At 49.0% G+C, this 143,841-nt stretch overlaps 1 protein-coding gene across 1 annotated transcript; it reads right to left on the reverse strand.

Annotated features, from left to right (window-relative positions):
• Window positions 1-6,662: 6,662 nt before the first annotated feature.
• On the reverse strand, window positions 6,663-68,544 carry FAM178B (family with sequence similarity 178 member B). The gene is made up of 6 exons (XM_066639646.1): window positions 68,459-68,544; window positions 67,338-67,428; window positions 53,294-53,425; window positions 14,555-14,632; window positions 13,380-13,547; window positions 6,663-7,013 (listed from the first exon to the last, which is right to left on the reverse strand). The coding sequence occupies exons 1-6, from the start codon at window positions 68,542-68,544 to the stop codon at window positions 7,002-7,004; spliced, it is 567 nt and encodes a 188-aa protein (XP_066495743.1). The 3' UTR covers window positions 6,663-7,001.
• Window positions 68,545-143,841: the final 75,297 nt, after the last annotated feature.

The following is a 143,841-nucleotide window of genomic DNA, read 5'->3' on the forward strand; positions in this document are numbered from 1 at the left end:
GTTGTTGTTAATGTTGTTTTAAATAGTTGATACTTTGCTGCTGATTAATGTCCCAAATCTCCTGCCTGAAGCATCCTGCCTCAGTTTGCCTAAAAGTCAGGCTGGGCCTTGTTTGAAAAATTTCCACATTTGTGAACTGGCACACAATCAGAGGTGGCATGACCTGGAACGCTGCCTGATGCTGTCTTGGGTCTATGCTACTACACACACGCACACGCACACGCACACACACATCCTTTTGGTTTATAGGGAGAGTATTTGCAGTGTCCCTGTAACTGAAACTGGAAGTTTCATAGTTCAGGGTTTCAGGGTAGTATGCGAGGAGCACAGTAAGGGGGGTAATGATCAGCTTCTGCCTGGAGTGGGAAGCAGACCAGTGCAGCTCAGAGTGGAGGCAGGCTGGGTGGGAAGGTGGCAGCAGACTTGGGTTGAAAGTCCCAGAAGACCTGAATCCACCCCCTCCTTGACACAATCTGCTGCAAATTAAACCTGCCTCATGGATGGTCCGGCACTGCCCACAAGCATCTGGTGGGCCTCAGCACACACTGTGGAAACTGCTGGCCTAGGATGCTATCTCCATGTCCTGCTTCTGGGCTTCCAAAAGATGCCTGAGCGACTGCTGAGGGCAACAGGAGCCTGGATGAAAAGAGGCTCTGGTCAGATCCAGCAAGGCCCTCATAGGGGCATTTGGGTTTTTCATCTTGGAAACCTATTTTTGTCCCAGCACAGAGAAGCTGCCTTATACTGAGTGTGTCAAAGTTAACTGCACAGACTGGAAAAAGGCAGCCAGGGCTGGCCCACCAATGAGGCCAACTTAGGTGGTCATCTCAGGCAGCAGATTCACTGGGGACATTCACTGACATCTGTCCATCTGCCTCCACCACTCCTCCTCCTTCTGCTCCCTGGTTTGAAAAAGGAAGAGGGGGACAGAGCAAAAGAAAAAGTGTGGAGGCAAGGAGAGTGCTGGGCTAGAGCACCTCCATACTTCCTCTTTGATACTCTAGCCCAGTGTTTCTCAAACTGTGGGTTGGGACCCACTAGGTGGGTTGCAAGCCCATTTCAGGTGGGTCCCCATTCATTTCAATATTTTATTTTTAATATATTAGACTTGATTCTACCATGGTATGTGACTGCATTTGGGGAAATGTTACAGACCTGTATTTTGAACAAGCTACTATGTATATTCTTTCAATAATGATAGTCAATGGGACTTACTCCAGGGTAAGGGTGGGTCGGTTTGCAGCCTAGGATTGCTAAATATTTTCTTGCTTGGTGATGTCACTTCCAGTCATGACATCATTTCTGGTAGGTCCTGACAGATTCTTGTTCTAAAAAGTGGGTCCTGGTGCTAAATGTGTGAGAACCACTGCTCTAGCCCACCCCTTCAAATCCAGGAAGCAAAAAGATTGGCACATTAACAGGTGAGAGCATGTGGCATGTTGCACCAGCTTTTAGGCTGACCCTGGAAACTGCTGTTTGGGATTTCAGATGGGTCTTTTCAAGCCTTAGCAGAGATGCCTCCAGGACAGAACTTGTGAGATCTGTTCCATCCAAGGGAACAAGAGATGCCACCCCCTGGAAGGTTCATTATGTGGTGATGGATTCCCTGGAAGATGCTAAGGGAGATAATGGGCCTGCAGTTTCCCCCAATTTCACATGGCTCTTGATCACCCTGGAGGAGCACCTTGACCTAGAATTACTTACCTTTCGAAGGCTGAGAATATTCACGGGATTGACAAGGCACCTGGCAACAACAGTCGGACCAGACAAGCACTGGATAACTTGCAGAAGTGTCCACCAGCCTGGAATCCTGGCTTGCACCCCCTCCCCGCAAGTAGTTAAAGATAGAGATGATTAGTGGCTAATCCTGGATTTTGCCGGCCAGAGTCTGCCTTTGCTGACGCCTTTGCTCAGGTGTGTCTTGTGATTCCAAGGACAGGTGGGAGTCTCCACTGGGGTCCCATTCGATCAGCAGTCTGTTTGTCACTATGTTACACAAGATGGAGACCTCTGGCGAGCAGCTCCTGTACAAGGTAGCAGAAAAGCATTGAGACGAAGCTCCCTGATGGGAACGTGGCATAGCCAAGGGGAGGAGGAGGCAGCCAGATGCGAGTCCCCATCTGGATTGGCTCCTATTGCCATCTGAGCTGGCACTGGAGCTCTTCTGTTGCTGCACAGCAGTTCTCCAGTGTGACAAATGGACCATGACATCCTCCTTCAGTGAAGAGGGATGCCCGGTAGGCTTCCCCAGCCCTGGTGAAAATGGCCCCAAGCCAAATCCAGGCCTGACTGCATTTTCGACTTCTGGTCAAAGTGTCTTGCTCGTTAAATTCGGAAGCTGCTCCAGCTCTCTTGGCCCAATGTGGAATTTCTTTATGCACACAGGCACACATGGGAGCTGTAGGGCAGGATGTGAGAGGGGAGCAGAAGCAGGACTGGATTGGTAGAAGCCAGAAATACAGAATGGAGACCTTGCAGGCCAGGACTGCCTGCACACATTGCAGGGCTGGAGAACTGCACATCGGTCTAGCAGAAATCCCATGGCTACACATGCAAGTTACCCATTTGTTTTTTATAACCAGCTCTGCTTCTGTGCCTTTACAACAGCAACGGCATATGCAGAAATGAAGGAGCACTGCTGAATCTCCATGCCAGGGAAGGTTTGCCTCCTGTCTGGGTTGGTTCTGTGACTGATGCTGCTTTCCTTCTGATGAGCCAAACAACTGTTTTGCCAGTTCAGGAGTGGAAAGATACATCCAGCATTGTGGACGGGGCTGGCCCCAAACCCCCTGGCACCCGAGGTGGCATGCCAAGTGCTGCTCCTCTTTCCATGGTGATGTGCCAGCCTCCACTCCTCCCACTTCCTGGATTGGGAAAGGAAGAGGAAATGGGGAGGAGAGTCGCAGACTCCGGTCCTCCACATTTCCTCTTCAGGACAGCCCAAGACCTCTTGGTGCCTAAATGCTGCCCTTTTACCTCCAGATGTGCCAGCCCTGGATAGAAAGAAGGGATTAGAGCAGAGAGGAAGTATGGATGAGTGTGGTGAACTAAAGTGGGCACTCTAGCCCACCACTCTTCTCTCCTCCACACTTCTGTTCCATCCCCCTCTTTTCCGAGCCATCAAAGAGGAAAAGGGGGGGGGAGATGAAGAAGGGTACCCCTAGCCAAGGCCTAGGAGAGGGGGTTAAAGGGGGCAATTTGTACCTAGGCCCAGGGTCAAAAGGGGGCCTAGGAGCCAAAGGAGGGGGCCCAGAAAGTTCCTGGGATCTGACATTTTCCTCTCACCTGAACTCACTGCCAGCACATAATGCTGGGGCACAACCATGTGCATGCAGTGTTAACTGCTGCTGCAAGCAATATGCACCAGGCCAGGAAAGCTCCCATGATCCTCCTTAACACAGTGTCAAATCTGGGAGGAAACTGGCCTGCTACAGTTTGTCTTGTGGATCCCATAACCATGAATCTCAGAGACCCAGCTGTGGGGCTGCAGCTGCTGCAGAAGTTCATTTTGATCCATTCTAGTGTGAGCCTAAATACAATGATGCTAATTTTCTGCAATCAATTTTCTGTATTTCAAAAATTTTGCAGAGACTTAAGAGTGTGTCTGGTTTTTCATATTACTTTATCTAGCTGCCAGTGCTGCATGTTCGGGTAGGCCTGGGCTCTGCATCAAGAAGCCTAGTAGACCTGAGCTCCAAAGGCTATTGTGGCTGTCAACACCCACAAGCAGTGGAGCAGTGGAGGTGAGTTGATGGACAGAGGTGAGCCTTCCCTACCAACCAGTCGCCGCAATCAGCTCCACAGATAGGCCAGCTCTGCTTGCTGAGAGCAGAGGGGTGGCTACGAGGAACAGGGACTACTTGGTTGTGGCACCTCACCTCTGGGACTCGTTCCCCTTGTCCATCTGCCAAGCTGATCTTCAGAAAGCTGCCTTCTTCTTCAACTTTAATTTAATATATCTGAACTGGATGCTGCTGCTTTTAAATATAGATTGTTTTATTTCTTGCTGATCTGGATGAGTTATTTTAATTTTTGCCCTTGTTAGCTGCCTCAGGAATATCTGCGCTTAAGAGGTTGGATATAAATAAACGGAATACAAGCAGCTGAATCTGCCTTCCCTCAAACCTGAAGAACCCACCCCAGGCTTCACTAAATAAAAGAGGTTGTAAATATACTGGCAGCAGAGTGAATGCCACACTTACTCCTGGTTGTTTAGACTTAGGTTACATTGTTATGTACTTGCAAGAAGAGTATTTTAATTTACAGCTTTGGCCCTGCTGAAGGGACTTTGTGTAACCTGAATCTTTTCAGTGAGGCCTCTTTGTAATCTAATTAACAGTGTCTTAAATTACACGTTCTACAAAAAGAAAGAGGAGGCTAGATAAATGATGGGGTTCTCCTTAGGTCAGCGATTTCCAGTCTTTTTATCTCACAGCACACTGACAAGGCACTAAAATTGTCAAGGCACACCATCAGTTTTTTTCACAATTGACAAGGCACTTCATGCTGCTGGCAGGGGGCTCACATCCCCCAATGGCCATACTAGTAAATGGTCCTCCCCCAAACTCCTGCAGCACACCTGTAAACCACTCATGGCACACCAATGTGCCATGGCACAATGGCTGAAAATCACTGCCTTAGGTCCTTATTTAGCCACAAGGGTTACATGGACCCTCCATGTTCAGGGGTAGTATATCTCTGAATATCAGGCAATGAGAACAATTAGCAGGGGAAGGTAATCATGCCTTGCTTGTGATGGGGGGGCAGGGCAGTGATATCAGACACAAATATTGCAATTGTCCCTAGTGAACATTCTTAGAAGGCTCCAGCAAGGGGACATGATTTGGTTAAAGTTGGGGAGGTGGAGTATGTGGATTTCATCAAGATCTCCCTCACACCTTTCCCGCCATCATTCAATCATTCCAGAGGCATCTAACCAGGTGTTAGATGCCAGAAATGGCAACACCACTTGCACTAGGCACTGACTGTGAGGCTGTACCAGCCTCTGCTTCTCCAATCCTGGACATGGGAGGAGCAGAGGCCAGCACATCACCAGGGAAGGAGGTGGAATTTGGCAGGCTGCCGCTGTGAGGTCTTGGGCCAGCCCTGCACATGGCTTCTTATAATGGCCAGCCAAGATGTGTCCAAAAAGGGGGGAATGAAGGCCAGAATCCACCTCTGCTGTAGGTCCACCTCACCTCCCCCCCCTTTGAAAACTGATATTCAAGGTCTTCTTCTTCTGAATGTGGTGTCTCCAAATACCATTATGGCCACTAGCCACTGAAGGACCTCCCCTCCTTCTCCATGAATGTGCTGAACTCATTTTTAAAGCCACCTAAGCTAGTGGCCATCATCATGCCCTGTGGCAGCAAACTCTGGAAATGGACAGAACACTTGGTGGTGTTTTATTTGTCTCTTCTGCCAGAGCACTGGGCCAACGGTCCACACATTTTGGCTGCTCTAAGCAGCTTGCTGAAATCAGTGCTTGCCAAAAATACTCCCTGGCCCCTGAAGAAGGGAAATGCATCATTTTATCTGTGTCCAGTGTGACTTTAGGGAGGGGGTCCCAATCTCTGTCCACCCCACATCCCACACTCCCGGATTGCTATGCTGAGAGAGCATCTTGGAAGGCAAGCTGGTTGCGATTGTGTTGTCCAGTGATTTCAAACGTGTCTTTCCCTTGCACCCCACTCCAGTCAAATTATGTGTGTTTGGGTATGCAAAGCCAGCATACTGGCCAGCAGCATTTGGGTTGCCAGCCCAGAAGATTCTGTGTGGTCTCACAACAACCTGATTTGCGGTGAGATATCTTGCAACTTGGTTCCATTCCAGGTTGGCTCTCTCCAGCCAAGGGGAGAGCCAACTCCCCTTCTCTCAGCCAACATGCTCCTCAACACTCTCAGGAGGTCATTCTGGGAAAAGATGGAGCTGGACTGAGATACCTCGACTCGCTCTGGATAACAGTGACCACTCTGAAGCTGGCCAAAGTGTGATTAAAGCTTTATGCTGAGGCAGGGGCATTGCTCTATGCAAGTAATGAGTCAGACCAGAGGTCCATCACAGCCAGTACAGCTCTCCATGACCTCAGACAGGTCTTCTGCCTGAAAATTCTTTTTCCAAGAGATGACTGAATTTGGGCTTTCCTGTGTGCAAGGGACGGGCCTCACCACTGACCAGAGGTGTAACAAGGGCACAACCTGAGGGGCGCCTGCCTCTGGTGCTACGCCAAGGGGGTGGAGGAAGTGCTGGCAGTGGCTGCCTCATGATGCGGGAGCCCCCACAGGAGAAGGAATGGGGCGGCAACCACACTGCAAAGAAGCCGCCACCAGCACTACTTCTCCAAGTGAACCTGGAAATGATGTCACATGACAGGGCTGTTAGTTACACCTCTGTTGCTGACTCCCCCCCCCTCCCCAACAGAACATTCTGGGGCTCCACAGCTGAGCCTCCTGGGCTTACCATTCTCAGCAGCCTCCACACTCCCCAGATCCTCTCCTGCAGCCCCCAATTTGTCCTGCCACTAGCATGAATCCAGCATCGTTCCCTGCACGCCCTTGACGCGAGCCCATCTCCATGCAGTGAAGCACTTACTGTTACAACCTCAGGGAACAGTCAGGAAGAGAGGAATAAAACCCATTAAAAATGACATTTATTTTGGCCTCCTCAGTACAGGGAGCAGTGGATATTCCTTCCCCAGGCTTTGCCTTTCTTTTCTTTTTTGTGCTTTGAAAGCACGTTTCTTAAAGGCATGAGGTTGTCTAAACAAAAGCAACCCCTTCTTGGCTTTGCCCTTATGAGAACTTTGCTTCTTTGAAAAAGAAAACGTTAGAAAACTCAACAATAAATTGCCTTTGCTTAAGATGAGAAAGGATGGAGGAACAGGGCTTGGAGGTGGGCCTGAACTGTCTCTGCCCCCACCGCTTTGCCTTCCTGGGCTCCTTGCTGTTCTTCTCCTTGGTGACATTCCGTCAGGGTTCCAGGAAGATGCCCTCTCAGATGTTTTACCTTGGGCCCTGGGAGGAGAGAAAAGTGGAAGACGAGCTCTTAGGGGGGATCCCGTAACAGGAGCTCACTCCTGTGGGTGAGTGGCAGTGGGGTATGCAGGTAACAGTACCTTGCAAGTCTTGGATTGTTGCTCCTCCTGCCGCATCCATTCCATTAACCATGTCCATTCCATATCACTCACTTACATCTGTTGCTATGGCCCCTTTCAGTTGGGGTGGGGGGAACAGGTCAGAAGTGAGATTTGATTACAGTGCATCTGGGCATGTACAAAGTGATTTTCCTTCACCAGGGAGCAGCTGCACCCTGACTTGCACCTTTTACATCAAGAAGCAAGACGATTCCCTCCTGAATCCATCTGTGAGCATACCAAGGTCTATTTGGCAGTGGCTCCCCAGGTCTTTCCTGTCCTCTGTGGAGATGCTGCCAGAGGCTGAACCTGGGGCTTTCTGCATGCAGGCCAGGTGCTCGTGCCCCTGGAGATACAGCCCTGTCTTTGAGGGAAGGTGACAGAGCTTCCACTCAAGCCTGGGCATGGTGTTTTTATAAAGGGATTTCGCAAATAAAGCCGCTTCTGCTGTTACGCTGGTCCTACCAAACCATCAACCCACATTGTACAGGAGAAGTGCCTGCATCAGCTGGTTGTCCATTTGGGGAGCTGTAGCATTCAGGTGCTGGGAATGCACACATGTCAGAGTTAAACTCTGGCTATTTGTTACAAGTGCTTCTTGGAGGATGCTCTTGACCATGTGGTCGTGGCACTTTTCAGGCAGGACTCCTCCCTTCTGTGCATCCCCCAAGTGTGAACTGGGCTGGCCTGGCCCTGTTTGCCTCAGGCACCAGACCTCTTGTGCCAAGTCTCTTGGTTGGGGCTTCCCATCAGCATGCTCTAGTGCTCAAGCAGGAGAAGTAGTTGAGAAAAGGCAAGGAGGTCATGGAACAGAAGCATCAGGCCGGCCTTCTGCTGCCTGCACAGACAACTGGATCTCTCTCCTGGCACTTACAGTGCAGGTAGATGGAGGGTAGCGAGGCTTGTTAGTACCAGGTGGGAGAAGGGCAGCCTTGCAAGAATTTGTTTCATCTGCAAACATAAGAACATAAGAAAATAAGAACAGCCCCACTGGATCAGGCCATAGGCCCATCTAGTCCAGTTTCCTGTATCTCACAGTGGTCCACCAAATGCCCCAGGGAGCACACCAGATAACAAGAGACCTCATCCTGGTGCCCTCCCTTGCATTGGCATTCTGACATAGCCCACTTCTAAAATCAGGAGGTTGCATGTAACCCGTAATGGATTTTTCCTCCAGAAACTTGTCCAATCCCCTTTTAAAGGCATCTAGGCCAAATGCCATCACCACATCCTGTGGCAAAATGATTTGAGGGCTTGGTTGGCGGTGAGTAGACACACAATGGAGTGGGGGAGGAGGATGTGATGCTAGCTTTGTTCACCTGACAAGGGAAGGCATCTACTTTGGTGGCAGGGACTGATGGTTCACCTCTGAGCATGCAGAAGAGGACCTGGACACACTTATCATGTGGAGGACAGGCCCATCACTAGAATTGCTACCTGGATCGACAGGTTAGATTCACTTTCTGCTTCGATCCACCCAGCTCCCAAAGGGATCTTTCCTTGCTGATTTTTTTTTGTTTGTTTCAATATTTGCTTTATGATGGCTTATAATAGTTTTAGTACTTTTAACAGTGTGTACCACAGACAGCCAAGTGCGGATTAGTGACTATGACAGTTTGTTCTGAAATGTTTGTGTTTATTGTATTTTATATTCCAAAATAAAAACATTTATTTTGAAAAAAATTACATCCACTGATTGGGTGTTTTAGAAATAGGAAAGAACAGCAGGATAGAGATTTAGACTGTAAATTATTTTTTGCTTAAGCTTTTTTTTTTTTTTTTTGCTTATGAACTCTGAAAGTGCCGCTGCATCAATGGCACTGCATTAAATATAATTCAATTTGTCCCTTTCTCATGCTGCGTTTGTTCACTCTTGCTAAAAAAGTGCCCATTCCACTGAATTGCACCCTCCCCCCCCCCCCAAATCACAGGCAGCATCTCCCAACTCTCTGCAGCTCCAGTGATTGGATTAAGAAAGCAGAGGCACCAGATCGGGAAGCAAAGACAACAATTAAACCAGGAGCTTACTGATTAACTGGGCAATAATAGCTCTGAGCCCTCTTGATTTGAAGGATGCCAACAGACATCATTTCCTCTTTCCTGCCATGCTGTACCCCCTTCCCTGCCCCCAACCTTTCTAGGCTTGGCAATGACCTTAGGTGCTGGCAGCAGTCAGCGGAAGCTCCAGGGGTGGAGAGTCCGTTCTTGCGTAATGGAGGTGCAGAGCAAGGAAGGCGGTGCTTCTGTTTTCTATCATGTTTGCATAAAGCAAGGTTAAAGCATCAGGTCTGCCTGTAGTTCAGGCACGCTGATGAGTGGGGGTATCAGGCAGCCCTCAGTAGCTGGTGTCCCACTTAAAATTAACATCCAGCTTTGCTAATATAAAGAGGGCCATAAGGAATGGTGGAAACCAGAAACACAATCTTTTCTAAAGATAATGTGGTCCCTTTGTCCCTCCAACTGCATTCTGCAATCGGTGCCTACCAGTTACTGCAGCAGTTTTCAAACTCTCCATGAGTTGCGGGGGCGAGGGGGAAGGCAGCGGCATGATCCCCAGGATCGTGCCGCTCAGGGGGCTGCAGCGGCTTGACTGTACTCACCACAGCCTTCTGCGACCTCCCGGGGGTGTGGGGAGCCCTGCTGAAGGTTGCGCAGGGCTCCCTGCACCCCCCGGGAGGCTGCAGGAGGCTCTGGTAAGTACAACCAAGCCCCTGCAGCCCCCTGAGCAGTGCGATCCTGGGGATCGCGCTGCAGCCTCCTCCCTGCCTCCTTGCTACCCCCGCCCCTTAAGGGGGCAGAGGCCAGGGCCCAAAGGCCCTGAGTTAGTGAATTAAATCATATAGAGTCTAATTCCTGCACTCCATTTTAAGACTCCTGTAAATGGCAGACTTTGGGGTGGTGCCACCCAGCCTGGTGAACAGTTGCTTGCAACTCCGGGTCATTTTAGCTTGTCTTAATAACCAGAACGTAGCTTTGGTTTTTTGTTTTGTTTGGCAGGCAGCCCTCTGCAGCTGTCTGGGTGAGGCAGAGGGTCACAGGAGCTTGCTGTGGAGCTCACCTGCTGGGACTGATGCCAAGATCTGGTTGGGAAGCAAACCTGCCTGCACCACGCTGGAGGTCTCTGGCCACTAAGCTGTTCAGAAGTTTCCTGCGCCAAAGAAGCTTAACTCCAGCCAGACCCCTTTCTCACAAATCTCCCCAGAAAAGCTACTTAGAGGCCTGCCGAGCACAGGATTCTCTTCTCTAAAGGAGCATTCATTAACCCTTCATTCCCCCACAGGGCCCATGCACTGCTGGGCACACAGAGGTCTCAATAATATGCACAACTGACATATGGAATTTGCTGCTACAAGATGCGGCAATGGCCAAATCCATTTTACCCAATCAGGCCCATGAATTAAATAAGAGGCATGGAGGACAAGTCAACCAACAGCTACTGGCCATTATGGCGACCCGTGACCTCCAGAGAGATGCCTCTGAATCCCAGTTGTAGGGGAGCAATGGTAGGATGAACCCATCTCCTGCCTGCCTGTGAGCTCTTCAGAGATATCTGACTGGCTGCTGTGGAGAACCAGACGTTGACTAGGTCGGCCTTGGACTTAAGCCTTGGGAGTGTCCAGATATGCCTCTGTTTGGATGCCTGCAGGCTGGCTGCATGTGACCAGGGGCACTTTCACACTGGAGATGGGTGATGGGGGAGGGCTTTTGTGCTTCATTGCAGCAGGACTTGCTGGTGAGTGGTGCTCCAGGGACAAGATGTGCCTGTCAGCTTCTCTGCTGCTGCACCATGGCTAGACCTGCCTCTGTTTCTGCATCTCCTTCAACAGACCTTACTTCTGCCACTGACTTTCCCCATTCCTCCCCCTGGCTCCTAACTGCCCTTTGGGGGGCACCATACTTAAGTGTGATGGGTGGTGGCTCTCCTTCCATCTTCTTACATAATTCAGACATGCACATGATTCAACAGGCAGTGTGGTCTGGTGGGTGGTGTCCAGCTAGGACCATGGAAACCCATTGAACCAGGAAGCTTATCCAGGGCCAGTCCGAGACATGCCAAGTTCTGCCCCCCCCCTTACCAAGAGATGCACCAGCCTCTGCTCCTCCCATCCCAAACTGGGAAAGGAAGAAGGGGATGGAACGGAAGGGGAAGTGTGGAGGAGAGGGGCCTCTCTGGTGCTGTAGCCCACCACTTTTCTTCTTCTGCTCCATCGCCATCTTCCTTTTCCAATCCAGGGAGCAGGAAGAAAAGAAGCAGTTGAGGGGGCAGATGGCCCCCTGCCAATCTAGGGCCTGAGGCACCAGCCTCAGTCAGCCTCCTGAGCTTATCTGGTAACCTTGGGCTAGTCACTATCTCTCAGTTTGGCTTACCTCACAGGGTTGTTGTGAGGATAAACTGGGAGTGGGGAGCAGATCTATGCAGGAAGGATGGGATAAAAAGGATAATAAACCATTCTGCAGGAGCAGCAGTACTTCTGAGCAAGTCACGGCTTCCACACACCAAGCAACGAAGGACGCTATCAGTGCAACAGGCCTGTGGACCAGATATGTGAGCATTTCCTTGTTTAGAAAAAGAACAGGATTTTTCTGATTTGTGTTAACAGCCCTGCTCTGGTTATTAGGAATTCTAAAAACAGGAAATGCACTGAAAATAAACTGACATTCTGCAATTTAATTTTGAATCTATCCGACAGCGAGCCGCCTTCCAGTCCTTGCAGAAAATGTTGCCTTGCCCCAGCACTTCCACCTCCTTGTTTCTCACCCGCCTGTGTCACTTGATCTGAAATAGTGCGCTGAATCTTGCGCCAAGTCGCAGAGAAGCTGCTCCTTTACTGCCAGGCCTGTTATCTCCAGAGACTCTTGGTCGTCCGAACAAATTGTGCTGATGCTGCCTGGCTTCCCTAGATCGTCGCACTCACTGGGACACAAGAACCACAGAAGAGCCCTGTGAAACCTGAGTGACCAACCAGTTGTTCCCAGGCAGCCGCCAGGGACAGGATGACTGTAACAGCCCTGCCACTCCCCAGGAACTGACATTCAGCGGCACACTGCTTCTGCACATGGAGGTTCCATTCTGCCACTTGTTAATCACTACAGAAAGGGCTCAACCCCCCATGAACTTGTCTCACTTCCTTTTAAAGCCATCTAAGGAAGTGGTAATCTCAGAATCCTGCGGCAGTGAATTCCATAAGCTAACAATGCAGTGCATCAAAGTAGTTTCTTCTGTCTGTTCTGAATTTCCTGCCTATCAGTATCTACCCTCCCCCCAGCACACGCAGATCTTGGCGTTTCATTCTGTTCTGTTCTGTTTCCTGGTCAGCTTCTTGAGCCATCCTAGAATAGTGCTGAGATTTCTCAGGAAACTCTTGTGCTATGAGCCAGAGATTGGCCACCCTTCATTCCTCAGTGGTGGACCCTTCTTTCCCAACCCATAACACAGAAGGCACCCAGCCAGGCCTGGCTCTGGCATGCCTGTTCTGTTCTCCCTTTGATATGACTGTTGCTAGTGGTGGCCTTCCTGGCACAAGCAAGGGCGGGTGTGTAATGTGTGATTAGCCACAGACAGCTGCAACCAAAAGCACAGCTGCACAGTGCTCGCTCACATTTGGATGCCCAAGGTGGGCTACACAAGCAGAACATCCCCCCCAGCCCCTGCCAGCTGTCCAGTGATTAGCACAGGGCTCAATTCACCAGGAACATTTCTCCTGTTCAATGTACAAGCTAGTTGTTTTTTGTACAGGGAGTTCAATCAATCAATCAATCAATCAATCAATCAATCAATCAATCAACAGAACCAGCCAAAATGCACATGGTGGGTATTCAGAACAGCACCTTCTCGGTTGTAGCCCTCAGGCTCTGGAAGCCCATCCAGCCTCTTCCCTATTGATCTTTTGGGACGAGTGAAGACCATTCTGTTTAAATGGACATTCAATGATGCCTAGGCTTGTTCCCCTGAATTTGCTGCTCTTTTCATCTGGCTCTGGCTGGCTGCATGTTGTGATTTTCAATTTTGGGCTGCCTGTTTTACTGCCCATTTAATTACAATTTTATGCCATTTGGGGGACTCTTTGAGCGGAAAAGTGGCATGTCAACTTTTGCTGTTGCTTCTCAGTGTATTGAGTCAGACTGGCCTGGCTCTCGCTCTGCCACCTTCCATGGTACCCCAAACCCACTTTGGTTTGCCCCATGGTGGCACCCGGACTGATGACCCTGGCTGAATGCCAAAGACCCCCTTCCCCAGAGAAAGTACCTGTTGGGGCATTCCCTGAAGCCACGTCCGAGGCAGCAGCTCCTGCCATTTGACATAGGTCTGTGCAGCCAGGTCCTTGAGCTCGGTGCGGTACATGAGGCGGGGGTCCTCCCGGATGCTGGTGCTAATGTGCTGCTGCAGCTGGATGCAGAGCTGCTGGAGGTGCTCCTGTGGGGAATGAAAGGCCCGGAGTCAAGAGGCAGAAAGAAACACATGAGGAGCCGGCAGAACCGACTCTCACTGCATGACACCCACAAAGCAGAGAATCACAGAATCATACAGTTGGAAGGTACCTAAAAGGTCATTCAGTCCAACTCCCAAACTGTAGCACAAAATCCTCCTGCAATTATGCCATCACATTTTCCCCAAAATGCTGCAATTTGGGAGGGGGAGAACACTTCTGAGAGGGTGAATTTCTCCTGAGTGAACATCTGAAGAGCATCAGTTGAACAAACATAACAGAAGAAAAAACACGGGAGTGGGCATTTTCTATCCCCCTCCCCCGCCTGCTCCAGTCTTTGCAGGCTGCCCCTGCCAGGAGCTGCAGACTGGCCGGCTGAACAGACGACACACACCAGGCGCTTGTGCACAGGCAGGTTTCATTTCCAGTGGGGGAGCATCTGATTCAACCCTGTGGCCTGAAATGCGACAGCCCCGGGAAAGGTTTCGTTTTTGGTGACTGCACAAATCGGTTGTTTCTCCATCAAAACAGTTTAGAGCAGAAGAGACAGAAAAACCAGAACTGGAGCAGGACCGGCGGGCTACTTTCTGGGCCAAGCTACACATTACACATGCATATGTTTTAATCCCGCCGTGGCTGCCTCTGCTCTCCATCACCCCTCCAAGGAGTTATTTCATAGTTCCACCCTTAGCAATTAATAGCAAACTGGAGATCTGTTCTGCTCCATTTCTGGCTCCACGGCTCTTCTGAGCAAGCATTGTTTGCTGCTTCTGTGTGCTGGAGGAGCGGGCTGGCTCCAGCAGAGCTGCGAAGCTGTAATTTACGCTGCCCACAAAAGTTGAGTTGTTGCCAGCCTTCTCCTCCAGAAGGCAATGTCACGTGCAGTGCAATCATTAATATAATAACTTCCAGCGAGGGATCAGTTTGCCCAACTTGGCCTGAGTGTAGCCTCCATGTTACCAAACCTGCCTGCCTGTCCCAGATCCTGACTCACCTGCTCTGTTGAAGACCCAGGGTTTGTTACCACAACCACATTGGCCAAGGTCAGGAGGCTGTAGCAGAGGTAGCAGGCCTGGAAGGGGAGAGAAAGGCAGATCATTCAGGCAGGGTCGGGTTTTCCCACTGAAAGGATTTCATGCTCATGATAGATAGGCCGCTTTCCTTTCAGCCTAGAGTCCTTCAGGGGGCGAGCCCAAGAGGCACCCATAAGAAAGTGGAAAGTTCAGGCTTTAGGACTAGTTGTCATTTGATCTCTCCTCTCCTAGGACATGATCCAGCAGTGGCCAGCCCAGCCAGAATATTGTAGAATAAGAGAGAATGAGAGCAATGTCAGTGCCATCAGACTGCTGGGACCCCCACTATGACCTATAGCAGTGGTTCCCAAACTTTTTCAGCAGGTGGCTCCTTTGACCTACTGGGCCATTTGCTATGGCACCTCATTAGGACTACAATCCTATACATTGTATAGGGCGGCAAATCCTTTCGCAAGGATTTGGTGGCTCTCCTGGCAGGTTTTCTGCGGCTCCCTGGCAAGCTATGGCTCACAGTTTGGGAACCACACTGATCAGCGGTCAGAGGTCAATGGCAGATAACCTGCTCTCTATGCAGAAGGTCCCAGGTCTGACTGCCAGCATCTCTGGATAGGGCTGGGAAAGACCTGTCTGAATCTTGGGGAGACACTGCAGCTGAACCAAAGCTGTGACTCAGGAGGGCATTCATTGATGTCCAGCCCACCCTTCCGCTGGTTAACACAGCAAAGCTCCTGTGCTGCCCAGTGGAGACTGCTGTCTTGCACAGCAACTGCTTGTTTCAATAGGGCTTGTGCAGGATAACATCACAGTGGATGGTGCTCCTCTGGCAAGATCTGTCTGCCTCCCACTCTGCGGCCCTTAATGGCACTCCAAATCTGACTTTGCCTGATGACAAGGCTACCCCTGAACACACCAGGTACACACAGGATCCCTGCAGAGTCACCAACTTTGCCTGGAAAGCGATCCAAAGAGGTTGGTGCCCCCAGCTCAGTCCCTGAGAGAAGGTGACAGAACCCAAGATTTTTATGCAGGGGTAAGTTAATGCTCTCTTGCAAAACATTGGCTGCAACTTGGTTCACGATTTGCCTTGTGGCAGTGGACCAGAATCCATTCCAAACTCTTTGCAGCTGCCAGGTGAGTCAACTCTGCAGCTGTATGTTGCCAACGTTCCTCCTCAACACTCCGTCCAAGCAGGAATCAACCAAATGGAGCAGCGGGGCAGGACTGGGCTATCTTGTTCCTGTGCCTCATCCTCAAGACCAACAGCTGTCCCTGACAGTTCTATCTCTCCCACTAGTGTGCCCCCAGCATGCATTGCCCTGCCAGGCCTTCTGGAGCCCCTGTGCATGACAAGGTACTTCAATCTCTACCATAGCTAATGCACAAGGCAGAACTCCCCCGCCCCTGCACCCCCAGCCACTGCTTCCGGTTCAAAATACTGCAGCCAAGTCATCGCAGGGTGATGGTGACTCGAAAGACTTAGTGGATGTGTGTTCATGTAACTTGTCTGCATGCACTGACAAACTATACAGCAATGGAAGACAATCTGCAGAGATTTGAACCTGGATCTTTCAGATCTACGTCCAGCTCATGAACCACTACACTATCCTGGCTCTGTATGTATGATTTTTCATTTGGACTGCAGCTCAAGGGGGAAAGGGGGAAATATTCTCTCCATGTGCCACAGTCCCAAACCCTGTGACTGCTCTTTTAAAGGAAAACACACACATACGCACACACACAAACTATGCATTTAAGAGGCCATGCAATTTGGCTCTCATTCCATGACATGAAATATTGTGAATATTGTGATAAAAGGTTTATAAATTAGAACATTTTTAATGTCTTTTGATCAATGTGTTTTAATTCTTGTGGGTCTTAAAAAACTGTGAACTGCCTTGGGGGAACAATATAGAAAGAAGAGCTATAGATTGAAAATGCAACTCAAAAAAATTATAAACCAAACATGCCTCTTCCAGGAGGATGCCCGAAATGGTCAGACAACAGCAGAGGTTTAAAGAATGTTAACTGAGGAACGAAGAGGTACATCTAATACCTGGCTGAGCATATAATGAGCCAAGCAGGCATCTGTGCTATAGTGGAACAACAGGCAACAAAGTAATGGGCTTAGCAAGAAGAAAGTGATAGCAAGAACAGGACAAAAGCGAATTCTCCCAGGCTGTGGAGCAGGAACTGAGGCTGCTCTTGAGTAACAGGTGATGTGGCAGAACACAAGCGGATAACAAGCAACAAGTGATGGTCTGCTGGGATGAGAGCATAATCAGGTGAAAATGAAAATGAAAACAGGAGATGTTTTGCCTGCCTTGCGGCTTCTCTCCTGGAAGGGCTACACCCCTCTCCAGCCTGATAAGGAGACAGCGGCAGCAATAGTTAATTAAATCCTTGGCAGCTGCCCTGCTCCAGGCCTTGCCCCAGGGGACGGGTGGGAGAGCCAGGAGCACCTTTCCCTGGTGGAGTGAGGGAGACCAGGTTGTGGGCTGGGAGAAGGAGCAGACTGTGGGTGTTTTAGAGCCAAAGGCAGAACATTAAATCTACAACTTCCCACTGCCACCCTGGTGGTAAAAATACTGCTGGGCACTCCCCATTGCCTTGAGAGGCTCTGAGGGCTGTGCCATCAGGTTTTGTTTCCTTGGAAAGACAGAATGGCAGAGACTTCTGGTGGTTGTGCAATATTGGCTTTACTTACAAATAGAAACTCGAGCATGAGTAAGTGGAGTTAAAGAGGTAGCAGACATGTGACTCCAAAGACCCCTGGAAAGAGAGAGGCCCTGCTCCCCAAAGGTGTTTTTAGCCACTTCTCCTTGGGCTGAATTTGGCCTACAGGCTTCTAGTTGCCTATCCTGTAAGACGGTCCCTGACCATGTGAAGAAGGACCTTCCCCGAGCCTGGGACGGTGGAGTGGAAACAGCTCAGGTTCACTTGTGTCCCCCAGAGGCTCTGTTCCCAGAGTGAGGGGTGTCTCAATTCTGCCCTTTCAGTTAGGATCCCTGATACTTTTCATACATTCCAGAGGGAAATCTGTTTTAAACTGGTGCAAACAGGCTCAGACTTTCTAGCACCTGAGGCAGACCCAAATCCTAACTAACTTTCCAGCTCTGACACAGCAGTGCCAATGGGGCATGTGCTGCATCTTGCAGTTAGTCACAGAGGCCTCCTCAAGGTAAGGTAAGGGAATGTTTGTTTCATTACCTCGAAGTTGCATTGCCCTGACCTTGCTGCTGGAAAGTGGGTTAGGATTGCTCCCTCAGTCAGCCATATACCACCCCCTTCGCCTGCATCCCAGGTGTGTGTGTATGTGTGTGTGTGAGTGTGTGGAGGGGAGGAGAGTGGTGGGCTAGAGCAGAGGTCTCCAAACTGCAGGATGAAAATGCCTTCCCCGTTGTGTAGGGCGTTTGCCATTCTGCAGTGCAGTGTTGCATCTGTCCAAGCAATCTCTGCAGAAAGCTGCTTCCACCCCAAAACTGGGGTGCAGAACCTGCTGGGGCAACAGGCAGCAGAAGCAGCTGCCCAGCATAACTTTCTGTAACAGAGGTCCCTGATCCAATTCAACCTTCTAGCATCGATGCAGCGGTAATGCAGTCCCGAGGTAAGGGAACAAATCTTCATGTACCTTGAGGACTGCCCCCCCCCACTGCAGGATGCAGAACCCGCCAAGCTGGTGTCCTGTAGCACCTTAAAGACCAACACCTTAAAGTTTTACTGGAATAGAAAGTTCCATGGACTAGAGCCTACTTCCCATTATCTACTGTTGGCAAATATGCGTGTGTATGTAGGCATATAGAAAACCAATCGCAAACAGTGGAGCAAAAGGTCACCCAAGGCAAGAGATTCAGCCTGTGACATTTCTAGGCATTGCTCAAACGTATGCAAGATAAGCACCAGGCCTGTTCACAACAGCAGCCATTAGTGATAGCACAATCTTTCCACTGCCTGTTCTTATCAAGTATGCATTCAGTCTCCGCATATAGAAAGGTCACAGATCCACTGTAGCTCTTGCTCTTCCTGGCCCATGGCTCCAAAAGTTTACAGGGTTTTTTTTCTCTCCCCCTGCCAACTGAAGAGGGCCAGCCCAAGACCTCCAGGAGCCTGAGGCAGTGTGCCAAATGCTGCCTCCCCTGACTGGGTGATCAGACAGCCTCTGCTCCTCCCAAACCCTGGATTGGAAAAGGAAGAGGAGGTGGAGCAAAAGAAAAGCAGAGAGAAAGGTGATGAACTAGAGTGTCTTTGAGGCTCTAGCCCACCACTCTTCTCTCCTCCCCACTTCTGCTTCATTCCCCTCTCCCTTTTCCAATTTGTGCAGTGGAAAGAGGAAAATGAGCAGAAGAGGCAAGTGAGTTGACAGAGGTGGGAACCTCAGTCGGTCTCTTGGGTGGGCCAACCTGGCAGCTGAGAACATATTCCACACTTTTCATCAAACAGGCATTATGATTAGCTTCTGAACACTTTATGCCCAATAAAACTGTAGGTAACCACATCAGAAAACAGATCCAGAAAAGGACAAACCCAAAGATCAGAAAGTAATGAGGAAATGAGGTGGACAGGAAGTAAAATGGGGAGGTGGGAGAGAACTGGGGAAGTTCCTCCCAGGAAGCACAGGAGGAGTTGACATGATTAGTCTTAGTAGGTGCCAGACAGACTTTGGGGTTCATCAGCACTACTGGGGCAAAGAAGTCATGATTTCTGCTACAGTCAATGTGTTAGATCCTTATTGTGTCATAAGACAGCTTGTCGTTTAATGCAAATACAGTATTTGAGGATGCTGCTTAGGAGGCTTGGCAGGAGCAGCTGATGTTGTCAAGATCAGGGGAATTCAAGCAAGGAATTACTAAGAGGTGAACAAAGGGAGGGAAGAGTTCCAGTTACTGAAGTGAGCTGGAGATGTGGTACAGCTGGCCTCCCTCTCCTGACCTCATGCAGCACCCGCTGTGCACACCTGGGAGTTCCTTTTTTTGCAGAACCTCCTGATCCAGCCAGGTGACGTCTGTCCTAACGCATGCTAAGTCCCTGGAAGGTTCAGCATATGTTGGTGGACTTGTCCCCAGCAAGCACTGCAAGTCAGTAAGCAAAAGGGACTTGGGAAGCATTCCACACTGTCTCACATGAGCTTAGCAGAGGAGGTCAGCAGGTAAAGGGGTTTGCAGGTAAGCTGTTTGCTGTGTGGATGCCTACAAATTGCATTAAGAGATTGCAGGACAAACAGGCTTAAGCTTACAGGCGGGGAAACAATCCTCTGCCTTCCTACTAGCTCCCAAGCGCCTGGGATAAATTTGAGCAGAACATGAAATATTTCTATTCTCCTTAAAAATCACCAGAAAGTTCATTTAAAAATCTCACCAGACTGATTCCTGCCTGGTTGAAGAGGCAAGCTAACTTTCCATTTGAATTAAATGAATGACTTGCCTCTTCAATAGCCCAGTTATGAACTGGAAATTTTGGGGGAGGGGTGACTTCAAGTAGTTAGTATTTTCCTTTGTTATTTTTGTCATTGTCTTACAGACCACTTGAAAATGGAGCATGGGGCTGAAGAGACCCATAGGTCTCAGCAGTTTTTACTTACCTCTGGTTGGGCTTCTGATTGTCCCCCCATCGCATGTGCTCCTTTGGCACAGCTGCATGCTATAGTGTAGTGGGGGATGGGGTTGTAAGACATTTGAACTGGAATGTGTTTTGTTACAGTCTTAATGGCATGTGGCTATTGGAAATCTCACATTCCTGCACTTCTAAGTTTACCACTATTCCACTCATAGCATTGGTGAATACAATGTGCACCCAAGTCACATGTGCAGGGCTTTATAACCACTGTGGTTGAGTATGCGCAAAGCAGATCTCTTGAGCATATGCAGAAGACATGTCCACTCCCAATGGGAAACCACAGCCTCCCTACACATAGGCGGTCAAATTCTAGGTGAGAGAGGGTAGACTCTGGGCAAGCCCCTTTTCCTCTCTATGTAGAAATGCACCTGAGGTGTGAGCAAATTCTGTCCAACTCCTTGAAAAACAGAACCTGCTCAAAACTGCTTCCCTGTGTGTGACCAATCACAAGCCCTCCCAGCCCCCATGACTCAGAGTGTCTGCAAAGTCAGTCTGTGAGTCCCTGGAATGGAGCCTTCTCTCCCTCGCACACCCTCTTTCTCCGCCTCCACCACCGGAAAGGGGAGCAGGTTGGGAGCTGCCAGGCCAGAGCCAACATGCTTCGAGGTGCTGTTGTGCTCTTACAGGTAAAAGTTTTACCTGGACCACATCCAAGTGGGGGAAGCAGAGGGCACAGGAGGAGAATGTGAAGGAGGACAGACAGCTACTCATGGTAAGACTTGACTAGGCTAGGCTAAACATTTGGGAGGGAAACAGATGAAGAGTACTTGCTGGGTCGAACTGGCAGGTAGTAAGGGCAGTGCCTTCCTCACACCCACTGATTCTTCTTTGCAAATGGCATCCCATCAGGTTGGCTTAAATGGAGTTTCCCTCCATTGTGTTCCAGATCCAGAAGGGAGCAGAGGGAAGGAAAAATAGCTTTGATTGGGGGGGGGGGGTTGCAGGGGCCACCAGAGGGTGCTGATGAGAGACACCCCCCTCCCTCCCCCAGCATGCTTCTCTAAGTGCCTGCGTTCTCCATTATAACACCCTTGGACAACACCTGATTGGGAAAAGTTTGCAAAGCAGCAGTCTGAAAAAGGAAGGGGGTTCTCCAGATGGCAACAAATACAACTGCCAGGCCCAGGAAGAGCCCTGGTGGGCTTTTCAAGGCATGGGCCTTTGACTCCTAAAAAGCCTGGTGAGGGAGCTGGATGAGCCATGAGTCCACTCTGCTGGTTGCTGAATTAGACGATCTCCTTGTTGTTTGGCTGCTGGCCTTATTACAATTCAATTATTCAAAGGTTTTTAACCTTGCGCACTTGCACTGGAGTTTAATGGGAGCCTTTCTGCTCTGTGAGTTACCTGGTGCCTTCTTCTGGCCAAAAGGCAGTATGTGAGACAAAGGAACGGAAAGAGGCACAGGTGCCAATTCTGCTGTTGAGAAATCAAGAAAGAGAATGGGCCTGGCCTTGGAGGAGAGGGAAGGGCGAGACGGGACCTGGCCAGGAAGAGGAACAAGCCTCTACTCGGGCAAACTGCAGGAAGTTCTCTCTGTCTCCTTAAGGGTAAAGCTTTTGCACAATAAACTCAGGCTTCCTGCACCTTCAAGAGTGACAGGTCACAAAATGCTGTGCCAAGGGTGCCATCTCCTTGCATCACTGATAACCATCAAGAACTGCATGAAAAACCGCCATTCTATGGCAGATACAAAGCCAAAAACCAATCAAGCTGCCAGGATGAGGGAACAAAGCAAACCAAGGGCCACGCTCTTAGCCAAGTATGGCAGCCGTTCCCTTCCAGAACACCCCAAATCTCCCTCTTGAATGCTGCATGTCTTGCTTTATACCCTGGAGAGCCTTCCCAGGCTGCTCTGCTCTTAAAGCTCACGCCAAGTGCTTCCTCTCCCCACCACCTCATGCATAATATTCACATATCTGCATACGATTAAGAAATGCTAAGTGCAATTATTTGAAGGATAATTAATTAGGCAGCTGAGAATAAAAGGGGGAGGTTGGGGAGGCTTGTTTTTAATTGCACGCACTGTGAGCTGCAATAAAAGACATTGGAATGCAGTCTATTTTGCTCCTAGTTTTGCAAATCGAGTGCAACTGCTAATAAATATGTATCTTTCCCCCCTCCTCTCTTCCTAATCCTATACTTTTCCCAGTTGCCTTCCAGCCAAAAATCTCTGAGCAATTAAGAGAGCTCTAATTAAGCATGAAAGAAAATATAAAAGCAAGGCAAATTAAAGTAATGAGTTGGATAGCTGGGCTGGGAGCGGAGGGAAAGAGGTTTCTGTGTCAGCCTACAAGCCTGGCATGTGGTGATCCCAACTCCTAGCTGGAGGAGGAGAGGACCCCACGATGCTGGGAGCTGTACAGATAACAAAAGCAAGAGCTGTGTGCGTATTCTGTGTGTCTCTGGGACTTGGCAAGGCGCCGTTCAGCATCCTGATAATCTCGAGGTTTTTAAATAATAAAAATGCAAAGGCAGAACCCAGAGAGGTGTGTGATGTGCTCGGTGGGGGCCAGGCTGCCAGCTTTCCAACACAGCATTGTAGCCTGCAAGGGACTTCATACACAGACATTGTCAGCTATCATGTGTATCTCCATGTTCTAAACTAGCAGCAACTGCTTATTTCTGAAGGCCAAACTGCTGTTCAAGGTTGAAGTATTCAAGACATTTTTTAGCAACTCCTTTTTTTTATTAGAAGCTTATTTGTGTTATTTGTTAATTTATTTTTATTATTTAATCTGCTGTTCTCCTAAGTGTTATCAAAGACTTCACATGTTGAGTTATTCTCCCATTAAAATCATGTTCATTTTGCTATTATTTTATTCCTATAAAATGTTTTCATTTCCCATTGCTTTTACTGAGAGACTCAACTGCTCTTTTTCTGCCTGGGCGTCTGTGTTTTCCATCCAATAGGCATGAAATTGGCAGTCTGGTGGGGTCTTCCTATCTCCATTTGGTTTCAGTGGAGAGATCTTCTCATGCCATTGAAAGGAACAGAAGACAAAAACACCTGGCGGACACATCTTCAGCAACTCACCGCTGTGCAAATCTTGAGTTCCAAATGAAAATACAACATATGGAACTCATATGGAGATCTGTTGCATTCATTTTGTTAATAGTGATGAATGAAACACTTGAGTCCTATTTGATAATTCATTTGTTAGGAAACCACTGTGCAAGACCGGCCCATCCATGAGGCCAACTGAAGCAGTTGTCTTAGGAAGCAGATTGCATATCTCTTCCACCTATTTGCCTCTACTGCTGCTCCTTCTCCTTCCACTCCCTGGATTGGAGAAGTAAGGAGAGAAAGGAAATGGAAATGTGGAGGGGAGGAGAGTGCTGAGAGAGAGCACTGGAGAGGGGATGAGCACAGGCTGGCAGATGCGGGGGGCACATTTGGCATGCCACCTCAGGAGGTCTTAGGCCGGCCCTGCCAATGCAGGTCTGCTGGCAACCACAAGTGGGAGAGTTTCAAAAGCAGTGTTATGATGTAATTAGAATTGTCAGTGTTTAAACTATGATGATGATGATGATGATGTTCCTGTGCTTTTAAGAGCAGGTTGGCACTCAAAATGTAAGCATGGGCTTGTGGTGAGGAGGAAAGTTCCCTTGTTATAGTTCCATGTGTCCAGGTATTGCTGGACCAGCCAGCAACCTGGAGCTGGAGCAGGCAGGGAAGAGGGAGGTGCTTAGGGGCAGCTCCACAGGCGGTGGCCCATGTCAGTGAGGCTGCACAGGAGCCATTGCTCCTCCCCCCCTCTGCCTGGTAAGCTAGGCCCACATGATGCTCATGGGAGCAAGGGCAGCAGTGGAGTGTCATTTTCCCCCACAGTGCCATTTGCAGTTCCCAAATGGCCTGTCCCTTGATGCTGCGTCAAAGGTTGGGGCATTGGGAACAGTTAAACAGTGCTGGGAAAAAAGAGGACGATGCAGCTGCTGCTGCCTGCTTCCCACAGTCCCCTCTTCTTCGCCGGCATCATTCCACGCATCTAATGGTGGTGGATGCAAGTCCTCCGTTGTGCCATCAACTGTAACCACAGTGATGGCAGGGAGGGACTGTTGCCAGTCCAACGCCCAATCCCCAAGCACCACAGGTGATGGTGGTGATAGCTGGATCTCCAAAGAGGACAGTTCATAATTGAAGGGCTTTTGCAGGGCTTTTGCCCCAGGGTCTCTCAAAAGCCAGAACTGCCAGTGATACTGCTACTGTTTGGAACAAAAGCCCACAGCTGTTCGGTGCAAAGGCAAGCCCTTAGGCACAGCGGGATGGCTGGTTTGTCCTGTAACCATCCCTTTCTGCTGTGTCTTTCCAGTATCAAGAGCAGACTCTAGCTGGTGATCATACGTACATGACAGTGCAAAGACACAGGAGTCGGGCTCTTTGTGCCAGTTGGCAATCCTACTTGTCAATGGAGCAGCACAAAATTCCAGAAAGGCTGCCCGCCTGATTAAATGGTAAGAGACCTCTGTCTGAAGCCCAGGACAACTGCTGGCAGTCAGTGTAAGACCAAGCAAGCTGGAGGGACCGAAGTTCAGACTCCACGAAAGGAGTGTTCCTGTGGGGCAGGGTGATGCCTGAGACTGCTGAGACTCTTTCCCAATTTCACTTGGACTCCAACTCAGGGGTGTCCACACATTTTGCCAGGAGGGCCACATCATCTCTCTGACACTGTGTTGGGGGCCAGGAAAAAAAAATTAATTTACATTTAAAATTTGAATAAATTTACATAAATGAATTTATTAGAGATGGAACTTATACGAATGAATGAAAGTCTTGCAGTAGCTCAAGGCCTATAAAAGGCCTTGCACCAAAGCAAGGCCAGCCTTTCCTTCGCTGCCACTGCTGCATCACAGACGTGAAACCACAAGTAGTGGAGGGAGCCCTCGTCCCACAGCTCGGGTGAGAGGTCAAACAGTCGTTCTCATGCTGAGAGCAGTTGTGTCGGGCCAGCATGGGCTCCAGTAAGTCTCTGAAGGGCCAGAGGCTCATTGGACACTGGGGGCTCCCTGAGGGTTGGATTGGGAGCCCCCGAGGGCCGCAAGGGGCCCCCGGGCTGGGGTTTGGGCACCCCTGCTCTAACTGCTGCTTTGTGGTCAAGGTTGGCAGAAGCCACGCTGGGGGCTGGCCAAGGTCCAGACAACCCTGCAGCCCCTGTACCCATTGCAGCACGAAGGACAATACTCCTCTGCAGTGGCATAGCTGCAGGGGGGTGGCACACCAAGTACTGCAGGCGCTGCAACATGCTGTATAAGAGGTCCCTCCCTCTTGCCATTGGAGCCATTCCAGTCCTCAAGCAATGGCAATGCGCAGGAGCACAGAGCTGACTCTATGCTCCTTCTCAGTAGGGGCTTGTTCAGAGCCAAGTGCTGAGCCAAAACCACACAGTCCCCTTCCTGCCTCTTTCCCTGGAGTAGAGGAGAGATGGGAGTTTGAACAACAGAGGAATCCTCAGGAACTTGAAGGGGTCCTGTTGCTCTTCCCTGTGGGAGGGCTGCTTGAACTCATTGCCCTGGTCCTTCTGCCATATTGCCAGAGGGAGTAGGAGGGAGGATAAGGCAGGCATCATCCACAGCGGCCTCAGGCCTGCCTGATCCTGCCCAGTACTTGGCAGTCTTGAAGTCACTCATCCTCTTACCGACAGGTTAGGGTTGTTTTTATACAGCTGTGGTGAGGTCAGGATGGAGGGAAATGGGTCAGAGGCAGGACCGCAAGAAGGAAGGCTCAAGGCTGCATGCCCGGAGGTGGCGGTGGCCCACCGAAGGGCCCCAGGGAAGCCACGAGTCCTGGGCTGCTTCCCCTAATGTGCCCCCCGTTATCCACCAGGACCATTAATGGGAATCAGAGGTCAGCAGCAATAGTGATAAGGATGAAGGAGGATGAGGCACAAGCCTCCTTCTCCTGCTCCCCCTATGCCTAAAAAAGACAAAGGGGCTGGGAAAGGAAGGTAGAGAAAACTCTCTAGGCCACCAATCTTGACTCCTCACCCCACTTTTGTAATGGCATGAAGAAGGAACTGTGAAGGAGAAGAGCAGTAACAATGAGGAGAAGAGAAGCTTAAGGGAGGGAGATCTAGGGGGTGATCAGGCAAAGGGGAATTGTAATTGTAATCGAAATTCAGGCAAAGGGGAATTAGAGTGTGTGTGTGTGTGTTAAGATTGGCACAGTGTGGAGGGCTCAGGCAGTGGGGGGGGGGCCTTGGGCCTGACCTGCAGAAAAGTTAATGCAGCTTCTCTTGATCCTGCACAGTAATGGCATCAGCTGCACCTGCCAAAGTCCCCTTTCCTCAAAGAAGGGGCCTTGGGACCAGCACTGTGGAGGTATTGGGACTTGATGCCTGCCCTGGTTTTCTCTGTTACAAAAGCAGGCACAAGGAAGTTAGCAATAAAACGACAAAACACTATCAGAGCCCAATCCTAGGCATGTCTACACAGACATAAGTCCCATTATAGTCAATGGGTCTTACGCCCAAGTAAGTGTGGCTAGGATTGCGGTCTTAGGGTGCAATCCTAACCCCTTATGTCAGTGTTTTCCAGCACTAGCATAGCGGTGCCAATGGGACGTATGCTGCATCCTGCAGTTGGGTGTCACTCATGGAGTCCTCCTCAAAGTAAGGGAATGTTTGTTCCCTTACCTCAGAGCTGCATTGCCCTTATGTCAGTGCTGGAAAGCACTAACGTAAGGGGTTAGGATTGCACCCTTAGACAAACAACACACAAAACAAAACACTATTAGAAACATAATACTGTACAAAAATATAAGTGGAACCAATACTGAATGCAGAAGTCTTCGTTTCACGGATAACAGAAGCTTAAAAGGCCCTACAAAACAAAACAATCTTCAGAGGCCATTGAAAAACTGTGAAGGAGGGAGTCTGAGTTGCACTTCTCTGAAACAGGAAGTCCCCAAGAGAAGACCTACGACCAAAAACCCCATCTCCGAAACCTGCCAAGGGAAACTCAGTCAGTGGTGAACAAGGATTAGGACTTCTGAGGCCACTCCAAAGACACAGGCGGGAGGCAGGTACATGTGGGAGTAGGTGATCCTTGACTCAGGAAACCGACATATACTTAGCCAGGCCTCTGGTCTGTCTAGTTTAGGATTGCCTGCACTGACTCACAGCAGTTCTCCAGAATTTCAGGCAGGAATTGTTCTCTGTCTTACCTGGTGATTGAACCCAGGACCTTTCTACACATAAGGCATGTGAACTCCTTATGGGATGTGGGGCTGATGGTGCCCCATACAAAGCTCAGCACCCGGAAGTAGGTGATGTGATGACATCACTGCCCACTGTTTCCATGGGGCTGATTTTGGGCTGACTGGACCCAGGGGCAGATGAAGGGTTGCCCAGCAGCAATGCTCCACTTGCTGTGCTCTCCTTGCGATACCTTGGCATGGAAGATTCCATACTGGAGAGTCAGCTTCAGAGTGCAGGACCAGCTACAGCTGCTCTGCTTGCTGCCCCAGCATGTGGCACCCAAGTGTGGGGCCTGACTGGGCCCAAAGGCCAAATTACTCTGCAGCCGGCTCTGACCCCACACTGCCTGAAGCCCTCCCTCACAAGTCCTAGATACACATGATCTGACTGTGGTGAGGCAACAGCTGTTCTGCAACTGCTGGGGCAAGACTTTAATGATTGCTTCATACGTGTTCTGAAGCCAAATCATTGCACGTGGCAACAGGACTCAGTCCCAGTGCACCTGGCAAGGCCCTTGCTGTTTTCAAACACAAAGGTGTCCTCAGAAAACACAACTGGGAAAAAGTTGCCACATTTTTTTCTGGCAGGGCTCCCATGTTTAGATCAGCTGTGTCGTGTGAAGAATTCTGGCAGGTGATGCACCTTATAGGTAAAATGATGGGAAAATCTTCCCTGCTGAACTTCTGCCCATCACAGTGCTGTTATGAAGGAACAACAAGTGCACTGCCCCCCCAAAAAATGAAAGTTGGCAACCCTACCTACGCAGCCAAGTACCTCTGGGAACTGAGCCATATTGTAGCCTCCAAGTTTGCAAAACTGGATGAGAAAACTTATAAACAATTCCTCGGTCTTATGAGGCTGGTAGCTGGCCTAGTTACAGTGCCTACCATTTGTTTTTTACTCTGATGTGGAAATTCAGGAGGGAAAACCCCCTTTTTGTCTGAGAGTTTTGAAAGGAGGAAGTTTATCCTTGCATTAGAAAGTGGGAGTTGAGTGGCTCAGATGCCCAGCCTTCCATGGCTCTCCTCCTTCTTCACCAGTCTTGGCAGCCTCCTTCTGTATGGAGGAGGAAGTGCTGGACAGCATCTGTGGCATGGCGGAACCAGATGTTCAGGCTGACCTTGCAGGCTGGAGCCAACTCCCCGCTGTTTCGGTTGCCTCCAGCTATTAGATTAAACTGACAACTGGCACCATTTGAAGGTGATTCAGCCTGCCCCACAGACCAATCCTTGCTGCACAGGCCTCTTGGGGACAGGGGATTCTCTGTGGAGAATGGCACAAAAAAAAATCAAGAATGAGGCTGCAAGTCACCAGGGAAAGTACACCCTAGTGAGCTTCGTGTGGCCTTCTGACAAACCCCTGACTTTACTCCAACTGGGCCTAGGTCCAAAATCCCAGCTCAGCTTATGAACCCTATAACGTGGCCTCTGACAAGATGTTCCCTTGCACCTTTTTGCGGTGAAATGTACACTAATCTAACACACATTGTTGGGGAGAATGAAAGAGGTGGACTCAAAGGTCTACATGTGGTCTGAAGCAGGATTAGCGCCAGTGGCGTACAAACACTTTGGTTTTGTCCTGTTCTTGCACCCAGTAAAACCATTTTGAAACCATGAGAAAAACAGCAGAACCTATTTGAGCAGAAGCAAAAGTGGAATGAGACCACAATTCGCAATCTCACTTTCAAATCAACATCATAAGAGCCTTTTTGTTTTGGAACAAGTTGTCCCCCCAGCCCTATTTAGGTGTGGGGAGACCAGGCGTGCTACTCAAAGGTCAGCCTCCCTCCACCTACAGTGACTGTGATGGGCTGGAGAGATCCTCCCCAAAGCCAGGGGCACCTGATCACTCCTGCCTTCCCAGTCTCAGTCCTGGTTTTTCAAAGATGCTGCGTACTCAGGTGCACTCAGCAGCTTCACAGGATGCCACCTGGCCCTCAGTACTGCTCCACGCTTGTGAGGCCTGTGTTTTGGAAAGGGGATGCTGTGCATTTTTCGCAGAGAGTGCCTTCTGCAGCGGTGCCCATCTGGACTGAACCTAGAGGAGTTCAGCAGGCGCCCTGGGATCTGGGCTGCAAACAATGGTCCTGCCTCCAGTGTCAGTCGAAGGTGGCTCTTCCATCTCAGAGATGCCTTTGCAGTGCAGGGAGACTGAAAGCACAACACCTTTTTCAAGCACTGAACACAAGGAGTTTGGGTTTGTAGGCGTGCGGGTTGCAAGTCCTTGGAGATGACTCTAAGACATGGGCCAGTAGGCCAAAAACACCCAGACATTCCAGAATTCTGCAAACTAATCACAGTTGCCAAACCAATGTTTTTGGGAAAGGACAGCAAAGGCCACTTGTCGGTTATGCTGTATCCCAGACATGGGCTGGCTAGACTGACCAAGTCTCTTAGGGGATGCTGCAGAAGGAGCAACCCTTCTGTCCTGACTATGCCTCAGCTCCCCAAACAGGCTACTTTGCTGGTTTCAGTGGGGGGGGGGGGGAATTTACCAATACAAACTCCAGCCAGATGGACAGTGGCATAAGATACTTTTAAGGGGGCCGGATTTGGCCCTGGGGTCTCCCATTACTGACCTCTTGCTCAACAGTAGAAGTCAGACAGGTTTTCTGTGCTCCTATTCCCCACTCCATCCCCCCCCCCACTCTGGAAGTAAAGCACAAGGCCTTTAGGCTCTACCTTAATGAGGATTAATCATAAAGGAGTTAACCTTCTCAACATGTGGGTGCAAGACCCAAAGTGAGACTTGGTTCCACCAGAATTAATGTGTTCTCAGGCCAGGGTGCCTTGGGCAGCAGCTTGTGAGAGCAAAGGGGATAATGGGGAAGCCACCCAGTTAGCCAGAAAGAAAGAAAAATATAGATATGTGATGCAAATCTGAAGATCTCACAATGAAGTGCAGCAGGTAGAGTCCTAGGGGACTCAGCAGGCACTTGGGGGGAGGCAGTGACCTCATTTTTGATACAAGACCCTGAGCAGAGAGATTTGAGAACTGGGGGAACATCCCAACTCTCTCTCCCTCTCTCTCATACACAACACTCCCTAATCATAACCTTTGTCTTTCAGTTCAGCCACTGTAAGGTGTTTTCATGCCTGAGGAAGAAAAGCTAAATGACGCTCTCCATTCTGCTAATTAACACAGAAGACAACTCACTGTGGAATATTCCTACACAGACCCACTGGAGTGAATGGGTGGCTTGTGCCCGGCAGCTCAGACGTTCCCTGCCTCCTGCTTCGCACAGTCCATAAGCTTATTCTTAATGCAATTATGCATAATTAACTTGTGGAACTCATTGCCACATGTTCAGACAGACACAAACATATGAAGCTGCCCTATGAGTCAGAGCGTTGTTCTGGCTAGTTCAGTACTGTCAACACGGGCTGGCAGCAGTGGGGTTTTTCCCAGCCCTTCCTGGAGATACAGGATTGAACCTGGGACCTTCTGCATGCAAAACTCATGCTCTACCACTGAGCAACAGACCCACCAGCTCAAAGGGCTCTAAAAGGGGATTAGATAGTGTTGCCCAGCAGCTAAGTAGTCAAGAAGCTCCATGTTTATAGGTAGGATACCTCTGCATATCACTTGCTGGGGAGAAACTTCAGGGGGAAACCATTGCCTTCCCACGCTACTTGTGGGTTTTCCAGAGGCACCTGGCTGGAAAGAAGATGCTGGAATAGTTATGGTCCTTGGTCTGAACCAGCAGCGTATTCACATGTTGAGCCTTCAGCCCTCTGCGAAGACCTGAATTGGTTGTCTGAAATGGGAACTCTTGGACTGCATGAGAATCAGGCACCCTTCCCCACCCACCTCTTGGAAGGACTGCTCCTGCCCCTCAGGGATGCAGGAAAGTTTGCTCCTGCCCCTCAGGGAGGAAAGGAACAACCAATCAAACTAACAACTTGAACTTCCCCAGAGCTGGCGGCAACTGAGAGCCTAGTGGTTAGGGAGCGACAGTGGGGATGGGTGGTGTGGATGAAAGGGCACATCAGAAATTGAGGGGGACGACTCTCAGATCTTTGACTCTTTATAGTCCTGGAAAAGGAGCTGGGATTGCTTGGGGCTGCTCCGCTCTTTAAGAGAAGAGTCAGGTGCAAGTCTGGACAAAGGGAGAGATACTATCTGAAGAGAAGTTGCAGCAGGCCTTTCCCTCATAAAGCTTTTCCCCAAATTTACAAGTTGCATGACAGACATTCATTCCCTCCGCACTGGGTCAGTTGTCAGCCTTGCCCTTTCCCATGCTTGAGGGTGGCTGCCCTTGCTGCAGGTCGAAGGCCGAGGGAGGTGGCCAACTGGTGTGGGGTGGCTCCAGACCCCACACTGACTTGCTGCTCACTGGGTGACCTTGACTGCTCACTCTTTCTCAGTCCTACCTACCTCACAGGGCTGTTGTGAGAATGAAAATGCTGGGGGCAGGTAGGATGCAAATACAGCAATTTAACACTAAACAGAAGGAGCATTAAGGGGGGGAGTTAAATTACAGCACCAGGGTTGGGAGGGTAGACAAAGGTTTTTCATTGACATCACTGGCACTAGCCAAATGACACTGCTCACAGCTTTTGCTGCAACTCTGCAGAACAGTTTATTTTGGAGCTTGATTCTGGAGAGGAAAAGGTCTGTTTGCCCTGAACAGGGTGAATGCAGCCTCAAGCCCAACCCACTACTCTACAAACATTACCTCTGCCTTCACCAGCATACACCACTGGGGAACATGACAACTACATAAGAAGAGTCCTGATGGATCAGGCCATAGGCCCATCTATAGTCCAGCTTCCTGTAACTCACAGTGGCCCAGACTATGCTGGCTGCAGACAATAGCATGGGGTTGAACAGTGTTAAGTAGGAATAACCTTCGTTACGGGCCTGCCCTCATATAAGTTGGCAGCTGTGAATAAGTTGTCAGGCCAACAAAGTATTGACGGAATGGAGCTGACTGGGAGCTGGCAAGGGAGATGCTTGCTTGCTGTCCCTGCAGCTGGGGCTGTCTCCAAGATGGGCAGCTGGCCAACTCTCAGCAGGTCTGTTGGGGCAGATGGCAAGCAGCATCAGCTATGCAGCATCAGCCTCTGCAGGCTTACTCAGAAGTCACGCCTGCTGTGCTCAATGAGACCAACTGCCAGGTAAGAACACACAGGACTGCAGCCTGCAGTGGTACACAGCTGAAGGGCCTGCCATTCCAAAGAACACGGCGCAAAGCTCCTTCCCCTTCAAGCCTGAATCTGGAGCCCGAGCTGCATGGAGGCTGGAACTCAGCAAAAGTGCAGAATGTAATAGTGACTGCAGAATTCCGCTGCCAGGAGATCTCTCACTTTAAAAAGAAAAAGCCACCAAATGTCTAGTCTTGAGGTTGCTGAGATATGCCTGGATATGCAGGGGCTTGGCATTAATTTTTTTCTAATTATTATACATTTCTTAACATTGTTGTATTGTTTTTCATTGCAATTGTATTGCATTTATATCTTTTTTTAAATCTTGGGCAGGGTGACCAGATAGAATGGAGACAGAGTGCCTATCCCTAACCCTTGTATAGAAGAGGGAATCTTGGCACGTGCCATTCAACATAGTAGGTTTAAAAAGCTGCACCAGCCAAGATTCCCTCTTCTATACAAGGGTTAAAGGGATAGGCACCTGTCCTCCATTCTATCTAGTCACCCTGTGCCTTGGGTGCCTCATTGGGAGGAGGGAGGCAAATGAGAAAGCTTTAAATACTGTAAATCCATTTAAATAAATAAATTTAAGAGCCAGAGGAGGGTGGCTGAAAAAAGATTTTCAGTAGGGTGGAGGAATAGGACCTTCAGTGATTAGCAACATCAGACTAAATTATGCAAGATACAAAAAATCCCATCCCATCACAGACAATATATTAAACCAAATAAAGCTAAACCACCCAGTTTGTATATTTTATACAAGTTTGCAGAATTTTGATTGCCTGGACACAGCATTTAATCTGTTACCCTGTGGATGCCACACTGTCCTGTCTAAAGCCCACTTCTGTTATTATTTGGCTCCACCAGTTACTGGGCTGCTTAAAGCCCTACATGGTTTGAGGGCAGGATACTTGAAGGACCACATTGTCCCATATGATCCTCTCTGTCAATTGAGAAGTCTCTTTGATGTGTCCTACTAGTATCATCAGATGTACAAACTGGTGGGAACATGTCAAAAGACACACCTCAGGGTCCCTCCCTACCCCAAGAGATCGGTCAGGCTCTACCCTTAATGCTGATATCACCTAAAGGTGCCCCAGTTCTGATCAGCCTTCTATCCGACCAGAGTTGGTTCATGCTATCTCACTGTTGGAAATTTTAATCTGTTTTTAACCTATCTCCTGCACTCTTCTAAATTTTTTCTGATTGTTTTGAAATGAGGAAGGCTAGGTGCCTTGAGAGTTTTTGTTAAAATGGAATGGCAGGCAAAAAGTTATTTTGCAATAAATGACTGCATCATACTCTTCTAGACCTAAAATTCTACCAAAGGTACCCTTCAGTCCCTAATTTGGGGTCAGCAACAGGGGGTGCCTGGGCCAAGTCCATCCCTCTGGCTGCCAGACTAAAAATGCAGGAGAGATGGAGAAAGAATTTACTGCCCGAGAGGAGATTTAAGACTCTGGCACACCACCCCTCCCTCCCTCCCTTGACAAAGTGGCCCTCCAGGAACACACAGCTGGGTACAGGGCTTCAAATCCTCTTTTCCAGCTCCTGTGATACTCCTTAATTATCTCCTCCCTCTTTCCAATTTAATGTATTTGGGAGATCAGAGGGGATAAGCTGCAAAGTACTGCAGGCCACCTTGGAGACACAGCCAAGGCAATTGTTAATTTGCATGCTCAGGCTTCTGCAATCAGCACAACTTAAGCACTCCTTGCAGAAACTTGCAGTCACCCCATGGCACTCCGATGGGCAGGCTGCGCGCACATAATGCGTGGCAGAGTTAAACTTACTCCTTGTAAGTGTATTTAGGATCATGACCTTTTATTATTAGACATTACTTATACAGCACCATCAGTGTACAAAGAATGAGAAGCTGGTCCCTGCCACAAAGAGATGACAGTCAAGATAGCTTGTAAGTACTATTGTGAGACAACAATGACACCATATAAGATACAAATGATGGTAACCACAGGTTTTCCTAAAATGTTGCTGTGTCAGACACATACCTTCCAACAATTTCTGGATGTGTTGCTGACCCTAGATACCCAGACTGTGGTGGGGGGCTTTCTACCACCTCCACTCGGTGAGAAGGCTGCAAGGTGAGATTGACTACCAGGCTGGACTACTGTGCAATGCTTCATGTAGGGCTGCCCTTGATGACAGCAAAGGCTTCAGCTGGTGCAAAATGCTCTAGCCTGCCTTCTGCTATGGAGTGAGTATTATCTGGAGCATGTAACAAAAATGCTTCAGTGTCAGTGCAGACTCTCTATTACTCCCTGAATTCAATTCAAGGTGCTGGTGATAATTTTCCTATTAAGCTCTAAATAGCCTGGGCTCAGCAAACCTAAAAGACCAACTTAATATGGGCCATCCTGATGCCCACAGACAATCAAGGATGCCCTTTAAAGTAAACTAAACCAAACATACATAGGAACATGCTTGGAGTCTTCCCCTCAGCTTTGGACAGGCCTGTATGTTCTCCAGAAGCAGTGTACTGTATTTTTATTCAAATCTACTCTTACTTGTCCGAGATAGGTTACAATCACCATACCTTCTCTGTATGTGATGGGGGCTGCTTTCCTTTTGTCTTTTCTTTTAATTTTTTTGGAGCTGTGCAGAGGTGGCAGGCTCAAGGCGGCATTGCAGGTCGCTCCACGGGTGTCTGCTTTCCACACCCTTCCCTTCCCAGTCCCCATTTGCCCACTTCTTTTTGAACCTGACAAATCCTGAGGCACTTGAATTCTGCCAGCTTGCAAGGGAAATTGAGCATTTTGACAGTGCATCAGGCACCCCATGCAGTCCATCACAAGGACTGGCGTGACATTTCCCTGTGGGAACAGAAGCAGCATCAGAGAGTCAGGCCATGAGAGCTCCAGGAGGGGCAGCCTGCTAGGCCATGGTCAGAAGAACCAGCTAGTGGTCAGCAACTGCCCCTGCTTCTCATTGTGCATGACACTTGCACACTTCTGATGTGCACCCTGACTGCTGAGTTTGGAGCAACCCTGCCTAAATGGGGTGTCAGCTGCGAGGCTCTGCTTTGCCATCTGTGGTCTTTTTGGCTGGTCCTAATGAAGGGATTACTCAATTGCAGCAGCCTCTGACTCTCTTATACTTTAAAGGGCTGATTCTTGGCAGGGAAAGTGCAACTCTCCCTATTCGCCCCAGCCTTCTTCAGTGGCTGCTTGCTTGGTGTCACTTTTGCATCTTTTTATTAGATTGTAAGCCCTCTGGTGCAGGGAATCACCTTTTCATTTATTTTGTTGTTTAAACCACTTTGTCAGCTTGCTTTTTTTTTTTTTTTAACTTTTTTGCTCAAAAAGTATTTTTCATAATACTAATTTTCTGGCCAGTCTCCATGCTGCTTAAGGAAGTCTTCCCTTTACTGGGCATTACCTTCCCTTCTTTAGACTTGGCTCACAAACCTATGAGTTTGGGTGACCCAGGTGATCCAAAATCCTGGTGCTTTCTTCTTTTGTTATTTTCCTGGGTGCAGCCAGAGAGTAAATCCCAAGATCAAGCAGCTTGCTGAATCAACATCTGCACTCTCTGGCCCCAACCATAAACTCCACCTTTCCCCAGAAGTTCTGCAAGTGTTGCTGAATATGACCCAAAACACAACTTGCATGGGCTCTCTTCTTCCAGGAAATTAAAAGGAACCTGCCAAGGCATGCATCCGAAAGCTCCCCACTTGGTGAGGGATATTGATCCTGCCTAGGTAGCCACCACCCTTGAGGCTGATCATGAACCCACAAGCCCAGTGCTTCCCCTCTGCTCCTGCTCGTGTGTCGGGCACTAGATCACTGCCAAATTGCCCAAGCATTTCCCTCCTTGCCCTGCAGAGTGCTGAGTGACATGCACAGAGTTGGTTCACTGCTCAGCATGTAGAAAAGAGGATCTGCCAGTCTTGGGTGAAGTGTCTCCAGAAAATCTGGACTGGGGCATAAAAGATCCTGCTGCCAAACTGGGACACCCTGCCAGCTTACTTGCTCACCGCTAACAAGGGAATAAGGAAATCAGGCAGCAGGAGGACAGAATGTGCTAAGCTCACTTTGGAGGGTCAAGGTACTGTGCTACTTGTCCAGAAATTGCCCGTTCCTCTGATGTGGTTGCTTCTGTAGAATATTCCACTGTTCTAAGGTGGCACTCTAAAATTTGGTTGTTGAAAATGGTGAATGATGTTTTCCCAATTCTAATTTCCCAACATGACAAGGAGACCCTATTAAAATCTCCAGGATTGCTTTCAGTTGTCACCTGGAGATCAATACTAACCCCTGCAGACTCCAATTCTGGGAGGCTGGTAAACCCCTCTCATTCCTGGTCACCAAGGGGGTCCTTTCTGTGATGCTTCCCTCTCCTATAGACTTGGAGGAGCTGAGCCCTATGGAAGGTTCACCACTTCCATGCTAAGAAGAAATCAGGGAACACTTCTGTGCTGACATATAGAGGTCAGCCAAGCACAGATTCTGTTGGTCATACAATGGACCATCTGCCTAAACAGCTTCAGCATGGGGTAGTTTAAGAGCTGCCTGCTCCTACATGTTCTCAGCCACCTGTTAAGATCTATCTATTTATGTATGCATTTAAATATTTATAGGCTGCCCTTCCACCCCATCTAAGGAGTAATCAAAGTGGCTTATAACCTTTACAAAACAATAAAATTCAGTTTAAGTAAATGCAACAGTCAGGGAAATGAAATACAAATTGAGTAAAGGTCAAACAGAACAAAAAGGTTTTCACTGCCCGCTTAAAAAGCAGGCATTGTAGGGGTCAGACAGGCTTCCTAGGGGAGAGAGTTCTGCAACCAGTGAGTTGCCACTGAAAAGACCCTGTGATGCATTAATCAACTGGGGTGAGATATAGAGCACAAATGCAGTGCTTGGGCAGGTTCAGGTTCCCATGTTTTAGATAGGTCCAACTTTTTTAAAATAATATTTTTTAAAAGGCATATAAACAATTCTATGATATACTATATGTGATCCTTCTTCACCTGCCAAAAAACTAAAAAACACCCCACCAAATACACTTCAAAACTAATTACCAAAATAAATAAATAAAAATTTTTAAAAAATTATGGTTACCTTTGTGTGTGTGTGTGTGTGTGTGTGTGTGTGTGTGTGTGTGTGTGTGTGAGAGAGAGAGAGAGAGAGAGAGACAGACAGACAGACAGACAGACAGACAGACAGACAGATGACACAGGTACTAGCTAACAGGGGAATGCTAAACTTAGTTTTTAACCCTAATTAAACCTGAACCACACAGAAAATCTTCGGATCTTTTGTTTTTGTCACTCACCCCAGGATAGAAGTTTACGAGCATTTTAAGACCACTTATTGAACCACTTCTGCCATTCTTAAAATGTTAGAATGCTGTGGAGAAGGGAACTGTGTTCCATTCACTTGCCATTCATGACTAAGAAAAGTTACACTACCTGAAATTGTCTCTTACACAGCAAGCTGTCTTGGACTGAACCATATGAACTGATCTAAATTGCTCAGTACAGTTGATACTTAGCAGTGGCTCTTTAGGGTTTCAGAGAAGAATTTCTCTCTGCCTCACCTGGAGATGTCAGGGATTAAACCTGGCACTTTCTGCACACCAGGCAGAATCTCTTCCACTGAACCACAGCCCTTCCCTGTCTAGATGCCTTCTGTACAAGACCCAGACCTAGTATTCCTGTCTTCTTCTGCGTGTGGTTAGCCTAAGCCTGGAGCCTCTTCCCTTTCATGAATTCAGGAAAGAACCAGGTCTCTTGGCCCAGCCATCCACCTCCAAAGATGCACAGGAGATAAGAACATCAATACCTATTAGCAAAGGGCATGTCTTCTGTGTAGGTTAATTCTTTTCATTAACCACACCGTCTTGTCGATACATTCACAGCTTGTGTCTGGTTGTGTCTGCTGAGTGGTGGTTTGGAGATTCAGTGCACTTTAAAGGGTGATACACTGGAACTGAGCCAGAGAGATCCGAACTGCTGAGTCCTGGAGGTGCTCTGGGCATGTTATAATAATAATAATAGTAATAGTAATAGTAATAGTAGTAGTAGTAGTAGCAGCAGCAGCAGCAGCAGCAGCAGTAATGGTAGTAATGAATTCATTTATTGGTATAGCGTTACCCATGTGTCTGAATGAGAATGAGTCCCTGCCTCCAGGGCTTGCAACCTACAAATAGACTCAAGGGAAGCCACAGAGGCCGAGGTGGGAAAGGAGGCAGGGATACATGGTGATTTCACATGCCCCACACTTGAACTTAGTCACAGCATAGTATGGGGGCCAGCTGAGTGGGCCAAAGCCCAAGTGAGGACTAGTCTGTTTCAGAGCCTCTTTTGCACAATGGGACGCACAGTGGTCCACCTCACATAGTTGTCATGATGATGAGCAAGAATGTGGGATGCTCTGAAAATCTAAAGCAGCAGCAGTTTTCAATCTTTTTCATCTCACGGCACACTGACGGTGCTAAAATTGCAAAGGAACACCATCAGTTTTTGGACAATTGACAAGGCACACCGTGCTGCCAGTGAGAGACTCACATCCTCCAATAATCCTATTACTAAATGACCCTCCCCCAAACTCCTGCAGCACACTTGTGGACAATTCATGGCACACCAATGTGCCATGGCACAGCGGTTGAAAATTACTGATCTAAAATGTGAACTACACACTGGCTAGTGGCTAATGAGGCTTTGAGGAATAAAAAGGTTTTCTTTGCAGGCTGGATTCCATCTCTGAGCCACTGTAGTCACAGGCACCCTCAGGTGACCTCTGATTGGCTCCTTGCTTGTCTGTATGGCAGAAGACCAGTGGTGGGGGTATCCAAGGCCTGGCCCAGAGGGTGGTGTTAACGTACCTAGGGAAGTGGACCCAGGTCTCCCAGAGACCTGGACCTGTGCTAAAGTACCAAAGAGGCAACATTCCAGCATGCTAGTAACACACACCTGGAGTTTGTTTCCTCCACCTTTCAGATCTGTTGGTGAAAACCCATCAAAACTTTGGCCCAGTCCTTCCACTCTCTCCTCAGGTTGAAAAAAAACCTGCATTTGGGGAACAGCTACAGTCCCTCCTCTGCCAACAATTCAACTGCAAACTCCTGGAGGAGGGGCAGGGGGCTTCCGTTTCCTTTTTTGCTTGTGCTACTATGTCAAAGTGCCATGTATATTGATAGCATGGTACTAAACCTAATTAAGATTTTAGAAGGGTTTTTTTTGTTCAAAATTAGGTTAAGCTAATTAAGTCTGTATAACACCTTCTTGACTCCATCTCACAAAATGCAGACTGAGGTTTTTTCACCTTGCCCAGCAAAATCTTTCTTTCTCTCCCTGCTCCCCCCCCTCCATTTCTTTTTTCAGCTTACCATCCAGCCTGAAGAATTTAAGGAAATAATTAATGTGAGGAATTCTCTGCCACAGGGTGGGGTAAAGGCCATTAGCTCAGACAACTTGAAAAGGGGATTGTTGTTATCATCAAGAACATCAACAAAAAGTAGTTTGCAAAATGGTTTACATAGCTAAACAAATCAATAACAATAAATGGTTTCCTGTCCCTAAAGGGCTCATGGTTTTAAAAAGATGCAGAAGAGACACCAGCAAAAGATGCCATGCTGGGGTGAAGAGGGACAGCTACTCTCTCCCTGCCAAAAATGAGAGGACGCCACTTGAAAAGGTGCCTCTTTTCCCAATTAGCAGGGATTAGGCAAATTCATAGAGAAGGAGAGATTTCTCACTGGCTGTTAATCACAACAGCTATACAGAACCTCCATGTCCAGACACACTATTACTTTTGAGCACCCAAGTGCTGAGAGGGGACTACCAAAAAGGGTTGCTGCTTCCGGCCCTGTTTGTCAGCTTCCCAGCGGGATCTGGAAAACCCCTGTGGGAATCACAGTGCTGGATTAGATGAGCCTACTTTGGTTTGATCCTGCAGGGCTTTCTTAGTATATTCTTAAGAAGAGTTATAGAGCAGAGCAGTTCTTCCAAAACTCCTACAAGGGAACTGGGAGTACTGTAAGTGTGTGCAGGGAGGGGGCTATGGCAGCAATGTGATCCCCAGGATCATGCCGCTGCCGTTTTACTTATCGGCAGCCTGCATCGGAGTCCTGGGGTGTCCAGGGAGCACTCCCAAGGGCTCCCCACACTTCCAAACATGCCAAAAAAGACAGAAAAAACCAGACACTTCTGGTTTTGCGATGAAAATTAGAAGTGCTCTTTTTTTCTTTTTTCAGATGTTTGGAGGTGCAGGGAGTCCTGCAGAGGGCTCCCCAGACCCTTCGGACCCCCGAGAACTCTGGCTGCCGATAAGTAAAAATCCCCCTTCCCATCCCCAGCAGCAGTGCAATCCTGGAGACTGCATCGCTGCCTTCCCCCTCTCCTGCTCCTTAAAGAGGTAGGGACAAGTGCTTCCCCGGCCGATTGGTCATGACCCACCAGTTTGGGAACCACTAGACTAGAGAACTCAAAAGCTTGCTATCTACTTTGTGCCATTTTATTTGAGCAATCAGACATATTGCCCTACTGTTACTTTATGGCCTAATCCTATCTCCCGCTTGCACTGGCAGAGGGCACACAAATGTGCTGTAAAGCATGTTGCAACAGTGCACCAGTTAGGAGTGCAGGTGGGAAGGCCTGTGCTGTCTTGCCAGCACCAGTGCAAGGAGCTATACATGCCACAGTAGGTAAGCTAGCGCAGAATATGGAACTGGACAGAAGAGGAGGTGTAACAAGGTGGGGAGGGCAGGTTGACAGAATTTGCCCAAGAGGGGAACAGGATAGGCAGCACTGGTGCATACCATATCCTATCTGCCTTCTTACAGAAGAACAGCCCCACTGGATCAAGCCATAGGCCCATCTAGTCCAGCTTCCTGTATCTCACAGCGGCCCACCAAATGCCCCAGGGAGCACACCTGATAACAAGAGACCTGCATCCTGGTGCCCTCCCTTGCATCTGGCATTTTGACATAGCCCATTTCTAAAATCTAAAATTCTAAAATACACATCATGGCTTGTAACCCGTAATGGATTTTTCCTCCAGAAACTTGTCCAATCCCCTTTTAAAGGCATCCAGGCCGGATGCCATCACCACATCCTGTGGCAAGTAGTTCCACAGACCAACCACACGCTGAGTAAAGAAATATTTTCTTTTGTCTGTCCTAACCCTCCCAACACTCAATTTTAGTGGATGTCCCCTGATTCTGGTGTTATGTGAGAGTGTAAAGAGCATCTCTCTATCCACTTTATCCTTCCCATGCATAATTTTGTATGTCTCAATCATGTCCCCCCTCAGGCACCTCTTTTCTAGGCAGGCCCAAATGCCGTAGCCTTTCCTCATAAGGAAGGTGCCCCAGCCCAGTAATCATCTTAGTTGCTCTCCTTTGCACCTTTTCCATTTCCACTATGGGCCTGATCTTGGCCCTGATCCTTGGGCCTGATCCGCGGACATGGGTAATGTGGACAGCAATTCAGCAGGTGCAGGTCTGAGCTGCTCCATTGCAGCTGCTGGTACTTTCCCATGGGAAAAGGGGACAAATGTCCCCTTACCTCAAGGATACCTGTCCAGCATGCAAAATTCCCCCATAGGACACAGCGCAAGCCACACTGGAGTCTCTGGATCAGTGCAGGGGAACTTGGATAGGATAGGGCTGTGAGGCTTTTTTCCCCTGGTGGATCGACACAGCTACGGCAATGTTTACACTCCTACGCCACGGAACCGATACACACACCAGGCACACCGGGGACTGTGCCTGCAAAAACACCAGACAGGAGCCAGCAAACCGCCACGACGGGGCTGTGCAATCTGTTCATCTGGATGAATAAAACATGACAGGGTCCCCCCAGGCTCTTGCTGTGTTTATGCTCTACGTATTCTCTGTGCCAGCATGGAGAAAGCCACTCTGCTCCAAAAGGGAAAGACAAACACACATGCCCCTTCCCACCTCTCTGCAGTCTCAATGGCAGGAAGGAGCACATGTCCTCCAGTGGCCGCTTTCCCTGCTGAACCTTCAGCCCAATGCAGAAATGACAGCCAGCCCCCATCTCACCCTAACCAGCAAGACTGGTTAGCGTTGGAAGACCTTGGAAGTCATGTGGTCCAAGCCCCTTAGCAGGACAGGTGACAGGTGGCCACTAAGACCCCTTGCAGTCCCCATTACAATTTGTACAGTAGCCCTGATATAGTCCCGCACCAGGGCATTGTGGGGTACATACAACCAGGGGGCATTTGCCCAGTGTTACATCAGGGGCATTAAAAAATGGGAAGCTACCAGCTGCCAGGTGCCAAGAGAAGTGCCAGCAACTGTTAGTGGTGGGTCCTGCCAGTGCACTGGGCCCCTGGCAGCTGCCTGAAATGCTGTTTTCAATAAATGTGTTTATTTCAATTCACATTTATTTCAATACATGTGTTTCAGACTTCCACTGATGGGAAAAGACTAGGGAATAAAATTTTAGACAGCCAGATCATGCATACCAGGAGCTGACACTGCCAGCCCAGGACTGCAGGCACAAGCAGGGAACTGGAGGCATTTCAAGCTGGGACACTTGCACCACAGTCTAGAACCTGCCTGGCCTGAGAGTCAGGTGAATCTGGCAGGCTGATCTGACTCTACTGCTGCTTCTTGGATCTGGGCAACACATTACTGAGGAAGGTCACAAGACAAACCCTCTGGGCAGACCTCACCCAAGCCCTCTTGGAGCCTGAGATCAAGGTCTGGCACTGAACACCCCCCCCCCCGCAGTATAGACCTGTGCAAAAGTCTCCCCTGCCAGCCCCCAGAACATTCCATGCCCTGATTACCCCAGCCACCTACTCCTGGACCAGTGCCCAGATCACCCTCTCTCTCAAGCCATTCCAGATCTCTCTACTTACTACTATCACCACCTCTCACCCTCCTGTTTCCACTACCATTTGATAAGGCAGGGAAGATGGACAACAATCTGAGTGCTCAAAGCAGCACCAGTACATGATGGGGGGCCTGAAGGCACACAGAACACTACCACTGTTACCAGCACTGAGGGTTCAGGCATCTGCCCAGCCACATGGGCCCTCAGCCAGCACTCAATCTGACCAACACTTGAAGCCACCTCTCCCTCAAAACACTGGTGAGCACCCATGTGGCCCCTGTGTGTAGCTGGGGGCTGGTATCAAAGACAGAGCAAGACTCCACCACTGAGGAGAGAAAGAGAAATAAATACAAGGGGGGGGTGGAGAAAGATGAGTAACCAAGTGAACAGCGTCCCGAGGGGAAGGAGGAAAAAGGCAGATCCTTTGAGTCTGTTACCAGATGGAATTTTAAAAGATGCACACTGAGTCTAGAGCAGGGGTGTCACCCATAAGGATCAGGAGCAAGATAAGGCCCTTGGAAGCGCTTTACCTGTCTCCCTTCCCATGATAATTGGGCTCTCCCAGCACCACCATCAGCTGCTTTTAGCTGCTGGGCTTCAAAGTGACCCTTTGGCAGAAGCAGCACTGCTCAAATGGCGGTGCTGGGAGCACCCAGTATCATGCAGGCCACACTTTCAGCAGCACTGCTTCTGGGAAGGAGAGATGGAAAGAGGCCTCAGAAGGCGAGGAACAGTATGGGGTAAGGAGAGAGCAAGAGAGGGAGACACTGCAGAGGTGCTGGGAGAGCCCAATGATCATGTGAGACACCCGTTTAGCAGCACCGCTTCTGCTTAAGGGCTAAATCCTATTTAAATTTACAGTGCTGGTGCAGCCTTGACATAATAATCAGACTCAAGATTTGCATATTTTCTCTTCTGTCATTTGCAGCTAATGAATTCCCAAGTGAAAAAAGTGCTTATTTCTGGTTATCACCACGTCAGTTCCTGCTTAATGACATCACTTCTGGCCCTTAGCAGGCCATGAATGCTATTCAGCCTGCTGCATGAAATGAGCTTGAAAACTTTGATTTAGGCCACCTGACAAGTAAGGAATGTTGGCACTGGGCCCGCGCCAGTCAGACGCTGGGTTCAGTGCCAGCAAGAAGAGGCTGTGCTGCTGTCAAGGTTAAGTGCAACTGCCAGGCAGCGGTGCAGTCTCTGGGGAAGGATAGAATGAGGGCAAGGAGAGGGCAGGATGGGAGAAGAACTGGGGCAGGATCTGCAGACTTTGGCTCCTCTGTATCCTGAACTCCATATGGGGCCAAAAGGCCTGACATGGTCTTTCCCTGGGGGAAGGGGATGAAAGTCCGCTGCTTCCCAGTGCTTGCTGGATATAGCAGTACAGTACTCTGGCACCACTGTTCCAGCAGGCACCAGGAAGCTCAGGATTGGACTGTTAGCAGGAAAACTGTAGTTTGCCTTTCTCAATTAAGAACCTCCAATGACTTAACCGCAACGCAGCTCCCACAATTGGGTGTTTGGAAACATCAGGAGAAGTCTGCACCATTTTAGGCGAAAAAAAAACAGAGCAGAGAAGTGATTCTCTCTCCTAAACAAGACTGATCTATTGTGGCTGGTCTCTTTTTTGCTGACCTCCTTTTCTGATTTACTCAAGGCAAAATCAGCACACACTAATGTGTGCACAGACACAAAGGCAATGAAATTCAAGAAGTTCTACTGGGCCTTTGGATAATAAAGTGTGTTGTAGAAAAACAGCAAGCAGTTGGATGAAAGAGTCTGTGCCAGTGTGATCACCGCCTGGCCACTGTCCTGGTCATGTCAGTGACTTATCTGGACAGCCTGAGAACTCTGATCCTGATGCTGCTTCATGAGGGGGCTCCTTCCACAACAGTTGTGTGTTATGTGCACTGGTGTCACTAGGGGAGTGCGGGGGGGGGTGTGGGCCGCACCGGGAGACATGTTGGGGGGTGACGCGCCCTGGGGGGAGGACGTGCTAACTTCACGGCTTTCAGAGCTACACCATCATGCCATACACCGTTGGATGCGGAATGTCAAGCAGAGTTCAATGCAAAAAAAAAAAAAAAAAACAGAACTGAAATAGCTCCTTTCCTTCAAAAGTTATGGCCAAAAAACCAGAAAGAAAAAATGCATGGAGCCTTATAGAAAGTGCAAGTGAGCCGTACTGCACGTTTACTCGCAAGGAGGCATAATTGCCATAGTCCGTCAGAAAGGGCAGGCTGAGAGGAATCCAACGACATCACAATGGTCCTGATCCAATGAATGCAGCCCCCAAAACACGAGGAGGTCCTGCCTCCCTCCCGCCCTGCCTCCCTCCCAGCTGTGTCTATTGAGCCCGAAACGAAGCCACGTGGCCGCATTTATTCGCAAGTAGGCGAACTTGCCTTAGTCCAGGCAAGAACTGAGAGGACTCAGGGCAGGCTGAGAGGACTCCAAGGACGTCAGAATGGTCCTGATCCAATGAATGCAGCCCCCAAAAACACAAAAGGGAGAAGGAGGTCCCTCCCTCCCAGCCCTATGGAAAGCGAAGCAGTCTCACGGTCGCGTTTACTCATGAGCAGGCAGACAGCCTTGGCTGGTGGTCAGGCCAGGCAAAGGGGAATGTGAGGACACCAGAATGGTCCCGATCCTATGGAACTGAAGCTCAACATATGTTCCAGAAGGCAGCCTCCCCCCCCCCCCCCCACTAAAAAGGCCAAAAAAGAGGCTTGAATGGTAAGGGGAAAGTTTTCTGTTTTGCACTTGCAAAGTCAGGTGGGTCTTTGTATTGATATGCCTGAAATAGAATAACTTTAAACTGGGCATTGGGAGGGCTGGAAATCTCACTGATTCTTTTTGGGGTGTTGTTATTGCAGGCAGACTACAGAGTAAACTCCATTGACCACTATGGGACTTACTTCAGAGTAGACATGCATAGGCTTGAGCTCACAGGCTGCAATCCTACCCACACTTTCCTGAGAGTAAGCTCCATTGACCACTATGGGACTTACTTCAGAGTAGACATGCATAGGATTGGGCTCACAGGTTGCAATCCTTCCCACACTTTCCTGAGAGTAAGCCCCATTGACCACAATAGGACTTACTTCAGAGTAGATTCATTTGGTGGAACAGGACTGGTTCCCCCTTATTTAATTATTTCTTTTGTTTTAATTTAATTATTTATAATTATTTATTTTAATTTGCTTGATGATGTCACTTCTGACCATGACATCACTTCCAATGGGTCCTGGACAGATAGCCATTCTAAAAAGTGGGTCCCAGTGCTAAAAGTTTGAGAACTGCTGCAATAAGTTGTTAGTAAGTTGACATGGGTATGTGTGCGTGTGATTCTACAAGCTTTCAAAATCACTAAAATCAGAGTCTGGAGGAATAATACCATCATGTTATATATCAATCAATGCGTAATTTAATGCAGAATGCAATGAAACAAACCACATTGAAATATCTGTGTTCTAACAAAAGGTACAGCCAAAAAACCAGTGGGGGCGGGGCAATGGCACATAATCACACCCACCACCTGGGGCATTGCCCCGCCCACTGCATGGGGTGATGCGCAGGCCTCCTGCACCAGGTGACACAAATCCCAGTGGTTATGTGAGAAAACAGCCAGGCTGTCTTCTTGCCTGAACTTTGGCTCTCAGCTTTGTATGCAAATGAGAGACTATTAAGAAGAACCTACCTGAGCTGTCTGGATCTTAGACAGTTTTGTGACAGCTTCCTCCATTACCGGTTAATGGGATCGCTTTTCTGTGCCTTTCTAAGCTGTGCCCCTGTGGAGTATGTTAAGGTGCCCGCTATGCCATTTCCCATTACTGTGACTATTTGGGGGAACAAATAAAACTGAAAGGGAGAGCGGGTGGCGAAGAGGTCGTAACTGTGGCTGAATCTGAATGCTTGTCCTATGAAAGACAGAGGGGGCTATATGTGTACTTTCAACTAAACAAACAAAGTCTGCATCAGAAAAAAACCTGTATACACTTAATTGTATTATACTTTATATGCTTTTTATGATTATTGCACTTTAGAGTTTATTATTAATTTGGCATTTTACTGTTTTTTCTGTTTTATGCCGCCTTGCAAGCTCTGGTTTGTTCAGAGGGAAAGGAGGATATAAATCATTTAAGTACATACATAATTATTCTGCAACAAGTAAAGCAGAATTTTGCAAACATTTATTATTTTCACATTTCTATCCTCCCTTTCTTTAAGGAACTCAGGACAGGTACATGGCTTCCCACCCAATTTATCCTCACAACAACCCAGTGAGGTAGATATATGGTAATAAGCCACTTTCTTACAGCGCTCTTGGTCCTGGCTATGATTGGCAGCCACTGTAATCAATGGTAGCAGAGGAAAGAATGAATGACAGTTTCCTGCCTTATAGGAAATGAAGCCCCGGACAACACTGATTTGTGCAGCACTCTGCTCTTAGGGAATCTCTCCCCACACTACAGGACTGTTATGATTGCCCCCTTGTCTCCCAGTAAGTTGCATGCCTGAGCAGTGGTTTGAACTCAGGTCTGCCTAGTGTAAATCCAATGCTTTAACCACTACACCACAGCAGTTCTAATACTGGCATGGTTTAGCACAGCCTATTTTAGATTTGCTAGCCAGAAGGATGGGGCAAAGAGCAATATGAAGCCTGGAGGCTTTACCTCTAGCTGCTGGAAATCTTCCATTACAATGCTAAGGATGTTTACTCATAAGTAAGTACCAATGTGTTTAATGGGGCTTCCTTCCAGGTGCTCATACACATGATTATTCAGCAAGGTCCTCTTAGATTTCAAGAGATGCTGCTGCCCACAGTTTCAGACCCCTCTCTTGGGGGCAGACCCAGATGCCTCTGACACATTTTCACTGCTTTCCATTTCCTCTGTGAAAGCCAGCACTGAAACTGATCTGCCGAGCTGGGTATTTCGTGTTGGATCCCTTCTCCCTGCAGTTCAGACATCTATTCTGAAGGATGCATCCGATCCTCCCCTTGGTTCTACCACAAATTGATACCTTAACTCCAAATCTGCACCAGACATTTGTCATCAAACCACCAAACACATGAAAGCTGCCTTCGACTGAGTCAGCCTCTTGGACCCTCTTGCTTTGTATTGTCTATATAGCAACTGGCTGTAGCTCTCCAGGGCTGCAAGGAATGAAGAGATTTTCCCTGCCCTACCAGAGATGCTGGGGATCAGGACCTTCTGCATACAAAGTAGGAGCTGCACCACTGAGCTACCACCTCACTCTCCCAAGGAAAGCAGCTCTCTCAGCCCCAGAAAGGACCATCCTCAAGACATCTGGGCGTGCTGAGCACCTCTCAACATGGAGAGGGACTCCACACACCTGCTTTTCTTGAACTCTGGTGGCTGGCTCCTTGCCCAGGTCTGTCTGCCTGAAAATGAGGGTCATGGGCTTCTACTGCTTTCAAGGCAGGCCAACTCTGCTGCAGAGGCTGGGTAAACTGATGAGCTTCCCAGCACTGGAAAACAGCCACCAAGCCCAGGGAAGGCTCTTCCTTTCCAGCTGTTTGTCCCATTAGCTCCCTTCCTCCAAATCTGTGTCCATGGCCAAGTCCCTGATCAACTCAGATCCTGTGCAGATGAGTACTAAAGAGAAGTACACAGGAGCTACCAAGCTGGAACTGCTCGGCCAGTGGGGCCTGCTCTCCTCTCAACACTCTTTTCAGAAATTCTGCACTCAGAAAATCCACACTTTGTATTGAGCCAAGCTGAATTCTGAACCAGCTTATGTTATGCAAACTGAGAAAGAGTGCAGGGTTTATCTCATATTGTGCAATCTGATTATGCATTTTACTGTGTATCATTTATTCTGGTTTTGCTAGTAACAGGGAAGGAAGAAAAGCAAAAAAAAAGGAATAAAAATAAAAACAGAGAGCAGCAAGCAGTCATTAGAAGCAATAAGGACAGAGAACCTGAGGCAGTGCTCAGAGAGAGGACGGACGTGGGGTTCGTCCATTTCATCCTCACAGGTTGGTTTCTTTCATATCCACACTGTTGAGGCCTTGATTTTCCACAACCATCAGGAAGCTGAATTTAAACGGTGGAGTCACACAGCAGAGAACAGCGCAATGCATCCAGCAGCTCTCATCTCCCTGGTGTTCTACACTGTTTACTCAGAAGTCAGTTCCACTCAGCAAAGCTTCCTGCTTGCAGGCTAAGCCCTTTCATTGCTTCTTGCTGAGTGCAGAAATGGGATTACTGACAAATAGCCTGCTTATTGCTCCCTGAATAGCCTCTCTGAATAGTTAGTTCCTGTTTCTGTCAGGTAGGGGTAGAGAGGCCTTCATTTCTGGTTTGCTTTCACCATTTTTTTTCCTAACCTTTCATATATCATTTTCTTTTGCCTTGACTTTCTTATTTTTTACAGGTTACAAAGGTGGTTACTGTGCATCTCTTTTTAAAATTTGTTTTGGGGTGACCTGTGTTTTTGAGCAAATACATCTGTACTGAATTGAATATTGCAACACCAGTAATTAGTAGCCAACCATCCCCAAACAGTAACAGGAACTGAAATTAAGGGTCATTTAAGAGAGGTTATGCAAAGAGCAATTAACGAAGTATTCATCACTGATCCCCAGGCCACTCTCAGTAGGAAGCAAGAAAAAAATAGAACCTGCAAGCAGGAAGCTTTTAACTAAGGGCATAGTTGCCCCCCAAACCCTTCATAGTATCTTGCCTGTCTGCTCAGAAAAGGCTGGGATTGCAACTGCAAAAAAGCATCACAATCACAGGACAGGTCTGAAGCCAGCAGAAGAAATACTGGGATGCAACAAGCTGGTGATGTTGTCTGAATTGTTCATTAAAATTGTGCAAACGAAGGGTGGCAACTCCAGACTACGCAGCTACCGTGAAAGCATCATTTTAAAAGAAGATTAAGCTAAGAGATTGTGATTTGCCCAATGTTGCCCAGTCAACTGCATGAGAATTTGAACATGTATTTCCTTGGTCCATGTTCAGAAGGGCTGACTCTCTTGAGCAGCAATATATATATGGAGACATCAATGTGGATGGCCCTTTCTACAGAACGAAAAGACAGGCCTGCGCCCCAAAGGGCTTGCATTCTAGACAATGACAGGAGGGAGACAATGGGGTGAGGGAGAGGGAGGAGGTGTGGTAAACAGGGAAAGGTGATGCAATGTTTCCATCACACATACTGAAGCTTGGGGCAGGGAGAGGACTCAAGTGTGATGCTAAGGGCTTCATGTGAAAAAGTGGGGTGTTGGGAATTTGAAGGAAGCGAGCAAGGAAGCATCCTGTAGGCATACTGGGCAGCAGGTTAAACTGCAAGAGGCAGCAAGGGAGAAAGGACAGGATTGTTTGAGAAAGCCAGAGACCTTTGGGGGGTGAGGGTGATGGTGCTTGAAGAGCGAAGGTCACAGGCAGAGCTGTAGGGCAGGAGAGCAGGGAGGAACAAGGCCATGGAGTGTGCCATGGAATTATTTGAAGAGCCCACTTGAACAAAGAAGCCTAACACGTGCACACAGAGAGGTTTCCATGGGAAGCTGGATGAGCAGAGTAATCTTATGCACCTTTTCTTAGAAGTACACTCTGTGGTTAGTGGAACTGGCTGCTATGTATGTATGCAAAGAATTTCAACCTAGTCAATGCCCTGATTAAAGAAGCTTGTTAGCCTGGGTTTTTCCTATGGGTTCAGGAGCCCTGGGTGAAGCAGGAAGGCTGAAAAATCTTCACCATTCACAGGAAGACGAGAGCAGAGATTCCTCCTCAGATGAGCAGCATTTGTACTGCTGTGCTACGGGCCCGTCTCCTACAAGGCAGTTGCCCTTCGCCCTCTGGTGCATCATCATCCACTCATCTTCCACTGAAAGTCACTTGTGAGTGCCCTGTTTGTCTGCTGCATGTTTGGCCATGGAACTGCTGACATTTCGATGTGAGGTTATGGAAAAATTTACACATGAGAAATGATCTGCCTCTTGACAGCACACTCTGAAGATCTTTGCAGGGACACAAGCCGCTTCAGCAAGCAGAGATCATTCTCGTTCTAAGGATGAGAACCAAGGCTTGGGTATATAGCGGCTGGGAGGTGGCAGGGGAGCCTTTCAGGAGAGGCATTCAGTGTTTGTAAAATTCACATGGATGGTTTTTAGGAACGGAAAGGAAACCACACCTCATCTACTATGTTGTCATTTCTTGTTTCGGCATAGAAGTCACTAAAACTACAGCAGAAATGGATGAGACAGTTTTACGCTAGAGATCAATTCATGCAATCAGCCAGATCATAAATTCATGGCTGAAACATCCCTCTTAAAAATTTCTGTTGCCCTCTGTTTGGAAGAGTGGAGGAAGGAGGGAGGTCATGATAGATTCTCAGCCTTCAGTATGGCTAGTGAAGAAAGCAAAGGAAAACCAGGGCAACCCACTTCTCCAAGGATTTTAGGGAGCACAGACTGAAGATGCCAGTGAGTAGGGGTCCTGATTCTGCACAATTTGGTCTTGCACAGAAAGACAGGCATGAATGCAACTAAAAGCTATGTGCAAATGCACACATGCATCAGCATGGCTTTGAGCTGTCCTTCCCAAGCACTGGCTGCTTCCATGCCCTGTTGCTTCCTCTGCTCACTGATCTGTCTCTGCTCTGGTTGAGAGCCTGCTCTGCTTTCCCTTGGTTTCCTTTCCACCCTCAGCCTGTAATTAAAAGAGCCGAGCTGTTCCCTCCTTCCCCGCTTCCCTATGCAAACAAGCCCCAACGGTTGGCAATAAAAAAGCGCTCTTCCCAACTCCTCGGATCCCCACCTTTCCCCCTTTGAAGCCTCCTGCCAGAGTCCCCCAGCTCCAAGGCCACGTGGACCTCACTCCAAACTTCTGAAGCTGGCGAGAAATAAAGAGATTCTTTGTAGGCCTATAAAAATAAACCCCTTCACAACAAGCCTCTCACAGTTGGAAGATCTTTCCCCCAGAATGCCCCAGCCCTGCGCTGCAAGCTGCCAAAAACATTTGACTGGGGAACGATGCACCGTTAACTGAGGGGGTTGGGAAAACCAACTGGTGACTTTACATAGGGCTGAGTTTTACTGGTGCATGTGCTTCTGAAAGAAAATCACCCCTTCAGGGCAAAATGTTTACACCGACAGACATTTCAGGGGAGTTTGTGAATTTTTTTCAAGAAAGGTCAGTGAAAAGTGGTGGAAATGCTGTCTACCCACTCCAAGTGAGTGTGGGAAGCACAGATCTGACTTTGTGCCACCAGGAAGCCTATTCAGAGTGAGGGCAATGCTTGATTGGTGTGAGAGGGTTAAATAGAAGAGTAATAATATCCTACAATTAAGAACAATTCAGCAAACTGACAAAGAAGGCTCTCTTGACTTTAGGCTTGTTAGGCAGGCTCCCGCCCCCCGAGCTGGGCAAGCAGCACTTTGGACTTCCTTCACAACAACCAATCCACTCAAACGAGGAAGGAGCTCTTCTCAGTGCTGGCAGCTCCACACTCATCCAGCTGTTCTTATGAACACAGGAAGTTGACTTGTGCTGAGTCAGCCCACTGCTCCATCTGACTCAGAACTGCCAACTCTCACCTGGCAGTGGCTCTCCAGGCAGAGATGGGTCTTAACAGCACTCACTGCCTGGAGATGCCTAATATTGAACTTGGTTCCCTCAACATACTAGGCAGGCACACTGCAATGGAGTCATGATCCTTCCTCAAACTCTTTGCCATACCATCCTAGGGTAACATGAATCTGTAGGCTCCTTCAGAGGAGGGTTTTTTGGAAGATGATCAACTGAACTCTCTGATTTGATTATGTTCACCTGGACTACTTGGAACAGAGATTGTTGCCTACCGGGTTGCACTGGGCCTCAGTCTCTCTCTGTGCAGACCTTCTTTTCTTGCTGCACTGAAAAAGAGCCCAAATGTGCCTGGCCTGCTTCTCACCTGTTCATCAAGTTCTGGGAGCACCTTCTGCTGCTCCTTCTCAGGCTGCCCTTGAAGGCTCTGCACCCGTTGCAGGTTTTGGCTCAAGATGGAAGGCTTCATGAGGGGGAGGAGATGGACAAGCTGCTGCAGCTGCAGAAGAGAGGAACACATGGTTAGCAGACACCAGCATCCTGCAATAAGGAGGTTCACAGAGGCCGGTGGAGCAGATAAGTGGACACACCCCAACCCTCAATTTGCCTCTGTAAGCAGGACTAAAAGAACTGCACAGGGAAGCTGAAGACAGTGCTTTGCCTCAGCCACACTTAGCAGTGACAGCAACCAGGCACTTCACTGTAACCAAAGAATAAGCACTGCCCAGGGGTCCCCAAAGATGAAAAGGCTGCATCCAACACTTTCCACTATACAGTATTTAAAGAAACAGCATAGGAAGGGGGCATGTGCAAAACTGCCCAAAATCACAGTGGGAAGGCTTTAGTACTTGGCCTCCAGCCCAGGTGTGTAGCCTATTTGTACACACACACACACACACCCTGCACGCACCATTTATAGGAGATAAAATGCTTGTGTTGAAAACATCTCTGTACTTGGCACAGAGTTTCAGGGCTAGCTCAAGTTCTCCTGACACCAGAGGCAGTGTGCCAAATGATGCCCTTTAGCTGATGCTGTGCCAGTCTCTGCTCCTCCCACACCCTGGCCTGGAAAAGGAAGAGAAGCGTTCAGCAGAAGAGGAAAATGGAGATGCTCTAGTGCACCACTCTCATCTCCCGTTCCGCCCCCCTCTTTACTTTTCAAGCCAGGGAGTGGAAGGTGGAAGTGCAAGGGTGGTGCCTCTGCTAATCTGCTACCTCAGGCAACTGTCTCAGTTAGCCTCCTGGATGGGCCAAGCCTGAATAGTTTCTGAGCTCGCAAAGCCCTCTTCTGGATTTCCCAGTGTACCCCCAGTCTGGCATCCCACTGAAAGAACATGCAGGGAACATGGATGGAAGCAAGAGGTGGCTGCCTTATTCCACAGGCTGATAATACAGCAGGGAGGTACCAGTACTGAGTTCCTCCCAGGCCATTTGCAGCACCAGGAAGCCTATAGCGATGCAGCTGTACATGAGCCAGGAACCTGCTCAAGTAGCGGCTTGCAGGCTCGTCGCACCCCTCTTGGCTTCTTGCTCTGTCTGTCCCCCAACCGGTTTGTTTTTATGAGGCATTGACTCAGGGCTGCCTGTCGGAGCTACTGTCTGACAGCAAGACGAACCTGTTCCACCTGCAAACAAGACCAGCTTCTCATCTCGCTGAACGCACTCAGGGTGTCAGGCAGGATGCCCAAAACATGGAAGCAGAATTATGGCTTAAATTACAAGCTGCACAGGCTCACACATGTGCATGTTGCTGTGGCTGGCAGTGCAATTGACATAACATCTGGGCTTGTTATGGAAGTGTCCTGTGCAGGACAAACAGAAACAAGCCATCAAGTTGCTCCTTGGCTTTGGGAGGAAAAAAAGAAGAAGAAATGGTCAGACTACAGTACTGGTGTGCAGTGGGTTCTTCACCCATGGGTTGAAGAACGGCATGTAAAAATACAAGCATTCATACAGGGCAGGGCTTCTCATCCTTCCTTTCTGCAAGCTTGACTTTGTACCACCACAGGTAGCACTTTTTCAAGTACCCTCCCTTGACTGCCACCAGAGAGAGCAGCTGTGCACTGGAGGGGGCAGTTTGCCCCAAAGGCGGGGCTTTGCTGTTCACCCTCCTTTCCCAAAGGGTGGCTCTTTAGAAGGGTCAGGCAGCTGCACTGCTACTTTTTACCTCCAGTGGCCTTCAGCTCCAGCGTGGCTGGGTCTGGCAGTGGGGCCAAGTACCACATGCCCTGTTTTGAAGTACCAGGAGTGCCACTAGTCTCACCAGTTGGAAAGCACTGGCACAGGGAACTTTTCAAGTAGACAAGGTCTTTCATTGATAGTAATTCTTGCAATATCCCTAAAAAGTAAACCCTGTTATTATCTCCACACTGAAGATGTAAGAGGTGAGGCTGAGAGGACAATGAACTGCCTAAAGTCCTCCAAATGGGTTTTTAAGTGTATTTCTATTTACCAAGAACACTTCTTACTCTGCTCTTCAACCAGTAAAGTTCTCAGAGCAGCATGCATAGGATTAGAGGGTGGCACACCTCCGGCTGGCTTTTTGCCAACAGGTAAAGACCTTCCTCTTCCTCCCAGCTTTTCACATATCTGTCATCTAACTGCCACAACTGCTTGGGTGTTGGAGTTTTGTTCTTAGCTGCCTCTGCTTTGCTTTCTTAATCCCTGATTTTATACTGCATTTCTTTGGTTTTACTATAATGTTGCTACATCGCAAGCAACCATTTCAACAGAAATGGAAAGGAAGAATACAAAATTCTCTCTATTCAAAATAGGTGAATAAATATTCAAAACATGAGAATTCAATAAGAATCAGTTATTAGAACAAGAAAACTGCAGCGCATTAAATTACAATGTTAAAACTCATGAAAACTAGTAGATCTAGACAGCCTGGACAAATAAAATGGTCTTCACAGGTGGCAAAAGGAAAACAGAGACAGCACCCAGTGATGGGGAGAAGATGGGGTGCCACAAGCAAAAGGCGTCCTCTTTATTTGCCATCTTACCTACCGAGTGACTTGCAGCACAAGCTTATGCATGTTTACTCAGAAGTAAGTCCCACTGAGTTCAGTGAGGCTTACTCCCAGGAAAGTGTGTATAGGATTGTAGCCTTGAAGAAGGGGTTGAGAGTATGAGCCTATTACTCTGAAAGAATCATGTGGGAGTTTACCTTTGAGGTCATATCTGAACTCAGCATTTCCTGGTTTATTGCTCACACTCTTGGCAACTGTGCTACAAAAGCATCATAAGGCTTTCAGTGTTACCGTCAGAGGGCAGGTTAGCTAGACACATGCCAAGTGCCCCTAGCCCCCCATCAATTCACCCCATGACTGCTGTGGAACTCACAGCAACCTCAAAGACAACTCAGAAAATCTAGAAAGGCACAGCGACTCTAGATTTTATTAACATTATGAGCAACTTGCACAATAATTCTACATAATAAAATGTAAAATCATCCCACAATTCTAGATTTTCCAGGTGGGCTTTTACACTGCCATTCCACAGCAGCCAACGGGGTTCTCCCAGCAGCCCATGCAGGCACATCCTACTCCCTCCCCTCCTCAGAGGTCAATGTGACCAGCACTGGCCAATACACACCCAGAAGTGAAGACCACTGCTTGGGAGCAATCCAGAGCTGGAAAGGGGGAGGGCCTGCTGCCACCTGACAAGCCCCAACCCTATTAAAGAGCACCAAGCATAGGACAAGCAAAAGGGTTGCTGGATAGGACAGGGCTGTTGAATGGGACGCATGAAGGATGAGTTGGGGAGAATTTGCACACAAAGGGTCCCACTACCAAGCTGGCTGCTGTAGGGACCAGAAGACCCGGATGTTGGCCCTGCGTGTTTCTCCTTACAGGATGGGGCATCCATCAGCATGTCAGGAAGATGGACCAAGTACCAGTGCAGCAAGATGAATGTCAGTGGCTGCCCCAGCACCAAGAACCCAGTTCTGCAAGAGCTGGAATAGAGCAGCAAGTCAGAGGATTAAACCCTAACGTCATTCAAAGCCAGGAACTCGGACCTGGCTGGTTTGTGGACTTCAGCAACTGGAAGCAGTTCAGTGCTAGTGAGCAGATGAGCCCAGAGGGATTTCTGCTGCTGCTCAACACAAAGATATGATGCTGGCAAAGGCAGGAAGAGTAAGGAAATAACAAAGGTGAGATAAGAGAGGAAAGGTGAAGACAGATATAATACAAAACAGCTTGTGGCAAATTCTTCAGGTGCTGTACAAGCCCAGCTCTCCCCCAGTTTCACCACCAAAATGGCAGGTGTGCAATGCTAGCAAACTAGATGGCAGCACAGCCCTCAGACGTGCCTCTTCAGCTTCACTTGCCTGTCTACACTTCAAATATTTATTTGTTAAAGTGCTGCACAAATGCCTGCTTTATTATTTTTTTTAAGAAATATTTTTTGACGTTCCAAACAACCCAGGAGGGAAAGAAAGAGAGACTGCTTGAGGACTACACAAGCAGCTGCCAATCAGTGCTGTGCACAGTCAGCTTCTTGTTTTACGTTTGTTTTTCTGAGACAGAGTGCAGGAGCTCTGAAAGCAAAACAATCTTTGGATTGGCTGAATACAGTGAGGATGCTTCTAGATTGGCCCTGTTGCTAAAGGTGTATCCTCACCTGAAGTTAAAAAGATTTCCCAACATGCCTCCTCGCCTTTTGCAAAAAAAGGAAGGGCTCTTGGCTCCAGTCTCATCTCCTGCTTGCGGCTCAACCAATGCATGCCAAAACCCCACAGCCCAAAGGACTATCACCATGTAGTGTGCAGATGTTGCATGTGAGCAGGCAGTGTGGCTTCTGGGCCTCTGAAAGTCTGGCTGCTGGAAGAGAGTGATTGAGGCTGCTCCAGGAGACCACCAAAGCAGCTTCCAAGAGGATATCACCACAAGGAAGCCACATCCTTTAGGGCCCATTGCAAGGCTGGAGGACCAGCTCACTCACCCTTTCCCAGGCAACACCTCCGCATTATTGGCTCCACCAATCCACCTTCAGAAGGAAGGAATTCTTTCCCTGGCCCCAGGAAGGGCAGCCCCCCATCTGGGAGACTGGGACATCCAGATAAAGTCAGCCTCTGAGCATGCAACTATCCAGGGGTGCAAGAGCAGCCTCATGAGGGACGCACATCCTCTGCTAAGTTTTCTACATGTTATTTTGCAGAGGAGACATATAAGGGGGAACATCTGAGTGGGAAACATCTCTCTCTTCAGCACCATTTTCTTTGGACCACATGTTCAAAGAAACATGTGTTCTTGGGCACATGAAAACAGCTCTGGAACCCAGTGAACATTTCTCAGCCCCTATAAGGGCCTGGCAGAAAGCTGCAACTCCATTCTTCAGACTTGGTCTGGACTGTGTAGCCCGGGCCTCCCAAACAACAGCTCTGTAGCCTGCCTTCGAGACTGCAGTCTCTGCCTGCCTGGGTTTTCAAGCCTAAAAAGGAAATAGTGCAGCAAGCGGATGGAACAAAGCCAATCCCAGCCCCCAAGAGAGCAGAAAAGGCCACTCAGAAAAGCAGCCTCTGTTCCCAGGCAGGCCTGACCTTCTGGAGGATGGGATGTGGGTTTCGGCCTGAAAGGGATCAATTCACACGACACTGACCCAAAGCCACAATGCCTCCTTGAGCACGTCTTTGTCTCTGGTCGAAATGGCATGCAAGAGGGGGCAGTGATGTGGGTGTCCAATCGAGACTCCAGAAAAAGCGTCTCCTGTTTAGACTTGATGCAGTTGTTGACACTAGGGGAGCCGAAGACTCCTACTCACTCTCACCAGTCCCATCAGCAACAGCTGCCAGGCCTCACTTCTCAGCCATTAGACCTCAGATAGTCCTGCTTATACAAGGCATGAATGAAGGAGCTGGACAGACAGAGACTAAGGCAAGCAGAGGTGCAGATGGCAGCAGGTTTCACTTGCTAGTCTTTGCTCCACTCAGCTCATAATCCAGTCATGCTTATGAGGACGCACACATTTATCAGCCCATTAAAAAATGGTGAGCGGTGTGCTAGTTTCTGCACTCCCGGGGTGCTTGCTGAATCCATACAGTGTAAGTCAGCTCTGCTGTCTTCCAATTGTCCTTGCAAAGACTGCCCACAACTTTACAGGAAAAGGGAAGCACATCACTATATGTCGGGCCCCTCCCAGATGCCCTGACCCCCAACTTACCCTGGAGCAGGCACCCCATGCCCAGGGTGGGGAGGCTTCCCTGCCATTGAAGGGGGCAAAGAAGGTTGGCTCACCCCAACTAGCCAGAGGGGGCTGGCAGGGCAAACAAGGAACACTGCAGGAAACAAGCCAGGAACAGGAAAGGCCTTTTCTGCCCCACCTGGAGGAAGGGAAGGGCCAAAGGGGGCAGGCTTGCTCCATAAAACAGGGAGGCCAGGGATGAGAGGTGGTCAGGTTTGGCAGCTCTGCTAGGGAGGAGGACAAGGGTGCTGGAACCCCCACCCCCTCTAGCCAATCTGAGGCTTCCCTGGGGGTGGAACAAGCCTGCTCCAGGTCCCTCCAGGGGTGGGCCCCTACACTATATTAAAAGGCTAGATCAGGCTGTGTGTGTAAATAAGCAATTGACAAGAAGCTAGGAAAGGCATAGAGTGGAAGAAACATCTTGAGCAGATTCATAAAGCAGTGATGAAAGCAACCCCAGTGCTACCAAACCAAACAGCAGTCATGTTATGGAGTGGCATTCAGTTTTTGCATCCTCCCAATGACTGGGAAGCATTGTTCGCACCAAACTACAGACAGGTAATCAGAGAAGCCTGTTGCAGAGATCTTGAAGATCTAGAGTTGGGAGTCTGAGCCTCTGAGGCAGAGACCTGACCTATCAATCTACTCAGGATTGTGTATGCTCAAGGAATAGGTGTAAGGCACCTGGGGGCTTCAATCAGGAAACCTGGCAAGCCTGATTCAGCGCTACCTAGAAAATGACCAGAGAAGTCTCGACCAGTGGGATCTGCAGAGCCAGTCGGGAACTGCTTGACCTTACAGAACTGCTGCTTCAGGCTTGGCTCCTTGGCTTGAGCTACTCATTCCTAGAGCAGCCACATAGACTCCTGTGCTTGCCTGGTTATTTGCATGACCTCCGGCCTTTGTCTGATGATCTGGACCTTGAATTTGGCCTGTCCTGGGTTACATACTTGCCTCTATCCCCTCCAGCAGATGATTTAGGGGCCTGACCCTGCAGGGCCCTAACAACAGGGAAGTAACACATCAGCTCTGATAACAGACAGGTAAACATCAGGTTTTTGGGAGTGGCCAGGCCGAGGGTTCACACAGAGAGCCTGGTCTTCTGCTTTTCCCTGGCTAGCATAAAACCACCTCCTGCCTGCTTCTTTTCAGCCTGAGTTTCTCCAGGAGGGCTTCCAAGTACTGACTGCAGGGGCCATGGGTTGGAAAAGCCAGGCTCGGGTAGGATGCCTGCTGCCCAGCTCTAGACCTGACACAGTGTGTCACTTGCATAGACTGGATGGGCTGAGTTAGCACTTCTGGGTCCCCACCACCCCCATTAAACCCTGTGCAGGCTTGCTCTTGTGAAAAAACAGTTTTCTTGTGCCGTCAACACTCCTTTCCTGCCTCCAAAGTGATTCCACTCTGCATAACCCCGTTGTGGGTTTGAATGTTAACAAATCAGCAGAAATTTCGTTTCAACACAGCCCTGGAAGGGCGGGGAGCGGGGGGGGGGGGGAGAAAGCAATCTGTCAGATCTCCTCTCTGCTCAAGTTCATTCCCATCGTTCCCCATTGTGCCTGCTGATTGCTTATTCTTCTTCCTTAAAAAGAAGCCGAGGAGGATATTTAAACAATAGCTTAGTTGCTGGGATGAATCACTAAACATATAGAGAGCTAAATATACAGAAATAAGCCGCCCACCTGCACGCCTTTCTCAGCACGGAAGCCATGAGAGGCACTGCTGTGATGGGCCTTGGAATCCGCACAATCGGCAATTTCAGAATTACACCCAGTCGCTGGAGCAGGAAAATGGAATACAGAGCTCTGGCCAGCAACTAACAGCCCAGTCCTAATGGGGCTGCCTGTGAAACGGCCGCAGCTGTATCCAGTGAGGGAGGCAGCTGGAGGTTGCCTTGAGATAAGGAAACATTTGTTCCCTTACCCCGTGTTGAGCCCCAGCAGCTGCTGTGGGTCTACTTAGATTCACACCAGCTAAATTGCTAGCGCAGTACCAACCGGCCAGTGTTGGGTTTTCAGGTCCAGGATGGGGGATAGGATTCAGCGGCAGCCTCTGCTGCCATCCCCAGTCCCTCCTGGGTCCAGTTCGCCCACCTCACCCTCGCACAACCTTCCCCCACCCTGTTTCACCCCCTCCCCATCTCCCCATCTCCCCCTTTCCCCGGAACACTTCTGGATCGCTTGGCAGGAGACTCACCGCCTTTGGCTCTGTCCAACTGGCATGGAGCTCCAATGCCCATCTGCACTGGCCTCCACACCAGCATCTCCCTCTTCCTGGCCACTGCAAAGCCCTATCTCTGTCCCCTTAAGAGGCAAGTTGATGACGAAGGCATCACTAACCTGTGGCAGTGCCAGCCCTCCAGAGGGCCTGGGGAGCCTGCAGGACCCTCTGCAAGGCTCCCCTCACCTCCAAACAGCTGTAAATTATTTTATTTGTATTTATTTATTTAATTTATTTATACCCTGCTTTTCTACCTGAAGGGACCCTGTAAATTATGAAAAAATGGCCACTTCCAGTTTGGTGATGAAAATGGAAAGTGACTTTTTCACTATTTACAACAGTTTGGAGGTGTGGGGAGCCCTGAAAGGGGTCTGTAGTCTCCCAGGACCCTCCAGAGTGCCGGCACTGCCACAGGTAAATAAAAAAACCTCTTTTGCGATCAAGGCAATCACGTTGCTGCCTTTGCCATCCCCCCGCTCCTTAATCACTGCACCCTGGTTTGGGAACTTCTGGATTAGGCCGAAATTAATATTGCTCTGTTGCTACCAACTAACCATAAGGATTTCAATATCAAGTGCCATCCAAATAGGAAACACCATAGCCATGTGTGCAGTTAGTACTCTTGTCCCTGTCTTCCTTGGGTCTACACAGATACATGCAGGGTGCTGGCAGATGAATGCTGAGGGTGGACATCCTTGTTCCTTAGCTATGAATCTTCTCATGTGACTTATCGTGTCATTTTCCTCTGCAGGGATCCCACCAGCCTTTATCAGCCCCAGACGCAAACAGCAACATGAAGGTTCTGGCGTGGGGATCAAAGCTGGGAAATCAAAGCCAGGAAGGATCTGAACTTGGTCACATATGGCGCAGCCCCCTTGAAAAAAGGCCCTGCATGTGCCTCCTCCCTTTCCCATCTTTTTTTCGACCCCCAGGAGACAATGCAACCCAGATGTGGATGGAAAAGCCACCAGAGAGAACGATGGTTACCAAATGTCTTTGGGTGCTTCCTCTTGCAAGCATTCGGGGGGGGGGGGGCTGGCGGAAGTTTACAGGCCAGGTGCACCCCTTGCAGAACCAGGATGACTTTGGGTGCGAGCTGGATATGGCCCACAGGCCAAATGTTGCCAACCCCTGCAATACATCAATACCAGTGATCCTCTGTGTAGGCACATTGCATCTTAAAGGTTAATTTCATCCCCTTCTATGCAGAAACACTTCTGTTAGCACCACAGTGTCACAGGAGTGACTTAGAAGCCTAGAACGTTAGAGCTGGAAGGGACCTGAGGGCTTTTCCATCTAGCATACTACTCTATACTGGCAGCTGCTACAGCAACCTTGACAAATGGCCAACAACCCTCCACTGAAGGAGAGCCAAGAACTGTATGAGGCAGGCTGTTCCAGGGTAGGACAACCCATTACAGCCAGAAAATTCACCCTTGTGTGTAGCCTAAATAGACTTCCCTGTAGTTTCAACCCACTGATTCTAGTCCTGACTCAGGAACCACTTCAAGTAAGCACTCCCCTTTTTCCACATGACAGCTCTTCAGATATCTGAAGACAGCAATCATATCTTTCCTTGGTTTTCTCTTTTCCATACTAAGCACATCAAGCCCTTTTCACCATTCCTCGAGGACTTGGCCTGTAGACCTTTGCTGCCCTCCTTTGAACCTGCCTGTATTTTGGTGCTCCAGGCTGGAGGCAGTCAATAGATTTAGGAGACAAAACTCCTAATGGTGCAACAGAGATCCTTGTAGACACTGTGTAAACCGTTCATGCTTGTTCTGAAAGCTTTTAGTAAGACAGACAAGAAATGCTTAGGCTTATCTGCAGGAAGCACAGAAGAAATTGGGTCAGCATGACATACTGAAGTCTTGAGATGGATCAAAATAAAAACTGAAAAAGTTCATCTGGGATGATTGGTGTGTTGCCTGACAAGCATGTGCACACATGTACATGGCTTTGGGCATGTGCAAAGTGAAGACGTGGCCCAGATCAGACTTGTGCCCTTGAGTAAAATGGAGTCCAGGGAGCACTACTCCCACAAGCCTTTAATAAAAGGCTAAAACTGGTTCTTTGGAGCAACCCCCACCCCAGTCCGATTTGGGGAAGCCTCTAAAAAATTTCGCATGTGGTTGCACCTTGTCCTACTCAGACTTGCAAGACAATGCCACCGTCCTGGGAACTTCTTGAGTATAAGCAGGACCATCTGTGGTCACAAAAGAGAACCTCTGAGACCTGGCACCCTCAGCAATCTCACTGACATTTCAACCAGAGCACTGTGCTAATCAAGCCTCCTAAGCCAGAGGAAGGGCAGAGTCTGAACCTTTCCCAAGGCGTGGCACCATAAGCCAGGACCACCTCCAAAGGGATGGGTGCTGTCAAGCCACTGAGAACCACTTCCAAACAACAGGATGGTCCAGGAGGAGCACATCCTACCCAGTGTGACCACTTGTCATAACTGCAAAAAAGGACAAGGCAGCCCAAAATAAAAGCTGAAAACACTCATATATTGATTTAATGTTGTTAATTTTAAAACTATAGTGCTTAGGTATTATTATATTTAAAACTATGGTGCAATCCTAACCACACTTTCCTGACAGTAAGCCCCATTGAACAAACTAGGACTTACTTCTGTGTCCTAAGGCCACAATCCTAACCAATTTTCCAGCACTGACATAAGGGCAATGCAACTCTGAGGTAAGGGAACAAACATTGCTCCACCTTGAAGAGGCTTCCGTGACTGCCCCCCCAACTGCAGGATGCAGCACATGCCCCACTGGCACAGCTATGCCAGTGCTGGAAAGTTGGTTAGGGCACAATCCTAACCAGCAGTTATGCCGGTATGCCGGCAGTTATGCCCTGGAGCGTCGCAAATGTGCCATAAAGCACGTTTGCGCCTCCTCAGGCAGGAGCTGCATCAGCACGTTCAGATGTGCCAACAAGCGGATGGAGGCAGAAGCCTCTGCTCCGGCTCCCGCGCTGCCACTTGTGTCAGCGTAAGCGCGCTGACATAAGCGGCAAGGTAGGCATGGGGGGCGTGGGGAGGGAGCGGGAGGGGGCGTTACTGGGTGGGGGGACGGCAGGCCCGGGGATGGGTGCGCAGGGAGCCGGGGGTGGGGCTGGGACCCAGCGGTTATGCCGGATCCCAACCCCCATCCCTGGGGCAAGCGGAGCGGCTTCAAGCCGCTCTACTCTCCTTGGACTTGCGCCACCTCCGGAGGTGGCACAGGTCTGAGGAGACCCATAGAGGCGGGCAGCCCTTACCCACAGGTAAGGGGAAAAGCTTCCCCTTGCCCATGGCTGAGCCACTGCTCACTGCAATCCCACGTTGGATTCAGCGCAAGCCTCCTGGCTTGCCTGCTCCAGCGCGGGTTAGGACTGCGCCCTAAATTACATATAATTTATTGTATATAATTTTTTAATTATTAATTACAAGAAGGCTATGCGCTGTCTGCAGGGGCCTGCTCACAGGGAAAATGAGGACATTTAAGTTCTTTTCCAGGACACAAGGTTAAAAAAAAAGGACATGTCTGGAAAAAGAGGATGTCTACCAAAGTCTATGGCCAAAGAAACAGTGGCAAGTCTGGCCATGGAACCCCAAGTTGTGCATTTCTCCTCCTATCTACCCATGACGTGTCTGAGATTTGACCTGCTGGTGCCAATCTATGTGCCACCTTCTCATCAAGCCATTTCAGAATCTTTGTGTTAACCCCAGCACCTAGGTAGGCAACCCATCTGTTTCCCCGTCCTTTTGCCTCCTCTTCCGTTTCTGTTTCTTCCCACACATGGACAAGCTGTGACTCAGTGATGCCCACTGAGCAATTTCGCAAAACCTCATGCCCTTCTCCCCTAGATAATGCCTTGATGTCCATTTCTCCCTTTTGTCTCACATGGACCACTTCTTAGCCTCCCCAGGAGCTCACGGATCTCTGCTATCCCGCCCCAAGGCTTTAGCATTGCTCCACAAGCAAAGCAACACAGAAGAAACAGAAGAAGCATACTTGGCTGTAAAACTTCTTCTAAGCCACCTTCCCTTCAAACCATCTGCAACCCACTGGCACAGTGGTCTAGGACGGGGTGCCCAAACCCTGGCCCAGGGACCACATGTGGCCCTCGGGGACTCCCAATCAGGCCCGCGGGGAGCACCCAGTCTCCGATGAGCCTCTGGCCCTCCAGATACTTGCTGCAGCCCATGCTGGCCCGATGCAACTGCTCTCAGCATGAGGGTGACTGTTCGACCTCTTGCGTGAGCCGTGGGCAGAGGGCTCCCTCCCCTGCTTGCTGTTTCACGTGTGTGATACAGCAGTGGCAGCAAAGGAAAGGCCAGCCTTGCTTTGTGCAAGACCTTTTTTAGGCCATGAGCTATTGCAAGACCTTCATTCATTCATATAAGTTCCATCTCTAATGTATTCATTTGTGTAAATTTATTCAAATTTGAAAAGTAAATTAATTCTTTTTTTCCCCCCCGGCCCCGACACAGTGACAGAAAGATGATGTGGCCCTCCTGCCAAAACGTTTGGACACCCCTGGTCTAGGATGTTTCCCTTGCATTTGTCTATGCTCCCTCGTCTCTTGCAACCCTCTCTCAAGTTTGTGTGCTAATCACAGAGATCTCTCTGTCCTTATCTTATTTCCTATCCTCCATTTTGCAAATCCAAGTTTCCCTCTCTTTCAGGAAGTTAAGCTTGTTATTTAATCTACCTAGCAACCCAGTTATTTAATGCATTTCACACTTGTTTTTCCTTCCTTCTGTATATTTATCCCTACAATAAGCATTACCATGTTGCATCTATAATTCAATCTTGCCCTTGTTAAATGCCAAGCTTCACTGTGATGTATCATGAGCCAACTGCACAAGGTCCTTGCACACGTTTTTGGTCCCCTGTGTGGGCATGCTATTACACATGTCTGGGAGCAAGACGGGTAACAGCTGTACCCACCTACCCCATGGGAGTGGAAGCCTATATATGAAAAATGTCTTGGGTTCAATGGATCACCCACATTCATGGTTTTGAAAAGGGTGTTTTGGGTATCCCGCGGTTCCTTGGGAGCTTATGAGGAGGAGTTTGACAATGAGAAGATCAGCAATGATGGACAAGCTCCCTTGGAAGACAGCATGTCCACCACTGTCAATCCTCCTCTAACAGGGAATGTTGGATGCCAGTGGACTTCACCTTGTCAGGAGCTAGGACTAACCCCCAAAAGCACAGCAGGCAAGAGGGGTGGACAAGAGAGCGGAGATTCTTTTCTCAATCATTGGCAGCCAATCAGCATTCACTACTTCTGCCCTTCTTTCCTTTCACACCAATCAGAAAGAGAAGGGGGACAGGAAGTGACATGGCAACAATACTCCATTTTGAAAGATGGAGGGAGAGACAGAAGCAAAGCAAGGAAAGCAGTGCAGAAGAAGTTATGTAGTACGGGGGGCAGGCAGATGGATGGAAATGGAGGGGACCCACTGAAGACTGGGGGGGGACTTGGCCAAAGCTACCCCTCCGAAACCAAAATCTCAGGTGGGATCTGCCTCATCCAGGACCCTGAGTGCTGGCTACTGTTCAAACTGTGCAGGCCTGAGCCTTGACACAAAATAGCAGCAGCAGCACTGCCATGATTAACCTGAGGTTGGGTGATGACCGCTTCTGGGTCCCTCACCCACTGCTCGAGGTCACACCCTCAGTTCATGGGGGCCTGATAAGGTCGCACCCTGTCGCCGAAACATGCCCCAGGACCATTTATAAGAAGCAGTTCAGTGGTGGACACGGAGGAGTTCGTGGCACTCAAGTTACTATGGAAAGGGTTTCCTAAATGGCAGAAAGCCTGGAAAGGACTGGTCTTGCACAACTGTTTCGGGAAGGGCCCCTAACCAGAATGGAAGAGGATCCATGCCAGCCCCAACTCATGGGACTATCCCAGAAAAAGACCAACCACACCCTTATAAGAGTGCCCCCATGATGTCAGAAGTCCAGACACAAGGACCAAAGCCAGCCCCTCCTCTCCACACCAACCTGCATCTCTTCTTGCCAGGGGCCTGTCACCATCTGCATCTTTCCCAGAAGCTTTGCAATGAAGCACAGGCTCAAGTTCCTTCGCAGGTGCCTGCGGGGAAAAGGGCAAAACAGTTTTAGGTGTCTGATTCTGCTGGTGTTTGGGGCTGAGAGGTCAGGACCAAATGACATGCGGGGGGGGGGAAGAGCTATGATCAGATCTCTCACTTTTAAAACAAGTTCAATTACAACCAGTAGTGTAGCTATAGAGAGGGTGGCGATGTAGTACATAAGAACATAAGAACAGCCCCACTGGATCAGGCCATAGGCCCATCTAGTCCAGCTTCCTGTATCTCACAGCGGCCCACCAAATGCCCCAGGGAGCACACCAGATAACAAGAGACCTCATCCTGGTGCCCTCCCTTGCATCTGGCATTCTGACATAACCCATTTCTAAAATCAGGAGGTTGTACATACACATCATGGCTTGTAACCCATAATGGATTTTTTCTCCATTAAGTATTGCAGGCACCACAACATGCAATGTGAGCGACCCCTCCCACTTGCCAACAGAGCCATTCTGAGCGGCGATGGCAACACAATTAGTTACACTAACTGTTACACTATACCGTAGTTACACTACTGATTACAGCTGTCACCATCCCAATAAAAAAAACTGTGCTAGGGGTTAACCCTTTCCCCCTGCACCACTTTCCAGGAGAAACAACACCACTGAAGCTCTAGGGAGTGGTACTGAATTGGTTCCAAGAGGGGGTGCTGTGGCAGCAATTAAATATCACCAAAACAGTGGGACATCCAATCTCCTCCTGTCACCTCTAATTTGGCCCAATTCCAGCAGGCTCCCCTTCCTTTGGCTGCTCAAGGCTGTACTGTTGCAGGTCCTTGAGGCCATTAAAGGGAGACAAAGTCTCAGTTGTTTAACTTATTACATGTCTTCTTTTTTTTTGAACCACCGGGAGTGATTTGCTGGTGCCAAACTGCCTTGGGCAAGAAGTTCGCCTTCTGCTGCCTCCTCTTTTGCGGCTCTCCTTGAAAATCTCAATTACTCAGCGCAGCTCCTGTGCATTCCAATGAGGCTTGTGTCAGAAGAACTTCCTAGCGGGCCTGGGCCCCCATCTTACCTGCTTGGGAAGACAAGGTGGAAAAGAGCCGATTTGCTTTTCCTCCCATTTGGACAGCCCCTGCCACCAGCACCATGCAAGAGCATGGCTCAGCAATGGATTGCAAGCCTCATGCTAAAAAATTGGCCAAAATGTAATCTCTCCCTAGCTAACAGCTTTGGACACTGTTTCTACTAACGTGGTAGATGCATCCAGTTTCCAAGCACTGGGAGGCTATGGTAGACGTGTGTGAACTAGAAGCTTCTGTGCCAACATGCAGTTTTTTATCACTCCTAGCATACAACTGCCGGCACCCTTGACCCATCCCCATGGTTTGCTTAGAACCAAGACCAAAAACCATCTCAGTTGCATCCAAGCTTCAATCAGCAGTCCTTTTAATTAAAATAGCTATCTGTGTTCCAATGACGCAGGTTGGCATGGCACCCCTTGGCTGGCAGTGGCTTCACTGGCGCTGGGCCTGACAATCTGGGATCCCTGCTTTAAAACCACTGGCTTTAAAACAGACTGCTTCTGCCTAAGAAGCTGGCTCTGAGAATAGGGAAGGATTTGCTGGCTGATGGTATGTGTGCCGGGGTGGGAGGATACCCACATGGGGACTCAGAATGGTTTATTCAGGAGTTAAGTGCATGATGAACTGAGCTCTTAAACAGGAGTAAAATCTGTATGTACTCCTTCTCATACACAGAAGCTTGTTGCCCAGATGGTGAGTGCTGCAATTTGGGGGGGAGGGGGAGGTTGGGTTCCTGGATTAAAATTTGAGGCACACATCTTGGTTACTCTCAGAAAGATACAGGCGTTTTCTAGCACAATGTTCTTCAACCTTGGGGTTGGGACCCCAATGGGGTCACAAAGCCTCATTTGTGGGGTCGCAGTCTGGGAAGGAGTAGTTCGGGAGTCAAAAATAGTTAGTAGATTCCCCCCCCCAGTCTAATGGGTTTATGAAGGACATATGCACAGGACAAGCCTGCCATCAGCACTTAGGCTCCTTCATCTTTGTCTGGGCTTGCTTGGCCTTAACCTGCATGCTGCCTGGCCCACCATTCCCATGGCATCCTCACTGGGCTCCTGCTCTCCTGGGGAAGCTGAGCCAGCAGACCTGGCCATACCACAGCCCAATCACAGCAGGTGGAGCTAGCAGTTGGCTCAAGCAGCATGGGGGTGGGTGACAACAGGGGCAGGGGTGGGCAAATCGGGTCCCAGGAGGGGAGCTGGATCAATGGTGGGTCCCCAGCCTCACACGTAATTTATTCATTTATTTATTAAGGTCATGGCATGAAAACTGTTGAAGTCCACTGTTTTAGCTGAACAAAAAGCTAGCATCCTGCCTATAACCCTGGTGTAGTTCAGTGAGCTTTGCCCCCCAGCACATCAGCCTCCCCTCTTCTCTCTCCACCAGGACTGAGAAATGGGACTTTACTCTCGGAGCAATGATGATGCTTCCTGGAGTTCCCTGCCTGTGCCTGTCAGCTGTGGTGCAGGAGGTATCCCAGCATCATGGGTGTGTCTCTGCTCCTTCTGGATGAAGTGACTGCTCCTGCTTTGGCAGAGAGATGCTACATCAGCTGACTCTGTTCAGATGGGCACTATAGAAGGGTGTCTCTCTCCAACACGGTGGCCTCTGATGCGGTCAGGCAGAACGTATATATTCTGCTGTGAGTCCTTTATCCATATAAAATGGACTCACAGCAGGCTCTTCAGCTGCATTGCAAGCTGGGCTTCCTCCCAGCTTCACAACTCACATGACAGACAGGCATGCCAACAATTCAAGTGTTGATTTGGTCATTAAGGCTTGTATTCAACCCCATGTGTATGGAGGGCTGCTGGTTTTAAAAGCAAACAATTCTACTGTGCAATCCAATACGTGCCGTCTCAGAAGGAAGCTCCATTGAGTTCAATGCGATTCACTTCCAGACAAGTGTGCATTAGGGCCCAATCCTATCCAACTTTGCTGCACTTTTGCAGCTGCAGTTCAGTCCCAAGGTAAGGGAACAAATGTTTCCATACCTTGAGAAAGCCTCTGTGACTGTGCCCCCAACACAGGAAGCAGTACCTACTCCATTGGCTCAGCAGCACCAGCAATTTTCTAATATTGGATAGGTTTGGGACCTTAAAGTGCTATTAAAATGCTTACCTGTTTTCAGCTACCCTTAAATCTTACTAAAAGAAAACTTTTTTTTTTAGTTGCTAAACTGCACTGGGAATTGGAAGAGGAGACTGTGACACCACCAGCCACAGCCAGCTGCAACTGCAAGCTCACAGCATCTTTTTGGATGTTTCGAACCTGGTGATGAAAAGATCTTCTGAAGATCTTGTGAAAGAGACCCCTGCACCCTACACCCGTCTTCATCTTAATATCTGAGAGCAAACTTTAGCCCCTCTGGCAGCTTACCATCCAGGTCTCACTGCTGCAACAGAAGAGGGCATCCCTTGGCTGAACATGAAGTGCTCTACCCACAATGCACCAGGCACTTAATTCCTGAGTCAACGACCCACACTCTGGTTTTTGTATTCCTTCCTGCTGCAGGGATGGCCTTGTTTTCTTCGGTTGAGGAAGTGCACACATGCCAGGTACATTTTGGTGTGGTGCACCATTATGAGTTGCACAATAACCAGAGAGCCCCCAAATCCCAGTAGCTTGCCCCCCCTTCTGTTAATTTCACTGCCACTCCCTTGGCAGTGGTGGTAGGTCTTGATCTTCCACTTCCTCCTCCTCCCTCCTGCTCCCCACTCTCCTATGTCCACTCCGCTTTTGATAAGATGGGGAGACAGGAAATGAGGAGTGACAGCTAGAGTGACCACATCTCCATCCTTCCCTTCTGGTCCCACTCCCTGCCTTTTCATAGAATGGGAGTAGCATCGTCTGTCTGGTGGTGATTATGCTGGAGAAGGTGACTGCTGCCTCTGCCAGTGTGTACTGCCTTGGACCCCACCAGGCCAGCCCTGGATCCAGCCAGCTAGAACTCATATGGCCCCTGCTAATTCGAGGGCCTTCCTCAGCCAGCTCACTGCCACAACAAAAGCAAGCAGTGGCCTGCTCAGAACAGTAGCTTCAAGGTCAGCTTCTCTCACAAAGTGACGCCAAAGATGTTTTAAAGGTTTGTAAGACTTTTGCAGAACTCTTTAGCTTTCGCAGAACGATAAAGAACCTGGAAGGAGATTAGAGATTTGGAAGGAGCCCAGGGAACCCACAAGGCCAACCTCTTGCTCTCTGAGACAGGATTTCCTGTGCATAAAGCAGCCCTGACAGATGCATGTCCAACTTTTCCTAAAAACTCAAAGGGAAGAGACGCTGCAATGCTCCCGAGGCCAGCGAATCCTGCTGCTGAACTGTCTGGCAGAGTCCCTGAGGTTCACAGGCAGAACCTGGGTGCCTGGTGCAGTCCCTTGCCCCTTCCCCTGGGACAAAATTATGCAGCACAGCAAATGCAAAATTATGCAGATACCACAACTGGCATAACAGAGACAAGGTGCAGAATTCAGAATTTCTTGGCCCAGAATTAGGGTCACTCACTGCACAATACATGCACCCTGCAAACATGCAAAGGCCAAAACAGAGCCATGTTTGGGTAACACATTAAGGATCCCCCCCCATCACCCACAATATCTCCCTACTGCTGAAGGTTCTGCTCTCCGCCTGATTGGCTCTGTGTTCACTGACTCTATGACAGCTTCTCCTCTGTGGCTTTAAGAAGCCAAGAGGCTATGTGTTCTTTTGGTTATAATCCTACAATGTTTCAAAAGAGTTCAAAAATGAAGAGTCCAGAAGTACAACCCAGTAGTGTCCAGGGGTGTGACATGGCAGGTGGTGCAATGCAGAGGGTCCGACATGCACGAAGTGGCACAGTTACAGGGGGACAGCACAGTAAGCACTGCAGACACCCCAATGTGCTTTGTAAGCAGCCCCTCTCACTCACCATAGGAGCCACTCTGGGCAGTGATAGCAACTTGTATGTTGCCAGTACTTACCTCCTGTAACTATGCCACTGCATGAGCATATATCTCTGTACATATGCGTTACAGAAAAGATGCATTCACCTACCCACTCAAAGAAATGCAGGGGAGGGAGATGTATCTGAAAGGAGGGTGCCAACAACTGATGAACAAGCACTCAAAATTGCCCCAAAAGGGAAACACATGGACAGAGAGTTGCTGTAGAGAGGGATCAGAAAACAGAGGCAGTTAGAGAGTGCCTGTGTCTGTGTGCATACAGTGTCAGCCAATCCATGAGATCAACTGAGCCAGTTGCCTCAGGCAGAAGCTTGATGGGGGCATCCACTTGCCTCCACTGCTAAGCCTCCTTCTCCCAGTTCCTGGAAAGGAAGAGGGAGGTGTCATGGAAGGGAAGTGTGGAAGAGAAGCCAGTAATGCCATGGTCCACTATTCTCCTCTCCTCCATGCTTCCCCTTCCACTGTTTCCCTCCTTTTTCCAATCCAGGACTGGGAAGAGAAGAAATTGGCATATCCCCAGATAAGGGGGCAGCATTTGGCAAGCCACCTCCAGCACTAGGAAGTCTTGGGTCAACACACACACACAACTGTTTGATGTGATCCTGACTGCACAGATCCTGCTCACAGAGACTGAAGCGGCACAGTTCCCCCCCCCCCATGCAGCTCGCAACTGCTCTGTGTGCTGTTCTGGTCTTGTCTTGTCACCCGTCCACCTGAATGTGCCCCAAGATGCCCGAGCTGGAAAAGGAATGTCTGAAGCAGAAGTGGAAACCTTTGGTGCTGGAGGAAGCCAGATAACAGCCTGCTTTGGAGAGAGCTGTGCGGGGTGAGCTCAGCTCAGTGGTGGAGACAGTTTGGCTCCCTGCCAGCACTGGAGTCATTATTACTTCATTAGCTAGATGAGACAGCGGTAGAGGCAACTGTGGCTGCATCACTCAAGTGGGGGTGGTGGTGGCTGGTAACCACTGCACCTGGAAGGCAACATTCCTCCCGGCTCTCAGGTCTGCCACACCCACCCTGTAAACCTCTAGAGTCACACAGCAGATGGTCCATCCAATCCACCCAGGATGGAAGGTGGTGCCACATTTTCACACCATGTATTGTTTGTCTGTGGAATTCATTGCCACAACGTATGATGATGGCCACAAACTTGGATGGTCCTAAGCGAGCACTGGACAAGTGCATGGACGGGGGCAAGCCTTTCCATGGCTACTGGTCATGCTACCTCCAAGTTCAGCAGCAGTGGCCTCTGAATTCCAGCTGCAGGGAATCCATGGCAGGAAAGGAGCCTGCCTTTCCCTCCTGCTTGCAGGTTTCCTAGTGACAGTCACTGTGGGAATCAGGATGCTGGGTTAGATAGCTCTGGCCTGCTCCAGCAGAGCTTTTCCTATGTTCTTATTTCTGGATTTCAAGTGGGGAAACTGAGGCTTATAGTCAGCAAGGAACACACACAAAGATCACCTAGCAAAATGTTGATGCAATTCCTGAGAAAGGAGCTTCAGTGATTATTTTTCTTTAACATGTTTATATGCTTGCATTTATTTTGAAGATTTATCCTGTCTGTCCAGGTCAACTTGCAAGAGAAAACAACACAGAAAAACAGCCCTTATACCTTTGGCCAGTAACAGAGCCCAGAGGGCACTTCCCCCTGCATATTGAGTCCTAGGGCAACCGGCCCTTGGAGCAGAATGGTATTTCTGGCAGGGAGGAGGGCAAGCAGGCTCCCCACTGTGTGCTGTGGCCAAGAGGGTCTTCTTGCCATGGTGCTCTTGCTGGGATGCAGGGGGTGCAAGCTCCCAGTTTTATTTGGCAAAACTGGTCAGTTCACTAAAGAAAAAAATTACTTTGATTGCAATGCTGACAGCCAGAAGTCTTCAAACTTACACATATATTCCTCCGCACAATGCATCCACAGAAAATTTGATCTCTATAACCCTGTCAATCATGTCAATTTTGTTAGTGTTACTTTTTGGCATCCTTCAGTCTTGGAAGACTATGGTATCGCGCTCTGAATAGTGGTTCTGGAACAGTGTCCTCTCCAGTGCGTGAAGTCTGGGAAAAGTAGATATGGAGGATAGACTGTTTCCCATGCAGCAAATCCCCCGTCTCCACATCGCTGAAATGGTCCAATGGAAAGGCAGAAGCCAATACAATTGGTTCCAGCAGTGTTGCAGGAGTTGCCAGAACGTGACTGTGTTCAGCCATGAACTGCCTCAGGGACTCCGGCTCCGGATTTTGCCTCAGGGTTGACTCCTGAAGCCTTTTGCATAACTGGATGTAGCCACAAGGCAGTGGAGGTTTGGGATCAGAGTTTTCCTTCTCTCAGATGAGCTGCCTTCCCAGGCTATTGAGTCCCACCTACCCGGTGGCTGTTTAGTCACCTCTTACGACAAGTACAGCCAAACTGAGGGCCTGTTCTTATCCCCAGCCCCCAGGGGAAACTACAGGCTCACATTATCCTGTCCTAAGGTTATCACTGCTGGCTTGGGTTTGAATGCCCCAGCAAACAGGCTGGTGACTGGAGAGAGGGTTTTTCTGTGGTGGTACCCTACCCAGCAACAGGCCTCTTTTTAACTTTTCAGCACCCAGTTATAAGTGTTTTTATTTGCTTGAGCTTTGGACTATGATAATTGAGCAAGTTTACTTGTTTCTGTTATAGTTTTGCTGCAGCCTGCTATTTTAAGTTTACACTTTCTTTTTATGCTGCAATTTGGCTTTTCATTGTGTTTTTACAAAGTTCGTTTGGATTTTATTGTTTGTGTTTCATCATCCCTATGCTGCCTTGGAGGCTTGAGAGCAGGAAGGTAGAGCAACAATGGTTTAAATAATTAAATAAATGTGAACTGCAGGATTTGGAAAAGGTCTGCTAAGGAGGGGTGCAATGGTGCCATTGGAGGGAAACAACAAAGCAAACCTCACTGTACTAAGAGCCCTATATATACCTTTGGGCATAGTTTGTGTGTGTGTGTGTGTGTGTGTGTGTGTGTGTGTGAGTGTGTGAGGGAGGGAGGGAGGGAGGGAGGGAGAGGGAGAGAAAAACAACAACATGCAAAAAAGCAGCAGAATCTGAAAGAAATAGCATTGAATTTAGGTTCCCGAAAACTGTGGAGATGTGCTTGAGATGGCCAATAGCAAAGGCCAGCCTAAACCAGTGTCTTCTCACTAATGGTTTCTTGGCGTCCTCCCATTGTGTGCTACTATTTATTTAGCCAGATATTTGCATCCTGACTTTCCACCACCTAACAGGAGGCTGGTATGCTGGGGCAGTTGTAAGAGTGAAAGTAGCCAGTGTGGTCAGGTTCAAAGAACTGCCTTGCGGTATAATCTCTCTCCCTTCGTCTAAACACACAAACAGAAATGCTCTCCATTGCTGCCAGTGGAGGTGAGGGTCATGCTTGATTTCTAAACAGAGACATGCCAGAGATCAGGTTTGGATGGGACGCTGGCTGGCTGGCTGGCTGTCGGTGCTCCAGTTATGGCAGAAATATTTTAGCCAAATAACCTCCCACACACACACTGCAATATTATGCATGATAATTCTATGTTCAGTGGGGTGTACTTCTTTGTAACTGTGTTCAGGATTTCAGCCATTGTCTTCTAAAACCAATAGCTAACTCGCCCTCCCAATAATTGAAATACAGCCACCTGCCCTGGAAGTAAGCCCTGCATGTCATTTCCACATGTAGACAGACTACATTTGCTCTGTGCTGCAAAAAATGCACCCGCTGCATGCTCAGGAGCAATTCTCTTTAAAATATAATTTCAGATGTATCCCTTTAACAATGAGGTTTGAGAGGAGAAGGGAAAGAGGGATTAAAACTAAATAGGTGAAAGGATTGAGGGAAGTGGATAACAAGGTCAAGAACACTCAGAACACATTTCTAATCTTCTAATGCCTTTCATTTGGTGCAAGGTTCAGGGCAACACAACACTCAGGATTCTGGGAGATTGCAGGCTGCTGTTTCCAGCCCTCCCATTTTGCAGCTGGGAAACAGAGGCACTGTTCACTCCTGGGTACCATCTTGAGCTCAGAAGGCTGCTGTTGCTGTGCCAAGAATTATCAAGTGGTCAGTCTGTTTGCTATCTGGCTATTCACTATCACGTTTTAACTGTGGTGCACCCAAGCCCCAGCACCGCCCCCCCCAAACACAAGAGATATGTGCTTATCTCATCATTGTTCCAATTGTGGCTTTTCCAGTGCTAGCTGGCTTCTCATCAGTGTTCCCAGGGGGTTATCTCGGGGATTGGCCGGGACAGCAGGCAAACTAACAGCCTGGGGATGCGCATCCACACATACACACACATACATATTGGTGAAGCTTGCACTCCCTCCAATGCTATCAGTCTGGAGCCATCAAACTCCATGTCGCTTTTGTTCTGGCTCCACGGGAGGAAAAAGAGCTGCCGCACAGAGAAACTCAATGTGCGCCACGCACACTGTCAAGCACAATCAGGAAACGTTCTTTAGAAGTGGAAATTGCTTCTACGCAGGGCAGTGCGCAAGCGGGTTATCAGCCCATCATCGCGAGCGGCAGCGGGCTGAAGCCACTCTGCTGAGCTTCAGTTCTAAAGAGAGGCTTTCTGAGACTTTGTTGAAAACACACAAACACACACACCCCTCCCCAAGCAAGAGGAGACAAATGGAACATGAGAGGGCAGCTCAGGCAGGGAGGGAACCCAGCCTGGCATGTACCTAATAGCATGCTGGAGACATCTGCTGTGTAGATTTAAAAGACCATGGGGCCCAAGCATGAGAATTCCTGTACTGGAAGGGGGTTGTATGTGTGAGTGTGCTCATGTGCCTAACAAGGGAAGGGATCAGCTGGGGGCATTGATACATAAATGCTTTCCAGCAGCAAAACAGGGTGGCTGAGTTGTCTTGAGGAGAAGTGAGAGCAAATCCACATGAGTTGCTGGGGGTGGAGGCAACAGCCCTGTTGCCCCTCTGCTCTGCCTGTGAAATTCCTGCAAGCATCCAGTCAGTCATCTGCTATGAAAAAGAGGAGGCTGGACCAGGTGAACCTTTGGGCAGGGCTCTTCTTATGTTCTTATGAACACTCTTCAGTAGAACAGTCCTAGGAGGAGTACACCACTGCTCTTTCTCTCCATGTACAGGCTGGTTCAAAGATAGGAGCAAGGAGGTAGACGGACTTAAAAATGAGGTCATGCCAGTGTAAGAATGCAGGAAAATATGTGTGGGGGGGAGCATGGTGTCTTTTCAATGATGGGATGGCAGTTGAGTTTAGAAGAAGTCTCAGAATTAGCTAGGCAGGAGCATTCTAGCACAAAGGTAGGAAGACCCCCACAGGGAGCACAGTCTTTCTCACAAAGTTGACTAAATGCATCTCAGTCAAAGGCGCCTGTGAGTTCTCTGGGAGCCAGGAAATATGGGTTGAGGGCCAGCTCATCGGCAAGGGTGGCTTTGTCCATGCCACTCTCTCTGTGCTTCCATTAGAATTAGCGTAGCTCACCTCACTGGCCTGTTGCAATGATGGATGAAAGCCAGGAAGTGATCTGAGGCAGGCACTAGACCATGAATCTAAAGTTTTATCTGATCCCTTATTAGACATCAGACTTCTCTCTTCAATTTTAATGGTAATGCATAGGGATGTCACACAGAAGAACCTCCCAGACCCCCTTCCCAGTTTTGGGGTGCCTCAAGTGAGCCAGAGAATAGCGTCCAACTCTCTTTGGAGTTCATGCAGCAAGGAGAATGTCAATTTCAAAATGAAATGCAAATTTCAATCAAGAGTCAGGGAAGTGGCTCGGGGTTTTGTGGCTCTTCAGGATCAGGCCCTGGGCAAGAAGCTTGGCGGAATTCGGTCCAAGGTCTGTGAAATCACATCCAGGCTGTAACATCAAAAGACCACAAGCTCTACAGGCGCTGGCAGGGAAGGCAGATCCAAAGATGGGATCTGTCCAAGCCACATCTCAGTGTTCCATGAATAAACAGCCCACCAAAACCTCTTTTGGCTTCCTTTTCACAGGGGTTGCTTAGACATGGGGGGAAGAGGGTGGGCTTCTACCATGGAGACTACAGTCACACATGGACCAAGCTGATCTGCCACCCTATTCCACTCCCAGATTCCACCAGCCTACCTCCAGTGTGAGTGCACATCAGCACTCATTTCACCACACATGAATACCCCACCTTCTTCATCTACCTGCTCCCACTCCACTTTTTGTAAAGCAGCTCAGCAGCAGGAATTCTGGAAGAGGAACCTAGCTTTCTCTCTGCCAGAGTGGGAGCAGGATAATGCAACCCCCCCCCCCAGCACACAAGAAGAGGATAGGGTGGCCAGCTGGCCGCATCATCCACCAATTTTCCATCCACCCCAGCCTGCAGCCTGAGCCAAGGGGCTCCCTCTGACTTCTGCACTCTTGTGCAGCTCCTGTTCATTTCAGTGAGGCTTCTCCCCTCACTTGCCCCTATTTTCCACAGAATGTTTTTCTCCAGCAGAGTCTTATCAGCCACCTTGATCCCGTTGTAGGCCTCATGTGCTCCGGAGCCTTGACAAGAGTGGGGTCTAAACTGTGCTGTATGGGGGAGACCTGTGGGGTAAGTGCTGCCAACCTTTGATTCCCTAGTTACGTGCAGTCTGGAAACACAGGAATAGCAGAAAGGCTGTAGACAAGAATGTTCACTGGCAGTACAAATGATTTCCTCACAGCCAGCACCAGCAACCAGCAATTTGCCTGGTTGCTGTCCGAGGGACAATAGTCATTAGCCACAGGGTACGTGGATGGGATCTTCAGGGATTCCAGTAGAGGCCCCTCTCAATCCTAGAGAAGCTGGAGATTGGACCTAGGGCATTCTGAATGCGAAGCAGGTGCTTATCACTGAAATACCATCTTCTTCCAAGGACAGGGTTCTGATGACCTCCAGGGAAGCAGAATTTGGGTGAGCTGAGCACCCTCTTTCGTGTGGGACTGGTTTGTGGCTTGATCAGCTGAAGGCTCCTTGCCAACAGGCCTGTACCCCCCCCCCCCCCGGGAGCTTTCCTAGGCAGGTGAGCTGTGCTCTGTGCCTGGGCAGCCTGGTGGAATAAGAGCGCTGGGATGAGCTGTGCAACAAACCCTCCCTTTACACTTTGGCTGGCCCCAAGCTCATGGGCCGATCCCAGTGACTAAAGGGAAAAATAAAACTCAACTTCGAGTAACCTCTCTGGCAAAAGCAGCTATTAGTGCACAGCCAGCTGGGCTGGTGTCCAGCAGGGTCTTCTGCAGAGAGTGGAGAGAGAGACAGTAAAGCTGCCCTTGCCAGGTTGAGATCCTGTACAGCCAGGATCCACAGGGGAGTGCAGAATAGAGGAGTAGCAGAGAGTAGAGGAAGCAGAGAAGGGAGGAGTGACCCTCCCTTAAGGAGAGGTTTGGAGTGTCAGTTAGGTGCACCACCTGATCCAGCACAATCCAGCAGAAAGTTCTCCAGAGCAAGCCCCACTGCAATGAACAGGAGCCGTAGCATAGCTACGGGGGGAGGCATGATAAGTGTTGCAGGTGCTGCAATGCTGTGTAAGTGGCCACTCCCACTTGCCACTGGAGCCATTCTGGGCAGCAAAGGCATTGCTGTCACTGCCCAGAATGGCCCTGATGGCAAGTGGGAGGGGCCACTTACCCAGCGCATTACAGCACCTGCAATACTTATCGTGCCACCCCCTATAGCTATGCTACTTAACAGAAACGTGCAAGAGCATCTCCTTTCATTTCAATGGGCCTTGCATAGGAATACTGGATGGTGCCCCATTGATGTTTGAATGTGAGGGGAGACAGAAGCTGTTTGGATCTTTCTGCCTCCAAAAATGTCAGCCCGAGAAAGAAGCAAATCAGTTACAGGAACTATAATTGTTTCCTGTCGCATTCGTTTGGCATTTTTTCCTTAATGCTAATTAGAAGCTTGGCTTCCCTTCCTTGATCCCCTCCCACTGCCTTTCTATAAATACTGACGCCTGGAGAGGGCTTGTCGATTGGGGGACTGGGCACAGAAGACTCTGCAACCTTGACAGTAGTAATAATAGTAATACAAAAACACTCTGTGTGTGTGTGAGTGAGAGAGAGACAGACAGAGAGAAGCAAGAACTGAAACGATAATCATAACAGTGAGATTTCAAATGGAAATAACACACACTCCCTGGTTTCTGGCGCTGTACAGCAGTACGGAAGGTGTTTCCATCAGCAGCTGGTTAACCCTCAAATGTTTTGCCTCTGAAATGATAGATTTTGTAGAGCAGACAGCGGTACCCGGGGGGGGGGGGAATGAATTTGGGGCACAGTTTCCCATTTGTGGGGGAGCAAACAGATATCAGGAGATCAGGGTTTTTCCACAAAACTGAAAAGCCCGCTCTTGAATCTATTCAAGATTAATAGACGGCATTCAACTGCACTGTCCTTACTCAGGTCTTGGCAAACCATTGCTCTCATCCATCTTTGTTTTTGGGGGGGGGGGTGCCTGATGAGATTGTTGTCAGTTGTACTTCCTAGGATCATTCCCAAAGTTTCAACTCTTTCTCCAGACCCTCAGAAGTTAAATCTCTGAATGGGTGACTGGGTGTGTGTGTGTGTGTGTGTGTGTGTGTGTGTGCGCGCGCGCATCCCTTAAGCATGGGAAGATTAACACATGCACACATTAAGGAACTAAAGGGTAGAGTTTAGTGGAATTTAGTTTAGTGGAGCAGGCAGACTGTTCAGATGATTTTTTTAATGGTTTCTTCATGCAATGTTTCAATCAATCAATCAATCAGCCTTTTGATGCTCACATGTACTTTCTCCTTGCTTTCCTTGTTGCATTTTTCAATGTGAAAAATCAGCAGACTGGTAGCCACACAGTGTGGATAGTCACAAGCAGTAGCAGCAAGAGGGGTGGTGCACCTGTGAACCTTTCCCTGCAGGCTGTTTTTTTCAATCAGAACTGTTACATTCCCATCCATAGTGGAAAAAGATGCAGGGTGTCCCCTCTATTTTCATTTGCAGTGAGGAGCAGTCAACTTTGATGAGGAAAATGGCTGAAGGTGAAGTACCCCTTTTCCTCACTCCCATAAAATGTGCAGCACTCTTCCCCTCTCCCTCACTACTGATACCTCCCATTTGTTTTTTGGGGTGTTTTTTTAAAGTTTGGAAACTGCTCTCACCTTTCATCTTCCTGAGCCCTCAGTGTTTGGAAAAAAGTCAGGGCGCAATCCTAACCAGTGGCAATGCAGCTCTGAGGTAAGGAAACAAACATTCCCTTGCTTTGAGGAGGCCTCCGTGAGTGAGACCCAACTGCAGGATGCAGCACATGTCCCACTGGCACCGCTATGCCAGTGCTGGCAAACACTGACATAAGCGGTTAGGATTGTGCCCTCAGTGAATTAGCCAGAAACAGAAGTGCTTTGGAGGGTTAATCTCACTGCCTAAAATGGAAAGGAGTGGGAGGGATGCCCTCATCCCTCAAAGATACTCCTGGAAAGGAAATTCAGGGCTACATTCCCAGGAGTCCCAGCCTTGAGCACAGTCCTGCTCAAGAAATCAGTGCAAAGTGTTGGGAGCTTGGAGGTGTCAAGCCATTTTCTGCCCATTATCTCATTATATAAGGAAGTCACTTCACCCCTCTGTGCCTGTAAAAGGGAGATAAAATGTTTAATGCCTGTTCAAAGCTGTCAGGATTATAGAATGCCAAGTGGAGACATTATTCTGCTTCAACCTCTGCAACAGCCCTGCCTTCTCAAAAGACAGAAAAGAAACTCAAGAACCCATTTGGACTTTGCTCCCACCACCGCAAGCATGTCTTTGAAACCAGAGCAGGGCTTTTCAAGTACTCCCCAGTACAGCGGGGGTACTTGGTCCTCCTGCCATGGTGACCACATGGCACTGCCCTGCCTGGCCTGCCTCCACCAGTAGTAGAGATAGCTGGGGAGGTGGGTTCCACAATGGGAGAGGCATGATTGTGCAGCTGACTGAACCTTCAGAGAGACAGAGTCAGTGAGAGGAGGATACAGTGTGAAGCCCCCACCTGAGGGACACGCAGCTCACTTCTGCAAAGAGCTACCATCTCTGGTGGCAGCTGCAAATGGTGGGTACAGGTCCATCCTATTTATACATGGATTTTTTATACACGGATTTGACTCAACATGAATCGCCCCTGCAAATGAGAAGGAACATGCTGATCCCTGGAGAAGGGGAAAAATGCATCCCTTTAAAATCAGTTTAAAAAACTGAACAGCCAGTGGACCCCTCCCTTCCCCCTGAGTACTTGAAAGAAAGGTCATCACCTTGCACTGGTGAAGGGAGGGGCTGAATGAAGCGCCTTTGTAAGCACTTGGAGGATGACTGATTGATGGATTGTCTTCTTAATGACTCTTATCTTACATTGCAAAGGTCAGCAAGGTTGTTTTTAAGTCACCTGAGTAAAGAAACTTTGTTTTATAAATTGATTTGCTATAGTGCTTTTTTTGCCATCCACATGAGTGCTTGGAACAGAACCCACGCAAATATTGAGGCTCAACCTGTACTTGGACATGTGACACTTGCAAAAAAAAAAAGACTGGATCAGAGGCAGCCCAACCATGAAGCCAGGTGAGGCAGCCGCCTCAGGTGGCAGATTTAGGGTGCTTTGAAAGACAGCAGAGTGGGGAAACAGACAAGGAGCCCAATCCTAGCCAACTCTCCAGTGCTGATGCAGCAGCACTGCAGCCCCAAGGTAAGGGAACTTTACCTTGAAGAGGCCTCTGTGACTGCCCCAGCACTGAAGAATGCAGCACATGCCCCATTGGCACAGTTGCATCAGCACTGGAAAGTTGGATAGGAATGGGTCCAAAGCTGATCTTCCCCTGGAGAGCAGGAGCCAGGTCATTGTTTTTGTTTTTTAAAAAAATACTATTTTCAATAGCATTACAATAAACCAGAGCACCATGGTGCAATTTCCAATCACGTAAATCATGCTTGCCCAAGAAAAAATCTTGCTGGATCGTGCCCCACATTAATGTACGCCGTAGGGCTGGTGCTGTGTTATGTCCATTGTCCATCTTGGGCACCACACATGTTCTGCTGTCTTGGACAGAGACTGATGACATGCTTCAGGCTCTTGCGCTTCCTCCCCAATGCTACCCTATGGTCCTCAGTACAGAGGGAAGGAAGAACCAGACCATAATATTTCTTGCTTATTTCTAGATTGGATTCAATCACTGAGGGGCCAGGAGATCCCGTGCACAAATAAAGACCGAAGTTCCCTGCATGATCCAAATTGGGAATTGGGGGTCACAGTGGGAGTAAAAACTGGCCCTTAAATCTTTTGAGCTCCTTGAAGTAACCGCAGTATGACACACCATTCCTTAATCACACCTGAACATACAACGCTGCCTTGTACCAAATCAGAGCCTTGCTCTATCTTGCCCTGTATTGTATACACTGACTCGAGGTGGCTCTCCTGCATTGCAGAAAGGAGTCTTCTCCAGTTCAGCTTGGGAAGACCCAGGTTTTGACTCTGGGGCTTTCTACATGCAAAGCAGGTGCTCTACCTCCAAACTGTAACTACAGTAAAACCCTACCAACCCACCCACCTGGAAGTGCATATGATAGAAAAGTACGATGGGGTTGGGAGGAGGAGCAATTGGCTTACTCTGATCAGGATAATTCAGACCCCCACACAGGTAGTAGAAAAGAGACTGGGTTCTGCACTGCTCTCTGGCAGGGTTCAGGGACTGCATTAAATGCAGGTCTGCAGCAAAGTTTCGCCTAGGGGCACAGACCAGGGCTGGTTGAACCCCGGCCCAAGGGTGGGATCTGGGGTTCGGGCGAATTCTTCCCTCCAGTGACTGTTACTTACAGTTCTGGCGTGCCGTGGGATTTCATGTCCCCAGATCAGGATGACGTGACGCTCCAGGCAGTCATGTCTTAGTGGAAAACTGGGCACAATGCCCACTGGAGCATTGCACTATAGACAAGACTGGTCAGAATGTCATTTCATCCTGATCTGGGGATATGAAGATACAACATATCCCCAACTCCTCATCAATTTGGCACCTTCTGCTGCTTCCACAGGGAAGTGGTTAAAACCAACATGGAGTTATCACTAGGATTCTTAAAGAATTCTTGGTCAGAATTCCATGCCAGAACAGCTTCGTGCATTCTGAAATTACCCAGAAGGCCTTTCTCTCACAATGAGACAAGTAAGGACCACTTTGAAGATGTCCCAGAATGCCCTGGGGCAACCATTGTCACTTAAAGACACAGATTCCAAAAAGAGGATTGGTGAGGCACAGCAGCAATGCTAGGATGGGTGCTGTGGAGTAACTGGCTGGTAGATACAGGAGCCTCTGTGAAGGGTCAGATTCAATCGTATTTGTGTAATGCTGGATGGGCAAGGGACAGACACAACTTGGCATACAAGAGGCTGGCTGTACCTGCAGCACACCATTGTGGACCTGGCAAAAAAGGAAGCAGATGTGGCAGTGAAACAGGATGCTGAGATCATGATCTCAGGAGCACACAAGCAGCAGTGATGGCTACTGGCATAGACGACTTTAAAAGAGGGTTGGGCAAGATCATGGAGCCATTGAAGTCTTTCACTGGCTGTTGGTCATGATGACTGCATGCTGCCTCCAGGGTCACCTGTAATGAGCTTCTGAATACAATGTGCTGGGGAACCACCATGAAAAAGGGGCCGTGTCTTCATCTCCTGCTTGTGAGTGACCCAGAGGCATGTGGTGAGCAACTGTGGGAAACAGGATGCTGGACTAAACGGGCCATGGGCCTGATCTAGCAACGGGCCATGGGCCTTATGGAGCTGAAATGGCCTTGCAGGCTGAACAAAAGGAAGAGAAAAGGAAGTTAATTCATTCATTGACAGAGGCAAATTATCAGCCAATTGTGTGCAGTGACAAGGAGCGGGGCTTCCTCAGTTGTGGCACCTCTTGTAAGGAATTCATTATCAGAAAATCTAAGACTTCCCCCCTCAGTGGGTGTTTCCAGCAAGGCCAAAAAACATTTTTATTCACACTAGCTGTCAGTGTTGGGTAGAGGTGAGATGTCTGCCAGCTGCTTCAATTTGGTCTGTTTCTTTTACTGCGTATCTACCTGCTTTTTTGCTGCCTAAGTGTTTTTTAGCTAGTTGTGGGCTGCTCTTAACACTCATCCCTGCCTTAGCGGTTTTGAAATGTTACTGTGTTCGATTAAGTCATCCAGAATTTGTTCCTCTGGCTTTGTAAGTATGTGCTGCATTTTAATTTTGTGTACTTTTAAACTTAATCTTATGTTATTCTGTATTTTTAGATAGATTTTATTGGGCATTGTAAGCCGCCTTTGAGCTTTTGGAAAGGTGGAGTATAGATGTTACAAATAAATAAGTTTTCTTTTTTTAATGGATAGTCCTAATGGATCATCACCAATCATCACCCTCTGCCCATCATCATCCTCTGGATACCTAGCAGCAGTCCAAGGTCTTGTTCAAGCCACCTCCCCAAAGCCTTGGGAGCCAGGTAGGCCCATCCATAAGGCCAACTGAAGCTGCTGCCTCAGGCAGCAGATTGACTGAGGGTGCCCACCTCTGCCTCCTGCACCTGCCTCCACTGGGAGGAGCAGAGGCTTGTGATTCACCTGGTAAGGTTGGGGGCAGCATTTGGCAAACTCATTCAGGCACCAGAAGGTCTCTGGCTGGCCCAGCTCTGGAACTCTCTCAGCTCCCTGAGTCTGGCCTTGATCTCCTAAACCCTGGAGAGCCATCATATCAGCATCAATGGGAGGGAGCAGGATGAACTGAGGAAGACGCAAGAATCTGTCTCACCCTTGACACTGTTCTGCTTCCCTTTCCCAAGACTTGAACTCTTGGCCCCAGGAATGAATGGCCCAAGTGCCTTTCCTCTCCAGAGTCATGTGCAAAGGAAGAGGGGATCATGGGAAATTTCCGCCACTCCTCCCAAAGAAGGAAATGGGGTCCCTCTGGAGCAGCATGTTTTGAAGGAAGGTGCAGCCCATGCATGGCTGCAGATGTGATAGGCAGCTTTCCATCTGGCCCCCTCCCTCCCAGTAACTGCTCCTTATCCAAATTCTCAGCAGAAGCACTCAAGAAAGGAGGAGAGGAGGGACACCCCACCATTCTAGGGAACAGCAGCACTTCCTCAGAACCAAAAGCTCATTCTGAGTGCTTTTTTACCACCCCAAAAGCTGCAGCCACAGCTCAGGTGATCCCTAAAACTCTCCCTCTCTTCAGATCCTAAAATAAGCAACATCTAGGAAGTCAGGGTCCCCAGATCTTCATGACTAGAGGCCTGCAAGCCAACAAAAGTCAGCTCTTCTCTGTTCCAGTAAAGAACGCAAGTTGTAGATTTTGTGCAGATGTTCTTACTGCACTGCTATTTTAGACACCGTTAATCTTTTGTACTATCTTAGGAATTGTTATATTGCTTCAATATCTCATGTTTATTATTTTAATCGTTTTTAATATGCTGATGTCAACTGTTGGCTAACACCTTGTTAAACGGGAAAACAGGAAAATAATACTTAAAATTCAAATAAATATAGTTTGGATAGACAAACCTCAGCACACAACCCCTTTCCCCCTCACTGTCAAGGGACCTCAGGAGGGTCTCCTCAGGAGGTATTGCATTTTGTCTCTTATTTGTCTTTCTCGCTCCTTCCCAATTCCCCACACAGGACCAAAGACCTCCTGGCAACTGAGGCAGTGGGCAAAATGCTGCCCCCCTCCAGTTACCTGTGGTGATATGCCAGCTTCTGCTGCTCCCACTACTTGAACTGGAAAACAAAGAGGGAGACTAGGAGGAAATGAGGAGGAGAGAAGAAGAATGTACTACTAGAACATTGCCAATGGTCAAGTCCATCAACTCTTCAATATCATCAATGGTCAACTCTTCTGCCCAGTCACACCTCTGCTCTGTCCCCCTAAGGCAGTGGTTCTCACAGTTAGCATTGGGACACACTTTTTAGAATGAGAATGTCAGGACCCATCGAAGAGATTTCATGACCGGAAGTGACATCATCAAGCAGGAAAATTTTTAACAATCCTACGCTGCAATCCTATGCACACTTACCTAGGAGTCAATCCCATTGAATACCATTGCTAAAAGAATATACAGAGTAGCTTGTTCAAAGTACAGGTCTGTAACGTTTCCCCAAATGCAGTCACATCCCATGGTAGCATCAAGTCTAATATATTAAAAATAAAATATTGAAATGAATGGGGACCCACCTGAAATGGGCTTGCAACCCACCTAGTGGGTCCCAACCCACAGTTTGAGAAACACTGCCCTAAGGTGTTGTAATGAACACTGTGGGAACCCCTGGTTTAATGTGATGGGTAGTCTGGCAGCTGCTTTCCATCACCCCTTGGACTGCTGTGGCCACCTGCTTCCCCAGGCTCCCACTTCTCCTACCGCTCTCCTGCTCTGCCCCCAAAGTATGAGGTCAGCTAAGTCCATCAGTGCCATATATGATATCATCTCTGCCACCACCACCAATTCCATGAGTGCATTACAGAACAGAAGGAGTACAGCAAACATGAGGTGCACTTGAGTCACTCTTTCCTGTAGCCTGTGGTACTCATATCAAGGCGCACCTGGTAGTTATTTTAAATAACATGATCTGAAAAAGATGCCCCCTTTTTTACAAGTCACATGTTCCTTAGTGTTCTTTTTAGACATGGAAGGCAATGGAGGAGTTGACATTCTCTTCTGGTAGGGGAAAGACTGAGCACAGTGGGAGGATCAGGAGAGAGTGGAGAGAAAAGGACTCGGCAAAGCATATCATGCTCTGTTGCATGCTAATGCTTTAGTAGAATGCATCACCTGGAAGCACTTAAGTATAGCATGCGTTCGCGCAATTAGTGTCTCACATGTCAAAACTACAAAGAAACCCAAGAGCGCTGATTCCAAGACATCTCCAGCGCACCATCCTCCCTCCCACTGGCCCAAAGTTGCTACTGTGAAAGGGTGGACTCACCTTCCTCTGACTGTGGTGTCAGGAAAGAGGCGCACAATGGCCACCAGGTTGTGATGGTGCTGAGAGACATGGCAGAGGAACCTGCACAATTCCGGTAGCTGTCAAAGGAAAGACAGGTCTGTTCTAAGACTGTGGGATTAAGACACCCAGCTGGTCCTCGCTTGGGGAAAGTGGGGCTGGCAACTGGAAGCAGCAGGGTAGTACTTGTGTTCCTCCTCCCCCCCCCCCCAGGACAGGGCAAATCCAACAGCCCAAGCCTATAGGACATTTACTTAGAAGTCCCACTGAGCACAGTGGGGCGTACTGCCAAGTATGTGGGCACAGGACTGCAGCCTAAGGCTACACATGTACCTGAGAGTAAGTCCCACTGAAGTAAAAAGGACTTATTTCAAATAGGATTGTGCTGTCAGGCTCTGGTTACACCTTTGCTGCTATGAAAGCAGAGGGAAGAGAATGGGCAGAGCTAAGAGGTGTGCATGGTCAAGGGGTGAGGAGGCTGAAGACTGCACATTCATTTGGAACAATCTGCCACATCTCTGGCTGCAGATCGAGCTGCCTTCTACTTGGGCCATCTGACTCAGGTCCAAGCCAGAATGCTTCAGGGTTTCAGCAGAGTCCTTCCTGACCCCACCTGGAGATGCAGAACTTGGGATCTTCTACCAGGGGGCTTCAGCACCAGTCCCTGTTATGTTGAAGGCACTTCATCGGTTCTGTCCTCAGAACAACTTTTTTTCAAGTGCTGGTTTTAAAACATTGCAACCTGCTTGGCCTCTGAGCATTCAGGGGGAGGACAGGCTAACTCATTTAAGCCATTTCTGCCCAATGCTGCACATACGCAACAGGGTTCAAATGTGTACACCTGCAGGCTCGGCAGAAATGGCTTAAACTGACTCTAGCAAATCTTGGCACAAGGTCTGCAGCATGGATTCTGAAGCCTGCTGTGCAATAAGAAAACCTGCAGCTCTTGCTCTTTTGTGTCTGGTATACCACCAATGCTCAATCAAACTGTAGGTTTCCACCTGGGTGGGTATGAATATTGAAATGATCATCCTCTGATCGACTGAATGGACCTGAATCCTAGAGACTGCTCTTTTCCCTCCGGACCAGACTGCAGTCGGGCAAGGGGGAAGGACAGAGGATCTAGAGCTGTGTAAACACTGCGCCTTCTCCCAGCAGGTTGCGGTGACCCCAGCCAAGCCAGGCAGCCAAAAGCAGGCAATTTTGGCAGGACTGCCAGACTCCACAGGGGACTGCCAAGTCAAAGCTCATGCCAGAGGTTCATTAAGCCTTGCAATTAATTAAGCAGCTAAGAGAAAGATACTATTGGCAGGGTTTATATAGACAAGGGCACAAGCATGCAAAGGCAGGGCTCCCCTGCAAGGTCAGGGACTGAGATGGAGAGGGAAGGACAGAAGGGTCCCCATGTCCTGAAGCAGGAGTCATCCAAAACAGGGCTGGGAAGGATCATTTGGCTTTAAACCTTTGGTTGAAGCAACAGGAGATGCAAATCCATTGTCAGCATTTTTGCACTGAAAAGTGTTCTAATTCTAATAACATGTCATTAATAATATTAATAATTAATAATAATTATAATAATATTATCATTAATAATATAACTACATCCACGTACACAGAGCTTTACCTAGAGTGAAAAGACAGGTCTCTGCTGTTGTTGATATGGCATTATATCCAACCCTAACCTGAGCAGGAAAGGCTCCGAAGACGGGGCACATGCCAGGGGATCACAGCCATGTCTGTGCCTGGCAGCTGTCTTGCTCCAGCTACTGCTCCCCATCACTGCCAGGACAGCCAGGATCCCCAGGGATGCTGAGCAGGGACTGTGGGGCCCGGTGGCACAAAGGACTCTAATCAGCTTCCTGTGGTTCCCTTTTACAAAACCCAGGTGTCCTGTCCCCCACCGCTTAACAGGGCAACTGGAAATTGTTAAATAGCACCAGGGAAAGAAAACCCCCTTGTGTCACATGTGAGGACATCAAGAGTGCCTTGTACAATGGGGCCAAATATCCATCACCTCCAGCGCTGTTTCCTACAGTGGCCAATGAGGTGCTTCTGGGAAGCCCACAGGCATGGCATGACAGCAACAGGCTTCCCTGCTTGTATCCCCTGCCCCTGAAACTGGTAGACTGTCAGTGAATATGGAGCTGTTCATGAGCACAAAAGGCTAAGCATCAGCATGCACCGTGATGGGCACGTGTGGCAAAGGCTGATGCGCAACCATGCTGCCTTGCTGTATTGGTTAACACTAGCCCACCCTTATAGTTAAGTTTGCCAATTTTTCTTATTAGTTCTCTGCTTTTATCACTCCTATGCTTTCCACAGCAATCTGGCAGACAGAAATCTGTCCATCTCCCTATCCATCTGCCCTACTTACCCCTCTGGAAAAGTTTCACCTGCCAAATTTCTGGATACTTGGTTGTGAGAGTACAGGAGCAACATCAGTCAAAAACATGACAACCCTGTGACTACCTCTTCCTGCCAGTCCTGGATGACTTCCAGCAGGACCAGCAGCAGCTGCTGGAGCTCCATCTGGGGCTGCTTCCGCAGGTTCCTGTCCAGGCTGAGGCGGCACAGAAGCACAAGGAGGGCCAGGCACTGGCGGTCAGGGTAGCAGCACGGACGGGATGCCACACACAATGTCAGGAACTAGGAAGGAAGCGAGAAACCCAAGCAGTGTCAGGGGGAGGCCTGGACTTCCGAAACGCTGACTGCACAAGGGCAGGAAAGGGAAGGCAGGGTAGGAACGAGGCGAGGGGCTCTTCCCCAAACCCGACCCACTCGGAATGTCACAGAAAGGCCTTCCGGAGCTTCTCCCCACCAACAACAAACAGCCAACTTTTCCCATTTGGTGTTTCCTCACAGGTAAAGCCTGGAATACAGCTGTAGTGACTTGACAATGAGCCACGAAGCAGTTGCAGCCTGAGAAGGCAGCATCCATGACGCATCAGTTGGCGAAGGCGTATCGGTTAATCCCGGGTCTCCCTGGCTCTCACCCGGCGGGCAAGGACCCAAGATTCCAGGCCAGCTCTCTTTCTCACTCCCTGCGCTTGTGAATCAGTGCGACCTATTCATTTCCGGAGACCTGGTCTGAGATCTAGGGGCCAAAGCACATGTCACACTAAATGCAGTTTGTTTTCTTCTCTATGTGTGTGTGTGTGTGTGTGTGTGTGTGTGTGTGTGTGTGTGTGTGTGTGTGTGTGTGTGTGTGTTGGGGGGTAGCTTAAATAGTAGCCACAAGGGGGCCCAACCAGGATTGGGCCTATGATATGTGGGGATGGGTGTTTAATTGTTAAACTCCTGTTTAAACAGGATCAGCCTTGGATGGGAGTCCAGTAGTCGCTGACGGAACTCACAGAGGAATGTGAAATGTGTGGAGTGTGGTGGAGTCAGCTGACAAAAGATAGATAAAATCTTGAGAACTGGCCAAAGTGCGATCTGTGGCAGCCAGGAGGATGACCACACGCTGAAAGGGAGACATCTGGTGAAATTGGGGGTTCTATGGATTGTATATAGAACAATAATGGTAAAAAAAACCCATTTGAAAAAATGGGGTTTATGAACAGCCTGCCAATTGTAAACCACCTTGTGTCTTGAGAAATCTTGAGAAAGATGGTATAAAAATCCCATAAATAAATAACCTTCTGCCCACACACTCTGGTGCCAATAGAAATGCCACAATCCCTTCTACTGCTGCCCATGGGAACTTCCCCTCCTCAGAGCAAATCAATGATGCTAAGGGCCCAATCCTATCCAAATTTCCAGTCCTGCTGTAGCTGTGCCAGCAGGGTGTGTGCTGCATCCTGCAGTCAGTCACAGAGTCCTCCTTAAGGCAAAGGAATATTTGCCTTAAGGAGGACTTAAGGAGGACACCCACACCTCCTACCTTGGGGCTGCATTGCTGCTGCATCTGCGCTGGAAAGTTGGATAGGATTGGGCCCTAAGGCAGTTGCCTTTAGCATTTTAACTGAGATGCAGCATGACAGAGAGGTTGAAATATGCCCTTCCCAATCCAGATACTGCCCTTAGCTGCTATTTCAGCTACCCACACCCACACCTACGGCCAAACTCTGCATGCCATATAATGAGTAGATTGGCCCAGGGAACCCTGTGCATGTGAACCATCTCTGTGGAGAATCTGGGTTGTGCCTAGCCACCATCGTTTGCAATTACTTTTCCTCTACAAAATGAAAATAACAATAACCTACACATGTAAGACTATACTGCTTTTTGTAAACTGTGGCTGTCCTTAACGTAAAACTGTGGTTTTTGAACTGTGATCCTGGATGCCCTTTCAGGAAGTCCATTAGACCAAAGTACTGGAAAATGCCAAAGAACAGCTCTGCCCCAGAAGGTCCATTTGCTCTAGTCAGTGGATTGCCGATCTCCTTTTCCACCTTCAAGTGGTGAGCAGGTTGAACCTCCTCTTGACATCCTCCCGGCCCTGGATTCAAGACCTGTGTTCAGCCCTGACACCAAGGAACAGAACAGCAGCTCTCTCTTACTTGACCCACTTCTGGTGGCCAGGGTGCGCTGTTTTTGTTGAGTCCCCTTCATCCCAGAAGTCCTGGTGCATCCAAACCTTCTCTAGCACCTAGATAAGGTGCTTATCTTCCTCTCTCTCAATGTGTGTCCCTGCAGTACAAGAAGCAACAGGAGGGAGACAGATCTACCAGTTTGGTTTTTCACTTCTTGATGGATGGATGGCTTGTTCTTTTTGCTGCCAAGAGACTTGCTGAGGTGGAGGGAACAGGATGAAGCCCATGGTCCTTGCATTCACCAGGCTTTCTGGGCCTTCTGGCCAGGATGAAAGGAGAGATGGAAATCTAAAGCTCCGTTCTCATGAATTATTCATGCCTGGAAAGGAAGTCTATCACAAACTTGAAGAGGTTTGTCTAAGCATTTAAAGAAGGAAATGGTGGCTGCAGGGGGGTCCAGTTCTAGCGTCTGCTCTGCCAGAAATTCAGATCTCCAGATTACCACCCCTTGGTGACTCCGCTTCCCCTTCTAATGCAAGACACATCTACTTGGCACACTTGGGTGGGAGGGTGGGGGGTCATCAGTAAAGTCAGGGGCTTCAAAACTTTAACACTGGCGGAAATAATGTATTCAGTTTAAAGTATTATGATCCTGTCTAATCCATTATGCAGAACTATTCCCAGAAGCAACTTCAGCCTTTAGGAGGGACCCTGGGCAAGAGACCTGCAGTGCCCAGGCAAGGCACTTACCCTCCCAACACAGGCACAAAGTCCAAAGTTGTGTTTCCTGTTGTTGCAGTCCTAAGCAACTCTCCCTGTTTCTCTCTGAAGCTCCCAGAAAGTAGTAGTAGTAAAAAACGTGGAGTAGGGGATGGATGATGCATTCGCTGTGCTTCTATATCTTTTTTCTCCATTTCACTCAAGGACAGTCACATCTGAAAATAATTGCTAGGCTTGATACAAAAGGAAAAAGGGAGGGAAAGAAGCAAATTTATGTGCCATGGCCACTGCAGAAATCAAGTCTGGAAAGGAAAGAGCCAAATGGTGGTTGATCCCAGTCAAGGAGACAGTCTCACCTCTCCCTTTGATGTAACCTGGTGGACTGTCACTGATGCAGGGAGGGAATGTTCAGGTCCAACCAAACCCATGGAACCCTTGTGGGTTTCCCTCTCCTCAAGATGTACTGCACAGACACAGAACAAGATGGTTTTGGGTTAGAAGATGCCAAACTGGCTCTTTGCTCCACTCAGGCCCATGGAAGGGAACTTGAACTCTCACCTCTCATATGACTAAGGGCTGCATGCTGGATCAGGGGTCAGTGAGCCAACATCCATGGGGAATTGCCCAAGATTGCATGGATCTGGCAGTGACCAACAGCACAATCCAATGCAAAGTTACTCAGAAATAAGTCCCATTGTGTTCAGTGGTATTGTGTTCAGTGGGGCTCACTTCCAGGAAAGTGTGCAGAAGCCTGCAGCCTAAGCCTCACTGTGCAGCTGTTTCACCTTCCAAAAGCCAGACTGGAAGGGAAGAGGGCTCCTACACAGCTTTCCACTTCCATCCTTCACAAAGGGGAAGGCTCCTTGCACCCATGGCAATATTGCTAACCTGCCACAAGAGACCGAACTCGGTGATCTTGCTCCACACATGCCCAGTGTGTGTGCTCAGGGGCATAGCAAGTCTTAAAACTCAGCATCACCCTAACTCATATCCTGCAGAAACAATAAATTATGCACATTCAGAAAAATATGCATATTCTTTACTTGTTTTACAAAATTCATTGTGTTGCCCACCTCTGGGACCAAGAGATGGTCCGAGAGAGGTACCAAGGCCTCCTCCAGGGATCATGATGGGGCTGCCAACATTTGGACTATCAGACCAAGACATGCACAGTGGCTTCCCCAAAGGCAATACTTCTTTTGTGAGATGCTCCAATTCCCCAGCTAGCAGACTGTAAATCTGGTTTCGGGGGAAAAAATCTGATCTTTGGCCCTCAACTAGCACATCAGTTGCAGTTGTGTGTGGAATGCAGTTGCACAACTGTTGCAGTTTCTCCGTGACAAGAAAAATGGCCCCTGATGACTGCTGCCTTCCTTGACAGCCCTTAAATCTGATTCAACTGCTCATCTGTTGAATTTCCACCCAGCTCTTCCCCTGAATGGCAGCTTATAAAAAACCCTGGAAAATTGGTCCTCGTCACAGGCATTCTTTCTCGCTGTGTCAGATTGCTGTGCTCGTGCCAGGAACGCTGGTGTGTAACAAACAGCTCTGATGCTTGAAGGTCTGGTTGGTTTCAGCTGCATTTTCCCCTCTGAAAATCCTAATCCCTCAGTTCATGGCATTGCAATTAGCTGTCACTGAGATGACTGTGGTTTGTGACAAACAGGGGATTAGGTGGCTGGATGGCAGAGGAGCAGGCAGCCTCGGCAGGGATGAGGAAGAGGAGCTAATCCACGTATAGCGTGCACCAGTTGTGTAGCTACAGGGGGCGGTGCAGTAAGCACTGCAAGTACTGCACCACACAGCGTAAGCAGCCCCTCCCACTCGCTGCTGGAGCCATTCTGGGCAGCAATGGCAACGTCGCTGCCCAGAATGGCTCTGACGGCAAGAGAAAAAGGCCGCTTACACAGCACACTGCAGCGCCTGCAATACTTACCATGCTGTCCCCTGTAGCTACGCGACTGGCATGAACAAAACTGGTTTAACTAAAATCAGAGCCAGACTGTACACCCCCACTGCACACTCCATGCCTGAATTCAATGAACTGGGCCTTCGATACAACTTGGGGTCTGCTCCAACCATGATCTGTCTGGATTTTGGTTTGGACAGAATGATTTCTGCAGTGGGGGTGCAGATTTCTGCACAGATTTGCATCACCCGGTGCGGGATGCCAGTGCGTCACCCCTCATGCAGTGGGCGGGGCAACACCCCAGGTGGTAGGTGTGGTGATGTACCATCACTCCACCCCCACTGATTTTTTGGCTGTACCTTTTGATACAACAAAGATAGAACAAATTCTGCATGAAATTAAGCATTGATTGATATATAACATGATGGTATTATTCCTCCAAACTGTGATTTGCGTGATTTTGGTCACTAGTGGCGTCACACCCTCACCAGGGTGTCAACTTACTAACACCCTATTGCATCAGTTCTCAAACTTTTAGCACTGGGACCCACTTTTTAGAATGACAATCTGTCCAAGACCCACCAGAAGTGATGTCATGGTGGAAGTGACATCATTAGGCAAATTAAAATAAATAAGTATAAATAACACAGGCCAACACACATTTTGCTTCCTTAAACTTTACACCAATTCCTGGGTATATCTGGGGTGCTGATTCCAAAAATGGCATCCGTTTTGCCCTATCATGTCTAGTTTTGAAGACACGGCATAGCCTCATTAGTGAATGGTTCAAGCAGCTTCATGAGGAATCCTACACCATGGCTTCCTCATGAGGAAACTGCTTGAACCATTCACTAATGAGGCTGTACTGTATCTCCAAAACTAGATGTGATAGGGCAAAACGGATGCCATTTTTTGAATCAGCACCACAAATTCATATCAAACTACCATAAATTTTGGGAGAAATTTTTCTGACCCTCAATTTTGTAGGCTTGTGTAATTAAAGTAAAACAAATAATTATATAAGCAGGCCTGTTCCACCAAGTGAATTTCCTCCATAGCCTGCCTGCAATAACACTCCCCTCCAAAACCCGTAAGGTTTTCAGCCCTACCCAGTGCCCAGTTCAATTTAAGAACTTATGTTTAAACCAGACCACTGTCAGGATTCACCTGGCTTTGCAAGTCTCAAAAAGTTCACCTTATCATCTGAAGCCTCTGTTTTGATCCTTTTTAGTGAGGGGGGGGGGAAGCTGCCTTCTGGAGCACTTTTTAGCTCCAGGTGCACAGGATCAGGACCATTCGGGTAGTCTTGCATTCTCCTTCACCTGATCTTCCATACCAGCCAAGGCATGGCTGCTTACTCACGAGTAAATGCGACCATGAGGCTTAGTTTCGCTTTCCATAGGGACTCATTCGTCTGCTTGGAGGGAGGGACTTCCTTCTCAGGTGTTTTGGGGGCTGCATTCATTGGATCAGGACCATTCTGGTGTCATTGGATTCCTCTCAGCCTGCCCTTTCCGATGGCATAAGGCACGTTTGCCTACTTGTGAGTAAACACGGCTCAGTTTCCTTTCCATAGGGCTCCATGCATTTTTTGTTCTCCAGTTTTTGGGCCATAATTTTTGACAGAAAGGGGATATTTCGCTCTGGTTTTTTGCATTGCATTCCGCTGGAAATTCCGCATTCAACAGTATATAACATGATCAGGTTACTTCTGACCATCACAATTTTAGCGTGTCACCCCCAGTGCGCATCACCCCCCCCAGTGCACGTCACCTGGTGTCTGCATCCCTCACACTCCCCTAGTGACACCACTGGATTTTTGGAACCTGCCAAATTCTGGACTTTGCAATCCATCATGTGAATGTCGCCTTCTGGTCCTTGCTTTAAAAAATCAATTGCATCAATCCTATTCACACTTACCTGGGGGGTAAGTCTTAAGGACATTACTTCTGAGACGACATGCATAAGACTGCACTGTCAGCCTCCTTTTCCATCAGCACTGTTCAGCTGAACTAGGAGACAGTAGTTGAGCACAGACAGACCGGCAAACAGGAGAGGGTGAGGAATTTTTTTTTTTTTTTTGCTGCAAGGGAAGTTCTGCTTGCCCCAGCATTCACTTCTCAAATTTGCAGCCTCATATCAAACGTTTCTCTTCTTCTTCTCCCTGAGTTTCAGGTAGGTTCTTCTCCAAGTTTCAGGTAGGTTGACCGCTTTTTCTTTTTTCACTTCTACTCTTTTTTTTCTTACCCGTGAAAGACTGTTCCAAGAAGGGAGGAGAGGGTTTTGTGACTGACACAAGGGCTGGCTTATCAGGGCTGTGCCAGCCTGGTTTCAACTGCAAAGCAGAAATAAACAGGTTTCCCTTGAGCACAAACCAGGGAAGTGTGCCTAAAACACGGTGAGTGTGCTCCCATAGCGGGCTTGTCACTACTGCTACAATCAGCTAGAGGCACCCAGTGTTGCTTGATGCCCACCTTGAATATATCTCCAAGCATCACTGCCAAGGTATGCTGGTATGGGGCTTGACGGAGGCTCTCACTCTTCATGCCTGCAGATCCCAGGGGATGCTCTGAACACCTGCAGGGAACAGCAAAAGGAGAGGAAGGTCAGCCCTAGGTATCTTGGTGTCTGCCTGTTAAAGGCCTACCTGTCAAAGGAAAAGGGAGCACAAAAGGAAAAGGGCCTTTTTGACCGGTTAGCAGGCACTGGTCACAGTTCCTTCTGGAAAATCCACAAGCAAGCCGTGGCTCCTCCCAGCAACTGCTGCTCAGTGAGCGGTAGGTAGATTGCCTCTGGACTTGAGGTTCCACATAGCCACCATGGCTCATAGCTCCTGATGGACCTCTCCTCCAACTTTGTCTAAACCTCTTTTAAAGTATTCTAATTCAGTGGCCATCATCACATCCAACAGCAGCTAATTTTCTAAGTGAATCATGTATTGTGCGAAGTCCTTTCTTTGAAAGTAGGTAGTCAGAGGTGCTCATTCTCCCCCCCCCCCCATCAATCTGCTGCCTGAGGCAACCTCTCTAGTTGGCCTCAGGGATAGACCGGCCCTAGTGAGGGGCAAGATCCACCACAAGCCAGCTTGGAATGATGCTGGGGGGTGGGGGGAGAGTAAATGCTGAAGAATGACAGCACTAGGGACTCACACTTGAAGGTATTCCCCAAAGGCAAAAATAGGCATGGGGGGCAAGGATCAGAAAATAGGGGCAGTTGGAGCACATGTAAGCCCAGCTGAGAAGAGAGAGGAGATAGTCATGCTTTCTTGTACTCTCTCCCCCCCCCCTAATACAAATGCTTGGCTGCTATTTTGAGAAATAACTTCATCCTGTCCCGGGGGGGGGGGGGGAAACTTCCAACACAGGCTTTCATCATGGCAATGTGGAGCAAAAGGCGATTTCACGCTCCGCTCCGGATTCTGCTCAGCTAATCTAACTGGGGGGCTCATTGCTCAGCCCCCTGCCTCTCGTCCCCATTAGAAACCTCCAATTTTAAGGCTCAATTTCTCAGCCGTCTCAAATTGCTTTGGGCTGCAACTGAAACACACAGGATCAGACGCGAGCTCTGCTCCCCCCCCCACTGCCTTATTCTCTTTTATTTATTTCTTCCCCTTCTCCGTAACGGAAAGTGATTTTTAAAAAGGGCCTTTTTATATATTAAAAGGCTTTCGGCTCAAAAATCTGACCTACATTGAAGACGGTATAATTTAATCAGGAGGAAAAGATCTCATTTCTTAATACCACACTTTTAACTCTAACCATCCTGTTGGCAAGAATCCTGATCAAAACAAGTGCTATTTTTGTATCCTCTGGGGGAAAAACACACACATGCAACAGCCCCATATTTTGCCTTGATTTGTGGGGCATTGTGGGGGGGGGGGGAATAACAGCTCCTTGTAGTGACCATCATTTTTCACAGGAAAAGTCACCACTACCACTGCCACTCAGGTCAGTTCACACACTGAGGAGAGGACCAGCAGAAGGTTTTCTCCCCCAAACCTGGAGCCAGCTCTTCTCTGTGCCTGCTAAGGTCAGCTGAGATTCACCTCAAACCCTGAACCACCATGTGGGACACACCTTCAAGAACCCAGTGGGTGAGGGGGTAGGTAAATGAGCAGCCCTGAGTTCCTCTTTTCCCACCCAGTGGTGGCCAATCAGCATGCATTGCTTCCATGACATACAGCTTCTTTCTTTCAAGCCAATTAGAAAGAGAGGAGGGGCAGGGTGCAGAGGGACATCCGTGGCAAGGGAGGGTGGAAGACTGAGGGGGCCCACTGAAGATTGGGCGGGCAAAGCCAAAGTCACAGTGGGATCTGCCCCATTTTGGACACTGAATTTTGGTTACTGCTCAAACTGTGCAGGCCTGAGTATCAACAAAAAAGGGAGGCAGTGGGGTAACTTAGGGTTGGGTCCAATGTTCCCCTTAAAGGAGTGGCTCTCAAACTTAGACAAGTCTCTAGAGCCTTTTACACTCCTAAACAGAGTCTCAGGGAGCCCTGCTAGTGCATGCACAGAGTCAGGGGGAGCGCTGGTGCAGGTGTGGAATGGTGGAGTGTTGATCAGATGGTGGCCACTTCTGGTGAGCTCATGGAGGCCCTGAAGGGGTCTCAGCCAGCCCCAGGGCACCTAGGAGCACACTCTGAGAAACACTGCTCTAAGGGGCTTGTGCCAATGCAACTGCACAGCATCGCAATGAGTCACAACACTGTCTCTTTATTTGCAAAGAAAAGCACAGAAGAAAATGTACATTGCTAAAGCTGTTGACAGAACCTCAAGCCCCCCCCCCCCCATCAAACAGGTGAGAAGGGAAGTGGGCAACAGAATGTCTTCCTTTGCTTCCAGAATCTCCACTGGATAAAGGAGCAAAATGGGGGGAGGAATGCCAGAAGGAGCCCATTGCAAGGACAGTTTCTTGCCATGTGGAAACAGCTCAATTGACTCTTTCGCAGGTGCCTGGGTGGGTGGGGGTACAAGGGGAGCCTGCACAGGGCAGAGCACAAAGGAGGAGGCAAGCAGGAAGAGGGGAGCTGGCGGCCTGCCCGGCCTCGAAAACAATGGAGCCTGAAGAAAGCAAACCTGCCTGCTAATCCCCTGGGTGGGAAGCCTATTGACTGCCAAGCAGCAGCAGCTACACCTGGCTCCGAAAGGAGGCGGCTTTAATCCCTGTGAAAGGAAGAAAGAGGCTGCAGTTTGGTTCGTGGTTAGCTCATTCACCACAGGGCCCAGGGTCAAGAGTTTGGAAGGGATCATGGGATACCTAGTTCAATCCAGGGCCAGAGGCAGCTGAGGAGGAAGGCAGTGGGGAAAGGTAGCAGGCAGAAATGCCTTCAGTCATTTCACACTTGAATCACTTCCATCACACTGCAATGTGTCAACTGCCCAAAGAGGGAAGGGCTACGCTGAGTTGGCGCAGGGTGTTCGGGTCTGTGCCTGGCAAGGAGTAGCGCTCCCTGTGGCTTGGGAGGCAGTGGGCACCCTGAACAGACACAAATGTGTCTCGTGCTGTTCCGCAACTCTGCCTAACCGGTCTGACCAGAGCAGCAGCAGGATGAAAACAAGAAGCACGTCTGCCAGTGGGCCTCTGTGTTCTGAGGACCTCTAGGTTTCCTCAGAGGCTTATCAGCGAGGAGATCAGGAAGAGCAGAGAAGCTTCCATGCCATGACTTGATTTTTCCCAGTAAAGCGCAGCTTACAGGGGAGCGTTCAGGGCGTTGCAGCGCTTGCTCTCAGCTCAAGCAGAACAACAATGAGGGCTCAGTGCAAACAGAGGCTTGGCCTCATTATGACAATGAATGGTATCTGCACAGCACATGCTACACAGCCAGGAAAATGAGGTGCTGGAGGCCGGAGGTGCTAGTGGACAACATCACTTCAGGTCACAGGTGGGCGATGCTGGTTTTTTACTGCCTCCAGACATCAAAGTGTTCTTTCACTGAAAAAGCTGGCTTCTACCAGGTCTGCTCCTTGTGATGCTGACTTTCTACTTGCAGGTCAGAATGCTGCCGTCCATTCCACCATCTCAGGGCTTCCCCCCACCCATTCTCTTGCAGGTGTATACCAGACCTCCAGACATGAACATCCTCGAAGGTGGGTCGTTCTCTGCAATGTGCTGGGCTGTCATGGCAGACGGGCAAGGGGGCTCGTAGAAATGCTGTCCTGGAGGTACCACATTTTACAAGTGTTGCTGTGTACAGGTGAGTCTTCTCCCAGTGCACTTTCCACTTCCCTTTAAAACTGTTCTCTGTGTCCAGCCTTATATGTAGAGGACCAGACTGGCCAACACCTGAGCCACTGACCCCGCCCTGTCATAGGAAGGGCTATGGGCAGCCACTGAGACCGAGTTCTGGGCTGTGAATGGTCCTCCCATCACAGGTTCATGTGACAAGCCCACAAACATCTGCTCCATGCTTGGCTGGGACTTTCCAACACATCCAAGCCCTCTGTCTACTGCCCCCCCTGCTGCCGCCCCTGGCTTGAAGAACCTGGTTATCTTCTCCTTCCAGCCTCCTGTAATTTTCTTGCTGCTCTGCTTCCTGGCCTGTTTAATTAGGGCCCTGATGTGGGTTAACAGAGAGGAGGACGGGGGGGGGGGGATGCAGAAGAAGGTTATTTAGCAGGATAACTACTTTTGTTTTCGTTTCCCTGCCAGACTCTAGAAGCTGGAAGAGATGGGTTAAAAAGGAAGATTTACACCGCAATCCTCTCCCTGCGGGTTGTGGCTTGTCATTGGGATTTATAACCTGCTCTGGTTCAAACAATGTGCGGGAACCTGGCAGCTCGTAAAAGTGAAGGATTGAGAGGTGCCAGCTGGAGCCAGGTGGCGGCAGATGCTGGGAAAAATGCCCCCCTCCTCAGCCCTGCTGATACTCCCCCAGTCCTGGCCCACAGCCACCTGTTTATGGCAGCTCTGGGCATCCTACACAGGCAGGTTGCCAGTGCCCCTCTGATCCTGATGGGCCTCCTCTCTCCATATTCCAGGTACTGACAGGAACCCAGATTCATTGCTTGGCTGGGGCTGAACCAGACATTTGGTGGAAAACTCTAGCCTGGAGGAGGAGGTCTCTGATGCACATCTGGACTGTGGCGGGGGGGGTCTGCTTTGAAAGGGAGAAGAAAGCAGGTGGGTGGGCTTCCCCCCTGCCCTGTCCCCCAACCACTCCATGTGATTAGGATTAGGAGAAGGAGCAGGATGTGAGCACCCCAAATCACATCCTCCCCTTGCCACTCTTGAGATGCTCTGCAGAATCCCCAGGTTCTACATCCAGTTCTGCTCTGTGAATGAATATAGACTGCAGGATTAAGCACAGGATCTAGGACATCTATCGGACTGGAAACAGCAAAAACCAACCAAAGCTTTTGGTTTCTAGACCTCATGGCCGATGAAAAAAAGGTTAAGGAGAGAGAAAGTCAGGGCTGGTGAAACCCCCATTCATTCAACTTGTGCAATTGCTTCCCTATGCGCAAGGCTCATGACTGAGCCCACATCTCTTTTGCCACTGCCAACCTTCCTTTGGCAGCTCTTCAGGGCTATGATAATCATGGACTGCACAACAAGTTGGGTGTCCTACTAAAGCCATCGCCCTGTTGCTTTACGTGATGCCAAACCCAGCCCAGATTCGCTGAACTGAGGTACACCTCAAACCAATTTGTTTTTGCAAAAAGCATTTTCACATGTGACACTAAGGGCGTAACAGCACAGTGAGCTGGGATGTGAGCTGCAGCAGAGAAGGGGTGGGTGGGAGGAGAGCCCTAAGCCTTCCTACTAGATTTCCCTGCAACTCGCAGCATTTGAACTCCATGGACAGTGGTAGATGGGGCGCCTTTTAGATGTCTCCTCTAGCTCCTCTTTTTATAAGCCTTCTGGGAAATACAGGAAATATTTCATTAAAATTTGACAGTGTCAGACTGCATCCACAGCTCTCCTCTTCCCTCCCCCCAATAACCTGAGCACTGACAACTCCCCTCCCTGCTGCTTTATCCCCCCAGAACCCTAGACCAATCTTTTAATTGCACATGAACCTGGGCTAGGAGAGAAGCAGTTTAGTAGGGTGAGGAAGTTGAAGCATAAATCTGGTAGCCCTTTTAAGCTCCCTCCTCCCCCCACTACCCCTCCTCTGTTTCAAACCACACCCTCTCTATGCTGGTTTGCAGAGAGGAAGCATGGGCCAGGATGTGGAGGCTCTGATGAGCCTGTTCTCTGGCTGTAATCCACACGTGTGTCCTCTTCATCAGTGGCTCTCTTCTGCTTTTCAGAGGCAGCTCTGTTACAAGGTAAGGGAGAGGCAATGGATTTGGGGCACCTTGAAGGACATGAGACACACAAGTCTGACTCATGTGGTGTGTAGCCAGGAAAGGGCATTTTCCTGCGCAAGCCCCACGTTGTGTAAGTCCTGCTCATTTCAGTGGGGCTTGCAGGGGACAATTTCTCGGTGGATCGTGCCCCGTGTCAGCCAGTGCAGGCCATCTGGATTTTCTACTTCTGGCAGTCAATGCTTATTCCACCTCTGTCCTCCCATTCTCCCAGGCCAAAGTTCAATGTGATGGACAAGGGGCTCCAGGTGGGCTCCCAGCCAGCACTGGCCAGATTTAGCAAGGCGGCTGCCTCACCAGTAAATGACTTCAGCGGGCCAGGCTGTTTTCCACCCCAGGTCAACAACCCTCACATGTACACACATTAGCAGTTACTGAGGGCCCAATTCTATCCAACATTCCAGTGCTGATGCAGCCGTGCCAACAGGGCATGTGCTGCATTCCTTGTGGTGGGGGCAGTGACGGAGGCCCTCAGGGGTGCATTGTGGCTGCAATGGTGATGGGAAGTTGGATGGGATTGGGCCCTGAGCCTTTCAAGGCAGTTTGTTTACATATTTTGGAAGTCTCACAGCAGTAGTTGCGTCACATCTATCACAACGTACACAACGTTGTCACCACCCATGTCTCCCTGCCTGCTTCCATGCAAGTGGCGGCCAAGGAGTGCCAGCAGGTTGTGATGTCTGGAGCACTAGAATAGGTTAAGGGAGTCCTGGGTTCAAATTCGTCCTCCAAATGAAGTTCACTGGGTGACGTCAGACCAATGGCTGTCTCAGTCACACCTACTGCAGTGTGATAAAGAAGAAATGTGGGATGGGGCCATGTAGTTTGCTGTGGAATCCTGGGAGGGTGGATGGGATAGAATTAAGCTAAAGGTGTCCACCCTACATCTGGTATTCATGGATTCAGTTGTCAGCAGGGCCTTGCGCCCATTGCACTACCTCCATTTTTGTTTAGAAGCGATGGATGCATGGGGGTTTCCTGCTTGACAAGGAGCATTCCTGCTTCACCGAATGTGCAGGCAACCAGATTCCATGCTGGGGGGAGACTGACTGAATGTTAACAAGAAGCAGGAGTTATCTGTGTTGTCTGGTTGCCTGCACGTTCAGTGAAGCAAGAATGTTCCTCGCTAAGCAAGAAACACAGGCGCTTCCATCGCTTCTAAACAAAAGTGGAGGTAGTGCAATGGGCGCAAGAGGAGTGTGGGAGGTGATGAGGACTACTATTTACTAGAGTTCCTCTATCCTTGGTCTCTGTATCTGCAGGGGATCCTGGAATTGAACCCCCAGGGGTACTGGGGGACACATGCATTCACATGCCCCTTGTGGAGTCTTTCAAGAAGAGCTTTCCAGCCTTTTCTGCAAGTGTCACTTTTCTAAGTACCGCCTTTTGTGGTTGCCACTTTTGCAGGGCGTCCTGCTCTTTTCTTCCCAAAGTGTGCTCCTTTAAAGACCAGGCAGCTGTGCAGCCACATCTTCCCCACTGGTGTACCCAACACCCCAGCAACCACAACTTCCAGGCAAGGAAGCACCACATGGTCACTGTGGCGATGGGGCCACATAGCAGCTGCCTTACTGGGAGGTACAACTAGCAGTTCTTGCACCACTGGTTGAAAACTGCTTAAGAGCCGCTGCAGCTGCAACACCTCCTCAGGTCGGGGAGTGGATGTTTCACAGTACCCTTTTACACCCATCATCCGTCATCACTGTCTTTAGGAACATGCCTATTATGTGTTCATCATCCTCCCCTTGTTAGTTCCCTTGAAGGCCTGCTCCCAGGCTGAAAGGTGGGAGATAAATATTTTAAGTAAATAATATACAAAGGAATAAATGAAGCAGCAAGAGAAAGCCTAGCATCACGCCATACAGCACTAGATGTACACTTCACAGGAAAGAGGAAGGCAATGACCACAGCTCCCCCATATGGACTACCGAGTCCCCGGACTCTGGGGTGCTGTGGACTGGAATTGGGGTGCACATGTGCCTTTCAGTGCCCTGATGGGTACAATATTTCTTTGCCACTCCCAGGTCACACCCCTCTAAGCACCAACATCCCATTGGCAGAAGGGAGGGGTTGTGGTTCTGTAGTTGGCAAGGCAGCTGCTTTGCATACAGAACGCCCCCATCCAGCACAGACAAAGCTGAGCTTAACAGGTCAGAGGTCTGACTCAGCATTTTCTTTCCCTGATGCAATTTCTCTGCATTTTGTAATTTGGCCAGAGTGCCTCTCCTAGCCGGGGGTGGCACAGCCTCCCATAAACTGCTACCACTTCTGCTTGGTGAAAATGTTCACAATCAACTAATCAAATCATCTTTGCATAATGTGTGTTATTTGCATAATGCATTCTGATCACGAGGAACTCTATGCATTTAAAATTGGCTTTCCTGGGTTGAGAAGCCTGATTTTCTTTTTATTTCTTCCCCCCCCCCCAATAATAAACCATTTGTTGAAAGATATAAAAAGCATGGGTTCCCAACACGGATCATCCTCTCCGAAGCCATCCATTCTGATCTCAGCCTCAGAGTCAAAGGCAGGGTAGAAAAAAAAAATCAACAATTTTTTTAAAAATCACAACTTTTTTCCCTTTTTCTTAATATTAGTCTGGGGAAATTCCCCTGATCTTCCCCTATTTTTCATTGTTTCTCCATCTGTTTTTGACTTTTCTAAGTCCCTCTTCCTTGCAGAGGTTTGGGATTATCTCAGTATCCTGAGGAAATAATGCTGAGTCATCCAGGTGCAATGACCATTATCCTGTGTTGGGTACCTGCTTTCTGCAAGAGCATCTTCCCCTTGAACAGTACATAAAGTAACAACATTGAAGCAGCTTGTTGGACCTGGAAGCCCACCTGAAGTCCAGGTTCAGGAGCGTCCCAGATGACCCAAAATCCTTCAGAGAAAGCTGAGATTACACCCACTGGCTTCAAAGCCCAGGGTGAACCCCATGCCCTGCCCCATGTTCAAGAGCAGCATGCCTCTGAGGACTACTTGCATTGGGGCAGGACAATGGCAGAGGAGGGCTATTGCCTTCCTGTTGCCTTCCTGAGGTTCCCAAGAGTATCTAGTTGGCTGCTGAGGGAAACAGAATGATTAGCTCTCGGTCTCATCCATCAGCGTTCTTCTTATATTCTTACTTCTGTGCTCTGATAGGTACCCCTCAGGATAACGGATATCTAGGTAAGGCTGGGAAAGACCTCTGTCTGAAACCCAGGGGAGTGGCTGCCAGTCAGGGTAGGTAATCCTGGGCTAGACCAAACACAGGTCTGACTCAGCATTAGGCAGATTCATTCATTCCAATTGATTGGGCAGAAAAACTGCCCAATTGATTGGGCAGGATACTAAAGGATTGTATCCTGTGACTTGGACCTTTCAATCTCCTACTCTGCTGTGCCCACCCAAACTCTGTCATGGTCTCACACCCTAAAATTTCTCAGAAGGTACAGGTGGCTCTTGCCACAGTTTGGATGCTTCTGGCCTAAGAAAAAGCAGGGGCTGGAGGAAAAATGGTTCATTTTTCAGAGAGTAGAACATGTAGCTTTTTCCCCATGAGTTGTTTGTCCCACAGTCATCACCAAATTGGCTCTGCAGGTTTTGGAAATGGGAAAATCTGGGGAAAAAAATTGTTTATTGGAGGTGAAAGCGAGATGAGTGCATGCACACCATAAATGGCAATCCCTCTTTCAAATGACTTTCACCTTCCTGAGAAAACTATCATTTGTCTCTAACCTTTGCCTTTCTCCAAGGGGAGCAAGGAAAAGTATAATTGCCAGGCACCCCTGGCTGGGAGCCATTACCATTAAACAGGCTGGAACCAGCTTGACATGGGAGCTGTAGACAAAACTCTATTGTCATCTGTTCAATGCTTCTGCACTGGGCAGGCACCACAGGTGTTATTTCCAATGGCACAAAATCCATGACCTCTTGTTACATGGTTAGAATGTGTTCCAGAAAATAACCTGTGAAGGGTCATACAATAGCTTCTGGGAGAAAGAGACATAAAGTCTCTTTACCTTTGTATGAATCTGAAGCAAACAAATCAGAAGTGAGCAAAAGAGAAGAAGAGCCCTGCTGGATGAGGCCAAAGGCCCATTGAGACCAGCATTCTGTTTCCCACAGTGGCCAATTTCCCACTGGGAATTCCATCAGTGGAGCTGAAGCTGAAGTTGGAGTTGAAGACAACAGCTGATCATGCAAGATCTTGCATGATCCAGTGCCATGGAAGAACACTGTGCCCACAGTAAGGATGGGAACCACTGCTTCAATTGGTTCTTGAAAAGAAAAGTAGAATTGACATACACATCAAAAAGATAAAACCAAACTTACTGCAAGTCTTTATGTCCGAATTCCAGGGGCAAAAGCCCAGCAGGGTTCAATGCAGATTCACAGGCTCCCAGGTTGTAGAAGGCTTGGGTGATATCCTGCAGTGCTGGGCACCAAGCATCTGTGCTGGCTTCATCTGTCAACAAAAGAAGAGCTGAGAGCACCAGGCTGCAGGAGGCCAGAGGATCCTTACTCCTTCTCCAGTGCTAAAAATAATAGCAAAATTCTGTACTAATCCAGAGCATTTTAAACAAGCTGATGTGTAGGACCGGCCCAAAACCTCAGGTGCCTGAGGCTGGCTGCCAAATGCTGCCCCCCCCCCAATTTGGTGATGTACCCGCTCTGCTTCTCCTTTTCCTTGAATTGGAAAAGGAAGACGGGGATGAAGAAGTGCAGAGGAGCAGATTGGGCTGGGGACGAGCATCAGACACTCTAGTCTACCACTCTCCTCAGACTTTCTGTTCTGCTTTGTCCCTCTTTTCCTTTTCCAATTCAGAGAGAGGGAGAAGGTGCAGCAGTAGCAGCAAGTGGGAAACACAGGTAGACACCTTTGCTGATATGCTGCTTGAGGCAACTACCTTGGCCTCATGAATGGGACAGCCCTGCTGGTCTTCCTATCCAAGAGCTGAACTAATCACAGGTAAATACACCAGCCTGTTCTCTCAAATCACACATTTGGAGAGAATGATCCTCCTTGCAATATATTTCTAGGTACCATGAGGAACATTGCAAAGGTGTCAGTACCTCTTTAAGGGCAGATCTATGGACAAACTTATATAAGTTATGTACAAGTGTCTAACTGCCACAGCTTCCCCCAGAAAATCATGTGGGTCATTCAGTGAGCATGATGAAAATGTACATTCAGAGAGCACTAGCATCTTTTATAGAACTACAGTTCCCAGGATGACCTATAGGAGATGGCTGTTCAGCTGGCTTTAAGTCAGTGGCACAGATCTGCCCTTTAAGAGGTCCTGCTTTTCCCAGAACGAACTTGGATGTGTGACTCTAATGATGGATATTACACAGGGGCCAAGTCCAGGTTCCATCTGCTGCTTCTGGTCAGGCTCCAGGAGAAGCAGTTGCTGGCCTTGGTTCTTCTTGCCCTACTTCTGTGTTCACATTGCAACATGAAACCAGCTGTGGAAGGGAAACTGCAAGGCTGAAGAAATGCAAAATAGGTCAAGTAATCTCTCCAGTTGCACAAAGGCTTTTAAACCTCAAATTCTACTGTTTCAGCTCAGCCACCCTTTTGCTTGATCAGTTCAATGCTAAGTGGGAGCCAAGCAGTGCTTCGGAGGGGCTGGAGCTTGGGAGATGCAGCTCAGAAGTACCAGGTTCAACCTCCAGCTGAAAGGGTCAGGCAGCAGGTGGGGTGGGAAAAGATCGCCCCCCTTGCTGGAGGCCCTCGAGGCAGCAGGCAGATGAAGGGACTGAGACTCCAGTTTAAGATAAGGCAACTGAAGAGGTTCAGCTCTCTTCTCCTACACCTCATTTTTGTATATCAGAGACTTAGATCTGAGAAACAGATGTTATTTATACATTTATAAATAAAACGGAGTAGTGGCAGCAGCCATAAATTTTCTGTTTCAGGAAATAATTTTCAATATCTTCCACAGGGCACAGTGACCCTTTGTGGTCCACAGCTCTGTTGGGGAGGGCACTGCATTGTTTGCTTTTGAAGTGCTGGGGTCAGGGCAGGGATGAGGCCACAAGGGGAACCACACAACTAATGTGGCTCTCATAATATGGTGAGAGAACATGCAGGTTTGCTAGTTTGCCTGCAAAGGAACTCAAAACCCTGTCTGTGTATGTGATGGATGCGGAAACAACAGAGACTGGTTGCCGCTTGCCTGGGGCCTGATCAGGGCTCTCCGCAGAGTCTGCCACCTGCCCACAGAACAGGCCTTGTGTGTCTTTGGTCATCATTAATTTTAATGACCTCAGCTGAAGACCTTACAGGAGCAGCACCAAAGGCCTGGGAGGCTGGAGGGCTTCGTCCAGCCCCCCTCCCTTCCTGAAGTGTGTAAGCAGATAAGCTGGCTGGAGGGGTGCGTGGGGGAGCCAGTCAGAGTGACTCAAGTCCTAGCTGCACATAATTGTCAAACAGATCTTTGCCATCAGCCAAACCACTGCTTTCATTGTTGCAGCTGGGGTTTGTGTGTGTGTGTGTGTGTGTGTGAGAGAGAGAGAGAGAGAGAGTATTTTGAGGCTTAACAGCACCCCTAATTGCCATGTACAAGGGGGAGGAGGGAAAAACAGTCACCAGTTTTTGGGAGCAAGGCAGCAAATTTGCTCTTACTTTTCCCTTCTCACCTGGCAATTACCTGACGCCTGGCTGGGCCCTGTCCCGAGCAATTTAGGGAAGGGGGGGAGGAAGGTGCATCAGCTGGGGCAGGGTGTGGCAGAGGAACAACTGCAAGCCACTGGGGATCTGGAAGGAGCTTGGAGGAAGTGTGTGTGTGTGGGGGGGGCGAGACCCAGTAGCAAACACAAAAGAGCCCTTGTGTGTCATGGGATGAGTGGGAGGCTCAGTGAAAGCTGGGAGGCAGAGACAGGCGAGTTCCTGAGCCAGATGCACAAGGCACTGTCCTTCTAGCTGTGTGGCTGCTGCACAGATGTGTGGCTGGGCTGGAAGGTAGGGGGAAACTGGCACTGCACAAGGTGGGTGATCTGGTGGGGCAGCCGTGGGAAATAACCTGGGCATGGGACATTCTCCTGCAGCACCACACCAGGTCTAAATGGAACAATATGACAATCTGTTTTTTTCACCATCCAAAATGACAACCTTGGGCACCAGAGAGTGCTGGTTGGCATGTGCATGTGGTTTCCAGAGCATGGGGGAGTGTGTCATGGCTTCTGCCCTAGGATCCCCCCAAAATGGAACTCCTCCTGCCTTGAGGAAAAGATGCACCTGTAAGGTGATACCCAGCACAGATGCCACAGTGCAAAGTCTTCCTTGCACTGCTGCTCTTGGACAGCAGTTCTCAAACATGTCAGTCTCTGGAGCCCTTTACATCCCTAAAAGCTCAGGGAGCCCAGCCATTGCATGTGCAGTCTTGGGGAGCCCCAGAGCACTGGCACATGCATGGAGGGGTGTAGCACCAAGCCCAGTGCCGAATACTAGCAAACTAGGAGGGGAAGGAGAGGCACAAGCAGGGGATGAGCAAACTGGGCAGGGAGCAGATGGCAACCACTTACTGTGTACTCAGGGAGCCTCAGAAGGCCTCTCAGGGAGCCCCAGGGCTCCTAGGAGTACACTTTGAGAAACACTGCTCTAGGGCAAGACAGCACCCTCTCACTGCAGCCACCCACTGTAGGGCAAAACCACAGGTGATATGGAATATGCCACACTGGGCCTAACCTGCTTTCATGTCATTTCGGCCACCCAGTCAAATCAGGACAAGTGAGGTAAAGAGCTTAGTACTGCCCTGTGTAGTGGCCTCCACCACACATACAAGCTGGTGGGCTGTTGGTCAAGGAAGAAGGGTCTGAGACAGCCTTTTTTCCTTGGCAGATTGCATATGAAGGAGGCGGCCATCCAGTCTGGGACTGGGGGGAAGCATTAAAGCCCCCTCCCCTGCTGCAATCCCACTCTGTGGAGTTTTTGTTTAGCAAGGAGAATTAAAGCACATCTCAGCCACTGCTACATTTAATGCCATTTGCAGTTTGGTCCTAAAAAGCCTGTGCGTGACGGAAATGCTCCTCCCCCGAGTGCTCCCCCACTTCCATCAGTTGCTGGACCCTGAAGTACGGGCTGCGGTCTGGCACATCTGAGACAACAGTTGTCCCACATTTGCTGTTCCCTAAATGATGCCTCAAATGAGCCTTTGGACTTGACATCCGAGCAGGACCGCGACGCTGATATCCAAATGGGTGGTTCCGGAGCTGAAGCTGGCTGTTTCCGATAACTTCCCCAGCTGTGCTAAGCCATCCGTTTCCAAATGTTTATTGCCAGTGTCCCTGTTCCTTCCCCCCCCCCCCCGCCACCACCTCCATGTGGGAGTGATAGCCCCATGATGAAGTTTGTGGAAGCCAGAAAAGCCAAGCCTGGTAAGCATGCCCAGCACTCCCCCTGGAGCTATAGCTACGGTGAAAACAGAAGCTGTTTTCCTGACACTGAAAAGCAGAAGCAGGAAGAGAATGCAGCACCTTCTTCTGATAAACTCATCATATTCCTATATCGCCTCTTGGCTACTTTTGCATCTGTTGGATAAGTCCCAGAGGCTGATACCTGCCCACCCACTCCTCCCTGGGGTAGGCAAGGGAAATGGGGCTGAGGTTCAATCACTCGGTCTGTAATAACAGTGCCTTCAGGTCTGGCACAGAAATACCAGTTTGCATTTAGGAGGAGGGAATAAGGGGCCTCAACAGAATGCTTTGTTTGCATGCAGTCGATGCTTGCCTCCTTTAACACTCTAGCCCTCTGCAGTGCTGCGACTCTCCCACCCTGTACAAGTATATGGCCCAGGAGAAGCCTTGCAATGAGAGGTAAGTCCGATTTTTAAACTTTTTGGAGGAAAGAGGTCATGGCCTGCTCATGGAAAGAAGAGCCAAGCACAGGTCTGGCACTGGATGCTGGTGGCTCTGAGACAAAGCTCCCCATGGAGCTCCCACCTGTCCACCATTGACACGTTGGGTGCCACCACTCCCAATGGTACTGATGGGTCAGGTGTTAGCTGGTTGGGTGGGTCCTGTGTTGGGAGTGGGCCCCCAACCAGCACCAACTGGCCAATCCAACTACAGATACCAGAAATGACAAAAGGCTGACTGGCTACAGCATGGAATGATGATGCAGGGCAGCTCAACCTGCCCTGGGGCAAAGCCCTGCATTGCAATCCCCATCAGGGTACTGGAGGGTTCAGGGGTTGCCCCAGCCTGGTGGGCCTTCTGATACGCGTGGAGCCTCAGCCAGTGCAAAACTGGGCCAACCTCTGTCCAGAAGGAACAGGAAGTGCTTCAAATGCCTTTGCATCTCTGCCTCATGCAACAGAACATCCATACCACACTCCTGATGCACAAAGGGCTTTTTGTGCATCTCCCAAGGAGACAGAACATTCTGTTTCTGAAAGAGACAGCAATGCGGAAGGGCAGGAAGTATGGGTCTATTAGACTTCCTGTTTGTGGGGCTCCTATCAAAATCCTGTAAGCCACATGAAGACACCATGGTGGCCATTCATACTAGCTTATTTTGTATCCCTTGTTATAAATGGTCCTTAAAGGATCAGATCCCTGCAAGTGTGAAAGTTCAGCAATAGCCACAGAACTCCTCCTTGCTCCACCCTAGAGGTCTTCACCATCCACTCCCACCACCTGGGGATCATCCAGCCCGCACAGGCAGAGGAAGGAAGCGGTTGCTGCGTGTTGCTCTCCCTGTACTCTGGTCCCCACCCTTCCTTTTCCCCCTCTGCTGCCTCCTAATGCTCAGTCCCTGACCTGTCCATTTCACTTTCAAACTCATTCATGTTCCTTGTGCTGATTCATGCCAGATGCTCCCTTTGTCTCTGCTGAGCAGTGTGTGGCCTCTCCGGTCCCTCCCGGCTCCTGCTGCTTCCCTCATCTGGGTCTCCTGCTCTCCTGGCTCCCACATTTTAGAGAGTGAGCACTCCACTGGTGGTGCCACCAATGGGAAAATGAACCTGCACAGCTGTTGTGCATCGCCAGCATTGCAGCAACTACGAGCTGCCAAATGTCTTGTTGGAGAAAACTCCTTCCAATGGTCCCGTTTACACTTCCTTTAAGTATGTGTTGGTAGGGAGTTGGAAAAATATATGAGCAGAGCAATATGAAGGAAGAGAAGGGGCAGAAGAAGGTGTGTGATGGGGAGGGAAAGCAACCCCGCCAGGGAAAGCTGAGAAATGTAGATGGGATAATTATCAGGGCCTTATGGAGGAGTAACTGTTGCCTTCTGCCCCCAATTGTTGACTTGAGAGATAAAAAGTGTGTGTGGAGAAGCTGTAGCAACATGGGGTGAGTGTGGCCTGCTACCATCCACCCTCTCCTCAAACTGGTCTTCCCATAGAACTAGTTGTCAACCAGAGACATCCCCAGTCAAATCAAGGGTTCTTTTGGTTGTGTATTTTTTAAAATACCTCTAGCGACTCAATGTTGCATAACTAACATGTCAGAGCATTGTGCTAAGGACAAAATGTGCTAAAATGCCATGTGCTTGATCGCACACATTCTTACTTTTCATTCCTATCAGATAAGCCAGCATGCTCTGAGCATGATCACACTGATGTGGAACACCACAAGGAGAAGAGTGACAGTCTTTGTAACTGGAGAAAAATGGCGTGAAGACAGGTATAACCTTTGTACAGCAGTAGGGGTGCTTCAGAAGCACTCTCTCTATAGTCAAATCCAAATCTGATCCAGGTTTGAAATCAAATTTTTTTCCAGAGCACACTTTGGGGGAAAAAGCTAGTTTTTCAGAGCATTTTGTATGGATTGGGGGAATTCCCAGAACAGACAGCACCAATAGGGCGGTCATATCACGAGCACACATCAGTCCCCAGAGTAGCTGAGCTACATTTCCTGGTTGTTTTATTTGCGTAAGGTTAGGGATGCACATGTTGCTTAATGTTTCAAAACTGAAAAGACTGACAGCCCACTTAAAGCAGAGACAGGGGACACGACTGGCCGACTGGCTGCTGCTCCAGTGCTTTTTGCCCTGAGACACTCAAGTGCAAGCTGCAACATTGGCTGGAATTCAGGCTCACACCCTACTCTGACCACTGTTAAAATGTTAGCCAAAAGTGACTCATGGATAAAGTTTCAGCATATGATACATCCCACCAGAGGACAAAGGGCTCCCAGCAATCCTCCTTAAATACCAGCCTCCTCCTCCTTTTCAGCAGCTGCACAGAAGCCCCAGCTGCACTCCTTGCCCCACACAAGGTGCCTCCAGCACCTCATTAAAACTGCCCAACCCAAGCTCCCTCTCTGTGGACAGCTGCTGCTAGAGACTGTGTGAGCACACAGAGACAGGCTTCCACCCTCAAGATTCAGCACCCTGCAGGTGCACATATGGTTGTGGGTGCCACCAGGAGGAGGAAGGGGACGTTGGATCCCTCCTGTGGGGACCCTCAGAGGGGAAGGGGAGTTAAGAGCATTTGCTGATGTCAGGAAAAGGCAGCAGAGCATTCGCCTGCAGGGAAGGGAGATAAGGACAGCAAGGGGGAGCAGATAAAGAAGAAGAAGCTGTGAAACTAGCTGAGTCCACAGCATCTCCCTGATTCACCTGGCTGGAGACAGACTATGGGCATTGCACTGAGAGAAATGCTCATATACCTCCTGTAAGTGAAAATGCATGTCTACACTACAGCTTCAAACCACTGTTTAAAATAATGTATCCCCCCCCCGCCCCCGCAAAGAATGCTGAGTACACGAGCAGGCCAAGGTTCCTGAAAAGAAAGTTCTCAGAACCCCTGCAATGACTGCAAATCCAAGGTTCTGCTTCAGTGGCTTACACTTGTAGAGCTGATGGTCAGCTCTACGCTAGCTTCCAAGTTCCCTAGAACTGTTCAGCAAGGCAACAGTGACTGTGGGAGCCGCAAGTTCATCACTTAAAGATACACCTGCTGGAAGAATAGCTATTGGTTTTATACCACTTTAATACTCCCCCCAAAAGGATCCCGAGAGCTGCATTTTGGAAAGGGTGCTGAGAATTCCGTTTGAGATCCCTAGGTGACTACAGTTCCCAGGGCTCCCAGTGGATGGGGAATGACGATCAAGGCCATGGTGCACATAGCCCAAAAGACTTTCATGTTACATGGACCTCACCAGCAACATAAAGGTTGCAGTGGGAATTTCCATGCTCAGGGACCAACCAATTGGCAAATCAACTTGTATCCACATGCCTGTGCCAATCTGTTAATTTAGGTATTTGGGGCCCCAATCTTATCCAGATTTCCAGCACTAATGTAGCTGTGCAAATGTCGTGTGCACTGCATTCTGAGTTGGGAGAGCAGTCATGGAGGCCTCCTCAAGATAAGGGAACATTTATTTGCTTACCTCAGGGCCGTACTGAGGCTGTATCAGCTCGGGAAAGTTGGATAGGATTGTGCCCTAGTTGTTTCTTTTTCAATTACAGTTTCCCATGGCTCTGTTCTTTCCCCCACCACCATTTTCCAGACTCTCCAAATCTCCAGTGATTTGGGATTTTTGAAGAAAAAATGGCAAAGAACATGGCTTCCCCAGAGAGCAAAAAGCTCATCCAACCCTGTCAAAACCCCTGCATAGCTAACATGGAGGACAACTGTTTCAAACACTCAGAACATCAGTCAGTATTACTGACAAAACTTTGGGGGGGGGGGGAGGTGGATCAACTATACAGGTGGCTGAGCAATTAAGGTGACTGTGTGGGCGATGTATGACAATGATTCACAGACAGGTGTGAATTCAAGCAATGGTCAGTGCTCTAGAATGATGTGCAAACTGTGATTAATAAATGCAGAAAATGTGCAACAGTGACTCAGTTCCACTTGGCAAAAATCACCATCCCCTTTCTGCAGATAAGCGTCGTAAATATGCAACACCAGGTCCAGGAAATAGCCACAAAGACAAAAGGACAGGTTTCTTGAGCTATTAAATAACGTTTGGCTGGGGAATGGTTTTTGACAGTTCAGAGAAAGCAGGACCAAATGACATGTCATGCTAAGCCTATCATTAACAGGCTGGCTTGACACCCAAAGTGGACCAGGAGAGGCTCTGTTTCAGATAAATGGCAGCCAGAGGCATGTGCGTGATCTAGCTTGGAACCAGGGTGCATGAGGAGAGGGGTTTAACACTTTCTCCCATGCCTTTTTCTCCATAAGAATGGGGGGGGGGGTGCTTTGAATGCTTCCAGGGTTCAAGCAAGAGCATCTTCTACATTTCTCCTTAGCAGTGACATCTGCTGGAAAGCAAAATCTCCAGCATTTAGAACGTGGCTGGCTCCCACTGTTCCTTCCCCACCTGGAATCTAATCTTTGTTTGCGACACCACAGTTAATTGCCATGGAAAGAAAAAAAATGAGGATGTTGCAAACAGAAGATTAAGATCCCCTCATCTTTGGTACTGGCTTAGATGTCTGTGCCTGTTTGAAGTTTTTTTTCTCACAAAGCTTGGAGGGGAAAGGGACAAGGAAGCGGGGAGGGAGGGAGGGAGCGCAAGGGCAGCCTGAGCGCAGATGAGACGCTCATAAAAGAAAGCAAATTCCCTGGAAACTGCCAAGTGTGTGTGTATGGGGGGGGAATATACAGCACATCTAAAGCGATATCAGAAATCTTTCCCATCTGTGGTTGCCCACACAGGAACTGAGTGCCAACCCACAATTCCTTGCAGTTCCGCCTGCCTCAGTACGCCTTCTCTCACACAATGTGCTAACCCTCTCACTTCCCTGCATGCACAGGGTTCCTGCCCAATTGCATCCCAGGGACATTTAGGGCTTCTCTTTGCGCAAAAGATTATTATTATTATTATTATTATTATTATTAACTTTATTTATACCCCGCCTTCTCCCCGAAGGGACCCAAGGCGGCTTACAACAATGGTTAAAAACATAAATTAAAATACAAGATAAAACATATTTGCAAAACACATCTTAAAAACAGCAGTCAGATAAAAGTGTAAAAGAGCACAAAAAAGATCCAGGCCTGTAACCAGATGTTTAAAAGGTACTAAAAGATGTTTTTAAAATGATGTTTAAAAGGCCAGGAACTCAGAAGGCTTGTCTAAACAGAAGAGTCGTTAGGCCTTGCTGAAAAGTTTCAAGAGAGGGAGCAGTTCGTAAGTCAAGGGGGAGGGAATTCCATAGCATTGGTGCCTACTGAGAAGGACCTATCTCTTTCCGCCGCCCCACGTACCTCCCTAGGTGGCAGCACTTGTAAAAAGTCCTTCTCTGATTACCTAAGAGGATGAGCCGGATTGTATGGTAGTAGGCGATCTCTAAGATACCCTGGCCCAGAACAGTATAGGGCTTTAAAGGTCAAAAGCAGCACCTTGAATTGGGCCTGGAAACAAATGGGCAGCCAGTGCAGCCGCTGGAGAAGTGCTCCGACAGAGTCAAACCACCTACCTCCAGTAACTACATGGGCCGCCGCATTCTGCACTAATTGCAGTTTCTGAACCGTCTTCAAGGGCAGCCCCACATAGAGTGCGTTACAATAATCTAACCTCGATGTCACCGTGGCGTGGATCACTGTGGCCAGGTCTGCACAATCCAAATACGGCCGCAGCTGGCGCACCAGCCGAAGCTGAGCAAAGGCCCCCCCTAGCCACAGCCACCACCTGGGAATCTAGGAGCAGCTGAGAGTCCAGGTGGACCCCCAAGCTGCAGACCTGCTCCTTCAGGGGGAGTACATTCAGCGCAAGTCAATACTCCAGCACCTGCATCAAGGATTTCTGAACCAGGAGAGCCTCTGTCTCATCCGGATTTAATTTCAGCTTGTTAGCCCTCATCCAGATCCTCACTGCCTCCAGACAGCGCTCCAGTACCTCAACCGCCACCCTGGAGTCTGGAGGAAAGGAGAGTCAGAGCTGGGTGTCATCAGCATATTGATGGCACCCTACTCCAAATCCCTGGATGACCTCTCCCAGCGGTTTCATGAAGATGTTAAATAGCATGGGGGCCAGAATCGAACCCTGTGGCACCCCGCACCTCAAGGGCCAGGGTGTCAAACAGGCATCCCCCAGCACCACCACCTGGGACCAATCCTCCAAGTAGAAGCAGAACCCACTGTAAAACAGTGCCTCCAACTCCCAACTTGGCCAACTGACCAAGAAGGATACCATAGTCGATGGTATCGAAAGCCACTGACAAGTCGAGCAGGACGAACAGGGATAATCCACTTCATCCAAGACCCTCTGGAGTTGAGATGCTACCATCTACTCAATCACCTTGCCCAGAAATGGGATGTTGGAGACTGGCCGAAAAGATCTGAGGGATTTCAAGGGAAGCCAACTCTTTCGCTACCTAACATTTCTTGAGGGGTCGTGGGGAGGGCTTCTGCACATCCATGAAGTTGGTACTGAGTGCACAGTCAGTGAGGAGCCCCAGTTGCTGCTGTATAACGTGAAGTGGCCCTTTGCTCCAGCACAAGTTGGGGAGGAGCAAGTGAAAAGGCATAGGTTTCCTGTGGCAGCTGGTCACCTTTAAAGACCCACCCTCCCTCCACCCCTTTCCTTGCAAGCAGTCTCTTCTTCTCCACTGCCCCTTCACACACTCACTGGCTGAGGCAAGTTGGCGAGCGTTCATTTCCCAAAGGGCTCGGAAGGCGTCTGCTGAGACCTCCACATTGAAAGACATCAGCTGTAAAAGAAAAGAAGGGAGAAAAATCAGTGCAGTGGAGGGTATTTGGGCTGGGGAAATCCCCAGGGTCGCACAGTGGCTAAGGTGTGCCAGGATGTCTGCTGGCTCAAATCCCTTCTCCACCTGAACTCGAAAGGTGGGCATAGGCAATCTCCTCCCTCCCTCTCTCAGCTGAGCTCACTATGTGCACTGAGGACTGGTCTACCTAAGAGGAGTGGTGTAAGAATGACAGAGCAACTGCATGACACATTGTTTGATTAGCCAAAAGGACTGGGCAGTTTGGTCCTTCAGCAATGCCTGGCAAGAGTGAAGTGGCTACCCCAGAACAAACTTCATGGCAGAGTTTTCTCATCACTGAATTATCATATCAAAGACCAGACTTTCCAGTGGAGCTCTGGGAGAGTGAGGGATGAGATGCAGAGAGCCAGAATGCATGCTGTGCCAGACAAGGTGGAAGGCTCCTGGAGTATACAACTTCAAGTAGCAGAAGCATGTGCGATGGTGGTGGTGGGGGGGTCATTTTGTGAATACTCTGCCATGGAAAATTCTTTTCTGTAGAACACTGTACTGGCATTTCAGGAAGACGAGTGAAAAACATAAGAACAGCCCCACTGGATCAGGCCATAGGCCCATCTGTATCTCACAGCGGCCCACCAAATGCCCCAGGGAACACACCTGATAACAAGAGACCTCATCCTGGTGCCCTCCCTTGCATCTGGCATTCTGACATAACCCATTTCTAAAATCAGGAGGTTGCACATACACATCATGGCTTGTAACCCGTAATGGATTTTTCCTCCAGAAACTTGTCCAATCCCCTTTTAAAGGCGTCCAGGCCAGATGCCGTCACTACATCCTGTGGCAAGGAGTTCCACAGACCAACCACATGCTGAGTAAAGAGATATTTTCTTTTGTCTGTCCTAACTCTCCCAACACTCAATTTGAGTGGATGTCCCCTGGTTCTGGTGTTATGTGAGAGTGTAAAGAGCATCTCTCTATCCACTCTGTCCATTCCCTGCATAATTTTGTATGTCTCAATCATGTCCCCCCTCAGGCATCTCTTTTCTAGGCTGAAGAGGCCCAAACGCCGTAGCCTTTCCTCATAAGGAAGGTGCCCCAGCCCAGCAACCATCTTAGCTGCCATCTTTTGCACCTTTTCCATTTCCACTATATCCTTTTTGAGATGCGGCGACCAGAACTGGACACAATACTCCAGGTGTGGCCTTACCATCGATTTGTACAACGGCATTATAATATTAGTTGTTTTGTTCTCAATACCTTTTCTAATGATCCCCAGCATAGAACTGACCTTCTTTGGTCAGGAGGGGCCGTTCGGGCAGTGGTATCTGCCCGAGGTCTTCTGCCATGAAGACAGATGCAAAGAACTCATTCAATTTCTTTGCCATCTCTAAGTCTCCTTTTATTTCCCCTTTCCCTCCCTCACCAACCAGAGGGCCAACCGCTTCTCTGGTGGGTTTCCTGCTTCTAATGTATTTGAAGAAGCTTTTATTATTCCCCTTAATAATAAGTGGCCATGTGTTTTTTATTTTAATAATTTTAATAATAATTTATTTATTTTAATAATAATAATAATTATTAATAATAAGCTGGCCATGTGTCCCTCATAGTCTCTCTTGTTCTCCCGTATCACCTTCTTACATTTCTTTTGCCACAATTTATGTTCCTTTTTATTAGGGCAAGACTTCCATTTATGGAAGGAAGCTTCCTTGCCCTTTACGGGCTCTCTAACTTGGCTGGTAAGCCATGCGGGCACCCTCCTGGACTTAGTCGAGCTCTTCTTCCTTTGTGGTATACATTTTGCGGTATACACTTCTGTTGGGCCTCTATACCTCTTCCTTTGCGGTATACAAATCCACTGGGTTGATTTGAGCAACCTCCATGCTCTCTGTAGAGATTGGACTCTTTTTACCTTCCCTTTCAACCTCCTTCTAACCAGCCTCCTCATTTGAGGGAAATCAGTTTGTCGGAAGTCAAGGGTTTTTGTGAGAGATTTGCCCGGTATTCTTCCCCCGACGTACATGTCGAAACAGATCACAGCATGATCACTGTTCCCCAATGGCTCAGTAACATTTACATCTCTAACCAGGTCCTGAGTTAGAGGACTAACAATATTAAATCCAGAGTCACCTGTCCTCTGGTGGGCTCCATGACTAGCTGCTCTAAGGCACAGTCATTTAGGAATCCGGTCTCCTTTTAGTGACCAGAACACAAATTGACCCAGTCAATATGAGGATAATTGAAGTCCCCCATGATTACAACCCTGTCCGTCCTTGTCACCTCCCTGATCTGTTCCCTCATTTCAAGGTCCCCTTCCGGTTTCTGGTCTGGAGGACGACAGTACACCCCCAGTATTACATCACTCCTTAGGCCTGGTAATTTAACCCATAGAGATTCTATGGAATCGGACCCACCTTCAATCTCTACTTTGCTGGATTCTATCCCTTCCTTAACATAAATGGCCAACCCACCTCCAACCCGCCCCTCCTGTAGAGTTTATAGCCCGGGATTGTGGTATCCCACTGATTCTCCACATTCCACCAGGTTTCCGTTATGCCCACTATGTCAATGTTTTCCCTTGTCACGAGACATTCCAGTTCTCCCAACTTTGCTCGGAGACTTTGGGCATTTGCATAAAAGCACTTGTACATAGAATGCCTCAGGATGGGCTGCTTATTCGCTCCTTTATCCCTGAATTCTCTCATTGTGCCAAACTGTCTATCACATCCCATCACGCTACCATTCCCAATTTCTTCTCCTACTCTGCCTTTACCTTGTTGTTCTCTTACCTCCCCATCCTCGTCCCATAGGGATGAGGAGTCCCGAACTGGATGCCCCTCGGCTCCTGTTGGCCTTCCCCCAGGGATCAGTTTAAAAGCTGCTCTGCCACCTTTTTAATGTTATGCACCAGCAGACTGGTTCCATTCTGGTTCAAGTGAAGCACATCCTTCTTGTACAGGCCCCGCTTGTCCCAAAACGTTCCCCAGTACCTAACGAATCTAAACCCCTCTTTCCCTACAGTGCAGCTCTCTCCCTGCTACGCTCAGTGGCACCATCCAAGGTGGGTCCAAAGTCCAAAAGGGGACCCTCCCACCTGTGCCCACCAAACTTCAAGCGTCATTAGCCTGGAGGAGAAACGTATGCTTTCTTTAGTCAATAGCAGCTGTCAAGGGAGGGTGCTAACTCTTTGCACCCATCTTTGTCCTGATCTGGAACAGTCCCCCTTTTCCCAACAGTTGCTATTTGTTGCAGAAGGAGAGTTACCATTGGCAAAGGTTAGCCACAGGAGGGCCTAATCCAGACTGAACCACATAAGACAGAACGGACCCCAGACCCCTCCCCCCCATGCAGAAGTCTGATCCAGATCAGGTGCCCCCCCCAATGCAGCAGTCCGGTCCAGATCAGGTGCCCCCCCCATGCAATGTGCTGTTGAAGAAAAGATTCACCCATTAGGGCTAATGACACACTAAATGTCATGTGTAGCTTGGCCCAGATTTTTAACAATTGTGCTTTAAAGTAGAGAGGTGAGGGGGTCACTTCCAGTGATGAAGTCCCAGCGGGAGCAAAAGTAAAAAAAAGACCAGGGTGGGGGGTGCAACTGGGAAAGGGCTCAGCTCTCACTCTGGCCCTCACTCTGTGCCCTGTGCAGAATTCCTGCCCTCTTGCACAGCTCCAATTCATGAGGGATTCTGCCCCACAGACCAGATCTGTGCCTGCCACTCTGCCTCGGGGTCAACGGCGCCTCAGGCGGCTGCCTGACCTTGCACATGGACATGCTGCACCTCTGCCTGGAGAACAGAGCAGACTGAGACTGACCATCTCCCTTGCTCAAGGCTGAACACATCTTCAGCTGAACACTCCTTCCGCTGTTCCTGATAAGAGTTCCTTTGTCGGCTCCCCGTCATCCCCCTCACAGTTCTGCTCTGAATCTTTTCCAACCTGCCTGTGTCAAAACAACGTTTCAACTTGAGCTGCCCGACCTCTGTGGCTCCTTTCCACGCAGCTCTTGAACCCACGAGGCTGCAGCAAAGCACGCCTGGCAGGGCTCCTCTGACAGCACTTAAAAACCTTTGTCCTGGGCCCGCTGCTCAGTAGCCAGTCCAGCCCAGCCCAGCTCTAACCCTGCAATTTACTACCTGGGCGCCTCTTTCTGTGTGGCTTAGAACAATTAAGCAGCCCCACTTCTGCGCCAAGTATAAGGCGGAGCTGAAGCAGTGCAAGTTGGGGGGTGCATGCCCAAAAACACAAATACAGGGGTCCCTGCACCCAGTCCCCCCTCTTCCCAGCAGAGGCGGCCAGGCAGGCCACAACTATGAGTAAGGATACCTGGCTTGCTAGGGGAAGACTCCCCGGTGGTGCTGCATGGAAGGAAGCCAGTGAGAAGAGTGTGGATGACAGACAAGAATGGTAATGAGGAAAGTGGGTGAGGGGGGAGCAAATGAGGGAAAGGAAGGGAGGGAGGAAAGGGAGGGGTGACAAGCAAGAAAAGAAAAAGAGGCCAGGGAGGAGCGGAAGGGAGGCACGTGCCAAAGGAAGTTGCCTTGTAATGCTGCACACTCCCACTTCCCCAAGCAGCACAAAGTTCCCAGTCCACAGAGCAGGAGAGGAAGGAGCAGTGGAAGTGAGCGGGGGAGTGGAGGTGGGCGTCCCCCACCAGTCTGCTACCTGAGGCAAGCACCTCAGTTGGCCTCATGGTTCTGTTTTCCTTAGGAAGAGAACAGGAGACTAGAGAGTGTCTGTTTTGCCATTTCTGCTGTATTTAGAAGCACAGGAGTAGAACGTCAGGGAAGGCAAAAGCCCTGTTCACACATGACATGTGACACACATACAAGGACTGTCCACATAGGATGCTGTTCCCAGGTATAAAATGTCTCTACCCAGGTCCAGTTGGCGGAACACAAGTTCCCATTTCTACGCATGGCATCCTACCCAGCTAAATTTAATTTCTGTTGTGCTTGAGCAACCACCGTATGCAACTGTCATTGTAGCTCGAGATACCTTACTAGTAAATCCTTGCCCCGTTTCCCTAAATTTTGGTAAACTTTATGACCTCCGCTTTCAGAAGGTAGATTGAGTTATCTGAAGAGTTCCGACCAGCACAGGTTGGTTTGGTGTTCTTAGTTAACGTTATGGTCTGTAGAGAAGTTAGCAGCTCATCTGTTAAAAGTTTGTAATTATAAACCAAGTCATTTGTGGATAAGGAAAGCTGTAATTTGGATCTTTTAAAAAGAAAATACTCTGATCTGAGAAGGGATGACAATTTACCTATAACACCTTCGTTACGAGCTAATAAAGGTGATGAACCTCAGGGGTTTGACTGGAGTTTGAGGACTGGCTCTGCTGGCCAAGCGGTAAGAAAAGGATGGCAGGATAGAGGTAAGTGATCACTTTGACCCAGTTGACCAACAGCAAATTTTTTAACTAGCGGTAATAATGGCCCAGAAACTAATATAACAACAACAACAACAACAACAACAACAACAGGTATTTATATACCGCCTTTCTTGGTCTTTATTCAAGACTTTATTCAAGGCGGTTTACATAGGCAGGCTTTATCTAAATCCCTATTTAAATAGGGATTTTTACAATTTCAAAGAAGGTTCTTTCTTTCAAGAACTACTACATTCAAGATGTTTCATTCCGATCTGGCTTCACATTCTGGCCTCCATCCTCCCACGCTCAGAGCAGATGGAATTGCTCAGCTTCAGCTTGTCAGCTGCTCCAAGGTCGCACGGTGCCGGTGGCCTCGAACTGGCGACCTTGTGGATGTTATCTTCAGGCAGGCGGAGGCTCTACCCTCTAGACCAGACCTCCTGCCCATATATAATCAATCACACTGATTTGAGGTTCACATTTCTGTGCAACTGTACACAGATTTTACCTGCACTGAATGTGTGAATACCTAGGGACAGATGAACAGTAATTGCAATGCTCATGCATTCACCTGAGTAGTTTAATGTGTGAACAATATCCAGATAGCGCCCTGCTCCCTTCCCAGAACAGAGGGCACAGTTCTTTCTCCTGCACAAGCCTCACTCCAACGACAGGTGCTGTTCAACAGCACACTTCTGCAGCCTGCCTGCCACCCTCCATGGCAACCAAAGCCTGCCCCAACTTGCCTCATCACATGGCCACATCCCCCCACTTTCTCAGGCCCCACCAAGGTGGGGAAGGTGCCACAAGACTGCACCATTACTGGCAGACTTTCTGGACAGTGTCTGAACATGGAACACTCCAGAACCAGCAAGCAGGTTAAAGGCAAGAGCTTAATAATTTCCATGATGGATCAGACTAGAGACCCACCTCTGAGCTCCACTACTGGAACACCAAAGGTATGCAAGCAACCTATCAAGGTAATAGCCAGTCCCCATGCTGAATCTTAAGCCTCCGTAGCCAGAGGTAAGAGGAAGATTTATAAAACTCCAGAAACATAGCCAGGTATTCTGTTGCATAGGACCAACCCATCCATGAGGCCAAATGAGGCAGATGCCTCGGGTAGAAGGAAACAAGGCATTTCCATGACCATCCTTCCAGTACATCTCCTAGGGTCTACTTCAGCAGATGCATGAAGTGCTATCCTCACTTGGTAGGTGATGTGTTCATGTGTGTTTGTACATGCACACACACAGGTATAGGAGAAAGCAGCAGGGCCAAATGGAGAAGCTCCAAAGTATAGCAATTCTTTGCAAAGCATAAACGCGTACAAGGTAAGCCCAGCGACCAGTCACAATAGCAGCAATTTTGAAAAAAAAAATCGCAGCATTTGAAAAATAATCTTCAGGAAATAACAGCAGTAGTTTTCAGATAATGGAAGAACAGCCAATTTTGTCTCTTTCTCCCAGGAGCCCCGGTGCACACTGAAACCTGCCTTGTGCCTGGCGGAAGCGAGTCTAATCAAGTCTGCATCAAGTCTCCTGTGCTCCATCTTAGCCATGTTGCAGACTGCAGGCACTGGGGCTCTTCCATCGTTCCCTACTTGGACTTACTCGGTCCCCACCCTCTTTTTTCACTTATAACACTGAGCCTGAAGAAATGTTCCGGACAACTCAAAAGTGCGCGCACCACTTCCTGCTATTTTAGTTGCTTCAAATAAAAGTATAGCCCTCCATTTCTAAGAGATTAACATCTCTCTTTTATCTCCGGGGGGGGGGGGCAGCTCCACATCAAAGGGGTTGGTGCATGCAGGGCTGGCCTTAGGGTAATGTGGCCTATGCCATGACATTTGGCCCTGCTTTTTGGCGGGCCCCCACACTGGGGTGGTGGCCGGATCTCCCACTGCAACCAGCATCTGGCAGGCTGGGAGGGTAGCGCAGCTAGCAGAGTGTGGACTTGCTTGAATGCACCTGGGACTCTTTGGCCTGAAAATGGGTCTCCCGGAAGTAGCTGGCAGTGACATTATGTCAACGCCAACTACTTCAGGGTGACATGCTTTGCGCACAGTACCACAAGTATCTGGCTGGCTGTGGTTGCCTGGTGAGCAGAAGCCCTGCATTGGGCCCCACTGGTCCTGGGTCCAACCCTGGGTGCGTGCTAGGAGCACAAAGATTCCACTCTCAGTGGAAGCTGCATACTGGGTTAGAGTTCACTCAACAAATATAGGGTGGGGATGCAGGAACAGGGGACAAATAAAGGGCATCTATCAGGCAAACCCGCCAGGTTTCTTCACTCAAGTTCACTGGTTCCCAACCTGTGGTTCTTGGACCACAGATGGTTTGTGAGACCCTAGGAAGTAATCTGTATAGTCTCAGGAAAAAATAAAGAGATAGTCTTTGATCACTTCCAGCCTCTTGCCAAGCAAGTGCCTCCCCATGGGCCACAAGAAAGTATTAACAATGCAGCTGGTTGCGGCAGTGGGTGGTCCATTCTCTGCCCACTCTGGTAGTCCGTGGGAGGAGGGCCACATTGTCTCTCAGACACTGTGTTGGGGGCCGGGGGAAAAAAGAATTAATTTACATTTAAAATTTGAATAAATTTATTAAAGATGAACTTATATAAATGAATGAAGGTCTTGCAATAGCTCCAGGCCTATAAAAGGCCTTGCACAAAGCAAGGCTGGCCTGTCCTTTGCTGCCGCTACTGCATCATAGACGTGAAACAACAAGCAGTGGAGCACAGCTCACGAGAGAGGTCAAACAGTCTCCCTCAAGCTGAGAGCAGTTGCGTCGGGCAAGTGTGGGCTCCAACAAATCTCCAGAGGGCCAGAGGCTCATTGGAGTCTGGGGACTCCCTGAGGGCCGCATTGAGAGGCCTTGAGGGCCACAAGTGGCCCCAGGGTCGGGGTTTGGGCACCCCTGCCTTAGTCCAACAAGATCTAGTCTCCAACTCCTCAGGTAGAGGCTCATCTTCCAACACCCAGGAATGGGCAGTGCGGGGATTGGAGAGCCCAACCCACTCAGGAGACGACTGGGCTCTCAGACTATGGGGTCCTCTTACCCCCAAGGAGTCGTCATCCCCAGAGCCTGACCTAGGGTGGGCCTGTGTCCCAAGAGCTCTTGAGTCTCTGGCTGTAAGCAATCAATACATGCCCCTGGGCCCCATCTGCTTCCTGGAAGCTGCTGTTTTAGACTCACTTCTCTCTCTCTCCCCACCTCTTCCTCTGGCTTTCCTCCTGCTGCCACGTCTCCTACCTTCCTCATCTATTCCACCATCCCTCCCTCTCTCCTCTTCCTTTCCCACTGCTTTCCCTTGTTCCTCCCCTTCTTCCATCCTTCACATCTCTTCACACCCCTCCCCATTGCTGACCTGCCTCCTTCCACTGCCTTCCCTCTTGCCCCCTTCTTCCAGCCCACCTGGGAAACAGATACAGGAGCTCAGCCCTCTCCCCAGCTCACTGCCATCAGCTGTGCTTCCTGCCACAGTTGTGGCGCTATCAGGCTCCCCAGAGCTGAAGGCACCCAGTAATGACATCAGCACTTTGCAAAGATTTGCTCTGCTGACAGCTGATGCCTTGCCCCCGCATTCCCATGGCAGACTGGGGGGTTCATGGGAAACATAGACCAAGACAGCTGACTACTATTTTGGTGATTACACAATCATCACCCAGCTTTGTTAACACCTGTAGTGGAACAGGAAACCATTGTTTCAATTCAGGCCTAAACAAATTGAATCAACTTTCGCTTGAAACTTCTAAAACTCCTTTGTTAAAGCAAGGAATTTGCTTCTTGCTGCACATAGCTCACTGCTCTCAGTCATAAACAAATATTGTGTTTATAACAACTCTATTGAGTTGCAGAGAACCCAATGTCTGTGCACTTTCTTTATTGCAAAACCTTCCATTGGCAATGAGTTCCACAGTGTGCACTATATGAAGGACTACTTCCTTTTGGTCTGCAAATTTGCCATCTGCCAGTTTTCTGGGGTTTTTCATATTTTAAGCTGAGCAGCAATCCATTTTGGTTAGGATCCAACCTAAGTGCCAGAGACCGGTCCCATCCTTCTCCCAGGCCTGGTCAGGCCACTGGCCCACCTGCCGTCTGCCCTCCCCTTACCCTTAACACCCTCCCCAACCCCAAACCCCCGCTGGCCTCCATAGGCCGGCGCGAATTTACCTGAGCCTGGTGGGGATATGGTGCGAGGAGGCTGGTGCACATCCTTGCGCCAGCTTCCCCAACTCTGGAGTAATGGTAAACATGACACTCTGAGCACTTCCTTATGGTGGTGTGGACACCAAGCACTTCCTTAGGATTGTGCTCTAAATTACAGAACTGTGCTGAGCAGGGAGGCAAATATGAACGAATGAGTATGGGAGAGCTTCAATTGGCAAGCCATTGGTTAAGGGAACACGTCTATTTTAATCTTTTGAAGCTATTCTGGCTTCATGCGTTATTGTGAAAGAAAATAAAAAGGAAATATGAAAGACAGTCCCTCTTTCTAACGATGAGTGGGAAATTTGTCTAATAGCCTGTCAGAAATCTCACAGCTTTTTCAGTACTCCAGACCGGCAATATTTAAGTTTTGGTAAGACAATAATGTATTTCAGTAAAAAGGCATTAAAAATTAAAGCAAATTAAAAAATTAATTCAGTTCAGTGCTAACACTTAACACATTTTTAAAAATTTTGCATTGTCTTTTTTCCTATTTAATTATAATTACAAGTTGCAGTTGAATCAATATTATAAGGAACCTTCACCACTAAGACTGATGGATAAGAGAACCTTCTGGCAATTCCATCACCCATTAGGCTGGTGATCCCTGCCAACTGGGCCTTTTCAGTGGTGACCCCAAAACTCTGGATTCCATTTCCCAGCAATGTGCAGCAGACTCAGGAGCCCACACCTTCTCAGCAGGTTCTTAAGACCTGTTTTTTTCAGACAGGCATTTTAGATTTAATGTTTTATTGCTTGCTTAAATGGCAATGTCATTTTGTATGTCTGCTTGAAATGTTAACCTCTTTTTGGGAACCCAACAAGAGCAAAAAGCAGGCTAAAAACAACCCAACAAATACCCAACAAATAGCAAAAAAACCTGAATTAAATCTGAATTAAACCACCTAAAATTATTTTAAAAGGCTGACAATCTTGGTTTTAAAACGAGAGTGAGGGCTCAGTCCTATCCAACCAGTACTGGTGTAGCTATAATGCAGCCTCGAGGTAAGGGAATAAATGTTCCCATACCTTGAGAAGGCCTCTGTGACTGCCTCCCCACCACAGGATGCAGTGCACGCCCCACTGGCATGGCTACATCGGCACTGGAAAATTGGATAGGATTGGATCCATAGTTGCTGTTTCAGGGCCCAATCCTATCCAACTTTCCAGCCCTGGTGTAGCCATGCATCACCCTGGGACTCACCCTGGGCAGCTATCCACAGCAGGGATAAAGGAGGACAAAGGGGGGTGAGCTGAAGGAGGGGGAGCCCAGCCCCAGAGAACCCTCAGGGGAATGCCCTGGGAAGACAAGGAGCCAGCCAGAGAGGGTAAGGCTCCTGGGCCATCACTACATCCAGCCCACTCACTCATTGGGTGGGGCAGGGGCCTCCTCAGAGACATGGCAGCCCAGGTGCAGCTACCCCTTTTAAAAGGAAGGGTGGGGCCTGCAGAAAGAGGACTTGAGATCTCATGACATCTCAGACCCAGGTGGGGCCAGAAGGGCTGCCCAAGAGGATAAGAGGGGAGGAGGCAGCCAAAGAGGGAAGAGGCATCTTCCTGAGCTCCAGGAAGAAGGAGCTGGGAACGGCACAGCCTCTAGGAGCTTGGAGGCAGATACAGCCAGGAGGCAGCCAGAGACCTGCCAAGGCCAGGGACTATGGCTCAGTGAGGGGTGAGTTTCCCCAGGGCTTTGGGAGAACCCCAACAGTGGAGGACCCCATGAGCACCTCAAGACTGACTCCACTTACCTAGGGGAGCAAGGAGGAGAGGAGAACACAATCCCGACCCTGCTCGTTCCAGGGAGACTACCCTGGCGCATGAACTTTCCCGTAGGGAATCCAGCGTATCCGGCACAATTCCTGGTGAGGATTACTGGAGAGGGGATCCGTGGGGTAACTGACCACCACTTTTTCAGGGAGTGGTATGGACTGTAACTGAAACTGTACGGGGGATGCCCCAGGGTTCCTGCGAGGAAACAGGGCCCCTCAGATGAATGTAAAAAACGCGACTAAATTAAAAAGGTCAACAAACCCCTTTTCATGGCTCCCCATTCTTTGCGCTGGCCAGGGAGAGACTGGGTGGGCCTGCATAGCAGACACAGCACCCCTTGACTCTGCCCCCAAGATGGACATCATACCATGCCAATGGGATGCGCTGCATCCTATGGTGGGAGGGTAGTTATGGAGGCCTCCACAAGGTAAGGGAACATTTGTTCCCTTGCCTAGAAGCTGCACCGGTGCTGGAAAGTTAGATAGGATTGGGCCCTCACTCCCTTCACTGAGACTGCCACGTCCTGCCTCTGCACCAGAAAGCTGTGTGTGTGTGAGAGAGCACTGCTGTGCCCGCTTCTAGCACTTCTTGCAACATGCCAAGACATTATGGGCTGTCTTTCCTAGCAAAGCAGCCCTTCCTGACACCTCGCATTGATCCACCTGAGGAGCAAACTGCTCTTGTGCTCAGCAGTTCACCTTTTGAGTCATTAAGGTTTAATAGTCTCAATGCACAGAACAGCGGGGAAATTTTTCTGCCTGGAGTTGTGTAGGTGAAACAAGATCATCATCGCAGCCCCTTCTGGATTAAGATGTATGAAGCCACAGCAGTCACATAAATTACACCCACACCCTGAACGGAAGGAGCTCCATGCCCACCAAGCATATTACCAGAATTACTACTCATAACAGCAACAAGCAGAAGGTAGGAGGAAAGGCAGAAGAAGGGCCTGAGGTCTAATTTGTACACTGATGATGCGTACAGAGCACGAGTTCCTGGGACTGGACTACCTCTGAGTGCATGTGGGGAGCAATTCTTAAGTTTGAAAGCCTCACACCTGTCCAAATTCCCTTGCCTGCATGAAATGTAACTTCATCCTGGACAAGTCTTTTTAACATAGAAGCACTTGCTAACATTTCAAGGGGCAGGCTGGAGCCCTCCCTGATGATGAAAGGCCTTTCCTTATGCCAAAAGGTTCCCCCATTCCTCTCCAGTGTGAAACAGTACAGGGAAATATAACACCTTCTTATTTATTTAAAAAAAGGTTTCTATTCCTGCCTCGCTCCCAAAGGACTTGAGGAGGCTCAAAGCGAGTTTTAAAGATGCAATATATCATAAAAGCAATAAAACAACAAAACAAAACAACTCATTAGGAACCAACCAACCGCTTTGCCTGTATCTTGGCTTGAGTGTCCTTGAGATCAGGGGCTGTGATGGGAACCCCCAGGGACTTAACTGCATCCCAGAGCCTCAAGTTACCTGCTGGCCTTTACGCTCCAAGTTCTGACACCCTCCGATACTTGGCCTAGAGCTGCTGGGGAAACTCCTTCTTTGGAGAGGCTCAAGAGAAGACTGAGAGGGGCCCAATGACCTGCAATAATCACATGCTTCCCGCTGGGATCATGCTCAACAGTTTCAGAATCCAGTGTAAGTTTTAAAAGACACAGAAAGAGAGCAGGCCAAGTGGAGATTGGGAGAGAGAAGGATGCATGAGCTGACCAGGGAAGCACTGGGCCCTCAGCTTCAGTGTCCTTACAGAGGCAGAGGAAAAATGCAGACAGGAAGACAAATCTCACCCCAGTTAGCACAGCAGCTTGGGCAGAGACCTGATTTCTCACCCAGTGTATAAAGTGCCATGCACATTGAGACCGCAATATACATACAATAAGAAGAAAAGGGCAGTGGCGTAGCTATGGGAGGGGTGGCGCGGTAAGTACTGCAGGCGCCAAACATCCTGTGAAACATGGCTGCCCAAGATGGCTCTGACGACAAGTGAGAGGGGCCGCTTACACGACACGCTGCGGCACCTGCAGTACTTACCATGCCACTCCTCCTCTAGCTCTGCCACTGGATGAGCCCCTTCTGCCATTCCAGGGTGCCACAGCCTCCCACTAGACAAACATCCTCTAGCAAGCATGACATTGCTGGCAATAGGCGCTTCTTGGTCTCCAAAAGCAGGGAATGCGCACCTGCACACAGGACACTAGTACTGAAATTCTGGCAGGTGCCTCTGTGGCACAGACACAATATGCAGTGTAACCAATGTAGCAGATAACACAGATTCCATGTGCTTGTGGTTGCGCAAGGATGTGCACTGGAGGGGTGCATATCCATAGCCATAAATGTTGCTTGATTGACTGATTCACAGTAAATCTGCAGTGCATTGGAGACTCGAGATTCCAATCAAGACTGGAACCCAGCAGGGACAGGTAGGGAATTGTGAAAGATATTTCAAAGGCAGGAAATGAGGAATGATTTGTGCTGCCCACCAACCAACCAACCCCCCCCCCAAAAAAAAAAAACAGGAACAGCAGCCTGGAGGGCGAGAGACCAAAGGACTCCAAGGCAGAGTCCAGCCCTCCAAGGGAACTCCAATCACCTCTGCCCCACGGTGAGGTTTTCTTCCACCACAGCCTCCCGGTGCGCCTCCCTCCTGCGCTGATGGAAATAATGGAGACTTGCCCACCTCCATGGGGCGCAATGAGACATGGTGTGCCAAAGTGCTGGGAGCAGGTCAAGTCTTCCGTAAATACACTGGCATTATTCTCATCTGGTGGGATGTGAGGCAGGAAGGAAAGAGAGGCGCATAATGTATTTAAAAGACAGTCCCCAGCCAAGGGGAGGCTGGGAGAAAGCCAGGGCTGGCAGGTGTGCAGACAGGTTCAGGGAGCAGCTACCCTTTTGGACTTCTGCCTGCAGCCCACACAATCTATTTGCCCAGAACAGCATCTGTATCCAGCACATCCTGCGAAAAGGGCAGAAAAGGGCAAGCCAAAGGATCCGTAGCCTGGAGCATCTTGTCCACAAGGAAAAGCTAAAACGCTGGGAGAATCTTCAATCCAGGGAAAAGGGAACTAAGGTAGGGGTGGGGAGGGAACATAAGGGAGGCTGATGGAAAATGACGATGGCATGAAGAAGGGAGAAAGTGGCCGTTTTTTCCTTCTCCCCGAATAGCAGAGCTCAGAGTCACACAACAAAACCCACCAGTTGGAAGTTCAGGAGAGACAAAAATGAGGAGAATTTCACATGATGCATTACTGACTTACAGAACTCAGGGCAAGACAAGGCATGACGTGGGAGGCTAGCATTTTTCCTTTGCTGAAAAGTAGCCCTGCCAGAGGGCACAACAGGGTCAGGACCACAGCACGGACATGGGAGGGTATCTGTTTTCTCCTCCGCAACTATTAGCAGATAGGAGGAGGGGTTAAATCAATGAAACAGCAAAAGGGAAAGGAGTAAATAAAAAGCCTTTTCCACACATTATAATTTTCACTGTATTTATACAGCACCCGTGATGTGCATGACATTTTATAGCTGAAGAGGAGAGGTCCCTACCCCAAGGGGCTTGCAGTCAGCAAAGAGACTCTTAGAGCAGAGGAAGGAGAGGGGAGTGGCTGCAGTGTAAATGGAGGAACACGTGATTATTGAATGCACATGTACTGTACTTAGACTTTGTTGTGGTGGGGTAAAAAGACAAGCAGGGAGTGCCAAAGGCATCTCTCAGAAAAGATGGGTTTTGATGAGTCTGAGACGTTTCATCTGTCTTCACTCTAGCTGCCCTAAAAACATTATATCCGTCTTCACCCTTTAATATTATTCATCAAATTTGCAGAACAGACCATGTTGTGAGCCTGTAAGAGCCAGTTTACGTTACTCACTAGGGTCTACCTACAATTATCCCATCAACCTGCTCTCTTTGTTTCAGGAGAAAGAGAGAGGACAGTTGCCACCTTTGTCCCTGGCAGTCCTCTTGTGCCTTCAAAAGCCACATAGCAAGCAAATATTCAACAGGTGAAGTTTACCCCCATCAATACACTGCCAAAAAAGCTTCATCTCCCAGTTGTCTGTTTCTTACTGAGCAAGTGTTAGGATGCAGAGCTGCTCACAAGTATCAAATGAAACCTCATTAAGAAAAGAATCTAGCAACTCCATGAGAGACCACAGACACTCACACAGCAGTCAGAATCATTATTGCAGTCATGGTGCGCTTCTAGTTTTAGCTGTAGAAGGCAGAAAGAGGAGCGTGCCTGCAACAGCACTGCAAAACACAGTGCCTCCCTGTGTGATTCTGGTGATACATGTGGATATATGAAGCTGCCTTAAAACAAGTCAGACCATTGATCCCTTAGCCCCAAACTATCTACGATTACTGGCACCAAGCTTCAGAAAGGGAGGGGTCTTTCCCATCACCTTTTAAATGGAGAGACACCAGGAATCAAACCTGGAAACTCTGAGACAAGGTCCAACACAAAACAGACTTCCAAGGCCCGGTCCAGGGTTGACCCACCCATGAGGCCAACTGAGACAGTTGCCTCAGGCAGATTGGTGGAGGTGCCCCCCACTATCCCCCCATTTAACTCCACTGTTCTTTCCCCCTCCTTCCATGGGAAAAAGAGGTGACAGAGCAGCAGCTGACACATCGCCAGGTACAAAGCACAGCGTTTAGCAGGCTGCGTTGGGTGCAATAGAATGATGAGGTGGTAGCATGACTGGACTGCTTCAGACTACTAATGGGGGAGAACATCTGTAATGCCCTTCCCTATTAGAAACTCCTTGCAAACAGAGAGGAGCATAGCAGGCAACAGGCCAGAGTGGAATCTTTCCTTGTGAGCCTTCCTGTTAGTGTTCTGATTCTGTGTGTGTGTGTTTGCATGTGTGAGTCCAGTATGCAGGCTGCCTGCCTGCTTGTTGCATTCCTGTTCTAGCATCTGTAAAAGCAAGAAATACGCCTGCTAATGAAGAAAACCTGGGCGTAGGGAGGGGGTGGAGTATTGTGGATAACTGAATTCATGGATACCAGAAACAGAGAGACACCTGTATAAACGTTCTTAATCATGTAGGGGCACAAAAGAGTCTGTTCCATAGAGATAAGGGCACTACATGTTTCTCATAGCCAGTGCTTAAAGTTTGATCTGGCTAATCATGCTAGATGCTCTCGCTCTCTCTGTGAGTGTTCTGGGGTGAGTGTTGAGCCCTGACCCAGGGGTGGAAAGGCAAGTGACTAATGGTGCCTATTCATTTTGCTCACACCTTGGACACTGTTGCCATCTAGTGGCAAGTCCTTCCACCTGCAAACAAGTTACTCAGCTTACCTGGAAGAGCCAACGAAGGACAGGATGGGGACAATGGGGTCGGCCAAGGTACAGGGAGCCCAAGAAGCCATCTTGGAGGAACGCCATCTGCTGGGCAACGTGGGAGCTGGTGACACAGAGAGGAGAAAGAGGGTTAAATATTGGGTACCAATAGGGTTGTGGCCTTTCCCCCCACCTTGACTCAAGGATCTAACTGATACACAGACTGTAATCTAAGAATCTCTGCCAAATCTCATTGCACAGCTGACGCAATGCCATCCTATAGGAGAGGTAGCTTCTTGCATGGAGGAAATGAAAGGCTGACATGGTTGTTAATGAGCCATGAGTGACCTCTCAATTCCAGATGAAGAACAAACAACAGAGCAAGGCCATCACCACCATGCCCTCCACCCCAGCATGTGAGTTTCCAGAGGCATCCAGCTGTCCACTGCTGGAAACAGTATGGCAAAACTAGACAGGCTTAGGCCTGATCCAGCAAGGCCAACTTTATGTTCTTCAGGACCCAACCCTGCACCAACGAAGCCCTGCCAATGGGATGTGTGCTGCATCCTGTGGCAGCAGGGGAGAGTCACAGAAGCCTCCTCAGAGTAAGGGAATGTTTGTTTCCTTACCCAGGGGTTGCACAGGTGCTGCAAAGTTGGACAGGATTGCGTCTTAAGTGTCTTTAGTAATTAACATAAAGGAAGCTCTTTCCTCCTGAGTCAGGCTGGCATCGGCTCTCCAGGGTCTGAGGCAGAGGGGTCTTTTTCAGCCCTAGTTGGAGAGGCTGCCAGAGACTGAATCTGGGACTTTCTAATTGCAAAACAGGAGCTCCTCCTCTGAGAAACAGCCTCTCACAACAGCTGCAGCACATCTCTGCTGCCTAAGAGAAAGCATTTGTCTCTTGACCAAGGTTCAACTGACACAGGTTTTTGGAGATTGTTGTAGACCAGGGGTCTCCAAGCTTGCAGCTGCCAGGACTACATCAGGACTGGCTCTTATGCCAGGCCAGAGGGTGTCAATCACAGAAAATAATACAGGGGCCCTCATTATCCACGGGGGTTCAATTCCCAGAACCCCTGAGGATACCAAAATCCATGGATATTCAAGTTTGCAGATTTGGGTATTCCCAACCGGAGTCGTGCTCCAGTCAGGTCCGAAGGGTGATCAGAGGGCCAGAGAGGCCACGTGCAGCCTCCCCAACCCTCAGAATGCCTGTTTGGGGCAAAAAAATTGCCATTTCCAGTTTCTCAGGAAAACTAGAAGTGATGTTTTTATGCCCTTATAAGGCATTCTGAGGCCTGGGGAAGTCCTGCGGGTTGCAATAGAGAGTAAGTGTATTGGAATCGTAGAAGATATTGCAAGAAGATAGGATGTGGTGCCTGCAGTGGCCCTTTGCTCTGGTGAATTTGGGACACAAGGGGTTAAAGCCTGGGCTTTCAGCAGTGGGTGTCCTGCACAGCTGCAGCCACTAGAGGCAACAAGATCTTTAGGCATAAAAGTAGCACCTAGAGCAGTGATTTTCAACCTTTTTCATCTCAGGGCTCACTGACAAGGCACGGAAATGGTCAAGGCACACCAATGGTTTCTGGACAATTGACAAAGCGCACCATGCTGTTGGTGGGGGGCTCACATCCCCCAATGGCCCTACTAATAAATTACCCTCCCCCAAACTCCTCTGACACACCTGAAGACCATTCACGGCACACCAGTGTGACACAGCACAGTGGTTGAAAATGATTGTTGAATGTTGGAAATGATTGTTGAAGAGACTGTGGGTAGTAGGAGTAGAAGGATCAACTTGCTGACTGATATACCAATTGACCTGGCTAAAGATTAACCAATGGACCTGCTGACTGTTTAACAGACTTGCTAACTGTCTAACAGAGCAGCTAACTGACTGACAGACTGATTTGACTGCCTGGATGACTGACTGGCGAACGGGCAACTGTGGACTACTGGACCTGTGATGGCTGGAGACTGAAGGTTGGCGGAGCTAATTAGTTTAAAAGTGGACTTAACTTCTCAAGGGGAATCTTGAACCAGGAATTTGGCAAAACAGTAAATCAACTGTATAAACACAACAGTAGAATCTCTCTCTCTCTCTCTTTCTCCTGCAGTCCTATTACATGAGAGTACCTCCCATTAAAATAAGTGGGATTTGCTTCTGAGTATTCATGTATCTGATTGCACTACAAGAGTGTAAGCCTCTGCAAATCACTGTCTTCTGTAGCGACTTATTCCCAGGTAAATTTGCATAGGATTCCAGCCTTCTAGACTTTCCATAACATCAACTAGATACTGTTTCTCTAGCATGCCTTGGAAAATACAATGGTCTTATTAACATATACCCCAGGCAAATGTATCAGTTCACCTCCTGCTGATCCTGATGCTTCTACTCAGCTCAGGTCCTCTGAAAAAAGTTTCAGGAGCAGTACCAGAGGCTCTGGTTGATAACATCACAGTTCCTGCTGCAGAAGTCCCAGAGCTTTGCTCCTACCCACTCCCCCTCCACAATACCCCTGGCAATTGAGTGGGGACTCCAGCTCTAGACCTTGGCCTTGTGAACTACAACAGAAACAGCAGGAAGTCCATTTGCTCCCCTCCCACCTTCCCATGTAGGCTCACAATGAAACAACAAAAGCAAGAATAGCTTGAAACACTGTCAAATCAATTAACAAAGGAGCACAGGAAGCTGCCTTGGCCTGGTCCATTAGCTCAGACAATTGTCAACACTAACCAGTAGCAATTCTCTAGGGCTTCAGTTGGGGATCTGGGGGTGTCAGCAGGACTGAACCTGAGACCATCTCATGCAGAGCGGACAGGTGCTCTGCTACTGTGCAGTCTCATGAAACTAGCCCCTCATTTCCCGTGAGAAGTCCCATGAAAATAACTACAGTAGCAGGGCAGTGAAAAAAATTCCCTCTACAGCAGGGATTCAAGCCAAATAAGAATAAATGAAAAGGGTGACTTTGAAAGGTGCACTCCACTGGTACCACAACCAAAAGGGCTTCTCTTCAGGTGCCACCCATCTGAAGGCATGGAAGCCAAAGGAGACCCTGGAAGGAAGATCTGAACCTCAAGGCTTGAGGACGGGGAATTTGGTTGTCAAGATCTCAGTGAAGAAAATATATATGGATCAAAGACACTGTGTCCTGTCAAAACCAATAGTCACCACACACATCACTGCCACCTAAAGAAAGCATGTCTGTCAGATTCTAGACCAGGGGTCTGCAACCTGCAGCTCTAGAGCCACATGCAGCTCTTTCAGCTGTCTGCTTCCCTCCTCTCCCTTCACCCCCACCTGCTCCACATTGGTTTCCCTTTTCAATTTTGCCCGCTCTGCAGGCTTAAGCTCCCTGTTTTTTCCTTCCCCAGCTCTCCAGCAGGCTCAGCCAATCAGCATCCAGCAGGCTCCTGGCTTTTTTGGTTGGAATGGCTCAGGGCCCTTCACTGGCTGACCACCAGCCAATCCTGAGCCGCCCTCCTCCTCAGCCATTGCGAGCCCTTGCAGCCTGCCTTTCCCTGAGCAGGTCCCCACTCAGTGCAAGGAGAGGCTTTTCCTCCACAGCTGAGGAGACATCCTGTGTGTCTACTCAGTAGTAAGCCCCATTACAGCGGATGAAGCTTACTCCCAGGAAAGGGTGCCTGGGATGGCAGCCTTGGAGCCTGCTCCTATGCGTGTCTACTCAGTTGTAAGCCCAATTACAGCGGATGAAGCTTACTCCCAGGAAAGGGTGCCTGGGATGGCAGCCTTGGAGCCTGCTCAAGGCCAAACACAAGGATGGGTGAGTGGGAGCCTGCGCAGGTCTGTTCAAGAGCAAGCCCCGATGTAGTCCCTGGGCTACTCCCAGGAAGGTGTGGAAGGCTGTAGCCTCAGCCCCCTCCTGTGCAGGTCTACTCACAAGTAAGCTGTAGTCAGTGGGGCTTCCTCCCAGGAAGGTGTGGAGGGCTGCAACCTCAGCCCCCTCCTGTGCAGGTCTACTCACAAGTAGTCAGTGGGGCTTCCTCCCAGGGAAGTGTGGAGAGGACTGCAACCTGAGAGCTCCAACCAACTTGTCTGCTCAAAAGTCCCATTGTAGTCAATGGGGCTTACTCCCAGGATAGTGTGGAGAGGGTTGCAGCCTAAGTGAGGGAGGGCAGGCAGGCAGGGCAGAAGCTGGCCTGTGGCTCCCCCCCCACCTCTGGCTTCTTCTCTTCCCCACCTCTGGAATCTGTGTCCTTTTTTCCAGGGTGCCTCTGGAAGGTGGGGGGAGTTCTTTATTATCCATGTAAGATAAGCAGATGTCATAACCGACATATGTATTTGAATCCTGGAAGATCTGGTGAGGAGGTAGATGTGGTGTCAGCAGTGGTCCCTTTAAGGGTAAGGCCTGGGCATCCAGCAGAGTGTGCTGCACAGCTGCAGCCACTTGAAGGCAATAGGGCCCTAAGGAGCACCTGAAGCAGGAAGGGGGGTGTGGGTTGGAGAAGGAGTGCAGGTCAGAGGTAGGAGAGGAGACCGAATTGCCTTATTGACTTTGACTTGGATACTCTGACTGATTTGACTGACTTACTTTGGAATCTGACCTTGGACTGTGACTTGGCTTATTGACTTTGGACTCTGCCCTGGATATTCTGACTGACTTTGTGAATAATGGACTGCTGGAGACAATGGAGTTTGGTGTGTGGCTGCTGTGTCCAACACCTGCTGAGGACCAAGGGTCTGCTGTAGTGGTGGGAGGCTGCTGGCAGGAGAGAGGACCTCTGCAGGTTGAACAGGTGAGCTACCCTGGAGATGTGGTCCAGCAGGAGTGCAGGGCAGAACCAGGGTCATTTGTTGGGGGAAAGGGAGCTAATTTGCTTAAAGTGGGCATAATTCTCCAGGCAGAGAATGGCCTTGGAATCAGGCAAAACACCATAGAGGACCAGGCGTCTGAAAACACAGGACAAGAAAGTATGACAAAACTAAAAGCTACAAGAGGGGGCTACATTATAAAAATGGGACCTATAAGAGCATAAAGGTTAAAAAAAACAAAAACCTATACATGCAGTGTTATCTTCATTTTAGATGTCAAAAGGGTTTTGTGGCTCCTGAAGTTTTTTTTCCTCCAGAAAACGGGTCCAAATGGCTCTTTGAGTGTTTAAGGTTGCCGACCCCTGTTCTAGACCAAGGCACAACTGAAAGGAGCTTCTATAGTCTTCACACCTATAGCTTCCAAGGCTACATGGAATTAACACCCTGGTCACCAAAGCTGAACCTTTCTTTCTGTAAACCCCTAGAGGCTTAGCTCTTCGATCTCTGGAAACTTCCCTTGTGCAGAGGCAGAGGAAAAAAACCCATAGCTTTGAGTGGAAACCTTTTCCTCCAGTTGTCTTTGAGCTGGGGGGGGGGCCTCGTGTCTCTCAGCTCTGCTCCCTTGGGGCTCTCGCAGATACATCTGTCAAAATCAGATTGGAGGTAAACAAAAACCTTTTTTTTTAAAGTCACAAATCTGATGGGAGCCCATCACCGAGCCACTCATTTAGTCAAAGAATTATTTCTGTACACGCTTTGTAAGTGAAAAATAAAAGATGCAGGGAGAAGTTCTGTGCATTAGAGAGAAAACACAATTTAAAAGGCGCCCAGGAGCCCCCCCGAAAGAGACTGTTTTTCAAATAAACCTTTCTTGAGCGTTTGACGCCGCACTTTTCTGGGACAAAATATATTTAAGCTGCTCAGAACATAATGATCCGAAGTGATGGTTCCCCCCTGGGCCACACGGCTGTCATTCCGCTCCCTGCCTGCGTCTGGGCAATTTGATGAATTTCTCCTCAGCAGGAATTGCTGCAAATTTGGAGGAGAAAAGAGCTCCCAGTTCTGGCTTGCTCAGGAAAAAAAAGGGGGGTCTTATTTTCTGAAATGCAGAGCTTACAGTCAGGCATAAGCATGTAAAAGTGAACCACAGACATGTTGTTGTTGGTGTGGATTACAAGAAGCAGGCAGATGGGGTAGGATGAGCTGAGATTCTGGGGAAATCTACATAGTTAGTTCTTTCTTTGCCCCAGTGCCAAGCTGCCAGTGGATGTTAAGGATTGCGGGCAGAGGCATGTTGGCACAGCCACTAGCCAATATGTGCTCTCCACACTTTTGCACAATCCAAATGAACCATGCAGAAAACCAGGACTGAGCCAAATTTAAGAACATAAGAGCCCCATTAGATCAGGCCAAAGAGGCCCATCTATTACAACTTCTTGTATCTCACAGTGGCCCAGCAGTTGCCTCTACAAGCACTCAAGGTAACAAGATACCTGCATCCTGTTGCCACAAAATTTTGAGGGTGGGGGAGCGGAATGAAGCAGAAGAGGAAGTAAGGAGGAAAGGAGGTGGTGGGCTAAAGCTACTCTAGCCCACCACTTCTCTCTTCCCTTCTTCCTTTTCAAATCAAAGGAGTGGGGCCATGGGGGAAGGAAGAGGAGCAAGGATGGTAGGTGTGCCACCTGGGAAGGGATTGTGGCATTTGGCCTCAAGTGCCCAGAATTCTTGAGCTGGCCCTATAAGCTCCTCCTGACTCCCACCACGTTTCCCCCAGGACCTCCTCCAAGCAACACTGTGTTGTGATGCAGCACCATTCTTGGGGCGGGGGGGGGGGGTATGTAACAGAAAAATGGCTGGGTGAAGCAGTACTGCAGCCATCCATATACTTCACTGTCCCCCATTTCATCTTTCATCTAACTGCTGACATCCACTTTTCCACTGAACATTGCAATGAAAATAAAGGTACCATTTTGACTCTATTTGGACTGAAGATGTGTGGAATCAGATGACCAAAATTCAGCCCAGGATAGAAAAGGGTTTACTTGTATCAGAAGCAGCAAAAGCAAGTCATTCTCCACCCCAGGAAATCCTGCCTGGAGTATTCATCTCATGGGGTCAACCAGCTGCAGGCTCTTAACAGCACAAAGGAAACTGGATTGGTCTTCTTGTGCCCCACTTCCTGTCTGTCTAGTGGCTTCTCAATGGGATGAGTGATTGGTCCAATTCCTGCTGCCCATTCAAAAGCTGTCCCCCCTTTCTGAGCGCCAACCTTCCAGCTCCATTGTCTGTCTCTTGCCTCAGGGGAATGAGTCTGGATCCCAACACAGAAGGGATTGATCAGGAAAAGCCACAAGGAGCAGGGTGGACTTGCCCCCTGGCCGCTTGGAACCAAGGCCTTTTTGTCAGACAGAGGGAGAGGGCACTTAAATATAGGACAGGTTGAAATTTAAATGCATCTGCAGGCTTTCAGTGCAGCAATTAAGTAACCCAGTGAGGCTGGGGACACCAGAGATCAACTCTAGTCAAAGAAAACCCAAGATGGAAGACTGGAGGGCAGAGCAGCAGCTCAATGGCTTAGGACCATCACTCTGCCTGCTGAGCAAGCTCCAGTGGAATGGGACACTAGTGCATTCTGTGGCCTTCACAAGTGTGACAAGTGGAGAAGCATGACAGTGTCCTTCTGGGTGTCCTCTGCTGTGGCACCCAGAACATGCAGCTCCATGACCAAGAGATCCACTTGGCCCCCACATCAATGGTTCTCCATTTTCAGCCCAAGTCCCGGAGGTTGGGGCAGGATGGTGGCTCTGCACATCCCGACAGAAGCATGTTTAGAGGAGGGGACTTTCAGAAGGACCAAGCAGCACCACCTGACTCATTTGGTGCATTGTTTATTAAGACCCGCTGAAAGATTCTTGGCTGGTCCTTAGCTAGAGGATGCCGGTGGTGCACAGTCTGAGTCCCTACTTGACATCACTCTTGCCCCAGCAAATGCCAGCAAAGCACCCTGTGAGCCTGTCAGCATTATGGCTACAGAAAGAT

Source organism: Tiliqua scincoides, chromosome 11, assembly GCF_035046505.1.
Source record: "Tiliqua scincoides isolate rTilSci1 chromosome 11, rTilSci1.hap2, whole genome shotgun sequence".
NCBI lineage: Eukaryota > Metazoa > Chordata > Lepidosauria > Squamata > Scincidae > Tiliqua > Tiliqua scincoides.

What these genes read in the sequence shown, in the direction of transcription:
- FAM178B (XM_066639646.1), bottom strand. Translation starts at nt 68,544, where the DNA reads ATGCTCTTGCATGGTGCTGGTGGCAGGGGCTGTCCAAATGGGAGGAAA. An exon ending in CACCTTGTCTTCCCAAGCAG is followed by an intron (nt 67,429 to 68,458) that starts GTAAGATGGGGG and finishes TTTTCCCCGCAG; the next exon opens with GCACCTGCGAAGGAACTTGA. An exon ending in TCCCAGAACTTGATGAACAG is followed by an intron (nt 14,633 to 53,293) that starts GTGAGAAGCAGG and finishes CTCCCCTTCCAG; the next exon opens with GCCTGCTACCTCTGCTACAG.